This window comes from Andrographis paniculata, unplaced genomic scaffold (genome assembly GCF_009805555.1).
Source record: "Andrographis paniculata isolate CXL003 unplaced genomic scaffold, ASM980555v1 Contig64END, whole genome shotgun sequence".
Taxonomy (NCBI): domain Eukaryota; kingdom Viridiplantae; phylum Streptophyta; class Magnoliopsida; order Lamiales; family Acanthaceae; genus Andrographis; species Andrographis paniculata.
This window is the reverse complement of record NW_026137600.1, coordinates 15260-152542: the sequence shown is the minus strand read 5'-3', so window position 1 is coordinate 152542 and position 137283 is coordinate 15260. Positions and strand designations below refer to the sequence as shown.

At 38.2% G+C, this 137283-nt stretch overlaps 13 protein-coding genes and 2 pseudogenes across 28 annotated transcripts; 10 read left to right on the top strand and 5 right to left on the bottom strand.

Moving 5' to 3' along the window:
• The first annotated feature begins 2293 nt into the window (after positions 1-2293).
• LOC127261834 (serine/threonine-protein phosphatase PP2A-2 catalytic subunit) lies at positions 2294-6779 on the top strand. Of its 2 annotated transcripts, XM_051290247.1 has the most exons (7): positions 2294-2491; positions 2571-2947; positions 4239-4353; positions 4966-5074; positions 5163-5240; positions 6079-6270; positions 6354-6779. In XM_051290247.1, exons 2-7 carry the CDS (start codon positions 2695-2697, stop codon positions 6525-6527), a joined length of 921 nt encoding a protein of 306 aa, XP_051146204.1. In that variant the 5' UTR covers positions 2294-2491; positions 2571-2694; the 3' UTR covers positions 6528-6779. The 2 variants fall into 2 exon arrangements, with proteins under 2 accessions (XP_051146204.1, XP_051146203.1); XM_051290246.1 differs by having other exon boundaries at positions 2294-2947.
• Positions 6780-7208: 429 nt separating this feature from the next.
• On the bottom strand, positions 7209-10342 carry LOC127261736 (proline-rich receptor-like protein kinase PERK9). The gene is made up of 4 exons (XM_051290086.1): positions 10203-10342; positions 8844-9196; positions 8472-8642; positions 7209-8163 (listed from the first exon to the last, which is right to left on the bottom strand). Exons 3-4 carry the CDS (start codon positions 8535-8537, stop codon positions 7636-7638), a joined length of 594 nt encoding a protein of 197 aa, XP_051146043.1. The 5' UTR covers positions 8538-8642; positions 8844-9196; positions 10203-10342; the 3' UTR covers positions 7209-7635.
• LOC127261735 (DExH-box ATP-dependent RNA helicase DExH15 chloroplastic) lies at positions 10143-17512 on the bottom strand. The gene is made up of 16 exons (XM_051290085.1): positions 16939-17512; positions 16492-16667; positions 16298-16411; positions 15803-15911; positions 15643-15729; positions 15060-15178; positions 14522-14669; positions 13838-14437; positions 13491-13769; positions 13167-13373; positions 12318-12674; positions 11946-12182; positions 11180-11400; positions 10943-11042; positions 10708-10854; positions 10143-10524 (listed from the first exon to the last, which is right to left on the bottom strand). Exons 1-16 carry the CDS (start codon positions 17455-17457, stop codon positions 10426-10428), a joined length of 3519 nt encoding a protein of 1172 aa, XP_051146042.1. The 5' UTR covers positions 17458-17512; the 3' UTR covers positions 10143-10425.
• Positions 17513-21791: 4279 nt separating this feature from the next.
• Positions 21792-23086, top strand: LOC127261927 (probable galacturonosyltransferase-like 9). The gene has a single exon (XM_051290368.1). The coding sequence runs from the start codon at positions 21891-21893 to the stop codon at positions 22860-22862; it is 972 nt and encodes a 323-aa protein (XP_051146325.1). The 5' UTR covers positions 21792-21890; the 3' UTR covers positions 22863-23086.
• Positions 23087-27238: 4152 nt separating this feature from the next.
• On the top strand, positions 27239-31353 carry LOC127261610 (protein WVD2-like 7). 10 transcript variants are annotated; one of them, XR_007840935.1, is made up of 8 exons: positions 27239-27643; positions 28149-28972; positions 29054-29455; positions 29554-29618; positions 29975-30049; positions 30351-30447; positions 30519-30589; positions 30911-31353. XR_007840935.1 is itself a non-coding variant. In XM_051289881.1 (8 exons), exons 2-7 carry the CDS (start codon positions 28235-28237, stop codon positions 30522-30524), a joined length of 1383 nt encoding a protein of 460 aa, XP_051145838.1. In that variant the 5' UTR covers positions 27239-27820; positions 28149-28234; the 3' UTR covers positions 30525-30571; positions 30911-31353. The 10 variants fall into 10 exon arrangements, 1 of the variants encoding a protein (XP_051145838.1); XR_007840934.1 differs by having other exon boundaries at positions 27239-27706; XR_007840938.1 differs by having other exon boundaries at positions 27239-27820; positions 29054-29446.
• A 185-nt stretch (positions 31354-31538) lies between these two features.
• Positions 31539-38845, bottom strand: LOC127261658 (formin-like protein 8; annotated as a pseudogene).
• A 1110-nt stretch (positions 38846-39955) lies between these two features.
• LOC127261612 (metalloendoproteinase 5-MMP-like) lies at positions 39956-41785 on the top strand. The gene has a single exon (XM_051289883.1). It carries the CDS (start codon positions 40477-40479, stop codon positions 41659-41661), a length of 1185 nt encoding a protein of 394 aa, XP_051145840.1. The 5' UTR covers positions 39956-40476; the 3' UTR covers positions 41662-41785.
• Positions 41786-43641: 1856 nt separating this feature from the next.
• LOC127261869 (protein JINGUBANG) lies at positions 43642-45519 on the top strand. Its single transcript, XM_051290293.1, has one exon. It carries the CDS (start codon positions 44139-44141, stop codon positions 45402-45404), a length of 1266 nt encoding a protein of 421 aa, XP_051146250.1. The 5' UTR covers positions 43642-44138; the 3' UTR covers positions 45405-45519.
• A 453-nt stretch (positions 45520-45972) lies between these two features.
• On the top strand, positions 45973-50367 carry LOC127261755 (uncharacterized). 2 transcript variants are annotated; one of them, XR_007840980.1, is made up of 8 exons: positions 45973-46312; positions 46565-46695; positions 46957-46994; positions 47085-47860; positions 48512-48592; positions 48996-49058; positions 49567-49940; positions 50025-50367. XR_007840980.1 is itself a non-coding variant. In XM_051290115.1 (7 exons), the coding sequence occupies exons 1-7, from the start codon at positions 46259-46261 to the stop codon at positions 49621-49623; spliced, it is 1200 nt and encodes a 399-aa protein (XP_051146072.1). In that variant the 5' UTR covers positions 45973-46258; the 3' UTR covers positions 49624-50023. The 2 variants fall into 2 exon arrangements, 1 of the variants encoding a protein (XP_051146072.1); XM_051290115.1 differs by lacking the exon at positions 50025-50367 and having other exon boundaries at positions 49567-50023.
• A 145-nt stretch (positions 50368-50512) lies between these two features.
• LOC127261756 (peroxidase 6) lies at positions 50513-52144 on the bottom strand. Its single transcript, XM_051290117.1, has one exon. The coding sequence runs from the start codon at positions 51911-51913 to the stop codon at positions 50906-50908; it is 1008 nt and encodes a 335-aa protein (XP_051146074.1). The 5' UTR covers positions 51914-52144; the 3' UTR covers positions 50513-50905.
• A 13632-nt stretch (positions 52145-65776) lies between these two features.
• LOC127261757 (uncharacterized) lies at positions 65777-72149 on the top strand. Of its 5 annotated transcripts, none has more exons than XR_007840981.1 (19): positions 65777-66006; positions 66099-66411; positions 67523-67732; positions 67885-67943; positions 68033-68170; positions 68989-69063; positions 69192-69275; positions 69379-69440; positions 69619-69688; positions 70109-70184; positions 70267-70397; positions 70501-70560; positions 70666-70740; positions 70834-70938; positions 71030-71125; positions 71212-71292; positions 71428-71603; positions 71709-71804; positions 71921-72149. XR_007840981.1 is itself a non-coding variant. In XM_051290119.1 (19 exons), the coding sequence occupies exons 1-18, from the start codon at positions 65965-65967 to the stop codon at positions 71775-71777; spliced, it is 1848 nt and encodes a 615-aa protein (XP_051146076.1). In that variant the 5' UTR covers positions 65779-65964; the 3' UTR covers positions 71778-71804; positions 71921-72149. The 5 variants fall into 5 exon arrangements, 4 of the variants coding, with proteins under 4 accessions (XP_051146075.1, XP_051146079.1, XP_051146076.1 ...); XM_051290119.1 differs by having other exon boundaries at positions 65779-66006; positions 71428-71529; XM_051290121.1 differs by having other exon boundaries at positions 65779-66006; positions 71428-71529; positions 71905-72149.
• Positions 72150-74667: 2518 nt separating this feature from the next.
• LOC127261599 (uncharacterized) lies at positions 74668-76976 on the top strand. Its single transcript, XM_051289872.1, has 3 exons — positions 74668-75017; positions 76169-76336; positions 76438-76976. Exons 1-3 carry the CDS (start codon positions 74756-74758, stop codon positions 76662-76664), a joined length of 657 nt encoding a protein of 218 aa, XP_051145829.1. The 5' UTR covers positions 74668-74755; the 3' UTR covers positions 76665-76976.
• A 711-nt stretch (positions 76977-77687) lies between these two features.
• On the top strand, positions 77688-78394 carry LOC127261907 (glyceraldehyde-3-phosphate dehydrogenase A, chloroplastic-like; annotated as a pseudogene).
• A 1173-nt stretch (positions 78395-79567) lies between these two features.
• On the bottom strand, positions 79568-103094 carry LOC127261718 (mediator of RNA polymerase II transcription subunit 23). Its single transcript, XM_051290061.1, has 21 exons — positions 102791-103094; positions 102641-102684; positions 101423-101522; positions 100343-101323; positions 98905-99139; positions 97457-97674; positions 96695-96902; positions 95366-95646; positions 95084-95167; positions 91608-91702; positions 90683-90845; positions 90348-90593; positions 87829-87999; positions 87591-87704; positions 87355-87480; positions 82756-82904; positions 81918-82158; positions 81079-81832; positions 80677-80858; positions 80107-80210; positions 79568-80027 (listed from the first exon to the last, which is right to left on the bottom strand). Exons 1-21 carry the CDS (start codon positions 102953-102955, stop codon positions 79841-79843), a joined length of 4848 nt encoding a protein of 1615 aa, XP_051146018.1. The 5' UTR covers positions 102956-103094; the 3' UTR covers positions 79568-79840.
• A 5030-nt stretch (positions 103095-108124) lies between these two features.
• LOC127261779 (protein ABC transporter 1, mitochondrial) lies at positions 108125-122761 on the top strand. The gene is made up of 8 exons (XM_051290177.1): positions 108125-108777; positions 110132-110357; positions 112043-112195; positions 115799-115957; positions 118474-118633; positions 119601-119710; positions 121738-121854; positions 122317-122761. The coding sequence occupies exons 1-8, from the start codon at positions 108299-108301 to the stop codon at positions 122716-122718; spliced, it is 1806 nt and encodes a 601-aa protein (XP_051146134.1). The 5' UTR covers positions 108125-108298; the 3' UTR covers positions 122719-122761.
• Positions 122762-137283: the final 14522 nt, after the last annotated feature.

The window sequence follows — 137283 nt, the reverse complement described above, 5'->3', positions numbered from 1 at the left end:
GGAAAATCTTTGAGACAGTGAAAAGCACGTCAACATGGATATGAATTAATATCATGCACAATACAAAACATACATTATATAACAGATGCAATCATGTCTAATACACATTTTATGTTCTTATTGTATAGAACTTCACATCCAGCAATTAACTCTTTCACTGAAAAAATAAAAAATAAAAATCTAAAATATACAAAACACAAAAACGTTAACACATCCTTTGAGTTTTGATAACTTTTACTTTTTGGTATTTTTTCCCGTGTTGTTTTGGGTTTTGGTATTTCTAAATAGAACTGTTATTAATATGATATTTGAAGAAAAAAAAGATTGATATAAAATGGTATATGAAACATTTTTTAAAAAAAAAAAATTAAATAATTAAATAAAACAAACCTTGCACTAGATGAAATGAAAGAGATCTTCTATCTGGTCGACCAATGCAATGTTGCAGCATCTAATTTATCTGCACAGATATCCTTCTCGACTAATCAATCCAAACAAACAACACACACACTTACTTTGTTCGCAGTGTAAGTATTAAATTACAAAACAAATAATTTAGTTGTAGTAGTAAGCTAGCTGTAAATGCAGTATTAAATTACCTTCTTTTTTTTTTTTGATTGATAGTCAATACTCGTACAGAAAAAACACAACAACAGAAGCAGGGACAGAAACCGTCTCAATCTCGCTTCAATCCACCTCCTGCTACTGCTGCACTCACAATTACAAAAGATGTACCAAAACAAGCACACATACAAAATCAACCACAACCAATTCCCCAAATTAAATGCAAACCAACATCTCGGCTGCTCTTTCTAATGTCACCACCGCACCATACTGCATCGCACCATTTTCCTTTCCGATTACTACGGGAGATTCTGGAGACAAAAGAGAGAACATTCTAGAGAACGGAGAGGGTTGCATATTAGTTAGTTAAGCTTCGGCGACCTTACTTTAAATATTGACGTTGGAACATTTGGACCGTCCATCTTCATCGTTACAAACATCAGAGCCGTCGGATTAGATGCTGCTTCCAAGTATGAAATGAAGTGGCTCATCGCACATAACTTGGGCCGCTTTTTGAATTGGGTCGGTCCAATTTCAGAGTTCTTATTGGACTGTAATTTTAATGGGCTCATTATGTAAATTACTATTATATAGCAACTATTTAATTTATTCGGTTCTGATTTTCTTTTTTAAAATTTAAATAAAGTTTAAACATAAATAGTGGAGTATATAATATTTAAAAATAAATGATAAATGGAATGTTTCAATACGAGTATAAAAAAACGTAAGTATACAACACCTCAGCTACTTCAAAGAGAAAACGGTTTGTTTGTGGTGTGTGTTTTATTTTAAGTATTTATTTATAGTTTTTATCATTTTTGTGTATTATATAAACAAAATTATGGTAATACTTTTATGCCCCTTAACAAATGATGTATTTTCTATTTTATATATTTATAGTAAACTTTATTAATTTAAAATATATTTAATAAATATAAATTAATTTTATAATATATAATATCATTCTTATTATTCAAAACTCTTTTATTTCTATGTTTTTTATTTATATTTAAAAATTTTCATCTTTTATAAAAAAATAGTTTATATTAATTATAAACAAATATACAAATATATTTTTATTTATTTATATTATATAAAATTTTATTCTCTATCAAATATATCATATTGCATATATTTTATTAAAATATAAATTTTAAAATATTTAAATATATATTCTATTTTTAAAAATTATAAGCATGTATTATAATTTATTTTAAAATTATTAATAATACAATTTAAATAGAAGAATAATACTATTATAATTTATTATTATTAACCAATTAATACATATATCATATTTCAAATCAAAATTATTATTTTAAGGTAAAAACTAAAAATGTGCGAGTAAATTATTTAAAATTTTAGTAAAATCACAAACTCTAACAGAAAAAAAAGTAAGCTGTGTATATTTTGTTAATTTTATTTATTTTATTATTATATAGTATAATTTTTACATTTTTAAAATTATTTAAATATATAATTTACCAAACATCTGTAATCAAATTCTAGTAATTAAAGTATAATTTGTATATATTAAACATTAATTTATCAAATATAGCTTACTTTTATCATTATTACAAAAATTATTATGTGAAGAAGCTGGTCAGCAATTTGCATTTGCATTTGCATTTGCATTTGAAAGTCATTTGAGTTTCATTTGGCGTTTCAGCAATAAACCGAATATGTAGTAGTGTATATATACGATACGCATACACATGTTCTTCTGGCAGTCACAGATCTACCAACTCTTCCTTATTTTTACATCTTCTGGAAAAAAAGAAAAAAGAAAAAAGAAAAAAAGGAATAACGAGAATTAAATTATCTTTTTTCATATTTGCTTAAAAAGTATTTTGCTGTCATTTCTGGATTTACAAGAGGGGAGTCTCAAAAAATGGGAAAACAATCTCAGAAATAGAAAATAGTAAAAGTATTTACAATTTTTTTTTTTTTTTTTTGTTTTTCAAAATCCTCCTCCTCTCTCTTTGTTGTGAAATTTCTAAATCCAGATCTCAGGTGGTCCACCGGCCGATCGGTATCGGTGCCCTTTTCGTTGTTTTCGGAATTTGAGTATCTGGATTGAGGTGCCGGCGAGGATTCGGAGAGCTAGGGAGTTGTTTGTTGGAAGAAAAAATGCCGGGTGATGGGGATTTGGATCGGCAAATAGAGCAATTGATGGAGTGCAAGCCGCTGTCGGAGGCGGAGGTCAAGGTTTTGTGCGATCAAGCGCGGGCGATTTTGGTGGAGGAGTGGAACGTGCAGCCGGTGAAATGTCCGGTTACTGTATGCGGTGATATCCATGGCCAGTTCTACGATCTGATCGAGCTGTTTCGGATTGGTGGCAACGCTCCGGATACTAATTACCTCTTCATGGGTGACTACGTCGGTGAGTTTTTTACCTTTTCTCGGGGTGGTTTGTTTGGTGATTTCGCGAGAAAACATGTTTCCTGATATGTGTTTGCCTGATAGGGTATGATATAGGGTTTCTATATTGAATGGAGGATGTGCTGTTGAACGAGGTCAATATAGAGCTGGTTATTAAGCTAAATCAACGTTTTGAGTGTTAGGTATACATAGCATTTTAAGGTGTCTTGATTGATACGCCATTTGTGCCTAACTTTCAGTTTGAAAATTTTTGTTTAATTTACAAGGAGACTTAGAGAAAACATTGCCAGTGGAAGTTGCATCCTCCAGCAAATTGTTGTTTTGATTCATCCAAAAATGCAAAGCAAGCTATTTTCTTAGCTTTTATTGCATTTATCTTCAAACTAGCAATAGGAGATTAGTTATTGTGTTCCATGCAATGCTGGAAGTTCACAGGCAGCTTGGAAATTGACAATGGTTGGTGGTGATTTGGGTTCAAGCCAATTATGTTGTATTCTTTTCTGGATGATGTTGAGCGTCAAAATTCTTTGTTGTTCGTACGAGACAAATGATAGGTGATTAGAATGCAATTGAGATGCTTATATCTTGTTAAGTTTGAGATTGCATTTTCTCTATGTACTCCAATTTTACGTTACTATGAGACTTCATATATAATATAGTCATTATTCAAACCAATTTGACCACTGTCAGCTGCTCTTTCCTTTGATTTTATTGACAACTGCAGAATAGGTTTGTTGTCACCATGTTGTTGTTAGACAAAACAATGGTTATTAGTTTATAGTTCCACACGTCATCATACTGCTGGTGCTTTTTGACATATACAATTAAAAATAACGGGTACCACAGATCATTTACGCAATTTAAAAATTCTGTTACAGCCGTGCCTCTCTATTTATTACATTTCCTTATTTAGCTAGTGTCTTTATTCGACAGGTTTTTCCGTTGGCATGAGGTTATATATCATTAATGGACACTTCTTAGACTTAATTTGGTAACAAGCCTAAGGAGCCAACGCTTGTAACTCACCGTTTTTTTACGCAACATTCCAATATTCTTCTTACAAAAGACAAAAAAAAGAAACATTAATTATCTTATATCAGGAACAATTGCGTCAGCATCACGCCACTTAGATATCATCTTTCTTAATTTTCCTTCTATTTGTTGGTAGAGTTTTGTATTTCTTTTTGTTTGTTAGTCCCTTCCCTTCTATTAACATTGAGTTTACCGCATTAACACTTGTCGCTCTATGGAAATGTACAATATCCATCTTATAAAGTATGCATTTAATGCAGATCGTGGGTACTACTCGGTGGAGACTGTCACACTTTTAGTGGCTCTAAAAGTTCGTTATCGGGATAGAATCACAATACTTAGGGGCAATCACGAAAGTCGACAAATTACTCAAGTGTGAGTACTCTGCTAATATTTGTACGACATGCTTATTAAAGTTTGAATGCACAATGGTGCCAGTGAGCTTTGGCATGACATAATGGTCCTCAAATTAAGTTGCATGATCAAGTCTTTTCAGATACATTCACATGTCGATATATTTAGTTATGTGGCTAGTAGCTAATATATTTAGAGAATAAGAAATACTGACGGATAAATGATAAATTAATAGTAGTAATTTCTCAAAAATACCTTGATAATTTTGAGAAAAAACAAAACCGAAAAGTAAGTAATTGAACAATTGAATTATCACGAGAATAAGCATACCTAGAGTTTCTCATCTTTGATGTTTCTGAGTGCCTCCCTTCAATTAGACTCACCCCGGTAATACTATAGTAAAATTTAGTTTTGCTTTTAGTTAAACTAGACACCAATAGCTTTCTAATTGATATAAAATGTCTTTCATATCATGAAGTAAGTGGCCTTTCACTCAGATCATCTAGTGAATATGATCACTAATGAGATTAGAGTGTATTGTTTATAATTCATTATCTGGACTTCCATTTGAAAATACTATACTGTTTTGAGTTTGTTTACTTTCTGGATTATTTACATATTTTTTCATGCCAGGTATGGATTCTATGATGAATGCTTGAGGAAGTATGGGAATGCCAATGTGTGGAAGTATTTTACTGATCTCTTTGATTATTTACCTTTGACAGCCCTTATTGAGAGTCAGGTAAGTAATGATTGTTCGTGCCTCTTACCTTTAAAGTTTTAATATAGCACCTCTAGGTATTTAGGTGTTTGACATTGCATTCTTGTAGGTCTTTTGTTTGCATGGAGGCCTTTCACCATCGCTTGATACCTTAGACAATATTCGAGCTTTAGATCGTGTACAAGAGGTATATACTGTTTGCGAGGATAGTATGCTTTTATAAGCCTCATTTTTTTGTTTACTATATGCTGTGTACTGTGTTCTTTTCTTCTTGACTATCATGACCTTGATACTTGACAATATAGCAACAGTAAATGCCTAGTCGATTATATTAACTCATCAACATTGTGGCTGAGAGCCTCACCCTGTATAGCATCTGTACCCAGGTGCAGGCTCTTTTTGCGGTAATAGACAACTGTATTTGCTATTTAATCAGAATTTTTCTTATTTAAAATTGGTGGGTTCTTTGCAATCTTAAATATGCCAATTAATGTGTTGCTTTGATAGACTTCAAAATTATGGATGCTGAAATTTTGTAATTGGTATATATTATGGAATCAAATTTGTATTTCTCTCATCTATAGTATTAAATAATACTGGATGAGATAATAGGTACCTGATTATTATTAGTTTCCCAGGTTTATATATATATATATATGCATAGATGTTGAAAGACTAGTATGATGTGCGAGTACATGTATTTGAATTGAGATTTGAGTAGAGGTTACAATAAGCAAAAATTGATTTAAAAATATTTTAGCGCATGGTAGTATAGCTTCCCTGGATGTGTAAACATATTAGTCATTGGTAGTAAACATGATAGTGTCTCTAACTAGTGAACATATTAATCATTTTATAAGAACTCTGCAGCTAAGCATAACAGTGTTTCTAACTAGTAAAGAACTTAATAAAACTCTAACCAATCACTGCCTAGGCTTCTAATTGTATAGCATGCTTTTGACACATTGATTTTCTTAGAAAGAAAATTGTTGATTTAGAATACCATGTTGTTTATGAACTGGTAGGTCCCACATGAAGGACCCATGTGCGATCTCTTGTGGTCCGATCCCGATGATCGTTGTGGTTGGGGAATATCACCGCGCGGAGCTGGCTACACCTTTGGACAAGACATAGCTGCTCAGTTCAACCACACCAATGGCCTCACCCTAATTTCACGCGCACATCAGCTTGTCATGGAGGGATACAACTGGTGTCAGGTTTGTCTTGGGTCTGAAATCACCCACCCACACAACACACTTGGATTGTATCACTGCTTAACTTGTTTATTTCAAATTTGCAGGACAAAAATGTGGTGACAGTCTTCAGTGCTCCCAACTACTGCTATCGCTGCGGGAACATGGCTGCAATACTTGAAATTGGGGAAAACATGGACCAGAATTTTCTTCAGTTCGACCCAGCTCCTCGACAGATTGAGCCGGACACAACGCGTAAGACACCTGATTATTTTTTGTGAATGCTGTTGTCGATAGTGCATGGTGGTTGCAGTTATGTTTCTATAGATGTGAATCTTGACCGCAGAGCACTGCTCTTCTCTGGATTATATTGTCTGCCCCATTGATTTTTCTTCTTTTTCTGAGTTGCTCTGCCCCTGACCTTAGTTATGTGCTCCAAACATTGGACCGGGGATTCCTACAGGAATGGAGTATTTTTGGCTTTGTATATGTCTTCTTATTTACTTTGTTTATTATTATTATTATTATTTTTAGTCTAGTGAAGAAATTAATGGGCATGGTATATTTTTATGCTGTGTAATTTAACAAATAGGAAGGAAATTTTACAGCGGCATTTGATTTCTTCCCCTTGTGCTGAAATCTTTTCATAGCATTGAATCTTCACATACTATCTTTTTATTTTTAGGATATTAGGGGATTGAAAGTCTTTCTTACCGCAAAGATACCTCTGTATAGATTTCATATGAGTGGTGGGTGTATAAGTAGCAAAAATTTCATGAAAAAAGTCCTCTCGATTCCAATGGAACTTAAAGAATTGCTTGTGGGATTTTTATTTTTATTTTTAAATAGTAGTATATAATGTATTCTTTGGTCGAGCGCATAAACTGATTATGTAATAATCTATGTTAATCGTTTTTCACAGTCAGAAAGCTAACATAATGCTTAGAAGATGTAATAAGCTATACAAATCTGTGGAGTAGTAATTGCTTTCAATTTGGACAAATAATTAGGGTGGTAACTTAATATAAGTTGCATTTGTCATGTCGGCTATTTTCTTAGTATGAATGCAGCATACCACTGCTGTAATGTAAATAAAAGACATTCAGATGGACCGGACCGGACCTGCTGAGTGAAAACGACAACCTTTACAATCATCATAGATATACCCACCAAATTTATACAATAGGTAATCATTACAAAATAATAATAATAATCACCCAAACAATATAATATACACATACTAAATCTCATCCTCACAAGTTTAATCCAACTTGCTGGAGCAATAGAATATACGATTTTATCGTAGTTCTTGAAGAAGATAAAGAAAGAGATTCCCCTTGCCTTCCCCGGGCACTTTACAACACAGACATCACTATCAACAAGTTCCCATCATGCCACGCTGATGATGCTATTGCTATTGCTATTGCCATTGGCGTCCCCACCCCCCCCATTAAAGCTATTGGATTGGAAGGCCAATGCCTGCCGTGTGGAAGGTGACTGTTCCTGGTTCGATGGAGGTGAGGATGATGTAGACAGGTTGAGAGACAAGGATGGAGGCTCGATGGTTGTGGCTCTGTTGAGCTTCAAATTGGTCATTTTGGAAGAAGAAGAGGGTAGAATTGGGATTGGAGTTATGGGCTCGGGTGAATTGGTGAGCTGATTGACTTGTCCAATTGAGGGGTGGTTTTCCATTTCCATGGGGGGGCTGTGGTTGTCTGTAGGGATTGGGACAGCCACAGCCACAGCCACAGCCACAGCCAGTGGAGTTATGGCCACAGGAAAAGACGACGACAGGGGAAGCTTGTCAGGATTGTTCGGGAGGAGGCTCTGCGGTGGTGGCTGAGGCTGAGGTGTGTTCTCCTGAGGCATTTGATCCTCCTTCTCCTCCTCAATTGAAGTTGAGGAAGAGCCCACAAGCTGTGTTTGAAGTTGAAGTTGAGGGTTATTCAAAAATGGCTACAGTGAAGGCATTTAAATCCAGTGCAGTATAAGAAAAGACAACTTCAATTCCTTACTTACTTGATCAATGCCCTAATGTAATAAATTAGATACAATATGTATATACTACAATCTAGGCAAAACATGTAAGGCTATCTATATTATTGAAAGCAAAACAGGTAGTTAGTTATATTAGAGTGAAATGAATGAACTGACATGGAGCAAAGAAACATGAACACTAGAATAAAAAATAAAGAGCTGTAAATCTGTAATGTGAAAGTGAATACCGACCACCGCATCAGTTGTGATGTCAAAGAGACTGGATCTCCGGCGGAGGAAGTATTTCTGAGCATGGCTTGCCACTTGACTAGGTGTCCTCGTTCTCACATAATTCCTTGAGATCCCCCTCCCCAGCTCTCTGTAGCCCTAACAAGAACAGCCTGTGCTCCTCTTCACTCCTGGTTGTAATCAAAACTCAAAGTTTACAGAGCTAGACCTAGATGCAGAGAAATATAAAATAAACCAAATCATCTCCTCCACAGACACAATGATTCCTCAGTCCAATTTTCCATTGCCGTACACGATTAATCATCCGACGAGTTCAATCGATAGATGATTTCAGGGAAAACGTAGGTAAGCCCTAGCTAGCTAGCCAGTACCTCTTTTCCGCTCACGGCTCCTCCCTGAGGGATGAACGACGTCGTCGGAGGCATATCCCGCAGCAACGTCATTGTTGGAGTCCTGAGGCTGAGGCTGGTCGAACTGAACTAGATTGTTCATACCAGCACTCTTCCTGAACGATCCTTCAATCATGACTCTCACACCAAACAGCATGAATCCTCCTATTCTTATACCGCCGTCGTCTCCGTTGGCGCCGGTTGTCTCGGAACCGGTCCCTTCCCCGGCGGCAGAGCTCCTCGAACATTTTCCATCCATGGACGCGAGCGCCGGAGCCAAATCCATACTCCACTCCATTCCACTTCGTCCGTACCGGACGATCTGCTGCAGTATGCTATGGAGCAATATCGAAAATGGAGATGACAGTAAACACACCACACCTTCTATATATAAATTTGTATTTTGTACGTCGCAACGACAGGCTTCTCTTTATATCATATTCGGTGCAGCTACAAAGTAACTTTTTTTTTTTTTTTTTATCTTATTTAATAAATATAAATTAATTTAATTAAATTTTTAATATTTGACTCACTTAATATTATTTTATTTTTTATTTTTTAAAAAATAAATATTTTTATTTATATTTAAAATTATATTTTCTCTGTCCACAAACCAATCTTAATTTTTTATTTGGAACGTCCAACAATTACTGTGTTATTTTTTTTTAAACACAAATTTTATATTTTTACATTTTATTTCATTTGTTACCTCTACCAGATAAATTTTTCTGTTCATAACAAAAAAAAACAATCATCTAAACCGTACAAATATACTTGACAATAGAAATTGAACTGAGGAAAAAATATTTTATAAAATTATTTTTAAATTAATTATAAAAAAAATTTATTTATATTTTATTTTATTATATACAAAATTTGATATACTATATTTTATTAAAATATAATACTAAAATAAAAAATACTATAATAATTTGTAAAATATATATTTTATATTTAAATACATTTTTATATATATAATATTTTTTCATAATGATTATAACATCTGTATTTACTTATTTATATATTCATTTTTGTCCGTAACCAACAATAGTAACAGGGGCATTTTCATCTTTTTCGCTATAACCTATTATAATACTGATATTAAAAAATCTAAGTGGAAAAATAAACGACAACCTTGCACCGGGACTGAGGGAGTATATATTTATATTAACAACAGTGTTATTTTTTATTATTGTATTTATTTTTATAAATTTTATAAAATATTATCAATAATATATTTATAAAAAAATTTAAAAATAAATAAAAAAACATGAACAGATATAAAAATAAATAAAATTAATTTCATCCCAAATAAAGAAATAAAATTGATTCAAAGGCTACCTCAAATTCTGGTGGCTTGAATATTTGCTTGCAGAAACAAAAGAAAGTCTTGTCGTTGGGTGACTCAGATATGTCTAAGATGGTCCCATACTGAGGATAGAAGCTAATGTAATGCAATGCAACGCAGAAGCTGCTCTCACCAAGTCTATAAGGACTCGGATCAGATTGGAGCTTATATAAGCCTGCAATGTCTCTCTCTCTCTCTCTAGATTGGCAGGCTGGCTCATCCAATCAGTTCACTAATGGGTGTACGGTCCATGACACTGGATGCTTTCACCGCATTGCTTTGCAGAATTGGGTCAATATCAGGCAGCTTCGGCACCTATTTATTATTATCGTTATTATACAAATAACACCAACATCTACGGATGAATATGATGATGATGATGTTGTTGAAGATGCACACATATATATATATATATATGTTTGCTAATAATAAATCCCGAGTATAATAATAATAAATAAACTTCTAGATACCCCTCCTCCTCCTACTGCTGCTCCTTACCTGTGCTAATAGATCAATGGTTCGACGAAAGAGGCGGGCTAGATCTCCTTCATCCATGGCACAGTCCATCATAAGCTCCCTCCAAGTTAGTCCGGAGGCCCACGCTTCCACCATGCCACTGAATTGGCTGTCCAACCAGCACTGTACCTATCCATCCATCCCTCGGCAGTTAGTTTTATTCCAACTACCAACCCATACGTGTATTTTCCAATAACAATGCTGCCTAGCTGCTTACCTTCACCCCGTGCTTTTCCTGCACTTGTATAAGTGAGTTCCTCTGTTCCTCCAACAATGCCATCACATCCATAACAGTGCTCGAGGCTTCATACATGTAGCTGAAACAGAACAAGCCGCACTTTAGTACCCTTCACACACACACACACACACATACATACATGCGTAACATGAATATTACGTGTATGTTCTAATGAACCATTAATGCATTTTTTGTATGTATCAAAGAGATGCACACCCATTGTTTTTCCATGATCTGACTTTAATTCCTTCGGAAACAAGACTTCCACAAACGGCAGCAAGCTGCGCAGGTTTCAGATCCAGTAGGATTTTATTTCTAAGTACCATGGCTAGCCAGAGTTCATTCTCTCCTCGAATTGCAGCAGCAGTTTCACCAAGGGGGAATATAACATACGAGTTGATATCCAAGGCCCTGACCTCATGTATGACGTTGCTGATCTGAACAAAAAACAGTGAAGTTGCCAGTAACAAGATTAGAAACATGCTAAAACTTATAACTGCATATCATCACAACTAGCACTGCTGCCAGAACGGCCTTCTTGAACAGTCTGTCTTTCCAAGCACACAGTAGCGGCAGTTAAACTTTCGATGAGTGTAACAACTAACAAGTAAAGATAATTATAGAGAATACTAGGCACAGAAAGCTACGTCATTCTATATTTTCATCGAGACTAGACACTGTAATATTGTATGTAACAACATTAATTCCCAGAAACCCAATGTATGGGTTTATTGCATGATCACTTAATTTAATATTCAATGCATATTGCCATGCCAGAAATACTTTATACTTGGGGCTTGAAGCCCTTTATCCAAAACAATATAGTAAAGAATAATATATATATATATATAAAGATACTAAAACTTTAATGCAGTATATCCACACTAGCTAAATTAACAGCCGAGTAAGAATCTTTTATGGTCTCTATTTCTACTAAACAGTGTTGCTGAGGGGTGTGATTATGTTTATGCATCCATCGTACCTGCAGAAATTCCTTCCAGCCAGATGGTTCAATCTGCTCCAAACGAGTGATCAAACGTTGTGATCTAGTCTTCAATCTCCGTATCTTCTCTGCAGTAAACTTAGCAACATCTAAGATCTTCTTATATTCTCTGAAGCCTTCAGTGCGTGCTATCTTTTTCTTCAGCCGTGAAACTTTGTTTCGCTGCTCCCGGTAGCATTCTACAGCATCTAAGTATGCTTCAGAGAACTCCAAAATCTAATAACATAGCAGAAAAATTATTATCAATTTAGCAATTGGATATACAGCACAAGTGTCAAATGTGTCACAATGTAGACCAGAAAGAAATTGCACTTTACCCCAAGCAGGAAATTAATTGGCTAATTGGATTACCTCATCATCTTCAGAAAGACTACTCAAGACTGGTACATTTAAACTCCAAGACCACGTCTCAAGGGATCCTTCCATCGACCAAAGAGCACCAAGTTCTGAATCAGCAACCTTTAGCCACTGCATCTCTTCCTTATCAAGAAAACTTGTCATGATTTCACGTGGCAGAGCATCACCTAGAGCCAACGGAACATTGGGAAATCCAGTTTTATAGACTGCTTTGATCCACTTTTCTGTGAACAAGTACCAAGAGTTGTCCGAACCAAGAGCCACATGGTAAGATGGTTCTATGTCATCTTCAGATTTGGCATCACTTGAAAATTTTTCCTTATTTATTGCAAAAGAATCAGACTCCTGTACCTGCCAGGTCCAGGAAAATTAGAAGAAAAACATAGCAAGAAATTTCATTTAAACATGCAGCTACAATGTTCTACAGCAACTTGGAAATTGTGATTCCTAATCACTGAAGTACCTCAAAAACATACAAAAACACCAAACTTCAATGCATACTTAAAAGAGGAAACTTACATATCATCATAAAAACGTTAAACTATATGTTTTGAGCCAAGATGCCATTCTGTAACTTCATCTTCTGCGCAAATAGTTTCTAGGAAATAATACCAACCAGTAGAAAGGAACACTTAAGTAAATTAAATTCCAGAAGAACCAAGCATATTCGTAATGAGCTAGACTAATTTTTCATGTAATTGCCTGCAGTCAAAGAACCTAGGATGCTTGCAACTTCAGCATAGGTCACACTGCCATTCTTTTGGTGATTTTATTGAGTAAAAGAGATCATTAGTTTTAAGTTAACCAAAAGGGGAGTGGAAATCTTGATTAATTCGTGCTTACCATATCTTTTACTTTTGAAGTGTTCAAAGAATCAACCTTCCTCAAATAAACAGCAGGAATTTGATGCCTTACTCCATCTGAATCAGTATGCTGAAGACACATAAAAGGTAAATGTTCATTCCCAAGACCATCCAGTACTGGTTTCAAGGAAAATATCCTCTCAAATTCCATTCTTCTGCGAAGTTCCGTCCTAATGCGTTTTTCTGCCTAAAAGGATAAGATAATATAGAATCCATTAGATCACATAAAATAAGAAGTCTATGATCTAAGTGTAAAGATCACACAGAAATATTTAACCCCGGAAAAAATTGGTCAGTGAGATACCCTTAGTTCTTCCTGAAGATCAGAAATCTCCTTGTAAGCTTTTTGTGACAACTGTTTCCGGGTTTTCCGATCAATAGCATCATCCGTAATTTCTGAAGTTAGCATCTGTATCTCATTTTCTATTCTAGCAAGCTCCTCCTTTGAAGCAACCATGACGTTGCTCCCTACATAATTTCCAAAGCTTTGTTCAATGAGCTTCCTTGCCTCTTCCAATGTTCGTCCAGTGTGTGCAATGTTCGAGTCATTTGACTCATGTGAACTACGTGTAATTTTTGCCCCCTGTAAAGATGGTATAAGATATTTGTAAAATAAAATATACAGTTAAGAACAGAAGGATGAGGCCATACAGCAAGTAGATTAAGAACCATCCCATAAGAAGCTGTGAATTGTGACACAAGTGGATCAAGCCCAGCAAAAAGGACTTTGCAGCACTCTTCAGCTCCTTCATATGGAGTCTGAACAAGAACAACATGGCCCTTCTTATCGATTCCTCTACGACCAGCACGTCCTGCCATTTGGAACAGTTCATTTGAACTAAGCAAAGTGCGGCCACTTTCTATCCTTTTGCTCAGGGATGAAATAACAGCTGTTCTTGCAGGCATGTTGATTCCAGCAGCAAGAGTTTCAGTAGCAAAAACAACCTTCAAGAGTCCCTTTTGAAAAAGATCTTCAATAAATGATTTCCACAGAGGAAGACAACCAGCATGATGGGCAGCCACCCCTCGAAGAAGACCTTTTTCAGACGATTCTCTCACTGCATCAGGATACCGAGCACGAAACCTCTTTAGTGCCAACTCTACTTCAGTTATCTCACATTCATCCAAAAGCTTGCACTGCTCAAGGTATTGAACAGCTGCATCACAACCTTTTCTGCTAAAGATGAACCAAACTGCCGGAAGCATATCCCGTGCTTTAAATTGCCATAATGTATCAATAATTTGAGGGACCTAGAACAATAAAATCATAAATAACAATAATTTTGATTGAGATACAGATATCAACTGAAAGGTTACAAAACCACTTCTCCATACCTGTGAACGGCGAATAGAATTCATATCATTCTTTGAAAGTGCAGGCACATCAAACTGAGGTTTTCTTGATTTCCTTCTTCTAGACCAATTATCATTGTATGGGTTAGCTCCTGATGAATCAAGTTGTAACTGGCTGAAAGACAGTCTCCTGTTCCATTGAAACATAAACAATCCGAATTTAGTGAGTTCCATAAATGTTTCCGCTACATCCTCAAACAAAACCATATGAGATTAACTTCTCAAGATCAGCATGGATATCCTGCAGCAAAAGAAGCTCAATATTGAACATGAGGGAATCCGTGTATGCTGGGACATCTGTCCACAGGAAACAAGAGGCATGCACATTGCTCTAACATCCTATTCTTATCAATAGAAATGGTCTCATGGAGAAATATAACAATGAAAAACCGCTAAGCCTACAATAAAAAAAAAAAAAAATAAAAAAAAAAAGAGATATTCCCGTAAGGTATGGCCTGGTGGTGTGGGGGTTGGACTTGTGACCGAAAGAGGTAAGAGTAACACAGTAGCTAAAAAACACCTGTTCATGCCAGTGCCTTTCTCATTGAGAAGAGGTAACAGTGCTGTCTTTGTTGAAAAGTGCCAAGTCAATGGAACTGGACGCTTAGATGAGGTAACTAGCTCAGTTGTCCCATGAATCTTGAAAACCAGCACAAAAGAAACAGAGGATCAGATACAAAAGGAAAATGAGCAAGGGATAAGAAGACAATAAAGAGAGTAGAAATATTGCTAGTTGTAAATTGTATAGTTAAGAAACCTGTTGGAGATAAACAAGGAAAATACAAGGCAAAAATGTCAGGTTTGAAAATTCATGCAGGATCAATTCTATGATTTAGTTATTACAATACAATCCTGCCATCATGTCCATGTACATGGACCAAGAAAGACAATAGTTATGTTGGGAAATTACTTAATAAGTAAATTTACAATCTTTGATAAGGGACCAACCACTAAAAGTTACCATAAGATAAAGAGTGATACTAGTATTTGATGTTCTAAACAAAATCAAGATTCAAACATACATCATTCCAAGATGTTGCAGCATTTAAATATCAAACCAAGAATTCTTAAAGGAACTTTTGAAGCACCATTAATAGAATTACCTGACCGATCCAACCGGCCAATTCATCTGGGTTGGCAACAGTAGCTGATAAACAAATAAGTTGCACCTCTTTGGGGCAATAAATCACCTACATAAGTAAAGATTAGCAATGGATACAGATATTAAATTGTCAATTTCTGCACGTACAAAAAACTACTCACAATCTCTTCCCACACTGTACCGCGAGATATATCACTCAAATAATGCACTTCATCCAAGACAATCACATCCAAATGGGAAAGTGCGCTTTCAGAAGAAGCCATTCCAACGCTGAATCACAAACTAATCCATTAAGAAAAAACAGATGTAGGATCAATTAATTGTATTAAAATAACGTGCAGTGTGCGTAACTGTTGAACTGGACAGCATATCTTAGAAATATTAATGGCAATGTATCAACTCAGATGTACCTAATAATATGATTGAAGAATAAAAAAAAAATAATAAGTAAAAGAAAAAAGAGAAAGAAGAAGAAGAAGAAGAAGAAAACTATGGGTACATTGAAGAGAACACAATGACTCTTCAATGTCAAAGAATAAGATGTGGGCTTAAGCTTATTACCAACAATTAAGAATCTATTCTTCATTAGGGTCTCAATTGATCATCAACAAAAAATCAGAGAAGAAACTTGAGAAGAATCAAAATAGTGTGATAACCTTTGATACATCATGTTGCGCAATATCTCTGTTGTCATTATCAAAATTTGAGCATCTCTGTTAATTGCAGTATCTCCAGTAAGGAGGCCGACATTATTATCACCAAATGTATCACTGTGAAACCAAACATTACCAAGTAATATTTCAATAACTTGGAAGCTTCCATGAGGAGTAACATAATAAAAATAACATACCGGAAGTCTCGAAACTTCTGGTTTGACAAAGCTTTGAGAGGAGTAGTGTAAAATATTTTTTTTCCTCGGGCTACAGTGGCAACTGCTGCAGCTTCAGCAATTAAGGTTTTTCCGCTGCTAGTTGGTGCAGAAACTACTACTGAAGAACCCCTTAAGAATGCTTGAATTGCCATTCTCTACAAAAAAGCCAAACATAAAATTTTACAGTCTTCGCTAGCATACATATTTTTGTAAAGGCAACTTCAAAGACAATGCAACCAAAACACTTGAAATTACCGTCATTTTTTTCTTTTGAAAACTAAAATATTTACCACTGTTCTAGCTACAATCTGTGATGAAGCTGTCTTTTTAGGTGAATGTTGTTATGCCCAACCACAACTTACAAAGCAAAAACACTAAAGCTCAAAGGCCAACTCGTTTCCCTATTTGATCAATCGAGGGAAGAACCTGAAATTTATCAATTCTGAAGTTGTAAATGGAAGCCAGCTCTTCGACGTCAAGAATCTCCTCACCAAACTCCCGCACTTCATTCCTAATCCTCTCCACCCTCTGCCACTTTGCCTCTTGATATCCCGACTCACTGCCGACAACACCGCCACTCTCTTCCGAAACGGTGTCCTCTTCTTCATCCTCCTCTTCCAACTCACTGCCTTCCCCAATTTCATCGGACGCGGCGCCGTACTCTTCGGCCGCGACGTCATAATCGTCATCCTCGTCATCGGATTCAACCTCGTTTTCATCTTCAGAGAGCTGAGAAGAGGATTCAGTGGGGAAATGCGAACCCGGAAACTTGTAGGATGCGGTGCAGCGAGAATACTTGGTGGAGCTAAACAAGCATAAGCGCAGATGTAGGAAGCGGGTGAAAGGGCCGACTAGGGCGAAAGACGAGAGAGCGTTGGCACCATCAGCAGCAGCCGGGGAAAATGAAGAATGGGAAATAGAGAAGAGCGGGGAGCAAGCATACATGGCGGGAGGGGATGGGGAGGGAGAGAATCTCCGAAGGAATTGTCTCGTATTTGTATTTGTATTCTGTTGGAGATATTTATATGTATGTATGTATGTATCAAGATAAAATGCAGCAGGCATTCAGGCAGGCAGCCATTCGTATCAATTTTACATGGGTCGGATCGGGTTGGATGATGGATCATCTATCCAGTAGTAAATATTTATATTTCTAATTCTAGCCTAGATAAGGTAGCTACCCTTGTCTCTTTGCAGAGCTCCTAAAAAAATTAGCAGAAAATTAGCGGATCGCGACCTTGTTGGTTCGGCTTGTTGGAGCTTGCTAAAAGCTCTATTCTTAAATTAAACAAGCTGAACGCGACTGTATATTTTGGCTAGAATTTATTCGTAAATATTCAATAATATTTATTAGAAAAATTAAATTAATAATTTTATAATTAATTATATCTTTATAAATATTATATTTCATTATTTTTTTATTTAAATTTATTGATAAAAATTATAATTATTATTAACAGAATTTAATTATTTTTTAATTTAAATAAATAAAATAAAATTTCTCTTAACAGACCGAGGCGAGCCGAACACGAACAAAAAAAAATTATTAAACGAGTCGAGCTCAAACAAAAATTTCGGCTAGTATCTCTTAACCGTGTGTCATACACGTGTCTCATACTAACGTCTTCGAATAATACCACTTGGATGATCCGGATAGAAGTATTTTGGACACACAAGAGTTGTGGGAGTCCGTTGAACCACCGGACAACATGGAGGTCGATGCAAAGAAGAGTAAATCAACAAGAGCTTTCATTTTTCAAGAGTTACCGAAGGACGTTCTACTACAAATGGCCAAGAAAAAAACGGCATGAGAAGTGTGAGATTCATTGAAGTTACATTACCTTGGGGCTAAACGAGTGCAGAGGGTGCGATTACACACGCTGAAAAGTGAGTTTGAGGCTCTTCAGATGAAGGATGGGGAAACTATCGATGAATTCACCGGAAAATTGAGTGGGATGATGTCAAAATTCAACAGCCTTGGGGCGACACTTGAGGATGGTGTTCTTATGAGAAAATTGCTCAATTCAATCCCCGACAAGTACCTACGGTTGGTGGCTTCGATTGAGCAATATTCAGATATTGACTCCATGATGTTCGGTATAACTATCGGTAGATTGGAGGCTTATAAAGATAGACTGCGACTCCGAAGTTGTAATGGAAGGAGAAAGGGGACGAAGCAAATTTGGTTGAAACGCAAAAACAAGAACAAATTTTGTTACTTAGAATCTACGAAGAGAAAAAAAATCTGCTATTCTATTGAATGAGAAGAATGTATGTCCTAGCATAATTGAAAAGATTGGTGAGACTAAGGAAAATGTTTGTTAAGTTGATAATGGCATGCAAACAATCATATGATTGAAACACGAAGATTCTTTGCAGAGTCGGGACAAAAAAGTCACTGTCAAGGTTCGTCTTGGGGACGATTCTAAGGTTCAAATCGCAAACAAATGGTCAATTTTGTTGAAGTGCAAGAATGGAGAATAACAACTCATCTCGGAGGTATATTTTATCTCGGCTTTACGTAGTAATGTTTTGAGTCATGGACAAATGAATAAATTGGGATACAAAGTTGAGATGATGAACAAATTTTTAAAGATTCATGATGATGTTGATCGTCTAATTATGAGGGTAGAACAATCAAGAAATCGATTGTATAAGATTGCACTCCAAACTACTCAACCTGTTTGTCTAACGGTGAATCTCGATAATAAAGCATAGATGTGGCATGCTCGATTGGGTCGCGTGAATATTCGTATAATCGAGTGGATGGTTCGATATGAACTGGTTTGTGGCGATCCCATTATACAACCTACGTAAGTTTGCGATGGACATATGATTGCAAAACAATCGAGACATTCGTTTTCAAAACAAGCTCAATGCCAGGCAAGTCGACCTCTTGAATTAGGTTCATGCGGATCTTTCCTCTTTCAACAAGAAGAACCGTTCGAATTACTCTTGCAACAAAATCGAACCGAATGCTTCAAGAAAAGATGCACTGAACAAAAATAATTGAAAATTTGGGGATAACTTACAGCGGCGTGGGTAATCAAATTAGAGATCCTGGTCTCCCCTATTTCAACAAGAAGAACCATTAATGAACCTGAACAAGAATGGGGTTCAATTAGTTCATGCAACATATCGCCAATCATCAAATTCGCTTGCGGAAATGGATGGAGAAGACGACGTCGGATTGGGAGGCGATCGATAGATTTCATTTCGGAGAATCAGCGGTCCCATGGAGCGTAGGGTCGGGTGAAGACAGGCGGCCTTGAGGAGGTGTGATCCAACCCAGTTTAGACTCCCCTAAGTGACCCAATTGAGAGCCGCGGCGAAGGAAGGAAGGGAAACTGACTCAACCCTGAATCGTCCGTCAGTCCGCCAAGAGAAGAAATTGGGAGAGGGAGAGAAATTTGCTTTATCTCCGAGAGACACTAACCAGCTAATTATAATTAGCTCTTGTTTTGAATCTTTAGAATAATTTTGTAAGTTGTTTCCAACGGTAATACAGTTAAATTAGGACTCTAACGTACTCTTTAAAATGGTAAAGATATTTTAGTCCTTTACATTCTACTTTATACCCGCCTTAATTCTTGTGCCAAGACAATTCTTTTTGGGACGAGGGGAGTATTAAAATTATATAAAATTTTATTTTATATGTTTGCTCATGAAAATTTGATTAGATCCGCTGATTGTTATATTACATAAGATCCTTTAATAGAAGTGAACTTTTAAAAACTTTTCAGAACAATAAAAAATAATTTCTTCTTCTCAATTTTACACTTATTATATACACAATAATTTATGAAATATATGATTAATAAATAATTTAAAATATATTAATAAATTTAATTATAATATAATACAAATAATTTTTATATTATACATGTATAATTTTTATATATTTAATTTATTTGATATATGTGAATATAAAAAATATATACTCCCTCCGTCATTCAAATGTATGCTCATTTGATCTGACAAGAGTTTTAATAAAAGACTTTTAATTTTTCTTTTTATAGGAAAAAAAAGTATAAAAATAGAATAATTTTTTACTTAAAAAAAATAAGAATATTTTTCGATGACAACTCAAAAAAAAAATAAACATATATTTGAACGACGAACGAGGGAGTAGTATAATTTAGTGGTGCAGTTTAATGTGCAATAATTTATTTGTAGAAGGAAAAAAAAATAGAGGCATAGGCGCAGCCTCGTTCATGCTTTTCTTTTATCTCCTCTTAAAACTTTACTATTTTTATTTTTTTTTTCCCAATTGGTGCAAATAACTAATAATTTTCTTTTCCAATGTGAAGGCGAAAAGTCATTAAAAAGACTATATTTGGATGAAAAATTGTTTGGATCACAAAAGATTACTTGTACGGTTCATTTAATAGACGCGTTTTTTTTTTTCTTTGTTTTCAAATTGTTGTGTTTCCTTTTAGCTATGGCGCCCGCACACACAACAATCCTACACTTAATTATCGGCTGAGGCTCCCCCTCCCCCTTAATGGTTGGATCATTATTTCCACCAATTCTATACCTATACCATTGCCATTCTCTAAATACAACTAACTAATCTTCTTTCATTAAATTAACATGATTGCTATTTATAGATAAAAGGGGCAACATACACAAATACTGTAACAGTTAGTTCACTCTTGTGTTCCGGAGAATATGAATCCAGTGCTGAATGAAATGTAAATTATATATAATATCTTCATTTTCATAATTCATTTTTATAATTAAAAGTAAATAATACGTAGTATATAAGAGATTCAGCAACATGGAATGGACTGAATTTAAATTTAGTACCTGATCCGATCCCTGCGGTTCTCTCGATCCTCTCCTGCCCCTACTCCAGCTCCTGCTCCGTGTACTTAGGTAAGAGAAGGTTAGGTAGCGCCTAAGACTCCCTCTCTAATAAACCCCCAGATCCTATCCCATCTCATCTCATCTCATCTCACCTCTTCTCTCATGTGCGCACAACAGAACCCCCAAAACACTCAACAAATTAATGAAACACACCAAAACCCACTAAAAACTAGCTCGATTCTTCTGTCTCATCTCACGGGACTCTCTCAGACAGACAGACAGGATTAATGCAATCTTGAAGCGTAGTGTAGTGTAGTGTAGTGTATGGTGCTCTGTGTGTGTGTTTTTTCAAGATGCCGTCACCGTCCCCCATCTTCATCTCCATATTCTCCGCCGCCGATGTATTATTATTCCTCCTCCTCATCCTTTCCTCGCCCTCGTTCACTTGTCTGGGAATCCCTCCTACTCCCCACGACCCCAGCGATCGATTCGGATTCGCCGAGGCGCCGGAGTATCGGAACGGCGTCGAATGCCCGCCGGCCGCCGGCGCCTCGATCATCCACGTGGCGATGACGCTCGACTCGGAGTACCTCCGCGGCTCAGTGGCGGCGGTGCACTCCGTCCTCCGCCACGCCTCCTGCCCGGAGAACATATTCTTCCACTTCATAGCCGCCGAGTTCGACCCGGCCCCGCCGCGGGTGCTGAGCCGGCTCGTCCGGTCCATCTACTCGTCGCTGAGTTTCAGGGTGTACATTTTCCGGGAAGACGCCGCCATCGTCAGCCTGATATCAGCCTCCGTCAGATCCGCCCTGGAGAACCCGCTCAACTACGCCCGGGGCTACCTGGGGGACATACTCGACCCGGCGGTCAAGCGGGTCATATACCTGGACTCCGACCTCATAGTGGTCGACGACATCAAGAAGCTGTGGGAGGCCCGGATCGGCGCCGGAAGGGCCATTGCGGCGCCGGAGTACTGCCGGGCGAATCTCAGCAAGTACTTCACGGACGCCTTCTGGTCGGAGCCGCGGTGGGCGCGGGTGCTGGCGGCCGCGGGGGGGCGGCGGCCGTGCTACTTCAACACGGGGGTGATGGTGATGGAGCTGGGGCGGTGGAGGGAGGGGCGGTTCCGGGAGGAGATCGAGAGGTGGATGGGGGTGCAGAGGAGGAGGAGGAGGATATACGAGCTGGGGTCGCTGCCCCCGTTCCTGCTGGTGTTCGCGGGGAGGGTGGAGGGGATCGATCACCGGTGGAACCAGCACGGGCTCGGGGGGGACAACGTGGCGGGGGCGTGCAGGGCTCTGCACCCGGGCCCGGTGAGCCTGCTCCACTGGAGCGGGAAGGGCAAGCCCTGGGTGAGGCTGGACCAGGGCCGCCCCTGCCCCTTGGACCATCTCTGGCTGCCCTACGACTTGTACAGGAGGTGGAAGAGGAGCGGAGAGGGACAGGGAGCAGGAAGAAGAAGGAAGAAAGACGAAGAACTGCCAGCAACACCAACACCCACACCCACACGAGCGATAGAGAAATGGATCGTGGATAGATAAAGATACAGGATTATACTACAATATCTTAGGCACGCGGGCATTGACATAACAGGCATAGATAGGCACAGGCATATAGGCTTAGACTGTACAATTAGTTCATTACCAGTAAACCGTTTTTCTGTTGAAAACGAATCTAAAACACCTCGCTCGCTCGCTCGCTCGCCCGCTGACACTGTAACAAACAATTAGTTAATGTGTCGATCTCGTCGGCAATTCATTGATCTGTTCGATTGATTGATTGATTACGAGGGTACGTTTCTTTTGCCATTTTTACTATCTAGTATTTGTTTCTCGAATCTTATAAGATAACGAGAAAGAAAGTAAATAAAGAATATAGTTATTTTACGTAGTTTGGTAACGATGTGTCAACTTACATCGACGGACAGAAATCAGAGAGATTTTATTATACTGATTCAGATAGTTATAATTATGTCATACGACTAGTAACTATAATTATCTATTTATAAGCACCCAAAAACACCTTAAATCATAAGTCTATTTGTTATTAATTAGAATAAGCCCAAAAGAAACCCTACCAATTGAACCAATTGAAACAGTCATTTCGCTTTGCTTTTGGGTCGGATACACCGCTAAATCCAAGTCGTTTTAACAATCTCCACATTGACTTGGAGTTTCTCCAACCGCCAAAGATTCGTCAGTATCCCTCAGTCGTCTCCTTCTTGCCAGATGCCCCGAGAGGGCTTTACCTCCTATGAATATTCACCAAGTTCAAGTAGTGCTCGAACTTCTCCGTCGGTAGCGCCTTTGTCAACATATCAGTTGGATTATATTCTGTAGCTATTTTCTAAATAGAAAATATGTCTTCCTCCAGAACATCACGGATAAAATTCAACCTTACATTAATATGTTTGGTTATCTCATGATACACCGGATTTTTAGCCAAACTCAAAGCACTCTTACTATCACAGAATAACACCGATTTCTCCATCTTCGGACTCAAACTCTGCACCAGACCATGTAATCAGATATCCTTCTTAATATCTTCAATCATTGACATGTATTCCGCCTTAGTTGTCGACAATGCAACTGTAGGTTATAAAGTAGACTTCCAACTGACTGCACATTCAAACAGAGTGAAGATAAAGCAAGTCAGTGATCTTCATTTCACCTAGTCACCCTCGTAATCAGAGCCTGCATAGCCAACCAGACCATCACCATGGCCTTTATCATCATATATTAGACAAATATCGCAAGATCCACTTTACAGCTCCCCTGTGAACTTTATCCGGATTAGCCATAAACCTACTCACCGCACTAACCGCATAAGCGAGATCCGGTCTCGTACATACCATCGCATACATAAGACTTCCAACTGCACTTGAATATGGAACCGTCTTCATGTAGCTAACCTCTTCATTTGTAGCCGGTATAGTGCTTCGATCAAGTTTAAAGTGTGCCGCCAAAGGGGTATTTACCCGTTTGGACTGATCAACAAAGAATAACTGCAAAACTTTCTCAATATACTTTTCTTGAGAAACCCATAGTCGTCCTGCTTCTCTATCACAATCTCCACACCTAGTATTTTCTTTGCCGCACCCAAATCCTTCATCTCAAATTCACCCTTTAGTAGAGCCTCAAGTCATTAATTACAGCCATGTTTTTAGCTGTAATTAACATATCATCCACATACAACAACAGATACACAAAGGAATCAATAGAATGCATGGCATCTAAATATTCTTATATTAGAGTAATCAGAGGGTTTACCGGACCATACCTATTGATGAGTCTTTAAGTCAATTGCAGTTGATGGAAATCTATTAACCATATAGCTAGCACTGTTAACTGCTTCAACCCCGAATTGCTTAGATAAGCCAACAAATATGCGCATACACCTAGCACGCGTCATGAGGGTTTGGTTCATTCGCTTGCAACTCCATTTTTTTATGGTGTGTGCCGTATAGTGCAGTGTCTCACTATACCTTATTTCTTGCAGAAATCATCAAATGGAGCGTTGCAGAACTCCAATCCATTATCAGTTCTTAGAGTCTTGACCTGTTTACCCGTCTGTTTTTCAACCATGGTCTTCTACTCTTTAAACTTCCTAAATACCTCATCTTTAGTCTTCAGAAAGTACAACCAGACTTTTCTCGAATAATCATCTATGAAAGTAACAAAGTAAGAACACCCACCCTGCGATTTCACCGGAGAGGGACCTCATAAATTTGAATGAACATACTCCAGAATTTCTTTTGAAATGTGATGACCGGTGCGTTGCTTTCCTTTTACACAAGCCTCACATAATTGAATTTTACATATCACATCTCCACTAAATAAACCCTGCTTGCTCAACACAGACACAAGCCTCACAAAATTGAATTTTACCTATCACATTCCCACCAAATAAACCCTGTTTGCTCAACACCGACAACCCTTGCTCACTCATGTGACCTAATCGACGGTGTCAAAAATTTGTACAGTCATCATGTTAATCCAAAGATTGGGATACCGCTGCCATTCCCATCACTGAATTGCCCTGTAGAAAATAAATTTCATACTGCAGTTTTTCCTTCATCATCACCAGAGCACCTTTCGGGACTTTCACCCACTTACTTTCACCATGGTATTTTAAACCATTTTTTGCCAAGAGAAATCAAATTCTTTCTGAGTTTAGGAATATACCAACAGTCAAATTTTCTGATAGTACCGTCATGCAATTTTATATGCACTATCCCGCTCCTCTTTATGGCTATAACACCATCATCATCTAATTTCATAGTTCCATTCCACTAATTAAAAGAAGTAAGTAGATCACGAGAGAACGTCATATGGTGAGAAGCACCGGTATCCATAATCCAGGAATCAGCAGTACTAGCGCTACACACTGTCAGAACTTCACCAAAGTCTCCATTATCAGAACTTTCTTGTACCACAGCAGCACTGCTGCCACTGTTACTAGAATTAACTTTTGTATTTCTCTTCTTCTGTGGACAATTCTTTTTAACGTGTCCCTCTCCTTGCAAAGATAACACTTAACTTTGCTAAAGGATTTTGATTTTGAACGCGACCTCCCATTCTCGTTACCCCTTTCCTGCAGTCTTCCTCTACTTGCAAGCAGACCTGTATCAGAACCCTCTTCCAGAGAAACCTTTCTTTTCAATTCTTTGGACGTAAGGACATCTTTCACATCATTAATAGAAATTGTATTTCTACCATATAACATAGTATTTACAAAATTCTCATATGAACAAGGTAGTGAACACAGTAAAATTAAGGCTTGATCTTCATCATCTGCTTTAACCTCAACCCCTTGAAGATCAAGAATGATACGGTTAAAGGTATCAAGATGATCATTTATCTGAATACTTTCGGACATCCGGAGGGTGTAAAACGTTGCTTCTGATATATAGCCTGTTCGTGAGATAGTTGCTTTGATACTTCTCACACAGTTTATTCCATATCCCAAAAGCCGTTGTTTGATCTACAACCTTCCGTAACACCTCATCGGTAACTGACAGCAAGATCGCGGAATGAGCCATTGCCAAAATTTCTTTATTTATCTCCTCCTTCGTGTCTTTAGGAAACTTGTCTTCTCACTCCAACGCAACCGCACATCCTTGTTGAACCATAAGTGCCTTTATCTTGACCTTCCAGAGCGTGAAGTCATTCGACCCATTAAACTTCTCCAGATCAAACTTATATGATGACATCTTCAATCAATAAGATATGGCTCTGATACCAATAGTTATGAGAAAATGAGAAAGAAAGTAAATAAAACAGATGTTTTACGTGGTTCGGTGACGGTGTGTCAACCTACATCCACGGACAGGAACCGAAGAGATTTTATTATACTATTCAGAGAGTTACAATCATGTTATACGACTAAGAACCATAACTATCTGTTTATAAACACCCAAAATACCCTAAACTCTAAGTCTATTTCTTATTAATTAGGATAAGTCCAAAATGAACTCTGCCCATTGAAATAGACCTTTTGCTTTGGTTTAGGTCGGGTATCAAGTCAGGTTTTAACATTAAAAAATATTATTTTTAAAAAATATATATTTTTCATTATATATTATTTTACTATCAAATTTGTTGGAAATTCATCTTAAAAAAAAACTTACCCTTAGTATTACTGTAGGAGTGAGGGGCACCAGCAAGAGAGTGACAAAGCACTAGTTGTAATTCTTGTTTAATCCTTTAGAATGAATTATCTTAAATACATATACGTACCAGGCTCCTCTTTTGAGACAAACATGCGAGCAGCCAGCCATTTATTTATTTATTTTTATTAATTTAATTGTTTTCTTTAATTAATTAATTAATTACCCGTGCCCTGGCCGTTTCTACCTCCGCCAATTCATTACTATTAATCAATTATTGTCATCGTAGTATTCTTATCGATCCAAACGGTCTAGCACGTGCGGCCGCCATTCATGATTCATCATCTCATCTCATCTCATCTCATCTCATCTCCCTTCGTAAGTAAGCTTCTTCTTCGAGTTCCCCCGTTGCACTGCTGCTCTGCTGACTGCACTACAGCAACTGCACAAGTGGGTAGTGGGCATCTGGGGAAGCAGCTCTCTCTATCTACCAAACCAACCCTCTTCAATTCTTAGCCTTCGACGTGCACTTGTTTCTTTCACCTCTTCAACACCTCATCTCCATCTGCTATTTATCTCCCTCCAAAATACGAATTCTCATCTATTTCATTGGCTTGAGTATGTGCGTACCTACGCTGGTTTGGCGAAACGTGCAGTTCACACATTTTGTAAATTAATTCAAGTTTGGGTCGGATCTCCGAGTTTAGCCGCAAGGTTCGTACTCGTTTGTTACTTTCCCCACTTTAAGGGCGAATCGGCTTCGGAAAGGAGATCAAGGCACTCAACTTGCTCATCTCACTATTATTTGCGTCTCTTGTTGGTTTTCTTTGACTGTTCATGTGCGTTTGCCTTTATGTGATGATTGAGGACCAGATGCAGACAATTATCAGTGTATGTAACTGTGAAAACGCTGTAATGCTCTTGATGATTGCTGTGGTAGGAACACGCAGCACATGTCCCTTGTCTAATTTTGTCTTCATTAGGTCATATTTCTTTCAATTTGATTGGTTCTAAATACTGATGATTAGGCTATGGGGCTCAATTTTGTGATAGATATCATATAGTATATGAATGATCCTTGTGGATATAGAAAAATCAATGGATGATGTTTAATTTAAGCAATTCCCTTGAAAAAATAAGGCACTGAAATTTTGTTCTACGAATAGCTGGAGTTTCTTACAGTTTTTTTTTTTTAATCCTAATTGTTTGTTCCTTTCAGGTTCCTAATTGTCTGCCGTTTTAACATTAACTTATTGGGATTGTGAGCTGGAAGTAAGTTCGTTCAGATTTCAGCTTTTGAAGCAGATGGATGGGCCTGTAAATTCTAGTGCTAGGCTAGAAGTGTCTGTTTCTTTTGGTAAGTTTGAGAATAATGGAGTTTCTTTGGAGAAGTGGTCATCATTCTCACCAAATAAGTATTTGGAGGAAGCTGGAAATTTATCAACACCAGGGTCAGTGGCACAGAAGAAGGCATATTTTGAAGCTCATTACAAAAAGAAAGCTGAGGAATTGGAGCAGGAAAAGTTGATGGGCTGCCCTGTTCTTCTGAGCTCAGATATGTCAAGAAATGAATCTTATGCCATTAGTTTACCTGAAGTTGATCAGGAATTTAGTGTACTGAATGAGGAAAGATTGGTAGAAGAAATTGCGCAGGAGGCCCACATGACCCCTTTGACAAATGGCTCAACCATTGTTTATGAAGCTGAGGATGATTGTGCTAGATTGCCTGTGGGTGTCGAGGGAGGATCCTTTGTAAATGTTTCTGCTGATGCAATCAGTTTAGAGGAGGAAAAAGAAGATGCAGCTGTGGTTGTGAAGTGTGGAAGCCCTGCAGTAGATGAAACTAAAGATGACATGAATGGTAATGTGGAAGGGGCTAAATTAGACATTAGAAGATATGTTCAACCAATCAGGCCGGAGACTTTTCAAAAGGGCTCTCAAGAAACTGTGAAAAACACTTCAGGAAGGAAAAATGGAAATGAACAATCAGGTAGCTCAAGAAAACAAAATTCCAAGTTAAATGCATGGAATGCCGCTGATAAGGTAAAACTGATCTTACATGGCTCCATTCAACTATATCCCTTGAATTCTTCATTTACTTTCTTAGTGTTTTCTGAAATTTAGGCAACACCAAGTAAAAAAGAGAAAACGTTGGTTGGGAAAACGAAGAAAATTGGACCGATTCCAGTCAAACAATCAGAGACTTCCTTTCCTAGATATTCAAAGCCATTATCAGAACCAGCACCTACATCTGCCTCTAAAACCTTCAGAAAGCCGGTGCATGGATCGCAACTTGCGAGTAGCAAGAATTCTCAGGTTGGAGAAAGCAGAAGAGCAGCTCCAACATCCCTGCACATGTCTATGAATTTGGGCTCTGCCAAGTCTTTGTCTGCTATATCTGCCACAAGGAAGTCTTTGATAATGGAGAAAATGAGGGATAAGGACATTGTTAAGCCAGCTTTCAGGACTTTCCAGAATCAGAGAAACGATTCTATCTCTGATGGAAAACATGCTAAGGTAAAACAAGTGAGTATCATACTGCTGAAAGTTATCTTATTCTTCATCTATACATGCTATGAGTTGCATATAGCTTGTTCTGACATTTGGGTAGAATATTTTCACAGATGATGTCCACCTCAGTTGACCTGAAGAACTCTGCTTCTAGCACGCCAACACAAGGAAATGCAGGGTAAATCCTAAACCTCAGTTGTCAGAGCGGTAGTGGTTTAGATTCAAATCTAGAAGGATAGGATCCTTGAACTTGTATATGCAATTATTATTATAAGAATAAGTCTAAAAACAATGATAATGACCTGTTCCAACAGTAGTCAAGAAAGAAGATGTATGTGTAAATATGTGTGTATATGTATGTATGGGCGTATACGTAGCAGCCGCCTTTTCTCAGATGGTGAATATATATCTTTTTTTAAAGCAGTACAATGCCATCATTTTCAAATGCTGTTCTTGATGTCTTAATGTTTATTATGTGTATCTTACTGTGGTCCTTTGGCTCTATATTTCACCGATTATCCATCTAAAATGTAGATTGAGGAGGGGTTCTGAAAAGCAGGCTACTCAAAGGAGTCAATTGGGAACTCACTCAAAACCTTTGTGCAAAGGGTGAGATTTTGAAGTCCCTTCTCTAACCAACGGCCATGCAGACATTTAAGTTTACAGTGCATTTGGTGGATATAGTTCTTTTATAGTTTCTCTTAATTGCAAAACTTGTTACATCATTTTGCCCTAAATAATTCCTCAATTGAGGTAGACGCCTCCGTTTAAAGTTGGCAATGAGCATATGAAATTGCACAAAATTCCCCAAATATTGGAGCTGTCAATTGTCAATTATCAAAGATTCTACCATTCTTTTCTCCAGCATGGGAATCTGTAGTTTTTATCCAAGAAATTAACTTCATGTTAGATCATACAGAAACCCTGCACTGGATATGAAAAGTAAGGCTGCCTTCTCACCTGCTGCTCGCATGAGAAGTGATGGAAAAGCTGAAAAACCGAAAGAGGTAATTCTGAGACTCATACCCTACCTGATATTCCTTCAACTCAATCATGTAACTAAGCAAATTTGAAACAGTTGTAAAGAAGTTGGAGGCAGGATCAATTGCCAGAGAAGCAGGAAATACTAAGGTTATTGCTAAATTTAAGGTATTTTCTGTGTCAAAGATCATGATAATTGAATGACATGATTTTACTCGTTGAAGCATAACTCAAATTGGCAAGAATATGGGAGAAGGGGTGAGGTGAAAATAAGTTTATGAACCCTCATGTTCTTGCGTCCTAACATAGTTAAAATCACTTAGAAAGCATCTTTGTGTAATTTAATGTTCACAATCTTGCATTCGCTTACAATGACAATCTTGTTTTGAATTCAGAGGAAATAGTTATCGGAGTTCTTTATACTTGGATATCGTTCACTCTATATGAGATATTGATTATGATGCTGAACATATAATCTTGTTCCATCAGGATAGGAAATATCAATCCGGAAAGGCAATGGGCGATGAAGCAGGCATTGTTCTCTGCAACTAGCCCGGGTTTAGACTGTCAACTATTCCCTTCCTTATAAAAACAAAAAAATACAGGGGCATAATTAGTAAAATCACAAAACTTGTAAAGTTGCAGTGTGCATTGAGATGGAAGTTACTTACAGTTACCACCCCTGGTTGAGGTTGAATCAATAGAGCATCGTGCCCCCCAAAATTTCCAGATTCAGGGAAAACGAGAACTGGATATTAATGTGAACAGCAGCAGAACCAGAGTAGGTCTCGGCTGCTATGTATGTATATCTCTTGAGCTTAGGAGGTAGTGCGGAGAAACTGTTGTCTGTTTCATCTCAGCTGCTTGGGAGCTTGAGAGCTTGTTTGTGTACGTTCAGTTAAAATTTTGTATTAGTTTGTACATGAACGGCAGCTGCTACCTACACACATATATATATATATATATTGTTGAGTCTGTTTTCAGACTTGTGTTCATCTGAATTCCCGAGTGATATGTACAAATTACTTGTACTGTATGTCAGTCAGTGTGCAGTAAATAGCAGCAGAGTGCATTAAAAACAGTAGTAGACTGTTGCAGCCGATTCCAAAAGACCACAATGCTGCTTTTCAGAAACTCAAAGTTACAACAGCTGATGCAGAGCAAATTGTACAGTATTTCTATCTCTATGCTTGTCAATAATAATAATAAATAAATCAATAAACAAATACTAGTATCAAATACCACTGTGAGTCTCTCTCTGTTTCATTTTAGCATTTCATTACCTCACGATCGATCCTCCTCTTCCTGTGAGACTCGCCTGAATCCTCCTCCTCCTCCGACATGAAATTCTCCGGTAGCTTTGGGAACCTCAACACCCTGGGACTGGGGAGCAAGGGGTGTCCTGATTCTCCTCCTCCCCCTACAGATGCAGATGATGGTGGCGGTGCTGTAGGTCTTTTCCTCCTCCTCCTCCTCCTGTCCAGATCTCTGGCAATGTCCTCACAGACGCCATCAAGCATCTGCATAAAGTTCTTCATTGTAACAAACAGCTGCAGTGGATTCTCCTTCCGCTTCCGCTTCTGCTTCTGCAGCAGGGAGTCCGAATCCGAATCCGACGATGGATAGTAATAATCCCTGGTTTCCTTTGCTAGCTGGACCACCCTCTCCTGGTCCTGCACCACTACTTCCATCTCCAGCTCCGCATTGCGAAGAAAGGCTCTCATTGCCCCTGCAAACGGCCCCTTGTTCTCGGCCAAGTGTTGCTGTATCTCCGCCAACCGTGCTCCTAACATCAGCCCTGTTTTGGCAACCACATCACCATCCAGCAAGGCCGCCTTCTTCACGTTAGGGAATTCCGCGCTCAACTCACCAATTACGGGCAGGCCCAGCATCATGTACGTGTACTCCTCCTCCTCCTTATCCACTTCCGTTTCTATTTCTATTTCTAATTGTTGAAACGTGGCTTGGATTTAGCGGTCTACTCGATTCTAAACTAAAGCGAAAGGCTGTTTTAATTGGTAGGGTTCTTTTTGGGCTTATCCTAATTAATAACAAATGGTTTTAGGGTTTAGGGTGTTTTGGGATGCTTATAAATAGATAACTATGGTTCTTAGTCGGATGACATATTGTAAATCTCTGAATCAGTATAATAAAATCTCTCCGGTTCCTGCCCGTGGACGTAGGTTGACACACCATCACCGAACCACGTAAAACCTCTGTGTTCTTTATTTGTTTTCTTTATCGTTTTCTCATAACAAGTGGTATTAGAACCATATCTCATTGATTGAAGATGTCTTCGTATAAGTTTGATCTGGAGAAGTTTAATGGGTCGAATGACTTCACGCTCTGAAAGGTCAAGATGAGGGCACTTCTGGTTCAACAAGGATGTGCGGCTGCGTTGGAGAGAGAAGACAAGTTTCCTAAAGACACGAAGGAGGAGGTAAATAAAGAGATTTTGGCAAGGGCTCATTCCATGATCTTACTGTCAGTTACTGATGAGGTGTTACGGGAGGTTGTAGATCAGACAACGGCTTTTGGGTTATGGAATAAACTGTGTGAGAAGTACCAAAACAACTCTCTCACGAACAGGTTATATCAGAACCAACGTCTTTACACCCTCCGGATGTCCGAAAGTACTCAGGTAAAAGATCATTTTGATACCTTTAACGGTGTCATTCTTGATCTTCAAGGAGTTGAGGTTAAAGTAGATGATGAAGATCAAGCCCTAATTTTATTGTGTTCACTACCTGGTTCATATGAGAATTTTGTAGATACTATGCTATATGGTAGAACTACAATTTCTGTTAATGATGTGAAAGATGTCCTTATGTCCAAAGAATTGAAAAGAAAGGTTTCTGGAAGAGGGTAGTTCTGGTTCAGGTCTGTTTGCAGGTAGGGGAAGACCACAGGAGAGGGGTAACGGGAATGGGAGGCCGCGATCAAAATCAAAATCCTCTAGCAAAGTTAAGTGTTATCCTTGCAAGGAGAAATGACACGTTAAAAGGGATTGTCCACAAAAGAAGGGAAATACAAAAGTTGATTCTAGTAACAGTGGCAGCAGTGCTGCTGTGGTACAAGACAGTTCTGATGATGGGGACTTTGGTGAAGTTCTGACAGCGTGTAGTGCAAGTACTGCTAATTCCTGGATTATGGATACCAGTGCTTCTCACTATATGACGTTCTCTCGTGATCTACTCACTTCTTTTAAAGAGTGGAATGGAACGGTGAAGTTAGGTGATGATGGGGTTCTAGCCATAAAGAGGAGCGGGGTAGTGCAGATAAAATTGCATGACGGTACTGTCAGGAAATTTGACTGTTGGTATGTTCCTGAACTCAGAAAGAATTTGATTTCTCTTGGCACCTTAGCCAAGAATAGTTTAAAATATCATAGTGAAGGTGAGTGGGTGAAAGTCCTGAAAGGTGCGCTGGTAATGATGAAAGGAAAACTGCAGCATGGAATTTATTTTCTACAGGGCAGTTCAGTGATGGGAACGGCGGCGGTATCCCAGTCCTTGGATAAACATGATGACAGGACAAATTTGTGGCACCGGCGATTAGGTCACATGAGTGAGCTAGGGTTGTCTGTGTTGAGCAAGCAGGGTTTATTTGGTGGAGATGTGATAGGTAAAATTCAATTCTGTGAGGCTTGTGTAAAAGGGAAGCAACGCAGGGTGAGGTTTAGTACCGGTCATCACACTTCAAAAGAAATTCTGGAGTATGTTCATTCAGATCTACGGGGTCCCTCTCCGGTGAAATCGCAGGGCGGGTGTTCTTACTTTGTCACTTTTATAGATGATTATTCGAGAAAAGTCTGGTTGTACTTTCTAAAGACTAAAGATGAGGTGTTTTGGAAGTTCAAGGAGTGGAAGACCATGGTTGAAAAACCGACGGGTAAACAGGTCAAGACTCTAAGAACTGATAATGGGTTGGAGTTCTGCAACGCTCCATTTGATGATTTCTGCAAGAAAGAAGGTATAGTGAGGCACTGCACTGTACGACACACACCACAGCAAAATGGAGTTGCAGACCCTCATGGCGCGTGCTAGGTGTATGCGCATATTTGCTAGCTTGTCTAAGCAATTCTGGGCTGAAGCAGTAAACACTGCTAGCTATCTGGTTAATAGATCTCCATCAACTGCAATTGACTTCGTAATCTAAGAATATTTGGATGCCCTGCATACGCTCATGTGAATGATGGTAAGCTGGAGCCGAGGGCGGTAAAATGCATATTTCTAGGGTATGCAACAGGAGTAAAAGGTTATCGACTGTGGTGTACAGAAGGTAAAAATCCTGGTAAATTTCTTATTAGCAGAGATGTAACCTTTGATGAATCTGCTATGCTTGATCAGAGTAGAGGTTGTGAAGTACAAAAAAATTGTGGTGCTAACCAGAGGGTGGAGTTTGAGACTCCTGACAGAGTTGTGTTAGAGGAAAAGCAGCAGGATAATACTATTGATCAATCCGATCAACCAGATCAGTCAAAATCTTAAGGGAAACCGGTTGAGGGGGAAGCTGAGCAAGAAAGGGAAAGAGAAATATTCAGAAACCAGCTAGGTTTGCAGGATGTGTCAATACTTGTGACATGGATTATGTTGCTTATGCACTAGCGGTTGGTGATGATCTTGGCTCTGATGAGCCAAAGACATATAAAGAAGCTGTGACGAGTAAAGATGCAGAAACTTGGATTATGGAAATGAATGAAGAGATGCAGTCTCTTGAAAAGAACAAGACTTTGGGATCTTGTTGCACTACCAAAAGGGGTGAAGCCAGTGGGATGCAAGTGGGTCTTTAAAAGAAATGAGGGAATTCCTGGTGTTGAACCTGCTAGGTTCAAGGTGAGACTGGTGGCAAAAGGGTTTTCACAGAAGGAAGGAATCGATTACCATGAAGTCTTTTCTCCTGTGGTGAAACACAAAACCATTCGGGTTCTTTTGGCAATGGTGGGTGCTTTTGATCTGGAGCTGGAGTAGCTTGATGTAAAAACAGCATTCCTTCATGGTAATCTAGAAGAACAGATTTACATGTCTCAACCGGAGGGGTTCTACAGTTCTAAAGGGGACACAGGTATGCTTGTTAAAGAAATCTCTGTATGGCTTGAAACAGTCTCCGAGGCAATGGTACAAGAGATTTGACTCATTCATGGTGTCCAATGGTTATACTCGTAATCAGTTTGATAACTGTGTTTACTCGAAGAAAGTTTCTACTGATTCCTTTGTGTATCTGCTGTTGTATGTGGATGATATGTTAATTGCAGCTAAGAACATGGCTGTAATTAATGACTTGAAGGCTCTACTATAGTGTGAGTTTGAGATGAAGGATTTGGGTGCGGCAAAGAAAATACTTGGTATGGAGATCTAGCGTGATAGAGAAGCAAGACGGTTATGGGTTTCTCAAGAAAAGTATATTGAGAAAGTTTTGCAGGCATTCTCTGTTGATCAGTCCAAACCGGTAAGTACCCCTTTGGCGGCACACTTTAAACTTGATCGAAGCACTATACCGGCTACAAATGAAGAGGTTAGTTACATAAAGACGGTTCCATATTCAAGTGCAGTTGGAAGTCTTATGTATGCGATGGTATGTACGAGACCGGATCTCGCTTATGCGGTTAGTATGGTGAGCAGGTTTATGGCTAATCCAGGTAAAGCTCACTGGGGAGCTGTAAAGTGGATCTTGCGATATTTGAAAGGAGCGTCTGATATTTTTCTGGTATATGATGATAAAGGCCATAGTGATGATCTTGTCGGCTATGCAGACTCTGATTACGGGGGTGACTTGGTGAAACGAAGATCACTAACTTGTTTTATCTTCACTCTGTTTGGATGTGCAGTCAGTTGGAAGTCTACTTTACAACCTACGGTTGCATTGTCGACGACTGAGGCGGAATACATATCAATGACTGAAGGTATTAAGGAGGGTATCTGGTTACATGGTCTGGTACAGAGTTTGGGTCTGAAGGTGGAAAAACCGGTGTTATTCTGTGATAGTCAAAGTGCTTTGAGTTTGGCTAAAAATCCAGTGTATCATGAGAGAACCAAACATATTGATGTAAGGTTGAATTTTATCCGTGATGTTCTGGAGGAAGACAAGTTTTATATTCAGAAAATAGCTACAGAACACAATCCAGCTGATATGTTGATAAAGGCGCTACCAACGGAGAAGTTTGAGCACTGCTTGAACTTGGTGAATATTCGTAGGAGGTAAAGCCTTCTCGGGGCATCTGGCAGGAAGGAGACGACTGAGAGATACTGACGAACCTTTGGCGATTGGAGAAACTCCAAGTCAATGTGGAGATTGTTGAAACGTGACTTGGATTTAGCGGTCTACCCGACCCTAAACCAAAGCGAAATGGCTGTTTCAATTGGCAGGGTTCCTTTTGGGCTTATCCTAATTAATAACAAATGGGCTTAGGATTTATGGTGTTTTGGTATGCTTATAAATAGACAACTATGGTTCTTAATCGGATGACATATTGTAAATCTCTGAATCAGTATAATAAAATCTCTCTGGTTCCTGCCCGTGGACATAGGTTGATACACCGTCACCGAACCACGTAAAACCTCTGTGTTCTTTATTTGTTTTCTTTCTTGTTTTCTCGTACACTAATTCCCGATCATCATCATCCCTAATTCTATTATTACTATTATTATTATTATTATTATTATGTTTATTGCGAATGCAGCAGCAGCGCTTCCCTTCTGCCCGAACCACTTCTTGCACCACGAATTGGAAAGGTTCGTCAAAGCGCTGAGGTCAAATGGCATAATTTCTCCCTCTCCCTAGCCGGTTCCCAGCCTTTGGTACCCTGAGCTCCTTGCAGGCTGATTCAAGGGACTCCAAGTCTTCCTTGACTCGCGAAACCTCCAGGTTGTACTTTGATCTGGCGAGCGTAGCGGCGAACCGCGCAAAGGCAGATGGAACGGCTGTACGGAGACGGTGTAGGAATGATTCAGCATCAGCAACCCTTGCGGGATCTCCCGCTGAATGAGAGGATTTGAGAGGCCTCCTCTTTGCTTGGAGCAATGCTGGCAAGCTTTTGTAGTGCATCAGCGTTGAGGCCATGACCCTCGTCAAGTGCAATCATGATCTCCTTGCCTGCTGCAGCTGAGGGATTTAATCACACTTGCCGCCTTTTGGGATCTAGGGGCATCAAGGACGAAGATGTGCGAATCTCTTCCCGGAGATCTCGTCTTCCTGGCAACATATCCATCCAAACAGAGCCTCCATAACACACCATCATCAAACCTACAAGACCCACACGCGGTCCCTTTTGGGAGTAGTACTAGAGATGGCTGTCTTGGCAACGTTGATGGCATCATCGTCATCATCCCGGTGGATGGAAGTGACAGCGAGGGAGGTCTCTGCATGATGATGTGATGTTGCTGTTGCTGTCCCCAAACACGGCTCTGGGAGGTTGAGGAGTTTCCCCTAAGCAAGGGGACTTGTTGTACAGACGGCTTTCTGCTGGGCTTAATCTGATCTCTATCTCTATATCTCCATCTATGTCACTAAGAGTTGTTGTTGTTGATGGATAGTCCTTGTCCTGCTGCTCCAGGTTGAGGAGGTTGAGGTTGTTGGTGAAGGTTCCTCCAGTACAGCACATCCAACACATTCTCATCAACGATGAACCCCTTGGGGTGGGTACGGAGAGGATTTCCGATGGTTCAAACCTAATACAAACACCATTTCTCTGGTATCATGTTAAGAAGGGATCTGGGCATCCAACCTAAAACCAATTGGTAATAGGTGGAGTGGCCTTCACCCTTATATATTAGGGGAATTTCCACACATTTAGCAATGTGGGACAATATTCAACACCTATGGCCTTCCCCACGGCAGCTTGTCGAGTGGATGATGATGATGATGATGATGATGATGATGATGATAAGTTTGGCGGAGGAAGAGGAGGATGAGGATAGAAAGTTGGGATGGTTGGCGGGGAGTTTGTTGATTGGGAAAAGGATTGAGCAGGGAGGGAGAGGGAGAGGATCATGTGAAGGTGGATGAGCAGTGGGCAAATGATAAGAATTGAGGTACTACTAGTAAAGGGAAAGTGGTGGGAAGCCATGGGGAAATGGATGGTGAATGGACGTTGGAAAGAACTCAAGGAAGATTTTCATGGGCAGAGGACGGGAGAAGGGTGGATTCTTATGATCATTGCTTGCTTGCTTAATCAATTAATTGATGTGGTCATGATCAGTGAGTGGTGAGTGGAGTGGGGTGTATCATCGTCTGTATCAGTGTGTTTGTATTTGTGTGTATCTTCTCACCTCATCTCATCTCATCTCATCTCTCTGGTTTGGATTTCTGAAGTGAGTGTTGTTTATCTATGTTATCTGTCTCTGTCAATAATAAAATGTAATAAATTAGATGGGGAACTGGCTGGGAAGTTTAGGGTTGGCAGTTAATTAGTTTGATCAAATTAAGAATGGAGAATGAAGAAGAAGAAGGGATAATGGTGGATCAGGTGGTTGATGGATGGTTGGTGGGGGTGTGTTAGTTGGTTAAGAGGGGAGGGGACCGGAGGGTGGTGAATCAATGAGGACCCAAACTCAGGACTCGGCAGCTCAGCTACTGAGTAAGTAACGAAGCAAGAAAGCAAGCAACCAGTTATATATACATATATGATGTGCGTGTTGTTATAAGAAAGTAAGATTGAGTTTGCCTATCCAGAAGGAATATATGTGATCATGGCTGGCTGGCACTCGGGACTTCACTTAGCCTAGCCAGCCCAGCCTCACCTTCACCCTCTTGCTCTCTTCTCATATCAACATCTCATTAGTATTTTCCAAGAGATTATGTATATACATATGGTGACTATGGAAATGGGAATGGGAATGGGATATTGGGATGTCTTTCTATATAATGTGTTGACATTTATGTTCATGAAGGAAAGAAGTTAGGGTTAGGACCCACTGCCGTCACTGCAACTATTCATTCGATTCCAGCATCACCCGGAGAAACATCTATATGTGTATAAACAAATTAAATAGGACATACCTTTGATTCTGAGCAATCTTTCTATTACTTTTCCATCAACATGACTGACATCGACGGCCAGAACATGAACCTCCTTATTAAAGATTCCATGCCCTTGCGTTTTGTTTAGAGGGACAATCAATTTCAATCTTCAACTATGTATTATTATTATTATTATGACAACAGAAGAAAATATATTTATGAAGACGATTTGACATTGGCAGTTAATCCAAGGATGGGTTGGATTATTTGTTTGAAGATGGAAGGATGGATCGATCGGGGCCTGGTAGTGCTAGTGTAAATAGAACAAGTAATACATGATACAGACATACAGCCACGGAGCCACCCCATATAAAGCATTAGCCCACTTTCAGTCTGTTTGTTTGGTTCCAACTCAATAATCCTGCTGCAACTTCTTGTTTACACACCACAATTATTTATTTATTTATTTATCTATTTGTTTAAATGCGTGTGCGTGTGTCACAAAAAGTATTACAGAAACAGGTTAACCAACATAATACGAAAGTTGACATTTCTAATATCCTAGGCGAATTAATTAATAAGAGTAAGGTCTTCGTGGCACGTAATTGAAAAGTCTTGCGCAACAACTTAGACGAAGCTAACTAACTAGCAGTAGCAAGTAACAACCTCCCTCAGACCAGATATCTAATTGGCTGACTCTCGATCGTAGTAGCTTAATAATTTATCGTACTAGTATATCAAAATTAATTAAAAGCTGACTAAGTCCGAGTCGACGAACTGACCTGACAGATTAATATTGTTGAATCAGTTGTCCGGCTGGCTGGACTGCCTCTCTTTCTTCCCCACACCCACACCCACAGCCACACGTTAATTAAACCGACTTATTAGAACTTAACTACAACAACGTACGTCACCACCACCATCATCATCATCATCATCGTCGTGTTGTTTTGTACTAGAACCCGAACGATCGAGTTCAAGTATCAAACAGGGGGGTTTTTATTAATTAAGCAAGCTCTGCCACAGTTCAGCTCCTGCCTGCCGACACAGACAGACGGATCACATACTATTTCATTCCTAGTACATAATAATACACCATGACACGACCTCACACCAGCATCAATAATCCTTCTCTTTCTCCTCCTCCAAATCCAAATCGGTTATTGTTGTTGCTGCTGCTGCTCACAGTGCTCTCAGATATCTCCACTGATCAGCCAATCATCAAGCCTGCCTCGGCCCACTTCTTCCCCAACATCTCCTCCATCCCTCCCTCCCTGATCCCCAAGCCCAACTCTTCCATCTGGGACGCCTTCAATGGCCTCGCCGGCTGCCGCAAAGGCCTTCAAACCCCGGGCCTATCCACCCTCAAGAAATACTTCCAGCGCTTCGGTTACCTCAACAGCTCCGGCGATCACGATTTCTCCGACGAATTTGACGACTTCCTCGAATCCGCGGTCAAGAGCTACCAGCTCAATTTCAACCTCGACGCCACCGGCGAACTCGACCCCCCCACGCTGCGGCACATCGTGCTCCCCCGCTGCGGCAATCCGGACGTCGTCAACGGCACCTCCACGATGATGCGCAGGCACAACGCCGGCACCGCTGCTGGCCTCGGCACAGTGGCGCACTACTCCTTCTTCCCGAATCGCCCGCGGTGGCCCAGGAGAAGAAGCCGCCTCACCTACTCCTTCGACAACGAGCTCTCCGACAGGGTCCGGGGCGTGTTCCAGCGCGCCTTCGAGCGGTGGTCGGAGGTGACGCCGCTGACGTTCGTGGAGGCGGGCGGCGGCCGCACCGACATAAGGATTGGGTTCTTCAGCGGGGAGCACGGCGACGGGGAGCCGTTCGACGGCGTGCTGGGGACGCTGGCGCACGCCTTCTCCCCGCCGGCGGGGGTATTCCACTTGGACGGCGACGAGAATTGGGTGGTGGACGGCGGCGATCTCCGGAATAGCCCGGCGGGAGTGGACCTGGAGTCGGTGGCGGTGCACGAGATCGGGCATCTGCTGGGGCTGGGGCACAGCTCGGCGGAGGAGGCGATCATGTACCCGTCCATCACGTCGGGCACCCGCAAGGTGGAGCTGGCGGGCGACGACATCGCGGGCATCCAGCAGCTGTACGGCTCCAACCCTAATTACGTCGCCCCGGGGGCTCCGGGCGTGACCCCGACCGGCCAGTCGGACTCGGATACGGGTGGCGGGGCCCACCAGCTGCAGCGGGGCCCTGGACTGGCGCTGCTGCTGCTTCTCGGATTCCTGTCGTCGTCGTTGCTGTTGTTATGATATTTATTATATATAGGATCATGATTACAGGCAGGGGCAGGCATACGCACATTACATACATTCTCGTATCGTGTATACTTATTTGTTACTCCTTATTTTTTATTGAATTCATTGCGTTCTTATATATATATATATGATTGGATTCATCTTATTTACAGATGAGATCGACGAGTGATGATGGATGTTTTTTGCTCTTCCACATTATTACATTGATGGTTGGGTTCAATTAACAATTAGTACAGTCATTAATTAGGCAGCATGAAGATCCATTAGGGGTGTGTTTGTTTTCTTGGATTCTCCTTCAAATATACTATTCATCATATAACTATAACTGTTCAAATTCAAAATTTTTATTATTTATATTTCTAACTCAAAAATCAAAGCCAGACAAACACACCTTAGATGTGCCTCGTGCCATAAAACAGTAGCTCTCTCGTCTTTGCTCCAAGGCCAACCATTAGATCAGTCCTGCAAATAAACTAAAGTAAAACATAGACGTTGTTTTTCTTAGTAAATATACGGTTCGGCCCAAGTCCTTTAGGTTGGCCCATTCGAGGCCACACAGATGCAGGCCTTTACTAGAACTAGAACTAGATTGGATGAATCCAACTAATCTAGTATTAAGAAATTTGTACTACCTCCGTCCCATATATGGTATCTGCTACTATACTGTACACACGGTATTTTAGAAAGAGTGTAATTAGTAGATAATTAAAAATGTATTAGTGAAAATAATTATCCTATGAATAATTATAAATTAAGATTAAAATAACTAATTAGTTTAATTAAAATTTAAAAAAAAGTAAAATTAAAAAGTTTAAAATGAAATTAAAGTGTATAATCATTTTCCAGAAAATAAAAGTGACATGGTACGTGGGACGAGCAGAAACGGCAATGTGGAAATGGTATGCGGGACGGAGGGAGTATTAAAGTTCCGTACACACAGGGTAAACCCCGATTGAACCTAATACTTTACAAATTAAGTCTGAAAAATAAGTCATACTAAGCCAATATATGACCTGAAATAAAGACGCGCAAGGATTGGATAGGACAAAGGAAAATTTGGGCAAAGTCGCCTCTGGCTTGGCCATAAATGACCAACAGCGACTGCTGCCTTTTCCCCCCTCCAACTTGAATTCCATTTAAATTCAAAAATAGATTATAATGGTTCGTTCGCATATATTTTGATTTGAAGGTATTTTAATATTTTTAATTTTTTCTTTGAAGAGTAAAATTAAATTGTAGCATGAAAAATATTTTATAGATATATAATCCTTTTAAATAAAAATAGTTATTAAATATAATATTTATTTTAAAAAATACATAATTCGAAAATAAGTAGTGCTTTTGGGGGGAGAATTAAACTATGGGTATGGGTTGTCAAATAGGATTACAACAATTTTTATATATTTATTAATTAATTATTTTAATTGTATGTATGTCGCTAGACTAGAAGAGGAGATTGGAGGGGGCTGGCGATTGGCTACTTGGCCAGTTGGAGTGTGGTTTTCTATCTCCGCCGCAATATATTGACCACCGACTGACTGAATCTCAATATAATCGGGCCTCTTTGTTTTTGGCCCAGCTCTATTCAACTCCTCATCAAATGGATGGAAGAATACATGCTATAAATTGAAATAATGATTGTACTTTATTAAAGTAAATAAACTAAAATAATCTTATAAGAAAATTAAGTCAATATTATTCTTTTTCACTAATTCAACAATTTGTGACTGTCTGATTGTGCGACTAAATACTTGACGCAAACACAATAAGAAACCCTATAAACGTCCGTCTAACACACGTGTCCAGTCCAGTCCAGAGCCAAAGTACTCGGGGGATAAAAATAAAACAAATACTATTTATACAAGAGCTTCTTATCGCCATCTAAGAGCATAACTTTAAGAGGATGTATGATCAATTACATGTATGTCTGATGTTGAGGCATGGGAGTGGGAGAGAGGGCAGGGACGAAGAAGTTTCCTCCAATATGTTGTTGTGGTTGTTTTAGTGAGATAGATCGCGGTCACCCAGGCCAGGGGCGCTTTCTTTTTGTCCATTCCTTCCCTCCTTCCTCAGGGACCTCAACTCTCTCTCTCTCTCTCTCTCTAGATATGCATAAATGTCTTGTTCCAACTTGCATCCCCCACCCCGCCGTTTACAGGCAGGCAAGGCAGAGGCCGCCAGCTAGCCTACAAATGAATCTGCAATCATCTTCTTCATTTTCACACCTGCACGACTTCTTTATTGACTCTCATCAAATCAGATCATATTCCCTCCTACTGCTAGTAGGATCATATTTCATAGCAACTATTTCATTCATTCCACATAACAAACACTCACTCCCTCTTCCATCTCTGCTCTGCTCTATTCTATATAAGTGACTCATTCTCACTCAGTTTTCTCCAATCCACACCAACTTCTTCTTCTTCTTCTTCTTCTTCTTATTTTCTTCTACGCTGGAATAACCACAAAGTATGGTCAGACTTTTCCATTCAAATCAACTCCGAGATTCCCACAACTTCCCTTTCCCTCTCGATCCTACTCCTAATCCTCCGTCTTCCCTCTCCTCACAGTCCAGTCTCCAATCCCTTCCTTCCTTGTCACCCCTCCCTTCTTCCCAGTCCCACCAACCCCCACCCACCCACCACCACTGCTTGGCCACACTCAGAGCCCGCTCCTACATTTTCTCTCTCGCAATCGCAGCTAAACGCCTCTACGCTGGCGACTCCGACGGCCAGCTCCGAACATGGGATCGAGATCCCACCTCCTGCAATGAACACCCCATTGCAGCCAACCTCAGCGCCGTGAAATCCATTGCGGTTGTAGGCGCCAGAATCTTCACAGCGCACCACGACCACAGAATTCGCGTATGGAGAATTGATTCCTCACAGCAGCAGAAGCACAGATTGGTGGCGATCCTCCCGACGCTGGGCGACCGGTGTTCGCGTCTCTTCTCCGCAAAGAACTACGTCAAAGTCCGGGGGCACAAGAGATGCACGTGGGTGCATCACGTGGACGCCGTCTCGGCTCTCGCCGTGACGGCGGACGGGTCGCTGCTGTACTCCGTGTCGTGGGACAGGACGCTCAAAGTGTGGCAGACGTCGAGCTTCAGGTGCCTGGAGTCCGTCCAAAACGCACACGATGACGCCATAAACGCCGTGGTGCTGTCCAGGGACGGCACAGTGTACACGGGATCGGCGGACAAGAAAATCAAGGTGTGGGTGAGAGTGGCGGGGGAGGGCAAGGGCAAGCACTCCTTGATTGCGACTCTGGAGAGGCACAAATCGGCGGTGAACACATTGGCCTTGAGCAGCGACGGCTCGACGCTCTTCTCGGGCGCCTGCGACCGGTCGATCATCGTCTGGGAGAGGGAGACGAACGGCGTCGGCCATATGGCGGTGGCGGGGGCGCTGAGGGGGCACACCCAGGCGATCCTGTGCCTGGCGATTCATGCAACTGCGGGGGGCGGGGATTCCGATTTGGTGTGCAGTGGGTCGGCGGATCGGACGGTGAGGATTTGGCGGAGGGGGGTGATGGGTGACTACGCGTGTTTGGGAGTGCTGGAAGGGCATGCGAGTCCGGTCAAGTGTTTGGCTTTGGCGGCGGACTCCGACCCCGACTCGGCCCACGCCCAAGCCCAAGCCCAATCCTACCTGCTCTACAGCGGCAGCTTGGATAAGGAAATTAAGGTCTGGCAAGTTAGGGTCCCTGACTTGCTTGGTGGATTGAATTTGAAGTGACTATGTCTATACTATCTGTTGAAGAGGGCCATTAATTAAATTACTCGCACGGCAAATTAGTCAATAGACTATGTAATATATTTTCACATGTACACGAATTATCATATGACTTCAATATTTGTCGATGCCAATTATGGGGAACTTGGGAGAAGATTTTATTTGGCTTCGCTCCAAGTTGGACTTTGCAAAGTTATAACAAATCTAAAATTTCTACACTTACAACTATTATATATATATATATATATAAATAAATACTGCCTAGAAATTTATTGGTATAAAACATAAAATTAATATATACTAGAAATATTTTTAGATATACCCATAGAATATAAAAGTATTGGGCTGATTGTTGACTGCTGGCCAGACTACAACATAGAACTGGACGCAATCCCAACTAGCCCACTACAGTAGGTTACCTTCATAGCCCAGGCGAGTTACGCTTCAAAATATGAACCCAGCAGCGAAGTTATATATACAGCCCAGGCGATTGTTAATTAATTATAAGCCCCGCAAACTTGCAGTTGTCGGAATCCCAAAAAGTTGGGTCGACTACCGGAGTCTTGGATGGGCTTGCGCTGCCCGCCATTTTGATGCCGAGTGCTCCAACGAGTTCATAGCACGCGCCATGCTTGTACTACTGTCGGGTTAGCTTTCGCGTTTCGGCTCCAGCAAAGCAATTTTCGGCCTCTGTTTCTCTCTCTAAACATGGCGAAACCCTAATCCGCCCTTCCATTTGGCGGACGACAAATCTCGGTTACCGAGTCCTGATTATATGTTTCTGTGTCGATTTTTCATTTCCATTCAAGTGTGATTCGCAAGTTCTGCTGAATCCCTAACACCGTTTGCAAGATCAAATGTCGGAATCTTCAAGATCTCGAGTTACCATTACCCTCGGACGCACCGGGCAGGTAATTCTTTTAACAGCTTTCTAAAAGTCGCAGTAATTTATTCAAGCGATTTTGGAATGCATTTCTGAGGGTATTTTGAGTATGTTCGTTCGTATGGGAGGTCATATGAGAGTCCGTGTGTGCGCGCTTGAATATCATTGATATGTGACAATTTGGTTGAGCTTAAAACAGTGGGTTTGATTGCTTTTAAAAGAACAACCAGGATTACGATGCATACTCTTCGTGAGCATTTAGATTCTTTCTTGTTTATAGGTAGTTAAAAGAGATGGGGGTGAGATGGATAGGTCTTTTACTGATTTGCATCCGGTGGCGGGAAGCAAAAGGTCGGTTCATGAAAGGCTTGGAAATACGGTAGATTCATCTGCCCAAATCACCAACAAAAGGTTTGTTTTGATTGATTATTTGATATTCAATTATCTACTTTGAAAATTCTAGAATTTGTTAACATACTTGACAGTATTACCTTTCATGTTGATTTATGTACTGGTATGTCTAAATATTATTTGTTTTTGGCATTTTGCTGAAAAATGGTTTAATAAGGTGGTACTTCACTTAGCTAATCCTAAAGGAACTAGACAGTATATGTGTGGTGTTTGACCAATAAAGGATATAGAAGACATAATTTCTGTAATAATGATTTGCAGATTGCGGGGTGATGGTAGAAATGCCAATGCTTCTTCTGGTAATTGGCTTGTATTTAATATTCTTTATTGTTGTTTGAGTTTTGGTTGGTAAATAATCTGCAAATTTTGGTGATTTCAATTGAATAAAGACATCCATCTTAGCAAGGATGATCTCCGGTACAAAATCATGAAAAGAAATATGCTGAAGCAGAGTCAAAATAACCAGCAGAATGGTCTGGATCTCCGCAATATTCTGTCAAGGCCCTCACAATCTTCTACAAATAGCATATCTTCACGGGGGAGGATACCTGCGTCAAAGGATAGCCGACTGCAGAATTTAGAGCCAATGGAAGGCAGACAGTACTCTATAGAGACCAATGATGGTAGACATTCACTGCCCGTCACCCAAAGTATGAGCCAGCACATACCTGAATTTCGGGTTCAGCATGCACCAAATCATAGGAAACAGAACACCCTGGAAGCCACTGGAGGTGGGGGAAACATTAATATGGAAAAAGATGTTGGGAATCGTGTTCCTGAGTCTAGTTATCCTGGTATGATGCGAGATTTACCCGGAATGAGAGCTCCCAAGTCAATGGACAGAATGGAGTCAGGTATTAGTTCTTATTCTCCATGGACATTGGATCGGTTGAGGCAAAGATCACCTGATGAATCTTTTGCAACAAGTAGAGGTGTGACTGCACCAAAAAGGGATGATGAACTGCAAATGAGATATGCTGTTAGGCCATATGATGATGCTAGGAAAAATTCATACGTTTCAAAAGATGTTTTGGATATTTCGAGACCCATGAGTTCATCTCACTTGAGTAAAATGGCTCCACCAGTTGGACAGATGAAGCCTATGGCACCAATCAACCCTATACTTCCTGCATCTGGGAATTTTCTGCAGAAAAGCTCATATGGGGTGCCGTTCTCTTATTATTTATTACTTTTTTCTTCCCTAGACTCTTTATTTCTTTCTTTATTTTTTTTTAATTATCTTGGCATATATTAGAGTTGATGTGATCATCCATTGTGGTCAATAAAATTGCAATGCCTAATTTACTTGGATTATTTGAAAGGATAAAATTGATAATTTTAGAGAGATGAAAGAAACTGAAAGTTCTTTTTTTAAATTTGAACTTCATAAACCAATTGCATATTTCTCAGAAATTGAAATAATGGATTATATGTGCATGGAAGGTTCACTTTTCTGAACATGAGAACATCCTAGCTTTCCCTCTGCACTTAATATTATTGAGCTCCTACTTTGATTGTTTTATTAGGCCCAAAGAGTTTGCACCTTTTAAATGACCTACTTGAAAAAATTTATTATATAAGTTCCACAATTTATCTGTGTCCAGTTGCTAGGATGACCCTTTCTTCAATAGTTACTGGTAGAATTCCACAGATTTGTTATCCTTCTTACAAATATGTCAAGTATATTAATATTGCAGTGTTAAATACACATAAGAATTCCGAAAGACGAAGGAAGAATTGAAATATCTTAGAATATATGTGATTGTATCATCAAGGTCAATTTGAATGCGTTGCCAACTGGGTTCTATGCTTGCAGGTGGATGATCAGGTTACTGTTGAGAGCTTTTTGCGTTCATTGGGTCTTGAAAAATATACTATTCTCTTTAAGGCCGAGGAAGTACGTAATCTTATGTGATATTTTAACTGCTTTGTACCTTTACTGTTCTGCATGGAGTTTCTCTTCGCTTCCCTTCTACCCTTCTTTAATGCCCCAGTCATTACACTTTAAGAAAGTGAAGAAGCAGTCAATTTACCGTCCTCATGAATGCATAAATAAAAGGGCTTAAGTGAATTTGCCTGGCTCGGATGAAAACTATTTGCTGTTAGTCTCAAATGATTCACTTTTAATGTGGAGTCAATATTTTCATGTCCATTTTCTGCTGCAGAGGCCATTGCCAATTCTAAATGCCTGCTCTTTCTTCCTTGTGTTTATCAGCTATGCTAGTGAATAAACAAAATATTATGTAACTTGAGAAATTTGATGATCCTTATTAACAATTTGAAGTTGATCCCTTGTGCAGGTGGATATGTATTCTTTGAAACGGATGACTGAGAGAGACCTAAAAGAAATGGGATTACCCATGGTAATACTCTAACTTTATTTAATGTTATGCATGGAATGTAATCTGTCTTGAGCTTGTCAGAGCTTTTGAATTCGCAAAGCTACCTATAAGCTTAAAACTAAAAAGCGAAGTACAAGGATGTTTAGATTTTTTGTGTTTCATTAACATTGGCCCTAGATAATCCTTCATTATTTCAAATGTTGGGTGTTCTTGCCGATTTTAGCTATATGTTTGACCGTTAACTAGATAGGAAGAATTTTTTATGGTGTGTTTGTTTGTGGGTTAGGGTTTTTGGGTTTGGATTTTTTAGTAGTAAAAAGTTGAATTTGAATAGTTGTTTGATATGATATAAATAGATGTTGATGTGATATTTTGAATGTAAAATAAATTTGTAGTATAACCCAGCGGGAGGCTCGCACGACGGGCTATTAGCTCAGTGGTATATAAAAAAAAAAGTTAAAGCTTTGCTGTATTTGCTTCTTTGGATAAGATATTACACGCATTCTTATTGAAGGCTAACTAATCCCAGGGACCAAGGAAGAAAATCCTGCTTACGTTACAGCCGCGTCAAAAACAGGAAGCTTGATGGCTGTACATGTTGCAGATTTGTGGTGCAGTTTCATTGTTTTGCTATTTTCTCCGAGAGTTTGGCCATTAAATGATCAATATGATGATTCCGCAGCTTCCTAGCTTAATCACTATGGTCAGTATTGTCCATGCATGGGATGGAAGTACATTCTATATCCTTTATATGTATGTAAGAGTTTCTTCTCATGATTTTGTTTCAATGGTATCTTTATGTGCCATATGAGGAGCCACATTCCTTTGATAACACTACACAAACATGCGGAAATCTGCATGTGGTGGTGATTACTTTGATGGCTTCTTGCTAACAAGTTAAAGGTATCACTACTGTAAGCGTATTGTAAGTGCCTTGATTGTGCTAAATAGCCATTATATCATTTTTGCTTATGCTTTTGCTTGTAGATAGTGGACAAAACACGATGATTTCTCTTTGTTGGAAGTCATTTCTCTTATGCGCATGGATAATCTATGCATGTTTTACTAAATATGATCGCCCAGCCCACCCCGTGTCCGTGCTGTGTGCTGTCTATTGGATGGATGATGTTAAGTGGCTTGGCTTCCTTGACCAGATTACTTTCATTGCCTTGATCAAAGGCTGCATCTGCATGCGTGTTTGTTTATTCATTCGTTCCACTTGCATGGTATTAGGTTGTGTGCGTGACTGCTATGATGTGAAGTAATCCGTCACCGAACATGGACATTGTTAGTTTTATATATACAATGAATTCTCGATTTTTATTTTTTATTTTTAAAATATGTAAGGCATTGATTAGTATTCTCCCATCTTTTAGCTAGCCAAAAGAAAAGAATTACAAGAGTTGGGATATTATCTTCTTCTGGTCATCTGAATTTGATTGCGTTTGGCAATAAAATATTATATGCAGTTCCATTATCAAATAAAAATATACCACTATTTTTATTTTTATTTTCATGAGGTATGGTATAATGGAGTATCAAATTATTTATTACGTAATTCCATACCAAGACACACAAACTAACACATAGTACCATGCCAATATATACATATATCCACCCATCAACCAACCCACCAACCAATCAATCTGCGTATGCCTGCTTTCATACTGCTGCCCCCTGCCCATCAGACCCAGTACAAAAAATTAGATCAATTCAACCCTATTTGGATGCATCGTCGATCAGTCACCACAGCCACAGTCACGGCTGCAGCTAGCTACTGCTACTCATTACTCAATGCGTGTCAGTCAGCAGTATTGGCCAATAATGAATAATGATATTATCGGTATCGTTCCAATCGCCGGAGCCTGTCAGGCGGCCGTGAGCGTGTTCGTGGCGTCGCACCTCCGCCTGACCTCCCCCCTCCCCCCGCCGGGCAGCAGCACGTTCATCTCGCCCACCTTCTCCATGGCCCTGGCGAACGCCTGGAAGAACGCCGTCTGGTTGGCGGCGTAGAGGTCCACGTAGCCCCTGGTCCGCGGGTCGGCGGCCATGGCCTGGTCCGACGCCAGCAGGCCTATCCCCCGCTGCAGGTTCAGGTAGTACATGTTGTCGAACTTCCCGGGCGTCATGGGGTCGTTGAACGCCGCCACGGACGGGTCCCGGGTGTAGTTGGCGCAGAGCTTCCGGAGGCCCTCCGCGTAGGCCGGGTTCATGCTCGGGTCGGGCGGCTCTGAGAAGATCCGGCCCGCGAACTGGGCGCAGTGGGAGAAGCCGATGGTGTGCGCCCCCGCCAGCGCCACCATCTCCGGCACGCCCAGGCCGCTGCCCGCGAAGATGTCGATGATGCGGGAGAGCGACATGTTGGGGCGTGCGATGTGCCCCTCCACCGCCCCCGCCCGCGACTCCGTGGCGTCCAGCCGCCCCAGCCGGACCCCGTAGAACGGCCCGCCCACCATCGACACCAGGTCCCGCGTCGCCTCCGCCAGGATGTCGGCGCACGACACCACCCCGGGGCACTCCAGCTCCAGCCGCGTCTTGGCCCGCGTCACCACGTCGAAGGCGTCCCCGGGGAGGTCCCGGTTGTCGGGGCTGTCCCGCTCCGCCTCGTTGAAGGCGTTGGAGGCGATGAGCAGGGAGGCGTCGCACCCGCCCACTACGCAGTCGTGGAAGAGGAGGCGGAGGGCCCCGGCGGCGGTGGTCGGGAAGCCCAGCTGCTTGTCCACCACCACTTCCTGGACGATTTTGGAGAATCGAGGGCACGACTTGCGGTAGTAGTCGGGTGTGAGGGGGAGGAGGTGAGACTGCACCGCCGGCGGGAGAAGGGAGGAGGATACGAGCAGCAGCAGCAGCCCTACAGCCATTTTCGACGTCGTCATCGTGGTCGTCGCCGTCGCCAAATCAATCAATTAATTTAATTTAATTGATAAATGAAACCGATTAAAATTTGAGGTGGTACTTTCCTTTCATTTCTGCTCAGTGAAAATTAGAGGTGCGTTATTATAATGCGCCCCGCCTTTCTCTCCCATTCACTTCATTTCATTTCGTGTCTGAAGTCGCCCTGATATAACAAAACAAGCAAGTTTCATTTTTAGTCCCATTTCATATAACTTCACTTCATTTCACTATTTCAGCTCCATGAATATATATATATATATTCTGTCAGTCTCAACATAGTTGATATTTTTTATTAGGGATAGCTATTTAAGACAATAATATTTAACTAATAATATTGACAATTTTAAAATAAATATAATTGTTACGCAAAAAAAAAAAAATAATAATAATAATAATAATTATAATAATAATAATAATAATAAGGTATCCAGAGTCAGTCGGTGGGTTCTCAGTCTGTTGGTTCTCAATCAGATAAGCAAGTCAGATGGTCCGCGGTCGGGCAAGCAGGTCGGATTATCCGCAGTCGGATAAATGGGTCGGTTGATACAAAGGTTGGCTGCTATGGGGGTCGGTCGAAAAAGGAAGTCGGGCGAAGAAAGGTCTGTTGATAGGTCAGACGATTGAAGAGACCAAATAGTGGTCGTTTGATGGGGCGACCAGTGAGTCTTTTGATCTGGCGACCAATTATGTATCTAGATTGGTCGGTTGGTCGGTCGTTGGGTTATGCGGTTGGCGAGGCGGTTAAAGACATGTGTCAATGAAAGAGGCAGTTCTGAGTTCTGTAACGGGTGGGAACGGTTGGTGAAACAGTGCGACGGTTCTGAACGTTTTCTTCAAAGAATATTTAAGGATTTGGATCATCATTTGGCAAGGCATCTTCAATCAACTTCAACAAAGCAAAGTCAGATTTGGGGATCACCACTTTAAATTTCAGTCTTTTATTTTCCAGTTTATTTTCTGTACCGTACAGTGTTTAGAGATTCCTAATCTCAGGCACTAATTAATCAAGTTTAAGGATATTTTCTATGTCTTTGAATTTTACTTTATTTTTGTTGAAAAATTACATCAACAAATTGGCGACCACAGTGGGAGAACATTGCTAATCCATATGGCAAATTTTCAATTCCACAGTACAGCCGTTGGCTTTATCACGGCAGAAGAAGCTTCCCAACTACGGGCCGAATTGACAGCAGGTTTTCGGCAAATGTACGACCAGCAGATAGCAAATCTGCAGGCAATACATGACGCAATGCAAAACTTGATGGAGCAATCAAAATTCATGTTGAATTCGGTTCCTGCACCGCCAGAAATGTCATGCCCCCAAACGGACAACGCCATTCCTGAGCATATACCCAGTCAGACAGACTGGAGACAGGACCAAACAGGAGGACAGGCCCGACCAGGGACGACCGAATGGACGGAGACAGGTCGGCAGGATCACGACGCCTGGACGGACCATGGTCGGGAAGACCACACCGACTGGACGGACCATGGTCGGGAGGACCACACCGAATGGACGGACCGTAGTCGGGACAACCACACCGAATGGACGGACGAGGACCACGCCGACTGGACGAATACAGATCGGGAAGACCACGTCGACTGGACGGACAAAAATCGGGAGGACTACGTAACCTGGACGGATACAGGTCAGGAGGACCACGCCGACTGGACGAATACAGATCGGGAAGACCACGTCGACTGGACGGACAAAAATCGGGAGGACTACGTAACCTGGACGGATACAGGTCAGGAGGACCCCGCCGAATGGACGGATACAGGTCATGAGGACCCCGCCGAATGGACGGACACGGGTCAGGTCGCCGACCATAACTTTTCAGGCGAGCAAAAGAATGACAGAACAACAGTGGCCGAACGGAGGAATAAGTCGGACGGGAGTCTGAATACAATGGTAGTGCAAGATCGACCAACGTCCAGGCCAACACCAGTCCGCGATAAATGGAGGTCGGGTCCAACGTAGCCTCAAAGGATGGAGGTCGGATCTGAGGCTGACGTAGCCTCGGATGCTAACCTACTAACTCCTAAAACATCATAAGAAATGATGCTTAGGAGTCTTGAGGAGGAGACATGTTGTTAAGCACAAAAAATAATAATAATAATAATAATAATAATTATAATAATAATAATAATAATAATAAGGTATCCAGAGTCAGTCGGTGGGTTCTCAGTCTGTTGGTTCTCAATCAGATAAGCAAGTCAGATGGTCCGCGGTCGGGCAAGCAGGTCGGATTATCCGCAGTCGGATAAATGGGTCGGTTGATACAAAGGTTGGATGCTATGGGGGTCGGTCGAAAAAGGAAGTCGGGCGAAGAAAGGTCTGTTGATAGGTCAGACGATTGAAGAGACCAAATAGTGGTCGTTTGATGGGGCGACCAGTGAGTCTTTTGATCTGGCGACCAATTATGTATCTAGATTGGTCGGTTGGTCGGTCGTTGGGTTATGCGGTTGGCGAGGCGGTTAAAGACATGTGTCAATGAAAGAGGCAGTTCTGAGTTCTGTAACGGGTGGGAACGGTTGGTGAAACAGTGCGACGGTTCTGAACGTTTTCTTCAAAGAATATTTAAGGATTTGGATCATCATTTGGCAAGGCATCTTCAATCAACTTCAACAAAGCAAAGTCAGATTTGGGGATCACCACTTTAAATTTCAGTCTTTTATTTTCCAGTTTATTTTCTGTACCGTACAGTGTTTAGAGATTCCTAATCTCAGGCACTAATTAATCAAGTTTAAGGATATTTTCTATGTCTTTGAATTTTACTTTATTTTTGTTGAAAAATTACATCAACAATAATATATATAATTTAAAAAATTAAAATATGTATTTAGATATTTTAAAATTTATATCGCAAAAAATAAAAATAAAGGGATTTAGTGGATTCTAAATGATTTATGATGTTATATACTATATCTGTCCACTAAAAACAGTTCATTTGTGTTCGACACAAAATTTTTTAAAAAAATAATATTTTATTGAAATAATGATAGATGATAATTTGTGGCATTTTTGGAAATTTATTTAAAAATAAAAATAAATAAAAGGAGGGAATATAATAAAGTTAATATTTATTGTAAATAAATATGGAATGAAGCAAGTAAATATTGATTTGTTTACTTCTCATTTTTTAACATTTTAATTTATAAAATAATAAATAAATATATATTTATATTTTATATATTTTATCAAAATATAATTTTAAAATATTTAAAATATCAATAATACTATTTATATGAAAATAATAAAATCATAGTAGTATTATAACTAATTGCCTTAGCCAAAGAGGAAATCTAACCTAAGGTGAGGAATAGTAATTTCTATTTTTTTTAACGTTGAAAACCGAGCCAACTAAATAAGGAAACTATGAAACTATATGGATGGCAAATTAACCTAAAAGCATCGTACTTAAACCCATAACCCGGAGGTTAGAGTAATTTCTATTGTAGTATGTTAGACCATCCCCTGGAGATATCCACTCCACTACTTTTTTTGTTATCCACGTCACTTTATTTTTCTATCGGAGATACTCTCTTCTATTTTATATTTGCAATAAAGATAGTCATCTTAATTTTTTAATAAATTTTTATTTTCATATTATATATATATTATTTTTTAATTATAGTTTTAATTTTTAGCATTAATTATTTATTTAATTATTATATTATATTATTATTTTTCAATATTTTAATTTATTAAAAAATTATGGAAACAAAGTTATACTCCCTCTTTGAAATGTTACTATTTTTCATTTTCGTCCGTTCCAAAATAAGGTTATCATTTCCTAATTTAGTAATTATACTACCTACGTAAGATAATAAATACCATTTCAACTTACAAAATATTACACAAATGTCAATATTTTTATATTACACCGTACTAATAGGAGTATTTTTGTCTTTTTACTACAATCTAATATAATACTAATATTAAAAAATTTACGTGCAAAAATCAAACGTCACCCTTCCAACGGAACGGAGGGAGTATTATTTATGATTTAATTAAATTTAGTTTTAATTTATTTTTAACTTTTAATTTTAATATCAAATTTGTATTTTTCTTGTTATAATTATTATTGGTTAATTAAAAAATAAAATATAAAAATAGTAATTAAATTTTTTGAAGAAAAAATTACATTATAGTTCCTCCGTCCCAATATAATAGTCTTGTTTACCATCTTTGTCTGTCCGTTCAAAAACAATAATCTTATTTTCATAAATAATCATATTATTATATAAATGCCCTTACTCTTTCATTATTATTACACAATACAATTGCCACTGTCTTTTACACTAATTCACTCACAAGGATAAAAAAAAATGTCTTTTATCTATACTTTTTACCCATTGTCAATATAATATTAACATTCCGTAAATCTCGTATCCAACGCAACCATGACTATAGTTTCGGGACGTAAGGAATATTACATTACATTGCAATTACAATAAAAATATTTAAAATTAAAATAAAAACAATTAACTTAGTTATTCATCGAACCAAATAACTTAAATCTGTTAATATTGATTTGTTCAATGGAATTATATAATATTTGTATTTATGTATTTTAAATTTCAAATTGATAAAATATATTCAATATTTATATCATTTTGTAGAATTCAAATAATTATAAATTATAAAAATACTATAAAATTTAAATATAACAATAAATTCAATATAAATTACAAAAATAAAATATATATAATATCTAATATATATATATATTTACCGTTAGATTTTGGTTACAAAATATTATATATTATAAAAATACTATAAAATTTAAATATAACAATAAATTCAATATAAATTACAAAAATAAAATATATATAATATCTAATATATATATATTTACCGTTAGATTTTGGTTCGCCATGCGGTGAATCAATGTTTTTCTTAACTTTTTTTTCTTTTTTTTTTCTAATTTTTCTCTTGTGGGGCCTACTAATTAAAATTAATAATTATAAAATTGAAAAAAAAATATAGGTGGACGATTGGCGTCTGTTGAAGAATAAAGATAATATTAATTTTTAATAAATAATTTAAAAATAATTATTATATAATAAAAATAATTATAAATGAAAAAAATAATTAAATAATTTAATTAAAATTTAAAAATTATAAATTTTTAATTTTTCTCTTGTGGGGCCTACTAATTAAAATTAATAATTATAAAATTAAAAAAACTAGAGGTGGACTATTCGCGAAGAATAAAAATAATATTATTTTTTAATAAATAATTTAAAAATAACTATTATATAATAAAAATAATTATAAATTAAAATAATTAAATAATTTAATTACAGTTTAAAAATTATAAATTATAAAATATAAAATATGAATAAATCTATAATTATATTTAAAAAAAATAACAAATTATATAAAAGAATAAAAAATAAATAAACATTTAATATGAAATAGAAAAAGTATCATTTAGATAATTTTTACATAATAAATATATTCCCTCCGTCCTGTAACCAAATATTTATTTTTTCATTTTAGTCTGTCCATAACAAAGTACCTATTTTTTTTAGTAATTGTATTATTTACCTAACATTACAAATACTCTTACGACTTACAATATATTACACAAATATCATTGCATTTCTATCACGCAATACTAATAAAATTATTATAGTCATTTCTATTTTATTCCTACTACATTTTAATATAATACTAATATTTATAAAACTATGTGCAAAAAACAAACAAATATATAGTTGTGGGACAAAGAGAATATATGAATAAATCAAAATAAAAAATAATTATTTTTAGTAAAATTAAAATTTAAAACAAGACAGTAAATTCCAAAAAATAAAAATAAAATAATATATATAAACTAACAGTTCATTTCATATGCTGTAATATAATTAAAAATTAGAATGATGTTTAAATAAAAAAGTAATTAAGTGCAATATACTCTCATAATCATATTAATTTATCAAGTTAAATATATTTAATAAATATAAATAAATTTATTTAAATTTTTACCAATCTTATACATAGGATTCAGTCATTTTTTTTTCGTTTCTATGTCTCAATAAAAAAATATTTTTATCTATGTTTAAATATTTTTTTTATCTATGTTTAAATATTTTTTTTAGTAATCATAAATAAAATATAAATGAATATATAGAGTTTGGATAAATGAAAATAGAACAAAAAGAAGTTATGTTTTGAGCAAATTGAGTGAGTATATTATTTTAGATAGAGTAATAATATATATATTTTTTAGTATTTCAAATTTAAGTCAATATTATTAATTGGCTCAATTTCAATAAATATATATCCATTCGTCCCTTTTTAATATATTTTTGAAATTTTGTAATAGATTAAAAAAATAATAATATTATATTTATTAATAAAAATATGTTAGAAATTTTGACTTTTGTAGAATTACTAAAATAAGAAATTAGTACTTTTAAATGACAAAAACGAAATAATAAAATAATATTTTAAATTGAAATATAGAGAGTACTATTTTTTTTACAAAATATTATTTGAATAAAAACTAAAATTAATATCTTATTTTAAATCAATTTCAAACTACGTCCAAACAAATCGAGTAATAAATTATTAAAAATGCAATTAAAATTACCATATAATTTTAGCACATTTGTAATTCATCAAATTAGTTGACTTTTTTTTTTCATAATATTTATCTCTGAAAATTTTTATAATTACATAAACAAATAAAAAAAAATAGTTATCATTTTAATGATATTTTTATTTTAGCTTAAAAATACTATTATTAAAATATAAAAAATACATATTGTTGGATTTTTTGTCCTTATGGTCCACCCCGAATAAATACACAAATACACACTCGTCTCGCAGCCCGAGCGCATTCGGGCCTGGCCCATGTCCCGACCTCACCATCCGTCCGACTTCGTCCGACTCTGTCCGCATGACTTCGTCTGATTTCGACCGACCGTCCCGACTTCGTCCTGGCTTGGACCGTCCCGACTTCGTCCTGGCTTGGACCGTCCCGACTTCGTCCTGGCTTGGACCGTCCCGACTTCGTCCTGGCTTGGACCGTCCCGACTTCGTCCTGGCTTGGACCGTCCCGACTTCGACCTGGCTTGGACCGTCCCGACTTCGACCGTCCGCCCGACTTCATCCCAACTTGGACCATCCGCATACATACTGACAGTCTGACCTTATGCCTCCCGACCTTGACCCACGTCCTGATCCGACCCGACTAGGATCCGCGTCTTTTTCCTTAGCCACGTCCCTGGCCGTCCGATCTGGGGCTTTGATCCTGTCCGTCCATTCGACCTGTATATATATATATATTTGGAGTGTGAGAAAAGAATGAATTCGATACATCACCCACTCTCTCTCAAAAAGCTTACCCTCTCTAGCCTCTCTCTCTCTCGATTGGTTCTCTCACTCTCTCGTCCGACGGCGGTTCACGGCGGTTGTTTGTGTAGTGCCTTTCCTCCTGTGTCTGTGGAGTTCCTTTGGCACCTGTTTCCCCTGTGTGTGTGTTGTTCGCAGCCGAAAGGGGCTCGTTCAACTGTAGGCTTGTGGTTTCTGTTTCCTGTATGCCTGTTACTGTTACTGTGGGGGTGTTTTGTGGTTGTGAGTCGTGGTGTTGTGGCCGATGTGCTTGTGTTAGTCGCGATTCGAGTGTGTATGTGTATATTTTGTGTTTCGAGTGGTTAGGGGCTGAGCCTAGCCAAAACTAGTTAAAGTTTTTGTTCGATTTTCTTAATAAAGAATTTGATCCTTTTCCGCAATTTTTTTAATAACAAGTGGTATCAGAGCTCTGTGTGTCTTCTTTGTTATTTTGAGAAAATCGTTTTGTTCTTCTAAGTTTCAGTTAGTTCTGTTACTAAACCGGTGTATTTTTCAGAAACGGTTTTGTTTTTTCAAACTCTCTTTGTTAAATAAAGTATAAGTCAGGATAATCTGCCTCTGTGTGGTTTTAGATCTGTTAAATTTGTTTGGATCTCTTTACTGTGGAGTCAAGTTCAAAAGTGTTTCGAAAATATTAAAAGTTTTTTGAAAAAGGTTCTTTAATTTTCAAACTGTTCTCGTTTGAAAATTGTGATAAGATCTGTAAGCCTGTCATCCAGTCTGTTTTTTGCATTGTTGTGTCGGATATATTGAGAACACTTTTTGGTGTTAATTTTCGGTGATTCTAACTTTTGGTTAGAAAAGAAACAAATTCTTGTAATTTTTTGTTTCTTGGAAATTAACCATTGCTAACCCCTGTTCTCCAAAAAGGAGAATAGGCTGTTTTTGTTCTCTGTTCCTATTTTTTGTAGGAATAATATTTTTGTTGTTGCTGTGCTTCAAGGGTAATCTCTAAAACTCATCTTATACAATTACTGTTTTGTGTATGTTGATATAGTTAGGTTATATCTTGTGATTAATTCTTTGCCTGCTGTGATTATCTGTTGTGTGTGATAATCTGTATTTTCTTGCACGACAGTGTGATATTTTGCCAAATTTTTGTTTCTGTTTTGTGTGAAAATTAGAAAAATAATTTTCTGAAAACTAAGTAATATTTGACTGAAAATCTGTTTTTTTTTTAATATAAATAAAATGGCTAGTCATTCTGGTTTTAGTATTCTACCTTTTGATGGAAAAATGGATTTTGCAATTTGGAAACAAAAAATGAGAAGTATTTTAGTAACTCAAAGGTTGATTAAAGCAGTGGAGCCTGATCATTCAATTCAAGTTCCTCTTGAGAGGAGAGTTGAATTGGATGAAATTGCTTCATCTACTATAATCTTACATTTGGCTGATCATGTAATTAGAAAAGTAGGCAAACAAGAATCTGCTTTGGCATTATGGAACAAATTAGATGAACTATACACTCAAACATCATTACCAAGTAGAATGTATCTGTTAGAAAAATTTTTCAGTTTTAAACTTGATTTATCAAAATCAATTGAAGAAAATCTGGATGTTTTTTCTAAACTAATACAAGATATTAAACTTACTGGTGATAAAAACATTGATGATTATAGTGCTATAGTTTTATTGAATGCCATACCTAACTCATACTCTGATGTAAAATCAGCCATTAAATATGGGCGTGATTTTATTTCATTAGATGTAGTTATTAATGGTTTAAAATCTAAAGAATTAGATTTACAAACTCACAAGTCAAGTAAGGGTGAAATTATGTATGTTAGGGGTAGGTCACTTTTTAGATCAAATAAGAAAAATAATTTTGGTAGTAACAAAAACCAAAATAATAATAATAAAAATAGATCTAAAAGTAGAAATAAAAACAGATCTAAAACTCCTAATAAAGGGGGTAGAAGATGTTTTAATTGTGGTGACCCAAATCATTTTATACGCGAATGCCCTAAAAGAAATAAAAATTACAGTAATGATAGCAGTAACAATAGTCAAAGGCAGCAAACTTGTGAAGTAGCAAATATGACATTGCTTGATAAAATGAGTGATGATGTTTTTGCTGTTAAGACCGACTGTTCAAATGTGGATATTTGTGCAAATGAATGGCTTATAGATTCTGGTTGTACTTATCATATGACTCCTTTAAAATCAATTTTTAGTGAATACAAAACCTTAGAAAACTGCACTGTTTCAATGGCTGACAACAGTGTATCCAATGTTCTTGGAATAGGAAGTGTAAATTTAAAATTTAACACTGGTTTTGTATTGAAACTAAGTAATGTGAGGCATGTTCCTGGTTTATCAAATAACTTGTTATCTTGTGCTGCTTTGTCCGATTTAGAATTAGAGGGTAAATGGGGGAGTAATTGCATGAAAATTACTAAGGGGTCCTTAGTCATGTTTAAAGCTGAGAAACGTAATAATCTGTATGTTACTTGCGCTGAACCAATAAATGTGCCTGTAAATTCTGCAAATTCTGTTTTAGAGAATAGTGATTTGTGGCATAAACGACTAGGACACTTAAGTAATAGAGGTCTAGAAATTTTACATAAAACAGGCTGTTTTGGAAAAATAAAATTTGAACCTGTAGTCTTTTGTGATAACTGTGTTTATGGTAAACACCATAAAGTGCACTTTCCCCAAACTCCCAATAATAACAACAGAATTTTTTCAAAACAAAAACTAGACTATTTACATGCTGATGTGTGGGGCCCAGCTAGTGAGCCCACACAAGGAGGGTCTAGGTATTTTTTGTCCATTATAGACGATTTTTCAAGAAAAGTATGGGTTTTTCTGTTAAAAAAAAAATCTGATGTATTTGAAACTTTCAAAAATTGGAAAGTTAAAATTGAAAATCAAACTGAAAAGAAAATAAAATGTCTTAGGACTGATAATGGCTTAGAATTCTGTAATTCTTGGTTTGATATGTTTTGTCAAGAAAATGGTATTAAAAGGCATAAAACTGTCCCCTACACACCCCAACAAAATGGGGTGGCTGAGAGGATGAACCGGACTCTCTTAGAGAGAGTTAGAAGCCTTTTGGCTTCTTCCGGTTTATCCAAGAAATTTTGGGGTGAAGCTGTTGTTACAGCAGCTTACATAATAAATAGATCACCTTCGATTCCATTAAATGGTTTGTGTCCTGAATTTAAGTGGACCGGTAAAAATGTTGATTTTTCAAACCTTAGGGTTTTTGGGTGTTCTGCCTTTATACGTACTAATAATGACAAGTTAGACCCTAGGGCTGAGAAGTGTGTCCTTCTAGGGTACCCGGAGGGAGTTAAAGGGTATAGACTTTGGTTAAGGTCTAGGCCCGGTTTTAAGGCCATTATTAGTAGAGATGTTGTGTTTAATGAAAATGAAATGCCATGCTTAAATGTTGAAAAATCTGTGTGGGATAAATCTGAATCAAATGTTGAAAATGTAGATTCAATTGGTACACCAAATGAGGTGGAGTATAATTCTGAGCATAACTCTGTTGATATTAGAAATGATGGAAATTATGATAGTCTGTCTGATGCTCATAATGAAATTACTCTTGAAAATAATTCTGAAACGAATTCCAATGTGCCTGAAATTGATAATTCTGTTGAGAATAATAATAATTCTGATTTTGATAGAAATGATCAAGATGAACTAGAAAATTATCAATTGACTAGAGATAGGGATAGGAGAGTCCCTAGATTACCTAGTAGGTTTGGTGATTTTGATTTAACTTCGTTAGCTTTTAGTGTGTTTGAGAATTTAGATGGTAGTGAACCTAAGACCTTTAGGGAGGCCATAAATTCTGAAAATAAAATAGATTGGTTAAAAGCTATGAAAGAAGAAATGGATTCTTTATATAATAATAAAACTTGGAGTCTAGTCCCTAAACCACCTAATTGTTCTCTTGTTGATTGTAAATGGATTTATAAGGTTAAACAAGAAGATAGTGGAATTAGGTTTAAAGCAAGATTAGTAGCCAAAGGTTTTACTCAAAAGGAGGGAATAGATTATAATGAAATTTTTGCCCCTGTTGTCAAATTTACCACTGTGAGAATCATGTTAGCTTTAGTTGCCTTTTATGACTGGGAATTAAAGCAATTAGATGTTAAAACTGCCTTTTTACATGGTGAATTAGATGAGAAGATTTATATGAAACAACCTGAAGGTTTTATTGATAAAAATAAAACTAATCATGTTTGTTTGTTAAACAAGTCTTTGTATGGTTTAAAACAGTCACCTAGACAATGGAATATCAAATTTGATAATTGTATGAAGAATCTTGAGTTTACTAAAAGCAAATTTGATTATTGTTTATACTTTAAAACTGTTGAAAGCCAACCTATTTTTCTTCTCATTTATGTGGACGATATGTTGATTATAAGTCCCTGTATAAAGCTGATTGATAATGTGATTAAGTGTTTGTGTGATAATTTTGACATGAAATTGTTGGGGGATGCCAAGGTGATATTAGGCATGACAATTATTAGAGATAGAAAAAATTTCAAACTGTTTTTAAACCAATCCTCCTATATTTCGAAAATTATTAAAAAATTTTCCATGTGTGATGCAAAATCTGTATCTGTTCCAATGGCTTCTAATTTTGTGTTAAGTAGGGACCAATGTCCAAAATCTGAATCTGATTGTGAATATATGAAGCATGTGCCATACTCTAATGCCATAGGTTCCATAATGTACTTAATGGTTAGCACTAGGCCTGACTTAGCCTATGCAATTAGTTGTTTAAGTAGGTATATGTCAAATCCAGGCTTAGAACATTGGCATGCCTTAAAGTGGGTGTTTAGATACTTATCTGGTACAATCAATGTGGGTTTAGTCTTTGGTAAATATACTAAAAATATACAGTTAGAGGGTTTTGTAGATTCAAATTACGCTAATGATAGAGACACTAGGAAAAGTACTACCTCATATATTTTTACCTTGTGTGGAACTAGTGTTAGCTGGAAATCACAATTGCAACATATTGTTGCTTTGTCCACAACTGAATCTGAGTATGTAGCAATAACTGAAGCTTTAAAGGAAGCAGTGTGGTTAAAGGGTTTAATTACTGAAATTGGTTACTTGCAACATACTGTCACTGTTTTTTCGGATAGCCAGTCCGGAATTCAATTGTGTAAAAATCCTGTGTTTCATGATAGAACTAAACACATTGATGTACGTTTTCATTTTATTCGGGACATAGTATCTAAAGACATAGTAAAATTAGAGAAGATCTCGTCTGAATATAACCCAGCTGATATGGGTACTAAGGTTCTGCCTGCAAGTAAATTCGTATCTTGTATGAGATATATACATTGTGATACTTTTGATTAGTCTTATACTACTTAGTGTGGTTGGTAGGCTAATTTAGTGTTTTTTTTTTAACATTGTGTATCTGTGTTGCAGGTATAGGGTAATATATAATGAAATAAAATAGGCGATGATGTTCCCCGACCATTCGGACCAAAAGTCAGGTGGAGGATTTGTTGGATTTTTTGTCCTTATGGTCCACCCCGAATAAATACACAAATACACACTCGTCTCGCAGCCCGAGCGCATTCGGGCCTGGCCCATGTCCCGACCTCACCATCCGTCCGACTTCGTCCGACTCTGTCCGCATGACTTCGTCTGATTTCGACCGACCGTCCCGACTTCGTCCTGGCTTGGACCGTCCCGACTTCGTCCTGGCTTGGACCGTCCCGACTTCGTCCTGGCTTGGACCGTCCCGACTTCGTCCTGGCTTGGACCGTCCCGACTTCGTCCTGGCTTGGACCGTCCCGACTTCGACCTGGCTTGGACCGTCCCGACTTCGACCGTCCGCCCGACTTCATCCCAACTTGGACCATCCGCATACATACTGACAGTCTGACCTTATGCCTCCCGACCTTGACCCACGTCCTGATCCGACCCGACTAGGATCCGCGTCTTTTTCCTTAGCCACGTCCCTGGCCGTCCGATCTGGGGCTTTGATCCTGTCCGTCCATTCGACCTGTATATATATATATATTTGGAGTGTGAGAAAATCGTATTGATAATATAAAAATAATATTTTATATTTTGAATTATTAATTTTTTTTAAAGGTGAATAAAATATATATTATTTTTATAATATACTTAGTAAAAATTACGACATTCAAAAATAATATGGATGAAATAAATCTTTAATACCTATATATATATTTTAATATAAATATATGTAACTATATAATATTGTGTAAAACAATAATATTAAAAATAATTTATTATTACACATTTAAAATAATAATGTAGAAATAAAATAATACAAAAAAAATAATTTATTATCCATTCATGCATAGCACGACTAGCTAATATATTATATATATATATATGCACACATCTTCCAGCATCTTTTTTCATGAGCATAGCATAGTGTAACTACGTGGGCTATAATTCTGAAATAGCCCGATACTCCCATTCCCTTATAGCCCAATACTCCCATTTAATTAGAGTCCGCAGTCACCCCATACAATCCCATCCCCATCATCGCCTTCGCCGACTCGCCCGCGTAACTGCGTTGCCTTGCTTCTCTATTCTATCCCCTTCCTCTATTCTTCAACACTCGATAGCCCCTTTCTCCAGTCCGACCAGACACGTTCTCTCTCCCTCTCACACTCTCATACTATATATACATATCAGCGCATATAAATGGTGTTTGCTCCAACTCTTTCCCTGTGCTGTCACACCAAGGTATGTATGTCTATGACTTGGCTTTTTCATTTCTTGTTCGCTTTCTTCTTGTTACAGTTGAGATATATATATATATATTTTTTCCGTGTCAGATTACCTTCGATGTTGGAAGCAGGCATAGAAATATACTTCGTGAAGGAAATTCATCGAAAGCCTGTTTGTTTCTCCACTATCCGCGGGCTTTAGTCTCCCCGTTCGGTTTAGTTAGCATCACTTCCAGGCCGTGGCCTTTGAATAAGCTTAACGTTAAATCATCGGCATCTAATTCTGGTAGCAGCAGCTTGAGGCATGGCGCTAGTTCTCGCAGAGTTTACAAGCAGTCTCAAGCTCGAGCTCCGGTTCCTCCAGCCTCAGATATTGCTTCCGCCCTTCTCCCTGCCGGTGCATTTTTTATTGTGACTTTTGGTATGCATTTCTCTAGATTGGAAGTTGTCAATATTGTCCATTCGTTCAGTTGTTTTATATTTCCAATCCTTTGTGCTGCCTTGTTGGATGTATGGTGGTTTACTTTATGGTATTACCTTCTGGTGTGACTCTCCAATGATTTGATTGCTGGGAACTAGGGTTATCTTTCCTGTAATTGTGTATTTATCAAGTCCCCGTTTCATTTTGCTTTCCATTTAAAGTGATGGTATGGATCTAAATGCGACTCTTTTGCATGTTATTATATTTACCTTATGCAGTATCTTGAATAACTTGGTGTATGATTGTATTTTTAAATCCTACCTACTACTTCTGTTTGATAACACTTTTGAAGTATGTTTTAGTAATTTGTATTTCAGTGCCAAAAGAAAGGGGAAAATTAGAAATTTTATTTGATCTGTTCTTTCTTCTAGTTAAAACAAACTAAATGTTAGATCTTCTGTTGGTAGGCCTGTTTTTTCCTTTTTCCATATATGAGAAAAAATGATTTGAGTTTCAGAAGACAATTGATGTGATTGAACACCATCCACCCCCCCCGCCCCCTTCCCCTAACATTTATTTATAGTTTGAAAATCTTAAATTCTTATTTTATTTATTTTTTCAATAAAATTGTTTATTCATATGAATCTTTTATATATATAATCATATTAAGAAAGTATTAAAATGACAATTTTTTTTCATAGAGAAATCAATATAATATATAAAAGTATAAAATAAACACATTCTCCATTCAGTTATTTGCGAATGAGCATAAACTTAAGTATTCAGTTTAGCACCCAACATTCATTCAACTTACCAAATAGTAACAAGGTATCTCTTAATAATAAGTTTTCTTGTGTTATAGACTTCTGTGTTACTATTTTGCAATAATTGAAAAGTTTCAACTATGTTTCTTTTGGTTGTTCCTTTTCTCAAATTTCCCATTTCACTTGGGCTGGGGATGCCCAAATCAGAGAGGATGGATTTCATGTGCTGCTATGTTACTTAATATGAAAGCTTATTGATGGCCATTGACTGCCTAGATATTGTGAATAATTTCTATAAAAATGGATATATCGCAATTGGTAACTAATGATGTCTTTCCAGCTGACAGTTTTATGGAAATTGGTGGAGAAAATTCTTGTGCCAGAATCTTCTAAGCCTCTTGAAGACAACAATAAACCTGCTCCGGGAGTGAAGTGGGCTTTTGCGCCTGGGACGAATCTGTTATCATCCTTTGGTGCAAAGGTTGAGAGGGAGTCAAAATTGAGGCTGAATGATTTTGCCAAAGAGCTTAGGACATTCAATAATATTGACATGTCAGGTAATTGATCTTTCTACTTTAGTTTGTAAGTATTATGTATATATATATATATATTTTCCATCTTGAAATGCCTAGTTCACGTAAAAATCTAAAGACCTCTTTTCTTTATCCTTGCTGTTACTGAGAGATCTAATAATGAAAGGCGTTGATAGGTCGCAACTTTGGAGATGAAGGCCTATTTTTCCTTGCTGAGAGCTTGGCATATAATCAGGTGAGAAGTTGCTTGAACATCGCTATTTAGAACCCTACATTTAAACTAATGATATCTGTTTTTTCTACTACACGCTTTACCATTTTCAGACTGCTGAAGAAGTGAGCTTTGCTGCTAATGGGATTACAGCTGAGGGAATAAAGGCTTTTGATGGCATTTTGCAGTCAAATGCTGCGCTGAGATCTCTTAACTTATCGGGAAATTCAATTGGGGATGAGGGAGTCAAGGTATAACTGTACTAATATATTGTTAGATACATTTTATAGGGATGCTACTGAATGTGTTTGTTTGAAGGATTTTGGGCGAAATCCACTATTCACACAAAATTTTCCCCCAAAAAACATCAAATCAAACGCCTATTTTTCATTTTTTATATTATACTAAAAATCAATTTTACATTCAAAATATCACATTAATACTTATTTATATCACATCATACAACTATTCTAATTCAAGTTTTTTTACTATTCAAATCCTAATCCAAAATCCAAACCCCCAAACAAACATACCCCTAATGTCAACATACATATTCCCAGTGACTGTTGATATTCATCAATCAGATTCTGTGATTCAGTATTATATTTGCATGATAGGCGGTATTAGAGTTCGTGAACATTTCAATCTTGACAATGACAATATGAAATTCTGTCTGATTCCTGAATTTAGTGATTTATAAACTGTAGTTTTATTTCATTATGTGTTTCTTCACAATCTTGCACAACAGTAACCTTCTTCCCCCCCCCCCCCACTTCCTTTTCTCCGAAAAAAAAGAACATTATATCATACACAGTTCTCATTTAATCATTACTTCCAAATTTTGTGGTTTATTCAAATCATCACACCACATGTATATCTATATCACAGCAAACACTTGAGTTCAAAATTTGACTATTAAACACCAAAAATACAACCAAACAAATCAGCTATAATTAGAGGCTGCTCTTCTCAATCAATAGTTTTAACTGTTGTTTAGATTCACTCTCTCTCACGATTATTTATGTTCATTCTTAATGGTTTTCATAAAAATTTTAAAAATTTCCTGCAGTGTTTATGTGACATTCTGGTGAACAATACTGGTATTCAGAAGCTTCAGCTTAGTAGTAGTGCATTTGGAGATGAGGTTAGATTACTTTAAGCATTAAGAAAATGTTATTGTTGAGTTACAGCAATTGCTCTATATGCAGGTCATGGTAATATTAAGACCTTGGTAAGGGGCTTCATTTGTTATTGTTGTTTCTTGCTATTCAGGGAGCAAAAGCTATTGCTGAGTTGTTGAAGAAGAATTCAAACATACGTATCATTGAGCTTAATAACAATATGATTGACTACACTGTATGAATCATATTTTGTTTAGTACTTTGTTAGCATAGGTTGTGTAAATGCATTAAATGTGATAACTAACTCTGTTTTGTTGTTAATTTGGAAATGGAGGTAGGGATTTTCTGGCCTTGCTGGAGCATTGCTTGAGAATAGAAGTGTACTGTCAGTATACCTCAAGTAAGTACTAGCTGCCAACATAACTGCTTTTATGCAAACATCGAAGGAAACTGATAACTTGATTGTTTATAATCTTTTGCTTGGCGGTTTTTATCTTTTGATTTTTATGAATATATAATTGTAGTTTTGGAACATTACTGGTCTTCATATTAGTGGCATTTGTATGCTGATGTTTCAGTGGCAATTATGGTGGCCCCCTTGGTGCAGCTGCACTTGCAAAAGGCCTGGAGGGAAATAAATCCTTGAGGGTATCCTTCCAGCTGTTTTTTCTCCCCTTTTGATTTTAATATTTCATTTAAACATCATTATCAGTTAGCATTTACCTTTAATTGTTTGTACAATATAATTACATCTATCCTACTACAATCGAGAAGTCACCAAGGTTGATGTAGTGGGATATGGCAATGTAATTTGTGCAAATCTGTTGTAAGAAAGAATTTCATTGAAATCACATGTTGAGATTTGTCACGGTCTCCTAGTTTCTGATTTTCGTGTAACAAAAGAAGGGAGAATTTTCTATCTTACAGCTTATTTCATATGGACTTTGGCGAGCCCATAATGTACTTTTTTCAATGTTCAACATCATTTCAACAAATTTTTTTATTTTTTTCATGTCCATTTCTAGATATTTGACTGAATGCAATTTGTGCTGATGTATTATTGCCTAGGAACTTTATTTGCAAGGGAACTCTATAGGTGACGAAGGGGTTATTGCTCTGATGTCAGGCTTGTCTTCTCAGAAAGGTCTATTCTGCTTTGAACACTTTCTCAGTTGCTATACCTTTCCCTCCGCTGTGCTGGGCATCCAACACCCTATTTGATGCAGGGAAGCTTACTGCGTTGGATCTTGGAAACAATTCGATTAGTGCAAAAGGAGCCTTTCATGTTGCTGAGTATATCAAGAAAAGCAAGAGCTTGGTGTGGATTAGTCTTTACATGAATGATATCAGAGATGAGGTAGACGTTACAATTATGGTACCAGAAGGCATTGTGATTTTGCACCCCTTCTAATTCCAAAGCATTAACATGTAGTGACCTCTTACTATTATATTTGTCTCAGGGAGCTGAAAAAGTAGCTGAGGCTCTGAAGCAGAATCGATCAGTTACAAATATCGACTTAGTAAGCAGAGAAAATTTGTCATTCACACATGTGGTTTGGTAACTGATATCCATTTTGAAGGTGATTTTATGATACTTTTGAAGTAACTGTCGGTTATGATTGCAGGGGGGAAATGACATTCATGCCAAGGGCATCAGCGAGATTGCACGGGTTCTGAAAGATAATTCTGTCATCACAGCTGTGAGAGTTCACCCATTGCTTCTCTTGATCATGTAGTTTTGTTCTGATGATTGCATCCCAGGCCATACTTATGTCTATCTCCCTTCTTTCCAGTTGGAACTGGGTTACAATCCCATCGGGCCTGATGGTGCAAAGGCTTTAGCAGATGTTCTTAAATTTCACGGAAATATAAAAGATCTCATGCTTGGTTGGTGTCAGGTAAGAAACAAACAAAGTACAATTTGGGGGGGCAGGATAGGGCGTTGCAATTCTAACTGTGAGCTTCAATGCGCGTGTGATATTTTCACAGATAGGGGCGAACGGAGCCGAACATATTGCAGATATGCTGAAATATAATAGTACGATCTCAAGCCTAGATCTGCGAGCCAATGGACTAAGAGACGAAGTTGGTGTTATTTCGCATGATAATTTCAGTCAGCAGTGCATTGAACTCATTTAATCTGATATGGCTTAATACTTTGTTATTTGTAGGGTGCCATCTGCCTTGCTCGCAGCTTGAAGGTGGTTAATGAAGCCTTGACGTCACTTAACCTTGGGTTCAACGAAATAAGAGTAATATACTCATTTAATCTGAGATGGCTTAATACTTTGTTATGTATGTATGTATGTATGTATGTGCTCACGGTGCCATCTAAAACTCCGTAAGTAATAAATACTACCATTGTCCATTGTATGTTGCACGAACAGGATGAAGGGGCTTTTGCAATCGCTCAAGCACTGAAGGCTAACGAGGACGTCCGGCTGGCATCATTAAATCTTATGAATAACTTTCTCACCAAACTGGGACAGGTCAGGTTATTCAGCAGCAGCAGCCCACTTGTATATTTGATTTTGCAAAGCACTCGCTGCCTACTACCCCTATGGTTGCTTGCTTGCTTGCTCGAGCTTTTCCTTCCTTGGTGTATTTATGTATAGACTATAGTATAGCTGCTAAGCTAAGGTTAAACATGTAAAAAATGTGCGTGCAGAGCGCAGTCTCGGATGCCAGCGACCATGTGTACGAGATGAATGAGAAGGAGCTGACCGTGGTGTTCTAGACGCAGACTGGATTAACAAATATGGGGGTATGAGCTTTTTTTATCCTTCCCTGCCCTGTTACATACATTTAACGTGTACAGCAGCATTTTCCTTCCCATTATTTCGGCTGATTTTGCCGTGATCCAGTAAATTACTATTTTAGATTGAGGAAGCCCCGCAAATTTTGGCGCCAAGTGATCATCTTAACGTGCGGTGGTGATGGTGCTGCCGCCGCGGCCGCCGATCATACATTATTTTCCGAGTTATTTCGCTTTGTTTCTGGTGATTGGTTGGGTACCTGCTGCCTGCTTTTGTCTTTTATTATTAGTACTAGTATTATTTAGGATGTCTTTTTGTTTTGCTTTTGAACTATAATATATTGATTCTTGCTACCTGTTTGCCCAGTCATGATCATTTTCTTCTTTAAAATCATTAAATTAAAACTTATTTTTATTGAAAATGTTATGTCAATTTATATCATTTTTTTTTAAAATTTTTATTTTTATGTTTTTTTATTTTATTTTCCAGACTTCGGATCTAATACCCAACCGTATGGAAGGTTCTCTCTTGCTTATTTATTACTGTTTTGCCACGCAACCGTCGGTCTGATGCTTTCCCAGCCGAACTATGCCCACTAAACATTTTTATATTTTAAATAAATAGGTATTATTTAAATTTCAGTTTTGTTATATTGAAAATTATTTTTTACCCTAGATGTATTAACAATAAATAGGTATTATTTAGATTTTGGCATTTTTATATTGAGAATTATTTTTCACCCTTGATGTATTAACAATGATTTATTTAGATATACTACTTCTATCTCTAAAGTTTCATTTATTTTCGAATATTAATTATTATATTAAAAATGTAACATAAATTAAGAAAAATAACAAAAATATTTCCATTGGTGTTTTGTAATATTAATAGTATAATATTTGTACAAGATGGAGAGTATATATTTTTTATTTTTTTGCTTTTCAATCTTTTGTTGAAATTATAATTTTTTTTTTGTGGTGTATATATTTTTTATTTTTTTGCTTTTCAATCTTTTGTTGAAATTATAATTTTTTTTTTGTGGTGTATATATTTTTTATTTTTTTGCTTTTCAATCTTTGGTTGAAATTATAATTTTATTTATTTATTTATTTTTTTTTTGTGGTGAAACTTTTTGTTCATTGTGTATTTTTTGATGTAAATATATATATATTATGTTAGACATGAATAATCATATTGTTATTATAAAATAGTATTTTATATTTAGATGATTGATTTTTGTAAGTTGATGAATAAGTGTATATATTAATTTAATTATTAATATTAATACGCAAACTTTATTTCAAAAAAATTACTTAATTGGATAAGTTTTTATTTTTAATCAATTGCCATATTATAATTGGTATAATTTATTTGTAATCCGTAACTATTAGTTAAATAAGTAACTTTGTTTACCTCACACCCCAATCATTTTACTATAAATATAAACATATAGAAATACAAATAAAAATGCTTTTATACTCTATAAGATAATTTATAATTTTAAATATATCAAATAATTCATATTGTACTCCAAGGTGTGATTCGATGTCAAATGAATGAAATGGGCAGCATGAAAGTTTGTACAAATCCAATCGAGACACAAAAGGAATAGATTCGAGCACACCGCCAACTCAAACATACAAAACTAAAATATTGATTTTTTTAAAAATATAAATTTTATCTTACTTCTTTGAAATCCGTTTTTGAAAGATCTTTTCGACATTGCGAGCAGAATTTGAGATTTCAGCGGCGAGTGATACTTCCAGTGACGCCAATGGTTTTTGCAGAGAGGTTAACGGTGATGATTTTTACGGAGTGCTTCGTCAACATCGGACTAAGTGGAAGGAAAAAGAACTTGGAAGAAATTAACACATTCATAATGTAACATTGTGAGCTTTATCTAGGTTTTGTTTATTTATTTATATTTTTGTAACTGATCTCAATATATAAATAAAAATTCCAAAATAAAAATTCCAAATATATTATTCAAATTTTTTATTTGTACGTGTTGTACTTCTTGATCATCCTGAAGCCGTCGGAGTGATATGCACAGATTTGCGGTTAAAATTGGTTAAGAGTATAAAACAAAATAATATATAAAGCACTGAAAGAAAATTACTTAATTAATCAGGTAGGCTTATATCGCAACTACTCATTCGTCAATTTCAAGTCGTCCTACGAGATGACCTACGAATGTGTCGATTGTGGTGTTTTTTAGCATACAGTAACCCAAAGAACTCTAGAGTAATCCTCGCACATACAGTATAAAATGACAGAACAATAATCTATAGTCAACCGAGAAAAGAGAAAAGAATTTGGCATTGTAGTAAGTTTGTGGTTCGCTCACGGAAGTGAATATAGAACTCGTTTGGTCCCCTCTCTCCCAAAAACTCCAAATCCATATTTATAAAAGAGAGCTAGATGGATAGATTCCAAGAAAACAACCTCACCTTATCGACTACTAGGTGGACTCGAACGGTATAGAAAAGGTAAGTATGAGTACCAAGAGTGACGGAATATATTTGGAGTTATTCAAATCTAGAATGAGGAATAGAGTAGATCGCTTCTAATTTAAGAAGAAAAGCAAAAAATCAGACAAGCTGAGTCGGTACAGGTTCGGTCGAACATGGCTCAAGTCGGATAGAATCTAGGTCGAGATCGAAACACACATATATAAATTTTGTCGTTCATATAAAATTAACCAAAAAAAAATGAGACATTTGTTACACTATTTTGTAATTTAAAAGATTTAATAAACTCTAAAAGCTAGAAAGTCACCCGTAAATAAAAGTAAAAGATTAGAAAATGCAATATTTCATTTTAATAGACACCGTGGCGGTTTGTTTCTAGATAGATAACTAGTTATTGATGCGGACTTTGACAAGCCGTGTGTGCGCTAATCGAAATATGAAACGCGAGGATCAGAATTTGGTTGAACACTTGTGCATCGGAGGTGAAAATGAAAATGACAGAGCTGAGGCGACGGATGGGATCGGCGCTGACGGCCTTGCTTTGGATGAACCCGAATTCGATCTCCCCGTCGATTCATCGTCGCTACTTCTATTCAATTCCATCTCCTGTGCGGGACCAGTTTGCTGCGGCTGATCAGGTGGTGCTTGACTATTCCGCCGCCGCAGCTGCTACCGAGGTTGGGTTGGTTCCAAATCTTCTTCAACGGCGCGTCGTCGTGTACGACGGCGTTTGCCATCTCTGCCACACTGGTAATTTGTACTCTTTTAATCCATCCGAGTTGCAATTGGCATCGTGTTGGTATTATTCTATATGCGGAGCGCTTTTCATATTGGATTGATAAAGAAAAAAAAAATTCTTCAGAAGCCATTGCAAACTACCTGTAGGCATTTGGATTTTTAGCCAATTCGCAAATACATTCAATGCAATATTTGGGAACAAAATCAAATTGCATTTCTTGATAATTCAGGGCGATTCTAGCAGGCAAGGAACTTGCGTTATGGTATTTGCGTGTGGTGTAACTACTGATGTAATTGCGTATTTGGGAACTTCAAGGGGCATCTATGAAACTAGCGCAGATTTCCGTAATAACAGATCTTCGATCTTTAGTTGATTCCATCATTGTTTAGATCTTTACTAGAATTGAACAAAAATGGATGGTATGTACTATGCCTGGAGTCCACGCATTTCAAGATTGCTGAAAATAGCTATGAATAGCTTGATGTGCATCCATTGACGCCCTTTTGGGAAGAATGGAATAACATTAAACAAAGGGCTGTACAGCTTAAAGGTAGTCAATAAAATACCCGAGTAACTAGTTTAACTCGCATGGAACAAACTGAGTTTTTATTTTTTTGTAGTGTAATCCACTGATTTTGTTAATGCATCTAACATGACAAGATAACTGTTTCTCCTCGAATATGAGAAGGGATGGTGACATGACTTATGAGAGGTTCCTGGCCGCTTGCAACTCTCTTTTTCTAATTGATACTACTGAGGAATCCTAGTATTGTAATGATTTGTGGTGTAGAAATGTTTGGATTACTTTCTTTTCCCTTGCTACTCGAATTTGAAACGGGTGACTCTGAGTTTGTTCCTGGTTTAATGTTGTTGGAACAATACGTTGTCTGATATAGTCATGCTTTTCAAAATTGGTACTCCTCCCTAGAGATTTCCAGTATAGTAGATAATTGTGGCCTCGGAAGTTTGACTATATAATCGCAGAAAGGTCCCATAACTCCTTTTGCCATGCACGATTAGTTCTAGAGTTCTTTTGAGTGAACTTTTGAAAATAAAGGTGGACCAACATGAGTAATATAATAAGTCTACTTAACCTCTATCCAAACCCAGAGATATATAATGTGTTACCACTTTCCTTCTAATGTGTCTTTCAAACATGTAGGAGTGAAGTGGATAATTAAGGCTGATACTGATAGAAAAATCAAGTTCTGTTGTGTTCAGTCAAAAGCAGCTGAGCCATATCTGAAGATTTGTGGATTGGAGCGGGAAGATGTTCTCCGCCGCTTCCTGTTTGTTGAGGGTCCTGGCTCACACCACCAAGGATCTGCAGGTAAGTTCTTCCTTGGTCCTTACTTGGTGTCCGTAAATGATTCCAACAGCAAGCGACTGCATCAAAAGGATTGTAATGGTTCCTGGTATGCTTGTCTGCAGCTGCGTTAAGGGTGTTGTCATATTTGCCCAGGCCTTATTCTGCATTAGGCGCTTTATTGGCGATCCCTGCTCCTCTAAGGGATTCCGTTTATGACTACATAGCTAAGCAGCGTTATGACTGGTTTGGAAAAGATGATGACTGCTTAGTCCTCAAGGAAACAGAGTTGCTGGAGCGTTTTGTTGATTGGGAAGAGCTACTCGAGCGCAGCCGCACACCACAATCGTGACGATATAGATGTTTTTGATGGCTGTGGTGCTCTTGCATATCCTTTCGCATTCTTTCAGGCATGAAGAAGGGCTGTGAATACAACACGCTGCCTGCACAACCATGCTGGGTTAGCGCGGCCACTTGTAGTTTCGAACTATGTCATGGTGGGTGGTGGTGTTCAATAGATTCATGACCACTGGACTTGCTTGTATATATATATATATATACAATTTTATGGACATAAATTCTCAACCCTAGTTGCTTTCTTTTGGACAACATATGGTAAATTGTTATGGGAATAAGAACAGCTCCGCTAGTATTTGCTTGCTCACATTTACATCCACATTCACCCAATTACACACCCACCAAATCTAGAATAATAATACCACGATAACATTCAAAATTGAACACCTATCGATCCTATATTAATTTCCGACAACTAAAGAACATATATTGATAAAGGAGACCCTTGGAAAAACACAACACAATAGAATACACCGTGACTAGTGTAATATATAGCTTTACAAAGAACCAAATAAACCGTGTCTAACAGTCAAGAAACGGAACAGAATGAAACCAAATAAGTTATTTAAGACATAAAAATAACAAATAAGAATAAACTGAGACCTGATCAACTTCTAACCTTCGGATGGGAATATTAATCAATCAGAAAAGGGCAAAGAGCAGATGAAGTAGACTTGCTCACCTCGAGGAAGAAGAAGAAGAAGAAAGAAAGAAGAAGAGATGAGTGAATGGCGGTGGCTAAAGTAGGAGGGTAGAAATTTTTAAGGGATAAAATAGAGATGGATCCCATCAAAACAACAAATCATCGATTTTAATACAATATCAAATTTCTTTCTAATATAAACTAATGGAAAATATTGACAGTGTCATACGAACACGGCCATGTCACGCAGTCACCAATAGACTACGCAAACATACACGACCGTGTACATAAAGAAAGCCATAACAAAGTGCACAACGTTGATATGATTGATTTACAATATTTACTAACGAGTGTACATTGAGCGCATGCATTATGAAAGGGACAATGACCACGACTCAGTCGTACACCGGTGACCAGAGGCTTCATGACCTGAGACGCGCACGCACGTGCAGCAGTGCCCAACATAGACATAGTGCCAACATCCACCAGTGCAGCCAAGGCAGTGACGCTCGTCCTCCCGCAGCTCAAAAGGCAAGGATTGCCCTCCGTGTCCCTACACCCAATGTCTTCGTCGTGGACCTCATCATGCAGGTCGAGAAGAAGACATTCGCGGACGAAGTCAACGCCGCATTCGGAGAGGCTGCAGACAAAGAGTGTATATGATGGATGAGCCCCTCGTCTTTGTGGATTTCCGGTGCAACGATGTGTCATCGACTGTCAACTCCTCCCTGACCATGGTCTTGGGCGACGACATGGTGAAGGTCATCGCCTGGTACGGCAATGATTGGGGCTACTCGAAATGCGTCTTTGAACTCGTTGATATCGTCCCAAACAAGCGGTGAGAAGTAAGCAAAGAAGATCATACAAAGCATCCCCTATTCTTTTCTTTCATTCTTATTCCTATTCTTTTCTTTCATTCTTATTCAAGTTCGTCATATATTTAGAGTTCACATTGTTAGTTAAACAGGGGTATTGCGAGAAGTAAATTTACGGAAGTTAGATACACGCCTTTGGTGGACGACATTCTAACTTAAAGATAAAATCATTTTCGTCTCCGATAAAAGTGGCACCTCAGATCATCGGAGCTTGGTGACGGAACTTCGTGAACAAAACGAGAGAGGAATTTAGTTAAGCAGTTGCCGAAAAGTTAGAAGAGAAAGAGTGAATGTGTGTTTAGAATGAAGATGAAACACTTTATATAGGCAATGGCAGGAATCAATCCGGACTTTAATTTATTCTAATTTTAAACATTCCCTTTGAAGCTGTCATAATTGATTATAATAACAAATTTTTCTTTTTTGTGAAAGTTTATTCTAATTTTAAACTTTTTAGTTTGAAATTATTGTAATTTATTTTAATTCTAAACTTTTTGTTTGAAAATTCATGCAACAGATAATATTTTATTCTGATAACAGTGTGAATTAGATAGTATATCCGGGTTTAAGTTAGGACTACACAATTCAATTTGTCTAGCCAAAATATTAACCAAATTTTATATACAAAAATAATTAATATTTATTTATTTCGCTCACCAATTAATAGATTATGTAAATAACCGATTATCCAACACACATTAATCAAAGATGCAAGGAATTTTCGATCATATGAAATAATGATTACATAACCATAAGTTCATTTTGTCCCTCGCCATGGACAACATAAGCCAGTTCGAGGCTCCATCTCTTCTGCAACAAAGGAGGCTCGCCTCCCTACATTTATACCAACTCTTTCTCTATCGAACAAGTTCGTCAAGGAAATCGTCCAACATTTTTGACGTAACATGAGGCATCACAAAGACATGAGCCAAGTTTCCCGTGTAGGAGTAGGAGAGTTGCTAGCGTCGAGCTTTTGTTGGATGGGATGGGATGGGCCGGCCTATATCAACATTATTTCAAACTCAATGTGGAACTGTAAAAACCAAGAGTTTACTCATGGTAAAGCCAGTCTGAAAATGCGCAACTAGGCAAGATGACCTAAAACGTCATGGACGGTCATATTTACTTATGTGTGTAGTTTGACTAATATATTATTTTTTGTTTTATATATTATAAGGGTTTACTAATCAATATTGCTTATTCATTTATTTAATTTTGTCAATTTAATTTTTAAAAATTTAAATAACATAATCACTTGTACGGAAGATAACGTGTGTAAATTATATATTATAGAGATCAAACACTTGCACTATAAAACATATTTTACACAACAAATAGAAGCTCGAATAATATAATTACTTAACGAATAAATACAACGTGAACACAAATACTTAAAATTATATTAATTTCGACTCACTAATAACTATAGATGTGTACAATGAGGCACTGTGCGTATTGACGCTCATCAAAACTATAATAAGATCTCTACAGTTTCCTAAAATCATAAAAATTAACTGTCTTGACAATAAATTATTATATTAAAACATCTCAACCTATGAAAAATTAACTTTGTTGATAAAAAATTACTATATTAAAACATCTCAACCTATGAATTATCATTACTCATCACATCAACACTTCATTTGATAGGGTTTAGGATTTAGAATTAACGGTTGTATATACTGAACAGTTAACATCATTTTTTAAGTGAGTAAGAAGATGCTGTACATCTGGGCGTAAATTTTCAGCTGCTCTGCCAATAAGAGCTAGGATTTCTGCTCTTGGTTTGCTGCTTGGTTGTACAGGTCCTCCTTGCCCTTCATAATGAACAATATGATGCCTAAAGAAGATAAAATGACCAAAAAATAAGCTAACGCTGGACCGAATGCATCTCTACTCATATTGAAACAATAACTTACAGAAAGTCTATAATATCAGATATCTCAGATGCTTCTACAGGAGCCTGTGACTGCACGTTCTTTCCAAATACATCTGCCATGACACTTAATAGCCCCGACAATATCTGATAGACAATGTTGAAAATGATTATGTCAAAAGAAATCATAGATTAAAAAAAAGAACACAACATTGACGCCGGACTTCAGATTTACCCAAGGGGACATTTCTGGAATATATCATCAAAACAAATAAACACTCATCCACCATAGTCATTTCACACAACCTGGCATTTCTGGTCGTGCATTTTCATTATATAGATAACTTTTCATTTTGTTAATTGGTTTTACAAGAGAACACTTCTAAGTAAACACAAATTTCTAGACCTAAAAAAGTGGTCCCAAGGTGGAGGCAAGGTTCTTATAGGACCCTGGCTCATACCCCACCCTAGACCCAAGTGGTTTTCAAAACCAAAACCTGTTCTTGTTATCAAAATCATCCAATTTCAGACAGACTTGAGTTGGGACAGGGTCAACTTTAACGACTGTCTGTCCTAGTTCTAACAAAACTAATTAAAGCGAACACTAACATACCTTACTGAACAGGGTGTGCGCATTGGCCAGTCGTGGAAGCAAAGGACCCATAATACGGAAAGCTATTCTCAATCCTGCAATTGATGTCACAGGTTTGAGATGCTTAATGATAAGAAGCGATCCCTCCAGCCACTCAAGAGGAAGGTTGCTGAAGAAAGAATGCAGCAAGGCCACCACATTACCTGGATAAAACAACATAAGCAAACTTTTTAGCCTTAGTAAGGAAACATCACATACTATATAGGAAGAGACCACTTCAATGCGCTGAAGTATATATGTTGCAAAGAAACTCAGAAGAACCAGCAGCAGATACTACTACTACATAAATTTACAACGAAAGTAGTTGGAGATAATGCAGTAACAAATTATGCAGTTCATGACTGAAATATGAAAGATTCATACCAATGGCTGTAGAGGTGTTGTCCTGGGCAGCCCATGTTGGATCTAACAACGCATAGCAAACAGATGACTCAAGTTCACCTACTGACCTTTTACCATCAGACAGCCACCAACTCTCTTTTATTACCCGCGATGCTTCTATATAGAACTGAACATGAAACTCAGGGGGTAGCTGAGCTAAAAGTAGACCACATGCCTGGATTAACAAGCAGGATAATTGCTGGCAAGTGTAACCACTTCGCCAAACAAAGCTAGACGTACTTAATCCTGAAATAGGAGTTCTGGTTGCACCTAAAGAATCAGTGCTTCCTCCAGATGGAGAAGTTGGCAAGACAGAACTTTGACCAACACCAGTGGGATGTAATCCATTGACAGATTGAACCAGAGTTGGTTGTATGTGCACAACAATTTGAACAAGAGATGATATAATCTGTGATGCAGTTACAGGAAGAGAGAGGATTTCAATCACGGCTGTTTCAAGAATCAGCTGTGTATATGTTCCAGGATCCTGGATTTGATAGAATGGCTTCTGTCCTTCAGGAGCTACTGGAGTAGCCTGTGACGTTGTGTGAACCTTGTTATGTGGTACTCGTACAGAACTGTTGGAATTTTCTCCCACTTGTCCGTTTTTAGAAGAGTTGAGCGGAGGAATTACATGATTCACCAGGCCCAATAGGAGAGTTGCGAAGTAATCCAGCGGACAACTTGTAGCATTAGATATATTGATATGCTGAGGGAAAGACTCAGAAAATGGAATCTATGTACAACAAAAGACACCAGAAAAAATAATTAATTAAGAGAAATATTATAGGGAAATTTCAAGATTGAAAACCAATCACCACCTTTTTCACATCCAACACGCTCAAGATCCGATGAATAAGTTTCCCTGGAAGATGGCCATAGAAATAGGCAAGTATATCTCGCACAAAAGTAAAATTCAAAGGATAGTAATGAAGGAAGGTGGAATAAACTTGGATAATTCTGTCAGCAGCATCAAAAGCATCATTCTCGATAAGCCTATATAGGATCAGGGGAATAACTGGAAGCAATCTTGCAGCAATATCATCAAAAAATGTTGGGCACCTAGCAGCATTATGTGTGTCAATAATAAAGTTCTTGTTAAAAATATGCAATGCCATTTTCTAACAATAAATAACATTACATTCTCAAAACTACTATGGTATCAACTGTCCAATGTCGGATTTGTTAACAAGGGTAAATGGTTAACATGTGTAGGAAATGAAGAAAAAAAAGTAATCGAAGATAAATTATAAAATACTATACATGCATAAACAAATGATAACATATGTAAAGTTGGTCATAAGGTAAACGACTTGATATATCCAGGAAATGTATAATGCAATAACAAAAAGATAAAGATCTAAAACAATACTTAAGCATACATAAAGCTTTCCTGAATGAATGGTGAGCATATGCTATAAGGATAGCAGAGAACAGTCACACTCAGAACCAACAAACACCATGTAAAGCATGCAATGAAATTCAAATTTAACAAAAAAGATGTTGAGGATAGATCTATTGTGTCCAGCTAATGCATGCAAGTATTGAACAATATCTGGTGCAAAAACATTTAATTAAATCTCATTTTTAGTTTCTACAACTAAAAACATGGGAACTTGACCTATCCACCAACTAATTGTGTTTTTGAAAATATATCACCTTTCCTTCCACGATAAATGATTTCCAAGTGCCTTTTGCAATTCTTGCCGCTTGAAAGTTCCAGTAAAAAGCCAATGTTCAGGTTGACCACGGTTTATGAGATACGATTTCACTTTTTGCTGAAGCTCCTTGCTGTCTAGTATATTTATCTATTATATAGAACATGAAAAATAAAAATAAAAAATCAAACGACAGAGACATTCACTTCTCACAGAACACATCCAAACCTATGGATTGTATCTCTCATGTAACCAAGAATAGAAAGTTGTAGAAATTTTGGGGAAAGTATATTATTTTTATTAAAAAAAAAAAGAGTTGAGAATACACATACACACACATATATATATATATAGGTATAGAAGAGAATCAATCTAACAAACAAAACCTAATAATCCTAACTATATCAAGATATGAATCTATTTAGATTATACTAATTTAACACTCCCTTCAAGTTGGAGCTTACAAATCATACGATCCAAGCTTGTTATATATAAACTCGGATCTAGAACCTCTAAGGTCTTTTGTTAAATCTTTGCAAATTGGTCATTTGAAGACACATATCTGGTGTCCATACCGGATGAAGTGACAATCTACTTCAATATAATTAGTTCGTTCATAAAATACCGGATTTGATGCAATGTACAGTATTGTTTGGTTATCACATTACAATTTCATCTACATCACCTCATAGAACTTGAGTTCACAATGTAATTATTTAACTCAGAAAAGCTCATATGTCGTGGTTAAGGTCATAGCACGATACTCATCTTGGGTACTAAACAACCAAATCTTATGTCTTACTTTCCAAGATATCAAATTATCTTCAACAAACACATAATAGCCCAAGGTAGAATGCCTATCGAGTGAAGATCCTGACCACTCAATCCAAACAAACAATTTTGGAGGGATCGTGATTTGGAAATCTCAACTCTTAAGATACACCGTAGTGGTCCCAAATCCTTAATCTGAAATAGTTGTGCAAGTGCTTCTTGACCTGGTGATGCCATCCATATTTTCCTCGGCAATGACTATAATAAAAATAGAAAATCAAGTAAATGTAACTTCTCTCTGAATTATGCTTATAGAATATGGTATGATTAGATGAGCATTGTGTCATTCCGAATTTTTGAATGACTAAGTCATAACCCTGCCCGCAGGGATTGTTTAAAGCCATAGAGTGAGCAACGGAGACAACAAATGAGATCAGACTTCTTTGCTCTATATACACCTTCTCTTGAAGTTTATTGCGTAAGAAAACATTTTTAAGCAGAGGCCAACTACGCATAACTATCATGGAGAGAAAAAGACAAATAGAAGACAACTTGGTGACAAGAGAGTTTTCTTATAGTCATCCTTATACACCTGAGTAATGCCGTTCACGACAAGCTATTCTTTGAGACGGTCAATACGACCATAAGAGCCAACCTTGACTAAATAAACCCATCAACAAGCAACAAATATCTTTATTGGCAGCAACAAAACCAGCTTCCAAATATGTATCTATATATATTCTGATCGGAGACCAGCTTCCAAATATTGTTAGCATGCAAAGTAAATACTTCCTCTACTATAGTTTGACAACGCCCTGAATAGTCCAAAGCCTCATGCCAAGAGTGGGAATACACATAGAATCTAATGCAGATGCAACCCTTCACTTGGAATGAGATAGCTAAGAAAAATGGTAAATAAGATTGGGATTACGAGTGGACCGAAAACCTTCAACGCAGGGCAACTAGTGATGGTTGAGCCGCAACTGAAAAAGGTGACGGAACAAAAGCTGAGTCATTAATAAGTGTAGGTTACGGTGAGGTAAGTATATTTTTTCCGATGCCATGTATCTCGACTATAAACCTGAAGGAGAAGTTTGGAAGGAAAGGTCTAGGAGCCATATATATTGAGGATGGAGGTGAGAAGAAAGATACACCGTAAAATATGGTGACAACTCAGAAAATGTAACATCCATGCTAAAATAATATCAATGAGTGAAAGGAAAATAACACTAATAACCCTTTTGAACCTCAATAGTATCCAACCTCAATAGTATCCAAGGAAAACACATTTGATTGATTAATGACATAATTTATCCAAACTATAAGAATAGTCATAAACAAAACATATACAACCAAACACACAAAGTGGTAAGGAATATACAGACACATAAGGCACACAACGGGTAAGGTATATAAAGACACATTAGGCTAAAGACAAGTGATAGGAATTTGACGAACTAAGACAGTGAACGGAAGGCGATTAATAAGAAAATATGTTGTAAGGATATCATCAACCCAAAACTGAAAAAGAACATTATAATGTATGAATATCTTACAAGTTATTTCTAGTAAATGACAATTCATGTGCTGAGCACTTCATTTTATTGGGGGTTGAAAGGCCAGGCGACGATAAATAATACCCAATACGACACAAAATCACTAAATGAATGAGAAATTTATATCATTCTTCAAAATCTTATTAGAGATGAACTTGTGTACGAATTTCAGCAAAAAACTTTTGAATATAATAAGTAATTCAAATTGATTTTTCACTAAATAAACCCAAGTACACCGAATAAAATCATCAATAGAAGTAACAAAATATTGAAAGTCAAGAGTCGAAATAGCACGATGGAGACCTCAAATATTAGAGTGAACTAATGTGAAGGGCTTAGATGCCTGATTATTTCTACGTTTGGGGAAATTGTACAAGATTACTTCCAAGCTCGCATAACTTACATGATAACAAAGACGGATAATAGGGATGACTTAGTCGTTGGCAGAACAATTCAAGAGACTCAATAGAAGCAGTAGCAAGGGTAGAGGATAGGCTGAAGGAGTCATTTAGGCAATATAGCCTATGAAACTATGTTCGGAACCAATCTTATGCCCCATGCTGCAATCTTAAATAACAAGATAATTGTTTGTTACTAAGATGGAACAATCTAAATCTTTAATAATTCGAGTAGCATATGAGTTTAAATGAACTTTGGGGTACATAAAAGGTAAAGTAAAGAAGTAAGCTAGATGATGCTCTACCAATAACTTGAGGATATGCTTTATTATCATTACCAAAAGTAACATGGGTCAATGAGTTTGGCCAATGGAATGTGGAAAATAAAGAGGAATTACGACACATGATCAGTTGCACTAGAGTCTCATAAACCCAATCTAAATTGAGAAAAAACGACAAAAAGAATCTGGGCATCTAAAGAGGTGGTAAAACTTGTGGCGGATGACTGATTGGATACCTAGAACTGAAGGAATACATCATAATTGGCACAAATTATAGAAATGGAATTAGATAGATGACGAACACTTAATCAATAAAACAGTAACTACATTTGTCGTATGAGGGCGTCCATGAAAGCTATAACAACATTCTTAAGTATGACCCATCTTGCGACAATAGGTACAACGCATACAGAGGTGTCTAATACCACTTGACTTAGAAAAGTCAACCATAGGTAGAGATAGAGGTAATGCCACATAGAAAAATTCTATTAGAAGCGACAACAGTACGACGGCAGACAATGACAACATCTGACATGTGAGGTGGGTAGCACGTGCCGGTGTAGCGTGTGTCAGCGGAAGACATCAGAAAAGGGCTGAAAATTGGTCATAACCAAAGAAATTTCTGGTTCAAATGGGTGTGACCTACCGCCATGATTCGTATGTAAAGTTTCTCGTTATGTTGTGATGGTTTGAGTGGGCCAAGTGGGAGAATGTTAGTTTAATTAATTATTTAATCATATTTGAATTTTGATTATTTTTTAATTATCTTATATAATTAAACTAACCTTAAATTGTGGCCCACTTTTCTCCCATTAAGTCCATCGTGATGGACGGTTTTTCTTTTTAATTATAAATACTCTCACATACGGGTTACTAAACCTACTCTCAGAAAATTAGAATACACCATCGCTATTTGAGAGCCAGAGTTTGACAACATCCTAGGGTTCCAGGATCCGGCAACATCTTCACGGGTTCCAAAGTTTGGCAACATTCTCCCAAGGGTTCCTGGCAACACCATCTTCCCACGGTTCTAATTCTACCGTTTGCTTGAAGAAGAGAGTATTGAGAACAAATTTAATTTTTAGCAATGGCTGGAGATTTGTTTAAATTCCGCTTCTGCTAACATATTTGATTATATGTTTATTTTCTAACCTTTGGAAGCTTTTTTACTATGGATGGGAACGCCGGTTCACAAGAAATCTTGATTATGGTGGTGGTTGGATGAAAAGGTTGTTCGAACGGGCGCTGGAGAAAAGTTAAAGTTTTTGCCAAACTAAGATTTAATCCAAATTAGGATCTTGGGCAGCAGCAGAACAATAAACCCTAATAGGCTCTCATGCCACATAGAAATTTAGAGAAAAGTATATTATTATTTATAGAAAAAAAAAAGAAAAAAAAAAAAGTAGAGAATACATATCTATATATAAGTATAGAAGAGAATCAATCTAACAAACAAAAAATAATAATACTAACTATATTAAGATATGAATCTATCTAGATTATACTAATCTAACAAAAGTAAATATTTACCCAAACAATAAAATAAAATAATAGGTAAAAAGTGTATAGCATAACCATAGGGTAGCAAACATACCACAATTCGCAGAGCTTGAGGATCATCGTCACGGTCGATAAGTGCTAAGAGTAAAATATCTAAGGGCAGAAGCTCATGAGTCCAAACAAAGAAGGTGATATTAGCACATGCTTTCAGCATAAGATCCTGATCACAGAGAATTTGAATTCTTCAACTATTTCAGAAACATACCAGGTTGCAGCCAATTATGACAATAAACAGAATATAAAAAATGAAATGTGTGAAAGAGAATGCACCTGCAAGGAACGGCCACGTTGCAGTTCCAAGTTGAAGTGATGTAGTAGGACATCCACCATTGTGTATATATTATCAGTAACTTCTTCAGGGGAAAATTCTCTCAAAACACGGCCCTGCGATTAATCATTCAGTCACATGAAAGAGCACATAGTGCAATGACACAGATTGCAGACTAAATAAGTGAAAAAGCTTGAGGAAATAATTTGTATGCATAGTTTGTGTTATTGTGATACTTACAAGATGCAAACTGTTTATGCTCTCAGGATGGCCATACATCAATATCCAAACACCGGCACAAAGATATTGGCGATGTTGAGGGAAACTGTGATTAATGTAAGTCATGACGTATGTTGGATCAGCAGATGTAGAAAGAAGCTGGGTGCATTGATTAATCACAGTTGTTTCTGCCTGCCAACCACCATCCGTATTTATTTTAAAAATTATGTAGATTTTTTCAGAAAACAATATCAATATTCTGTGCAGTTTTCTCCTAAGTATAGAAAGTCTCTTCAGAGTCATGGAAATAACACTTCTAAATATCTACCTTCAATAAATTAAATGCACCAAAATATATGTCATCCTTTTAAGAATTTGAAGTAAAGCCCCTGCTGATGACTCAACCCTACTCATAACAATGTTTCCGGCCTTTCAGCAGTTACTGTGCTTCTTCTTTTCAGCACGCTTCTTATAATAATTTATTAAAATTTGAGATTTTCATAATGGAAAAGGGAATTATTCCTAAAATCTTCCACAACCAAGAGAAGACTCAAAACATTATGTGCAAAATACACTTTGCCTAATTGACATTGAAAAATGAATGTTTTGGATTTGTATAATGCCTTAGCTTAACTGTTTATGTTTACCTTCGATACGTAATCTAAGAAACAATGTCATCGTACTTAGCTAGTTTAATCTTCAACCTATCATTGTATTCTAACTGTGAGACATCGTGTTGAGTGATATAAGAAACCACACAAGTTCAATATTCTATAAAAGCTCACAATTTCACATTCTAATGGAGAAGCCTATGAATGACCTATCATTTGATACTGAAAATGATCAAAATCTTTGACTGAGGTAGATCAAATCTGTAACGATGAAGTAACTTCTCACATTCATGCTCTTGAGTAGTACTGGTGTCAAGCATTAGAACATGAAACTTTTGTCAAGAAGATTCAATTTCACAAGAGGAGACAATACAATCCAGTATAGATAATGTAATTGCGGTATACATATATAAGCAATTTAGATCCAAGTAGGGTAAGAAGATTGAAGTGTTTGGTAAGTAGGAAATAATTATAGGTCAGGCTCAGAAGACTTCAAAACAGAACACACAGTTGAAAATCAATTTTGGCCCAACTTCATCTCTATGCAGTATGGATATCAAACAAGTGATCTAATAGGCCCTGCTCTGTGAATCACAAATGGAGATCTGCAGACAATACATGGTTCAAAGCTTTGATTTTTTTGGGTTTTTATGATATGCATTGACAAATTACCAATCGCAGAGGATGAGACTCGTCTTTTAGAGTTATCCTTGTTAAAGTCAGCCATAGGAACACACAAAAATTAGATAGTACATAACCTACAAATCGTAAAGCCGATGAGGTATACAATAAGGCTGAACTCCAGGGAAAATGTTAGGTTGAAGATTTCGAGTCATGCACTCCCATGTAACAGCACATGAGGATTAGCATGTTCTGATTGTGGAACATGGCATAGTTTGCAGTGACCAAATTATGAGGGTCATCTAATTGGAACATAAAAAAACAATGGTCAGGAGTGGTTGCAAAAACACATGGATGAGTCAATCTAGGGTCTGCAGAGAAAACCTGGTTATACCATGAAATCGACAGAGCTGTAAAATCATATAACTGTACTAAATTAACTGGAAAAGAATATTAAAACTTATTTCCATAACCTGCTTAAAACAAAAGCTAAAGATATCTAACAAAAGAATAAGAAAGCACAAAGAAGACAACACATACAAGTTATTAATCATGTAGCCTTAGTCCACCAGATAATTATCTTTTTATCACAGCCCATTGGAAGCTAAAATCCTAATGACCATCCAAGATGAAGACCCAACTTCAATTTTGATATTCATGACTTTATCATGCGAACAAACATGAAAATCATAAGTTCACAATTTTGACTAAAAAAAAAGTCATATTTTGAAGTGGCCTGTTATGTCTCATGTACTGCCTCAACTAGATCTCAAAATGGAAATCATATATCAACAGATAAAGGATTTATACATTTGGCTCAAGTCATCACCACAAATTCATAGATCATGCACCATGGGTGAAGTCTAATGCCCTGTTTTAGGGTTGTATCAAATTTTCATCCAGGAAAGAAAGTCCATTTCTGTGACTCACAATCCCAACTCCCAAGTTTATCATACACAGGATACATGTTTATGTTCGATGCTGCGATATACTAGAAACTATTTGTAGTTCTGCATCTTCACATCAACCCCAATCCACCCAACCCCTCTTGGACAAAGATAAAATAAAAATCAGAAAAAGGCATTATGTCCTTTATATTGCTTGTTTAGTTACTAGAACTTTTGTAAGAACATATTGGCAAACGGAGAGGAATCGATGTAAGATTTTTTTACTCTTCAGGAGGTGGTTAGGTACCTCTTTCAAATTACAGTGGTGTTTGTAGGCAAGTATAACGTGAAATGAAATCATTGGGGCCTGGCATATTTTTCATGTGCATGTGTGGGACAGGGGGATGAGGAAGAGATGTACCTGCTGCCATGCTTGAATAGCTAAGCCCCTTTTATCTATCCGACCAGCCATAGCGTCCCGTAACATAGAAGGGAAATGACGGAGAGTCCTTTCAGACCATGCATGTTGACTGGCAGCCAAAATCTGTTCTAACATCGTTTGAAGGTACAGCATGTGTTCAACCTCCGCAATGCCACGAGTTTTGATGATGATGGAAAGAGTAGTAACTGTTATCCGATTTAAAGTCTCAGTAAACTCAGTTGGACCCTGAGTTGTTTATCAGCCAGACAAAACTAATTACTATATATCAATATGACAAAGCAATCTAAAAAGAAAAGTGATTAAGTGTTGCCCACCTTCCCATCCCTCTTCACATAAAAAAACTCCCTCATTGACAGGATAAGATTCAAGCACAAGTTTTCAGCTAATCGGAAGGAACGATGATCTCCTCGTTTCCCTTTCAGTGTAGCAAGAATTTTTGTGACATCATGAATTAAACCTTTACTCTTCCCTTGGTACCTTGAAAAGGAATTGACATCAAAACTAACTGATCACCACTTTTGACTGCACAATTAACTCTAGGATTGACAAGGAAGGTTAAATGGAGGGTGATTCAAGCTCAACTCTGATAACAAAAGCTTTTTCTCTGCTAAATGATTTAAGATTGCATAGAGAATTTAAGGGGAAAAAAAATTTATAACCACATTAATTGCATGTTCAGATTCAGAAATAAGTTTTAAATATACAAATTTCTGTTTAATATCAAACCAAGCATGGAAATAAAATAGTCTGTTTAGCTTCAAAAAACATAGACACCACCTAATTGTAGTTAACAAAATGAAGGTATAACATGTTACATGCCTCTTCTCATTTACATGTTTTCTTGTTAGTCTCTGGACAAATTTTATTGTATATCTGCAAACATTTTAGGTGGTAATAAAATTTGCCAAGGCTGTAGTGTTACAAAACCAATAAGCTAATAGAGAAAAGGACAATACTAACATACTATGTTTAATAGCTCAAAATTACAGCACAAGGTATATCCATCATTGCGCAGCAAATTACACTGCCCTATACATACAGCTAAATTGGCTGATCATAACAAGAAAAATCAAGCACATTGAAACACATTTCCACATGTCCTCACCACCCAATGACTTATTGGGGCCAGAGGCTGTTCCTTTATTGTGGCACTACTTCACAGCCAAACAATACAACTAAATATTTCAGCTATTTAAGATATTCAACATCCAAGGTAACCAAGAGAAAGGTATTCCTCACCTGTAGAGTGAAAGCAAACGGTAATTTAGAATTTCAAAGACCAAGATTAAAGAAGCTGGTTTGCTTATGGGAGATTGATTCCTCTGGGTTACTTGCTGCAAATGAGTTTTGAGAAAAGCTAGTAAGCGCTTGTACCAATAGAACATAAAAGAAGAGAGGTCAATCACAAGAGCACACACATTGTACACCTAATGGAGATATTAGCTAAAGTAAAAAATACATAGACCGACTTTATAGTTTACACATTTTTAAATAAAATAAAAATGTGGAAACAAAAAATCTCTGAGGACCCATGTAAAGGATTTAATCAAAATTGATTGTGCTAAAGCTAACAAATATATCTCAAGAGAAAACAAACAAGAACGGTGTCAATCTACCATAGCACAGAATGGCAACTATATGAACAACTTTAAAATACCAAAACATCGAAGTACAAAGACTTGCAAAATACTATAAGCCTTCAAACAAATTAAATGACATCACTCTCATGAAACACCTCTGATGAATTCACTAAGAAAAGATACACACTTATGCTTCGCAAATTCACAAACCACACAATGAAAAGCTCTCAATAGCAAGACCTTTGAATACATGTGGAAACAAAAGTTGAATGACATGAAATAAAGGATGACCTAGACAATTGTAATGAAACCAGATTGTTTCTTTATTGGATAAGGATGCTTTGGAAAAAAAAGAGAGAATGAGATGAGTTGTTCTTGCTAACAATTTTTTAGTTTGGTGTTTTAAGGTGATAGAGGTCGTCCCATTCACTAGCATGTCCAATTTTCCTTTAGAACCCACGTCATGAAATACACAAGAAACCTCGCGAAAAGTTACATTATAGTTTGAATCATGATTCATGAGTGAGTTTTCAAATAAAAATCAGGTTTGTGGATAGAGTAGGATCATGAAGGCCATTCTTCAAGACAAGTGAGTGGCTTAGTTTAACATCTCTGATTACTGCTACGGTTATAAGGGAACCATTTTTGCTAGCTATTATTCTGTTGCTTGCTTGGACAAGGGGAGTAGGTAAGGAAGAAGGTGGGTGATGAGTCATGTGTCAGTTGCAACAGAATCCACAGCCCATGAATAAGTAAATGTCTTATCCAAGGCATTTGGTCCAATGAATGATTGAGATGTACCTGAATATACTAGAGAAAATGTACCCGAGGGATTCTCCAGACTACCAAAGATTTCAACCAAACAATGTCTACCTTGGTGAAGCCATGAAATTCATGAGATTGCATTGCATTCTCTAAAGCTGCATCATTGACCTGCCCCTATACCTGTGACTACCCCATCGGTCCTTACTCTCGACTGGGTGGCTTGTCATGAAGTTTCTAACACAGTCTTGGATGTCTAGATTTTTAAGACTATAGGCACCATAAATTGTTACGGTTTTGTGTTCCAGTTTGACCTGACTGTCCAATATCTAAAGATACTTTCTTGTTCTATTGGTTAGCATATTTGTTGTTTCTTACCACCATGGCTGGGCCCAATTAGTACTAGCGGAATCAAGCATTATCCCTTTTCTACTTTCTTCATTCGAATTAGCAAAATAACTTCATTAAGGCATGGCATTTTCCATCTCCCATGATTTTGGATCCTAACTTATCAATTTCTGGATTAAGTCCCACTGAAAAATCATAAATCGTGTCATGCTCAATAAACTCTTTAAGTACGGTTGAATCCTCCGCCCATTTACCCTTATAACATTGTAGTGATCAAGTTCTAGCCACAAAGACTTCAATTGGTTACCGTACTCAGTTACCATCTTTCTTCCTTGCTTTGCGCTTGTTGTCTTCACTTCGACATAAAAAAAATTGAGCAGTTCACTATGACATAAAAAAAAAAAAAAATTGAGCAGTGTATGTGCCTTTGAACAGGTTTGTTGGATAGTCCCCCAAATCTCCTTTCGGTGGATAGGAACATGCATGCGTCACTAATTTCTGGGTTCATCCACAGCCAGGCATAATCATGGAATCTTTCTCATCCCACGATTCAAATGCAGGGACTTCTCTACTTGGTCCATACCCTGTTGGATCTAGATCTTTCGTTTGCCCTTCAATATGGTACATACCAATCTAGATAACTCCTTTCATTAAGTCCATATGCACCCCAAACAGCTTGAAGTTCACTTGATACTTGAGGACAGATGATCTCCTCAGATTGTGCTGTGGTGTTTGAGTTGGTGGCATATTCAGTAGGTAAGGACATCTTTGGTAGCAGGAACATTAAAGACTTGAATCAGGAGAACAAACACAGTTTAGAGAGAAATGCAAAGCAGCATAGACGGCTCGATTGTCAATTTCACAGCATTGAAGGGTGGAGCGGAAAAAACACCGAAAAGAAAACTGTAAGGCTGTAAAACAGGAATCCTAGCTGTGTAACTCCGATACCATGACAAAATGAGAAATAATCCTTCTTTATTGTATTAGGATAAACTAAACAAAGCTTATATTCATTCACACTACTCTTGCTAACATAGATAATCAAATCCTATAATTTAAGGGAATCAAATCAGTAAAAAAGAAGGAATCAATCAGTACCTACCTATTCTATTTTTAGCAAACTAATCACAAAATAACCCATTCCCTAAAATATACGTACTACATGCCTTTTTTTCACAGTATACATATCTCATTCCTTTATTTCCACACAAATGCTAGTGTTTAAAAAAGGAATTGGATCATACATTGAATGAATGCATGTCTTTTTCTACACTAATGACTTTTTTCATAAAATGAGCATGATGCTCGATAAAATTGCATGGTGATTAAACTAAATATTCTTGTTGTCTTTGTTGGAACAATATTTTATTGATTGACCATGCTACTTCATTGAGCAAAATAATCATTTTCTTTCAGCACATCTGAACACAACTCATTCAGCACAAGATCTGAACCATCTATGAAAAAGTGAGTACATGTTTTATTAATCTAACATAAATCTGAGATCAATACTTAGGCTCTACATTAGAGGCTTATCAATTTGATTTCCCTCATACGAGATACAAGAATATTATGTTCTTAGTGTTAGTTTATTCCAAGGGGTCATTGCTCCTTTGCCATTGCTCCTGAATCCTGATGATCCACAACATTAGAAACCTAGGTCATCTAACAACTTAAATTAACTGGAATGTATCATAGTATATTTATTTATGTGAAAATTCATCACCATAAGCTATCAAATGCATAGTCATTCTTTATCATGGAATACTTTATCACAAAGGGATGGCCATAGAAATTTGAACTTCACACTTTGATTAAATGTAAGATTTCACATTTATTTATCGATTGAAATACACATGTATATTTACATAAATCAAAATTCGAACAGCACTTATCTAGATATATATTCAAAAATATATCTTATAAAAAATGAGCATTCAAATATATCGTGAAAGGCACCACCATATAAGGCTTGACCAGAAATAACACAAAATACGACAAAGAGAAAGAAAAAATAAAAAATACCGTTAAAAGCGAGCGGAACATTGCATGAGGAGCAATTAGCAGCAGTCGAGCATATGTTTCAACCATTGCAATGCTAGGAACAATCTGTTTTAGAATGTAGCATAGTCAAAGTAATAAAGTATGGTCATAGATTCACAATGCAAATATCTGCTATGAGGAGGAGCCAATAACCATTAACGAAATACGATCCACAAAAATCACAAAGAATTCCATCCAAAAAGAAATTTATAAGTATATTGATTACAAAAACATGTTGGGAAGAAAATATAAGGTGATCCTTACCTGTCCAGAAAACAAAGAATCTTCCATATGATACCCCAATTTCAAGCATAAATTTATTGAGAACCCAGATAACAAAGATATTGGCAATGGGCTAACTTCCTGCATCACCATCAATCTCTCACTTGATTGTAGATTTGATCCAGGTAGTATCTCTGTTACTCCACCAGAGGCTAACCAGCTCATAACTGTTTCACACGCTGGCTGCGCCATGGTGTACGAGACAACCCAAAACATCCCAACTGACCTCTCATCCATATTCATATAGTCCATGATATGTTCACCTAAAATTTGAAGCTAGAATAAGAATAACATAAACAGTATCTTCAAAAAGGGGCGGGAATAAAATAAGTATGCATAGAGTTGACAAAATCCAAAAAGAAAAGAAAAAAAAAAGGATTCATATTATAGTTATAGTTCTAATGGGTTTGATAGAGAGCAGAGTGAGGAGAGCACAAGGTTGAAATGAAAAAGGAAGAGGAGTCTTGGCCGGTACTTGTATATGGACGACGGGGATAGGCTTAGGCGTGTTGTTCACGGGTTTAGGCTTCCATTAGTCTTCTTAACTAGTTTTTGTTATATCTTAGATAGGCTTATCTTTTTTTGAGTTATGTATTGAGTGAACTCATTTTATTTTTAATTAGTAGGGTTTAGTATGGATAATAAACGTGAGATCATTAGGATAAGGAAGATCATAGTTTCATAATGGAAGAAAGGAGTCTGCAAGCTATTAGATCCCATTTGATTGTTCTTATCCTATTCATTATGTTCCCATCAGGGTTGGACAGAGAGACTGCACAGAGAAAGAAATTAGAGTGTGTTTGTTTGGATTATTTGTTTTTATTTCTACTATTCATAAATTTTTTTACCCCAAAAACATCAAATCAAATACATATTTTTTACTTTTATATTACATTAAAAATTATTTTTACATTCAAACATCACATCAATTCCTATTTATATCACATCAAACAACTATTCAAATTCAAAATTTTATTATTCAGACACTTATATATTGAATACATGTCAGTAAAGTGAAATTTATATAATTACCCAAGCAGGTGGAAACAGAGTAATTTAGTCCAAATAGGAATCTAACAAACAAAATTATTTGATAGAACTATTTTACAGCATTTAATTGGTAACACCTAACATCAGTTAGTAACTACAGGCTTACAGCTATAATCTAAAAGGGCTATTTATATAATTTTAATTTCCTTAGTAATATGTCTTGATTCAGTGACAGAAATCATTTAATTGTGTTAATCGCATAAATTTGGGGTACACAACCCTTAAGCTCATTAACTCAGAATTGCATGAACAGGCAACTACCTTTGCTGGCTTGCCTCCACCATTCATCTATCTGCTTTCCCTTTTGAAGCTGCTCATTATTCAAATATTCTCTGGTTGAAGTATTTAGTGACCAAATTCGCAAGTTCTGACAACTACTAATGAAGTCTAGTAAGATATTTTGGGGGTTATTAGGATCAGAGCTTCTGTCTTCCTTATGGAATGAGAGGATCTTTCTGGTTGTCTCCACCTAAAAACAGATTGTTTTCATAATCAAATCATCAGTCGGTGGCAGATGTATTAAGGGCCTTGCCCCAGCCCACCCCTATTTTTTTGGGTTATTTTTATTTATTTAAAATATATATATTTATATAATATATATAAAATATTTGAAATAAATAAAATAATAATAATAAAAACATCAAATGTTGATTTTTTTTTTTTTTGTTTTTAATGAGAAATTGTACTATTTTTTTATTTCAAAAGATACATATATGAATAGTTACAATATATAGTCATAATTGATGCTACATAATTTATTATTTTTTAATAATAAAAAAAAAAGTATTTTATTTTATAAAAAAAATTATTTTTAAATTTTAAAAAATCCCCCCCCCCCCCCCCCCCATAGTATTCTGGTCCAACCAGTGTCATCAGTTATTACTTCAGAACAAAACATAAAAATAAATTTAACACAAATAAAATAAAGAGTTCTAAAGCCATAGAATTCAATAATTCTGAATTGATAAAACAGCATAAAGGATATGTAAAATGATGAGAAACACCACAAATATCAAATTCTACCTTTCTTGGGTCCGTGTTTAGTGCATTCATTACAAGCTCTACACGGATAACTTGAGCAAGTAACCATGTAACATGATTTGTTCTAAGGATATGTTGATCGGTGTCTTGGAGTCGAGAAACTAGCTTGTCAACAAAATCAACAAAATCAATGCATCCATGTTTCATGAGGAAAAAGAACACATCAGAAAATATAAGCCACTCCTGCCAGCAGTTCATCTCTGCACATTAACAAATACAATAAACACATTGGAGATTGGAGAATGAACAAAAAAATAACATAAAGGCAGTTTGATATTATATTCTCAATAGATCACATACAGGAATTCTCTTCTTAAGATATATATATATATACACATAACACATATATATAACAATAAAGCTGTTATATTTCATATGGAAGATATATAGACATTTTTGCCTAGAAATAAATAACAATAGCTACCATGTAATTGTAGGCATTGAGATATTGTCAAGTACCAAATGTGCAAGGACATATAATTCAAATTTCCCATACATGTAACATTGCCCCTGCTGTGAACTGGTTTGATACCAAACTTCTTCTTCATCTAATTATGGCTTCATACTCCCTACATATTTTCAACTACAACATAGAAGAAACAACTAATATTTCAATAGTGTTCTTGTACTATCCAAGCAGTTCAAAGAAAGCTTTAATTTGGGTAGCTCAAGGTAGCGAAAATTTTCCATTCCAAACTTTTAGATGAGATAAATAATTTATTGCACGCCTCACTGAAAAAAAAAAAAAAAAAAAAAGGAAGTCTAGACATTTGCATAGCCCAGGCAATCAAGCCTCATAATCCTCTTCTATAGTACTAGAAGAGCAAGATATAAATCATGATTTTACTAAAAAAAACCATTGTGATTACTATCGAGAGTCATCGATTGAATTTTTTAAGCTTAGTGAGAATGTTTATTGATCAATGATAGTAGTCATTCATCAGCCACAAACTCTTAGAACATATAGATGATCATTTCAAATAAAAATTTTAAGCTTTTAGTTAGGCCTCTAAATATCCATTTATATTTATATATTCTTCAACAACAAGACCTGTCACATGTAGACACAGTTCAGGTTACATTTTACACAAGATACTAATCCATAATTGCATAACAATGAAGATTTGAACAAGGCATCATACCATTCTTTATTGAACTCATATATTAAATTCAAATACTAAGTGAGGAACCCATAATTTAGTCAACTAACTTGAACACAGGGTTATCAAATGCAACTAGTTACTTCCTCACCTGGTCAGCTACACACTCAACACAAGATTATTCAAAGAAATATAGATTTGAAGTACATTTCGAAGTAAGGAAATCACAAACTTTTTACGAGGTTTGGAGTTTTGAGTATTCATTTTGATGTATGCAAAAGGTTGTGGTAAAAAAAAATAGTAATAGAGAAATTTAAAATAATAACTTACCTGAATTTGTCAGCTTCAATAATTCCACGATTCTATCAATAGTTGCCTCACTAATCATTTCAGATGTGAAAACTGCACCAGGAGTAGGTCCCTGTGCATGAAGCCTATGGCAAGGTGCCAAAAGAAGCACACGCCTCCACCAATCAGGAGATGGTGTGTTACGGAAACCATGCCTCAAGCATCGCAGAGCTCTCTCCCAGTCGAGACTTCCTCTTTGAATGCATATTGCAAGTTCCTGAACACAAATAGAGAAGTTGACCAATCCATACACCTACACAACCTCAAGAAGTCCGGATGTTTACTTCAAGTTTCAGGTTTTGTAAAAACTAGGGGTTTGTTTGGTTGTTTTCGCTACACTTGGTTACATTAGCCTATTTTTTCTACTCTAAAAAACATCACATTCTAAATTTATTTTTCATTCAAAATATCAAATTATATACTTACTTTTATATCATATCAAACAATTTTCAATTAAAAATTTTACTACTCTAAAAACACAACTAAACAAGCCCTGGGACATTAACAAACCTATACAACTATATTAGTGAAAAAAATTATTGATAATAAACTTTAATTTAATCCTCAGGGGAGATCAATAGGCTAGTACACCTTTCTGTACAACACTGTCATAAGATACAATTATCCAAGTGTTTGTGTATATAACATAAGTAGCGCCTTGCCTACACATTTTTTTAAGGGTGTGTTTGTTTGAAGGATTTTGGAGGATTTCCACTATTCATCCAATTTTTTCCCCCCAAAAACATCAAATCAAACACCTATTTTTCATTTTTTATATTATACTAAAAATCAATTTTACATTCAAAACATCACATCAAACCCTATTTATATCACATCATACAACTATTCAAATTCAAAATTTTTACTATTCAAATTCCAATCCAAAATCCAAACCCCCAAACAAACACACCCTAAGTAAATTTTTTTGGCCTGTGTTGCACTGCTTCCAGTTAGCAATAAGATTAGTCTAGAATCCTCCAAGCTGCAATGCCAAAGTTTAAGTTCAGCAATATTTATGTCTAACATTAAAACTTATAGGCCAGTATGAAGTACTGAAGAAATATTAGGCGATCTTCTGGCATTCACTAGTGAACTGAAGCAATCAAAGGTGTTTTAATGGAATACAAATGAAAGGAGAGCCCTATCAACAGTAGCCATTTCAGTCATGGAAGATGAAGAAACATAAAATCTAACAGTATATAACAACTATCTACACTCTTCTGCCTTCTAGAAGATTCTATGGGATTGTGGAACTCTAATGCAAGTTTCTAGGCTCTTCCTACAACAAAATAAATTTCACTTCGTTTCTTAAGTGATACTCCAATTTGCATGCACTCATATTTGATTTTCTAGTTAATAAATTATGTTTATAAATTGGGAAGATAACAGCTCCTAGAAACTCAACAGAGAATGGCATTACCTCCCCGTGCAAAGGTTCTCCAAGAACACTTGGATATGTAATTGGCGAATATCTCATGTTAGTAACAGTTTCACCAGATATGTTGGTAGTAGCCTGAGGCAAGAGTCTAGGGGTTCCAAAAGTAGGGCTGTGAAGGTGTTGATCTAACATTTGCATGTGTGTTGCCATCATATCTCGTCTCCTATGAATCTCCAAGATAAGGGTAAACAATGCCTCATCATCTGGTATATTTTCAATAAATGGCAAACCACTGCGTATTAGCTCATAAAATGGTACACGGCATTTACCATCCTCAACTAACGACCAAATCACATTTAGACAATTGTGCAACCATTCAATCAAGGCTTTATCAGGCTTCCAAAATTTTGCACTATCAAATTCATCAAGCCCGTGCTGCTTTTGATCCCAATTAACAAGCCAATTCAGCATGTGGTTAAAGATATCTGCATGTGTAACTGGCTTCAGATTAGAATCTAGGCCAATCAAAATGATCTTGCAAGATAGTTGACGGAGACTGCTTATAGCATTTTCTCTGGCTGATATGCTGATCCTTTCCAGCTGCTGACCAGTGCAAGTTACATCATTGGACTTCATGGGAGACAATACAGCACAAGATGATGGATCAGCTGTTGACATTGCCGGAGATCCAATACCATGAACTGAAGCCAAAGGGGATGCAGGGTTTGATGATTGGTAATGAGTCGAATTAGTGACTGCACTTGAATGCACAAGAACTCCTGATTGTGAAGATGTTGCAGAAGCTACAGCAGCAACTGCTTGACTACCCTGACCAATTGGTGTCTCAGCAGAAGAAACTGAGGACAGAAGAGCTGGTAGAAAAGTGTCCCAATTTATGTTTCCTATATTGTACAAACGACCCAGTGCAAATAGTAAAAACTCAGCCCTTGGAGCATGACCACAGCATTGTATAACCATAGAAATTAAGACAGACTCTGTTACAGCCCGTAGTTGTTCCTGGTCCTGGAAAAAAACACATTATAAAATCACAAAGCAAAGGTATAACAAACAAAGAATGGATCTTAAAACAAAAATAATAGAAAATTGATATCAACAACATACGAGAAACTGGCGTTGTATCTGCTCGAAATCAAAGAGGAACTGCTCATTAGGGGGAGGAAGTTCTCTATTAATAGCGGTAACCCGTTTCTGAGCTTTATTCCTGCCATTTGGTTGATCGTTATCCATTAGAACAGTTTACTCGTATGCTATATCATGAAATTGATTACATGAAGAATGTAAAATAGATTCCCACCAGAGTCCTGTTATCCAATACATACAGAAACAGAAGAAAATTACTTTTATAATTATTGAAAGAACTTTATTGCTTTAGCTCTGTGTGTGCAGTTGATCGAGTCAATAAGTGGTTGAATTCTGAGTTATTTTAGTTACTTAATTATCTTTTACTAAGTCTTAGGCACTAGGTGTTGTGATCCTAATTCACAGGAAATGAAACAGTTAGCTGTTAGGATGTATGAGTCTACTGTAAAAATGGCTTTCTTATTAGAATTGTTCTTCTCTTTTGTATCAACAGATTTCCTTTCAGATCTTGCTAGTCAAATTTTGGTTTCTACATATGCATGTTGGTGCCATCAAGAATATTTTTCCATTTACTACATGTAAATGGGCAAGGCACCAACATAGAACTTAGAACTAGCACAAGTGAACTCTGGAAGCAGAAAAAGCAAGTTTAAGTCCCGCTAAACACAGATAAGGGGCATGCTTGGATCGTTTGACTTGACAGCTCCAAATGAAGACAAATCAACAAATGTGCCCAGGCTTGCGCATAGGAATTTTATTTGCATTAAAACCAATAATAGTTTTCATTGAGGATTCAACTAACAGAGATACACATCTAAAAACTTCAGAATATTTTTGGTCTCTTTCAGCAGGTACTAGTAATTTGCATTATTTAGTCCAGGAGCGTAATTCTTTTGCTTAATCCTTGTAAACAGGATAGGTGGTCAAGACAGGAGAAGGGGTGGGAATTTAAATAAGTAGAGACACTCATCCTTACAGCAATCTTCAAGCATCCAGGCACTAATTTTACCCATCACCCCGCATACCAGTTAAATTGCAATCCAATGCCAAGCAGTAAACATATCCAAGATAACAAATAAAACGTACGAATTTTCTCGATCAGTATATAATGCTCGGTAAAAAAAAAAAAAAAAAAACATTTGCAAACAGTACAAAACTTTGGAAATTGACGGTTAAAGAAGATATAGTACAGTTTGATGTATGTAGAATAATCTATTACAAAATACGATTGTAACTCACGGGGGTTCTTTAGCTGATTCATCTGATTTCTGCCGCTCGGTCCGCTGCGGCATCACCAAAATAAAAATTCAAAACAAACGTTCAAAACAGAGGGCGTTGTAAAAGTACCTTTATTGATTCTTTTCTTTTTTCTAGGTATGGTAAACGTACCCCCAAGTATTGATTGAAAAGGTCAACAATGGCTGGTCGAGCCGGGTGGAAATGATAAGCACGAGAAGATGAGGAAGAAGAAGCCCGCTGCTGGTGCTGCTGCGTGTTCTGTTGCTCCATCTCCGAGATGGCAGTGGGTAGGCCCGGAGTTGGTGCTCGATGCATTTTCTGGTAATAACACTGCCAAGCTCTGACTCGAAGAGCAACCCGTAGTCCTGTAGGAGAGTCGAACACCCAAAGGATGAATATAAGCGGGGCACCGGATCTCCGGTCTTCCTGCCCTCTCTCCTGTCATGTTGGTCGGTCATTTTTTTCCTTTTATTTTTATATGTAAAAACAAATTAAATAAATAAAATTTAAAAATTGCAATTAGATATTAGAGTATTTCCAATTATTATATAATAGTATAAGAATATTGGTGAGTGTATAACAATATATATAATGGTGATAGTAGTGTGTGTAAATGAGGCGTGTATATATATATATGGATGTAAATAAATCGAGAGAGAGAAAGCAGAGAATGAAATTTGGTCGTGTATTTCATTATATTGTATTGGGTATTTATAGCATAACAATAAATGATATTTGTGGTTAATAATATACCACAAGTCATCATGCTTACTACGTATATAGTATGTCAAAGCATCCAAATAGCATCTACTTAATTACTACGTGTACGTTTCGTAGCACTCTCTCTTACATGCTTTCATACGAAGAATATATTTCGTTAAAATCTTACTATGAAAATATCATGTGGGAAAAAAAATCATAGTGAAGGAAAAAAAATATATCATTCTTGTATTAATGTGCTCCCCTGTTTTGAACTTTATTTGATGTCTTTATCCGATGCATTTCAATTTCTTGCACCAGTTTGTTGAATGTTGCAGTCGGTAACGCCTTCGTAAATAAATCTGCAAAATTTCGGACGATCAAATTTATTGCACATTAATTTCACAACTTTTCTGAAGATCGTGGGTGAAAAAGAACTTCGAAGATATGTGCTTTGTCTGATCGCCTTTAATATATCATTCTTTTAACTGAGCTATACAAGTTGCATTGTCTTTGAATAATATTGTAGGAGGTAATACATCATTAAAAATCAAGCCACAATTTTTATGAATATGGTGAGTCATGGACCTCAACCAAACGCATTCATGACTAACTTCGTGAATTGCTAAAACCTCAGCATGGCTTGAAGAAGTAGCTGTTATCGTCTGTTTAGCAGATCTTCAAGAGATTGCGGTTTCACCACAAGTAAATAAATAGCCAGTTTGAGATTTTGCTTTGTGTGAATTAGACAGATAATCAGCATCAGCATAACCAATTAATTTATTTCGAAATTCACTCGAATAAAATAGACCGAGGTCATGAGTCCCCTGAAGGTAACGAAAAATATGTTTGATACCGTTCCAATATCGTAGAGGATGCGCTAAACCTGACCAGTAGATTTACTGGAAAAGATATATTTGGTCTGGTACAATTTGCAAGGTACATTAATGCTGAGATATGGTATCTCGGGGCCAAGTATTTATTCATTTTCTTCTCTTGGCCTAAATGGATCTTTACTGGGATCAAGAGATATGACCACCATTAGTGTACTTAGAGAGTGAGATTTATCCATATAAAATTGATTTTATACCTTTTGAGTATATGTGGATTGATAGATAAATATTCCATTATTAACATGATCAACTTGTAATCCCAAACAATATTTTGTCTTTCCAGAGTCTTTGATCTCAAATTCTTTATTTAGATATTCAATTGCAATTTGGATCTCTTTTGGAGTTCCAATTAAATTGAGATCATCAACATATATTGCAATAATGACAAAATTTGATCCATTTTTCTTTATAAAGACGAATGGGCATATTGGATAATTAGTATAACCTTATTTTATTAAACATTCACTAAGACGGTTATACCACATTCGCCATGATTGTTTAAGTCCATATAATGACTTTTCAATTTGATGGAATATGATTCCCTTGGGTTTAATTTGCATGCTTCAAGCATATTGAATCCCTCAGGAACTTTCATATAAATATCAGTATCCAATGAGCTATAAAGATATGTAGTAACTACGTCTAAAAGACGCATCTCGAGCTTTTCCCGCACTGTTAGGCTCACAAGGTAAGTTATTCCATCAACAACTGGAGAGTATGTTTCATCAAAATCTACTCCAGGTCTTTGTGAGAATCTCTGAGCCACAAGATGGGCTTTATATCTCATAATTTTATTATGTTCATTTCTTTTTCGTACAAATACTCATTTGTATCCAACTAGTTTTATACCATATGGTGTTTGAACAATTGGTCCAATGACCTCCCTTTTGTTCAATGAGTCAAGCTCTTATTGAATCGCATTTTTTCATTTTGACCAGTCATTTCTTTGCCGACATTCATGAACCGATTTTGGCTCAGGATCCTCATTTTATTCTATTATATCAAGTGCTAAACTGTATGCGAAGGCATTATCAATAATTGTCTCTTTACGGTTCCAACATTTTCTTGAAGTAACAAAGTTAATTGAGTTTTCAATAATTTCATCATATTCTTCAAGATCGTGCTCTTCTGGAGCAATTATTTCAAGGTTGACTTCCTCGTTAGATTGAAGTTTATCAATGTCATTCATGATATTTTCCTGATTATCATTATTTATTCCTCTTTTCTGTCGAGGATGTTTGTATTTGGAGCCAAGTGGTTTACCACGCTTTAAGCGTGTTGCTGATTCATTAGCACTTCCAATTTGTCCATTAGGAATAATTATTTTAGCCGAAGTATTAGCAGTTTGAATATATGATCGAGTGACTTTGCTCGAGTCATTGAATGCACCTGGTAACTGATTTGCAATATTTTACAAATGTATAATGCGTTGAACTTCTAGTTCACATTGCTTTGTACGAGGATCACAAAAATTCAATGAGATTTTTCAATTAATATCCCTTTTTGGTTCATTTATGTCTCTCCCTAATGTCGAAAAATATGATTCGTCAAAATGACAACCTGCAAATCTTGCAGTGAATAAATCATTCATCATAGGTTCAAGATATTTTATAATTGACGGCGATTCATATCCGACATAAATGCCCAATCTATGTTGAGGACCCTTTTTGTACGTTTAGGGGGTGGAATAGGAACATAAACAACACAACCAAAAATACATAGATGAGATATATTTGGTTCGTGACCAAATACTAATTGCATAGGGGAATAACTATGATAGCTTGTCGACCTCATTCTTATGAGTGTTCCTGCATGTAAGATTGCATGCTCCCAAGCTGAAACGGGCAACATAGACATCATCAATAATGGTCTATAAATCAATTGCAATATTTTAATAAGTGATTCTGCCAGACCATTTTGTGTATGAACATGAGCAACTGGGTGCTCTACATTAATTCCAATCGACATGCAATAATCATCAAATGTATTCGATGTATATTCACCAGCATTATCCAGACGTATAGTCTTAATTGGATTATCAGGGAATTGTGCCCGTAATTTAATAATTTGGGCAAGCAATCTCGCAAATGTCATATTGCGAGTAGATAATAAACAGACATGAAACTATCTCGTACATGCATCAATAAACACCATAAAATATTTAAATAGCCCACACGGTGGGTCTATTGGTCTACATATATCCCCGTGTATTCTTTCTAAAAATATAGGTGATTCAATACCTACTTTAGCTAGCGATGGTCTGGTTATCAATTTTCCTTAGGTGCATGCAACACAGGTTAACTTATTTGAGTTTAACACTTTTTGATCTTTTAATGAATGGTCATGCGAATTCTCAATTATTCGCCTCATCATTATACTGCCAGGATACCCAAGGCGATCATGCTATATTTTGAAAATTGATAATCTTTTAATCTACCGTGAGGTGTGTTTCAACAACACCTAAGTAGAGAGTGAGAGAGTGAGGGTAATTTCTCAATGATGTATTTCCTTTTATCAATGATATTGGTGATCAATAAAAATTCATCATCGGTATCACTCATAGTTTCAATGTGAAAACCATTTCTCCGAATGTCCTGAAAGCTCAGTAAATTTCTTCGAGCTTTTGTGACCAACAGTGCATACTGTATCACAATTTTCGTCCCCGCGAGGAGAAATATAATGGTTTCTCCAGAGCCTTCAATTAATTTTGTACTGCCACTTATTGTATTGACATTCATTCTTTCCCTTTTCAAATGGGAAAAATATTTTTCGTGTTTTAATATAGTATGTGTCGCTGCACTGTCAATGAAACACATATTTGCATCATTTTGATTGACATCCATTTAACCAAAAATAAAATAGACAAAAGTCTTTGCGCTGATGACGTGTTATATAGTAAATAGTATAATAATATTGGTAAGTGTATAATAATATGTATATATATAATGGTGATAGTAGTGTGTGTAAATGATTTCTGTATGTATGAGTATATATATATATATATATATATAGATGTAAATAAATTGAGAGAGAGAAAACAGAGAATAAATTTTGGATGGAATCACTTATTCTTCTTGTGTATTTCATTATATTGCATTGGATATTTATAGCATAATAATAAATGACATTAGTGGTTAATGACATTTAATATTATGGGCTTGGATCATATGCTCATATGCTGAAACAAATCATAATCTTTAATTTTGTATTAATGATATTAAAAAATCAAAAATTATTACTAAGATTTAGGGTTAGGATTGAAATTCATCATGCTGAATTAATATTTTCAGCATGTGATCTATCTTGTAATATTATTATCTTTTTATAAAAATATTTTTTTATAATTATATATTAAAAATAACTTTTTATCTAATAATAATATTTATTAAATAATTTTAATTATAATTTTATTATAAAAATAGAAATTTTTAATTTTGGTATATATTAAATACTTGTTTATATTTTATTTATTTGTTTTTATTTCTAATTAAATTTGCATATAAATAAATAAATAAAAATATTATGTACTTTTTTAAATAGGTTTGTAAGTCAGACCAGTCTTTTAAAAAGGTCTGGCTTGACCTATTTTCATCTCTACTTTCATTGTATCGAAACAACATGTTAATATTATACCTAACCGTGTGTCTGATCAATAATATATTAGCAAGCCATGTCAATATTTTCAAATAATTTTTAAACGATGGACCAAAATGATTAAAATTATTTGGAATAAATTTGACTTATTAATATTTTATATTGTAATCAAAATTGATTATTTTTAATTAGATTAAACATAATTTGATTTTTTTCATATTAAATATAATATATACAATAATAATAAAAATTTTCTCTCCCTTGAGCCCCCTCCATGTGGAGGAGTAGTAAGAACTTACGTAGTCTTGGAGCATTTACAATAGGGTTCTTATTGCCTTCCTTTTTGGCGTCGCCAAATCGAGACGGGTAGGTCTTGAAAGCGATAGCTCCTGATCAAATGCCTAAGCTGATTGATTGAAATCCCTTGGAATTTGGTGGATTTCGTTGATCTGAACGCGACGAAATAAGTACAATGGTATCTATGAAGGACACAGCGAGACTGGTGAATGGGTTATCTCTGGTGGCTAAAGAAGCTATCAACCGCTCGCAGGTTTATAATTTTGAAACCCTAAAAAAGGCCGTCGTACAATCCGCCGCAGACGTCACCGGACTCACGAAGGGAAAGCTCCGTAGTCTTGACGAAAAGACACCAAAGTTCGACAGTGTCCGTGATGTTCATAAAGATACTGTAAACGTCGTCTACTTTACGGACGAGTCGCGCGATGGCATTTCCGCGTCGACGTTTGAGGCCCCGAAGACGGGCGATGTGGATGAGATGGTACGAACTCAAATCGACAATCCTTCCAATGCAATTGTTTCCATGGCGGTAAGTCCTCAAAGCGGCGCCTCCTTGACCTCAAGTGATTTGGTGGTTGATGAGGCAACTCCCGCGAAGATAAGGAAGCCCAGGGATAGGAGAGTTCCTTCTACTCCTTTCTCACGGGCTATAGGGTAAACACAATTTCCTATTCCTACTACTACAATTTGCTTTAAATTCTCGGAATTATCTATGCAGTTACTTATGCTCAGGTTAGATGGATAGATGTTCTTGGATTTGCTGAAAATGTTTGGAATAGTAAAAATTTATGGGCATGTTTGTTTGTGGGTTTTAGTTTTTTGGTTTGGATTTTTGAATAGTAAAAATTTGAATTTGAATATATGTTTGATGTGATACAAATAGATGGTAATCTGATATTTTGGATGTATGTAAAATAAATTTATAGTATAATATAAAAAAAGAAAAATAACTATTTGACTTGATAGTTTTGGAAGTAAATAAAACCATGCTGTAAAATCCACAAAAGAACACCATCTATATTTGATTTGATGTGATGAAGTTATTATATCTAAACAGAGACCTAGAGTTCGGGGACAAAAGAGACAAGTTAAAAAGATCATGTCAATATTTGCCATGGCCACTATGGACCTACAATCATTTAGCTACCCGTGATGAAGAAGGGCAATAAAAGATAATAGAAGTAGTTGTTCACTTTTGGTCGCCCAATTAGATTGTTGATCTGTGCTAATATATTTCAGAATTTGTTACCTCTCATATTTGCAATGATTGTGTTGGAGAGCGTGTGAAAGATGGTTATAAATTTCACGAGGTCCTGTTTGATTGAAGGGATTTGGATTGAAGTTATTTCATTAATTTGTTTGGCAATACGATGGATTTCAAATCTCCAAAGTTGGTTGTAGATTTCAAATCCATCTCCTCTAATATTTCAAATACACTTTGGATTATGTCATTTTAAATACTTTCTACAACCAAATGATTGATTTTAATTATAGAGTATTTCAAATCCAAGGTAATTCAAATAAATTCATTTAGGATCTAGCCAAATCCAAATTCATACTACCAAACGGGGCTAAGGGTTTTCTTATTTTCTATTATTTCTCCTGAAAGTGCATTTAGACATATGAATCTATAAAAATGCTTTTTCTTTTTGCCAATGGGGTTACAAATGCTTCAACAAGCAAGCTGCAAAGAAATCTAATCTCCACGAGGAATGGCTGTTATAGAGTCTTTGGCATGTATTTGACATATTCGAGCAGTATCTTCATTCATTTGTCATTAAGAAAAAAATGTAAATGATATTTTATGACCGTTAATTTCTTATCTGGCCAATTTCAATTATACAGACTTGTGTGTCATTCCACTCTCTTTGTGACTTTTCTTTTGATCTAGTTTGTTTATTTCCTCCCAAGTTCTGTAAGGGTGTCCTTAGCTTCATTGAGCTACACAGCTGATCTCTTTTGGAAAAAAGGAGAGGATGGTTTGAATAATAATATGAAATCATTGTAGATTTGCTGGGCTTGGAGTGGGTCTTGCATGGGGTACACTTCAGGAGTCTGCAAAGAGGATCATGTTTGGTACTCCTAACTTAGAAAATGACAATGCTGACCTTTCCCCATTTCTGTCCGAGAGAAATGCAGAACGTTTAGCTCTTGCATTGTGCAGAATGCGTGGAGCAGCTCTCAAATTAGGCCAAATGTTGAGCATCCAGGATGAATCTTTTGTGCCTGCTCCTGTACGTCAATGTATTTCTGTTTGGATAATGTCAAATTTTACTGTGAAGTATCCATGTTAGATGTTTATGGCATCTTATTTAGATTTGCAAGCTCTTTCTTTAGAGATTTAAGAGGACTTTTACCGTACATGCATGATGCAAACTCAGTCTTTGTGTCCAGCTGCCTTTATGATCTTTAGGTTTGGGTGAGATACCTCATGAAGGTTGTCGACTAGAAATGGCTTCGAAATAGTTAGTCTTGGATTTTGCTTAATACCATTTGAAGTGCGTTCTTTCCCTAGCTTTAATACGATGTCTTTTCTAATAATTTCCTCCCTCTTCTATTGGATAAGAATTGGGGCTTCGATTTCTATATGTGATTGGGCATTTAAGGGTCTCTTATAGACCAAATTAAACCATGGTAGGTGTCTTTCTCTTATTTATGCTATCTAATGATACTGTCTCACTGCTCTCCTAAGGAACCCATTGCTTATTTTATCTAGGGTGTGTTTCTTTTGCCCCCAAACTCAAATTTTACTATTTGGACTCTACGTTTATCAGAAAAATACATTTTTTTTCACGAGACATCACTTCATATATTATTTTAATACCAAATCCAAATAAATTTTTTTCAAACCAAATCAAAAGAAATACACCCCTAGTTAAGTGCATCAAGATATATTCATTTTTCCAATTGCGTATATGTAATCATGTTATTGTGAACTTCTAGCCTTTTAAGATAGTTAAAGTATACTTGCTGTGATGCTTCCAAAGGTGCCCCACTAATGCCAAAAATTATGGAGTAAATTAGGCAAGAGACACATGCCTTTTTTTTCCCACAACTTTTTATCATTAATTGCATCTGCTACGGTGGCATACATATTTGGACTGTCAAATTTTCCGTATTTCATGAATTGTATTATCTTGGATTCGTTTTGTTGTAGGGGCTTTTCTTTCTCTTATTTGTGCTATCTAATGGTGCTATCTCGCTGCTCTCCTAAAGAACCCATTGCTTATTTTATCTAGTCAAGTGCATCAAGATATCCATATTCATTTTGCCAATTGCGTGTATATAATAATTGTTATTGTGAATTTCTAGCCTTTTAAACTAGTTAAAGTATACTTGCTGTGATGCTTCCAAAGATGCCCCAATAATGTAAAAAAATATGGAGTAAATTAGGCAAGGGGTGCATGCCTTATTTTCCCACAACTTTCATCATTAATTGCATCTGTTATGGTGGCATAAATACCCGGACTGTCAAATTTTCTAGTTTTTGTGAATTGTATAATCTTGGATTTGTTTTGTTGTATGTGCTTCATTGGATAAATTTCTTCAATACAACTATTCTAAAGTGCATACCTTTCTTTCAGAAGAGAAGTATAAATACTATATTAGAATGCTTAACCTGAAAATTCATGATATCTGTATAGTTAATATATCAGATGTCTAGGCTGTTATTAGTGATCTTTGATTAATTTGCATGGCATAAGAATTAAGAACAAGTTAGAGGATACTGATAAGGGCAAATTTCTTTCCCCCCTTTCTTGGAGTTCAAGCTTCCACATCCCTCGTGAATCCTGTATGCTTATTTGAAATAAGATGGAGCACTATTCCTGAAAATTATTGTAATGGACTGTTATTAACTTTTATGAAACTTGGTTGTTTGAAATTATGATTAATTGCTTTAGCTCATATATCCCTGCAGATTTTGGCTGCATTGGAAATTGTCCGCCAGGGTGCTGATAGGATGCCTAGGAAACAGCTGAATCAGGTTTTGAATGCTGAGTTGGGTTCCAACTGGTCTTCTAAGTTGACGAGTTTTGACTACGAGCCAATGGCTGCAGCTAGTATAGGACAGGTGATGTTATTTACTGCACTTTTATGCTTGTATTTGATCCTCTGTGCCCATACGCATGCACTACACAGATATACATGTGCATTGCATGTGAATAGGCCAAGGTTGTGATCTTTATGAATGTTTAGGGAAAGGGAAAACATTCCTAAACATTACATATGCCCCTGACAGTATATTATAACCTCTAACTATGATAGGAGAGGGGAGTGGTTTTTTTTTCCCTTTTTTTTGGTTCACATATTTTTTTAGGACGGAGGTATGGTATATTCAACATAATTCCACAAGATCCAGTAGAGGGGATGAGAATTTTTGTTAATTTTAATTTTAATTGCCTATTATACACTTAATACTTTATTTGAAAATCCATCTATACCCTCTAAACCCTAAACTTAATTATTTTGCTTTCTATTTTATAGTATTTGTTACTTTGGGTTGTGAATGAATAAAATTTTTATGTTCGATTGAAAATTTTGTTATTTATATTAAAACTTTTATGAATAAAATTCAAGTACATGTATTCTATTCAAATAAATTATTAATCAACTATGAATATGAAAATTAGAATTTTTAGATTTATATTTATAAATATTTGATTCGATAATAAATAATGTTTATATTGTACATAAATTATATTGTACATATTTTAATATTTTTAATTGAATTATTCTAACCAAATTTAATTATAATATGTTTAAAAAATTATATAAACAAATATATGATAGAATTATTATTAAATTATAAAATATAAGTAATTATATAAATAAAATCAAATTAGTTTTCCAATCGCCCTCTTCGTTGGATTATTCTAGCAGAGACCAATCCTGTCTACTTTTCTTCACCTTCTTTCCCTTTCATTTGACCAAACATACTATTGTAGTTTTAGTTTTTCGCTCCTTTCCCTCCCTTTAGTTGAATCAAACACCCCTTTGTATGGTTAGTAACTTCATTTGAATAATTGTGGAGTTTGTTTTTCAAAATGACTTAGGGTCTACCGTTTCAACCTCGGTTGGAACTATATTCCCAATTTATTTTTTAAAATATTATGTCATATGTGATCCACTTAAAATTCATTCAAAACTTTCTATTTCTATATCTCTTTTCAATTAATCAATATATATATGTATTCAAAACTCCCAATTTATCTATAAAATTAATTTATGTTAATATAAATGAGTATTATATTTTTTATTTATTTACATTATATAAAATTTATTATTTGCAAAATAATGCCCATATTGTAAATATTTTATTAAAAATATTAAAATAATTAAACACATTTAATTTTTTTAATTTTGTATATATTACATCATAAAAAAGATATTAATTAAATAAATCACTTCTAATCCAACTTCAAATTCAAAAATTCAACTGGAAACCAAATGCACTCTTATTTTTTAATTTTAATTTTTCCCTTCAATCTGGTTGGATGAAATGTGATCTCATGAGTGAGGCAAGGCAAAAATTACATGTCCACAAACTTGATTCTTGTTTGTTCTGATACGATTTTCAATCTTTTCTTCCCCTGTACATAAGAGCTAAGGGTTTGTTTACTTGGTGTTTGAGTTTGTGTTTTGGTTTTAGATTTTGGATTTTGGTTTGAACAGTGACATGGACGTAATGTTTAGTGAAACCAAACTTCAAGTAAACAAAGCCTTATAGCTTGTTCTGTTACCATTGTTACCATTACACCGTTCGCAATTAAAAAATTCTTCTCACTTTTTCAATAAAAATATATTATTTTTTTTCACAATATTCAAAAATAATAAAAATTAGTTTTACCAAATGAAATCACAATTTTTCGAAATACTTTCACAATTCCCAATAATTAACAACTAAAATCCCAACAAATTATAAACACTAAAAGAACAAAACCTTCGCTATCCTTGATTGTATTAAAAGACTTTGTTCCTTTTATAAATATATATAAAAGTTTGCTTTAATCTTTAATTATGCTTTCGATTATGCATGAAAAATAAATAATATTAATGGTTTGTCTTTTTATATTTCAAAAGTCTCCCAAAATCCACATTCATACCATAACCTATTCATAACATCATATCAACCATAATGTCTAAAAAAACAAAAAAAATAACTCACTCTAAATGCAATCACACATAACCCTATTTTACAATTTTGTTAAGGGAATAACTTCAACCCAAAACATTCTCATGCACCATAAAGTTTATCATTTGTGATTAGATTTGAATGTAATTAACAGAGATGGATAACGTTATTTTGACCATTATACAATACAGGAAGCCATTTTTGTAGCACCTCAAAGCAGGGGCTTAATGCTGCAGCACTCTCAAATGAAATGCTCATATCCTTAAGCCTTGTAATAGAGCACAACTTATAACAGATACACTCGATTGTCTTGTCTTTGAAGAACTGGGAAGTATATCTAAAAAGTACAAATCTGATCCAACATGGGGATATGGGCTAAATTATTAAAATTATCATTTCAGATGCATTATGTTTTATTTGTTCACTTTTCCAATTGTTTCAGCTCTTTAAAAAATTTTAATGTTTCAATTTCTTCCAAGGAGTCCCTCACTGCCATATCTGAGACAATATGGACTCTGGTTGCATCTCCAAGTTTTGAGAAAGATTTGACATCAGATTAGTTGTACCCATACTATTGACTCCAAATGATTAGAAGACCTTGTTTCTCTCCTGGATCCAGATCTAATGAACACAACTTGGGTTGTTTGGCCAAATAAGAGCAGTTAACATAACATAGACCAATCTTAGTAAACTAAAATATTATTATTTTCATATATGTATAGATTGTTTTTAATGTGGATGATAATCATGCATATATCATGAAAATTTGAGCTTATATAAACATACCTGTGCATGTATATTAGAATATATATATATATATATATATAGGTATTGCATCCTAAAAAGTAATGATTATCTCAATGCTTTATTATACAAGTCACTCATTTATGATGTTATTTATATGTGAAATTCATACTCATTTTATAATGTAATCTGAATATGGATTTATATAGTGTACTTTCTTTCCCTCTTAACCTTCTCCATCATGATTCTTTTTGGGTGTGTTTGTTTGGGGGATTGGATTTTAAATAAACTATTCATTCCATTTTTTCCCCCCCAAAAACATCAAATCAAACACCTATTTTTCATTTTTTATATTATACTGAAAATCAATTTTACATTCAAAACATCACATCAACACCAATTTATATCACATCATACAACTATTCAAATTCAAAATTTTTACTATTCAAATCCCAACTCAAAATTCAAACCCTCAAACAAACACACTCTTTATTTATTTATTTTTTTCCATTTTCTGCCTATCCCTGAATTGGAAGAAAATACTTTTTTGGCGAACCTGGATAGACTATGGCTGCTACTGGGTTGAGGTTGATGGAGGGAGTGTGAAGAATACTGGTTATTAGATTGCAGTGGAATAGTCTTAAGCCATAAACTCTTTTGAGCCTCAGAGATGTCAATTCTCTTTTGAGTGAAAAGTTTTCAGATATTTCTGAGTGCCTACATCTCTAAGTGTGTAACAATTGCTGCATATCTACAGCTGTCATTTTTTAACTCTTGATATTTTTAAATCTCTTTTAGGTTCACCGGGCTGTCACAAAGGAAGGCTTGGATGTTGCCATTAAAATTCAATATCCTGGAGTTGCAGATAGCATTGAAAGCGACATTGAGAATGTTAAGTTGCTATTGACTTATACAAGTCTTATACCAGAAAAGCTATATCTTGACAATGCAATGAAGGTATGCCTTCTTTGCATTTTGTTGTTCCTAATAAATTTGTTTCATGATCATATGAATATGATTGGTTGGCCCTATAATAGTGCAAAGGAGCCTTTGCATTTTTGAGTCTCATATTTCACCATCAAATTTTGGTGTTATTAAAGATGCTGAAAATTTGCTACGACCACTTTGTACATTGGAAGTCTATCTTGTCTACCCTTGCTTGTGATGACTCTGTAGTTTGGTAGCCTTTTCCAAACTTTGTTGGGTCTAAAACTGAGATCATTGACCACACTTCCTGCCTTATGATATTTGATGGTTACTTTGGGTTAAATTCAGGTTCTAAAAAATAAGCCATGCCCAAGGATGGAAATATCATTTGATTATAAACAAAGTTACATGGAACATCATTTGTTTCTTGCATACTTTATGTTAGGAAGCACAGCAAACAATCATTCTCATCGTACTAAACTGTATTCATATAATTTGCTATAAATTGTATATTTAGGAGAAAAATAGTTTTACTGATGCGGAGCCAAATATTTAGCTACATAGACAAAAGGCTAGGGAAAAATATAAATGAAAACAATAGCTAGACTGATAGCCGCTGTTTGTGAAGTAGTATGCCACCTCATTTGCACTTAAGAGTATATGTTTGAAGGTGACAAGGGGATCTTTTTGACAAAGATATGAAACTTGTTGATGCCCGAGTTCAATTTTCACGGTGGGGTAGAGCCAAAAATTCAAGTAAAAGCATTTTTCAAATTGCAATCCACCACAATTTTTTGGGAGGGGACCTTGCTGAACCAACACTCTTAAGGTATGTTTGTTTGGGAGATTTGTCAGTATTTCCACTATTTATCAAACTTTTTTTTTCCAAAAACATCAAATCAAATACCTAAATTTCATTTTTTTATTATACTAAAAATCAATTTTACATTCAAAACATCATATCTATACCTATTTATATCACATCATACAACTATTCCAATTCAAATTTTTTACTATTCAAATCCCAACTCAAAATCCAAACTCTCAAACAAACACATCCTTGGTAAATACATATAGATGAAAATCTACTAAGGGTGTGTTTGTTTGGGGGATTGGATTTTCAATCCACTATTCATCCCATTTTTTCCTCTAAAAAACATCAAATCAAACACTTATTTTTATTTTTTATATTATACTAAAAATCAATTTTACATTCAAAACATCACATCAACACCTATTTATATCACATCATACAACTATTCAAATTCAAAATTTTTACTATTCAAATCCCAACTCGAAATCCAAACTCCCAAACAAACATACCCTAAATATAACTTAGAATGTATTTAGACATTGCGTAAATTGTTAGAAGACTTTGTATTTTACATTGTGTAAGTGTTTCCTCAAGCCTATGCATAATAGAAACTTCAAGTTCTAAAATTCTAGCATGTTTTGGTTTTTATATAATTCATTATTATAATGATGATATATTAATCAGTAAGGATGTGTTTGTTTGGGGGTTTGGATGTTTAGTTGGAATTTGAATAGTAAAATTTCTGAATTGTGATAGTTGTATGATGTGATATAAATGGGTGTGATGTAATATTTTGAATATAAAATTAATTTCTAATATAATATAAACAATGAAAAATAGGTGTTTGATTGCATGTTTTAGGGAAGGGGAAATTTGATGAATAGTAGAATTTTGTATAAAACCCATAAACGAACACACCCTAAGTGGTTTATTTATTTATTTTTACCTTTTATTGATGGTAGGGTCATCCTACTTGTGGAAGTCGATCAAATTCTTTGGAATTTTCTAAAGATAATTTGGCCTGAATCTAAGGAACAGTATGCGAACCACTACATTATATTTTTGGGTAGCTAATAATGTTCTTGTTGCCAATGTGCTCGATGAGACCTGTCATTGTCATACGTAAGATTTTATCAATTTGTTTTCTTGTAAGTGTATACAAGCACTACATTTATCTGCCCAACCTGAAACTTAAGAGTTAAAAAAAATGTTAGGTACCATTTATAGAGGGTACTACCCTAAAGTCCTGTGGCTATCTATCATCTACCTGAACTATGCGTTAGACAAGCTGGAAAATTAGAATACATGACATTGTTGTATGTCATGAATGACTGATTATATGCTTCAAACTACTCTCATTTTTAATTTATTTCTTCCAACATATTCTTAAATATTTAGCTTTTCAATGAAAGCAGGCTTGAGGCTTGTAACAAAGAACTTAAATATATACATCATGGTGTATGTCAAAATACTTGGTTAGATTTATGTAGATGTAATTAATGTGGATTTACAGATAATTAAATAGAAATATATTGTATTTGAATCCCTTACACCAAGAGGTTAGTATAGATTGATTTATTGCCTAGGATTTTAGGATTAGATTTAATTTTTTATTTATATGTATTCCTATATATGTATCTTGTGGAACCGGCCAAAAATATGAATCAATTTTCCCATTCATTTCTTCACAATATATGATAATGTGTGAGTTTCTCCATTAATTTCTTCACAGGTTGCCAAAAAAGAACTTTCTCGTGAATGTGACTATGAGTTGGAGGCCCTTAGTCAGAAAAAATTCCGTAGTCTGCTGGGTAATGAAAAAGGATTTTATGTGCCATTCGTTGTGGATGAGTTATCAAGCAGAAGAGTACTGACAACAGAACTAGTTCCTGGTGTGTATTTATCCCATCATCATTTTTCTCAATTAATGAAAAACCTTTAATCAGTAATAGAAAACTGATTGTGTTATATCCTGTGAATCTTAAATTCTTAATACAGTACATTATAAGTACCATGCCAGGAATTGAAAATTAAAGAAGAAGTCTTTTTCTCTATATGACAATGAAATTCTTATTTGGTTGTTTTCATTTCCGGTCCAGACAAGTCTCATCTAAAAGAATCCCTTTTCAACACTTTGACAATTTGACATTTTATTTGGAAACTAATATTAGTATTACACTTCTTTTCAAGCTATATATTTGTGAATTTTAAATCTTAGTGCAAGTTGGAGTACAATATAACTATACATATGGTGGTCAATTTTCTATTGGCACCCTCCATAATCCATGTAAAATTTCTATATGATTGTTAGATTTATAAGCTAACATGATATGGAAATCTTTGTAATTTTTCACATTCTCTTTGATTTTTGGATGTTCAAATACTGTATTAATGTGTATTGTGTTTATCTCTTTTCCCATGACCATGCATCATATAGGATGACATGTGATCTTGGACTTGGTTGCTCATTTTCAAGGCATTTTATTTTCCTTGTCTTGGACTTGGTTGCTCATTTTCATGCTTGTTTTTCTTTTTTTCCCTCCACTTTGTGAAAGTATTTTATACATTTTGCTAGTAACCCTTGCTTCCTGTGCGAGTTTATCAAAAAGAGATTTTATACCTAATCCATTTGTTCATTTTGCTTTTGCTGTATATGATCAGAGATGTGTGAACTAAAGTAGAAGAGGCTATAAGATATATGTCTGAGTATAGTTGTTTTTTTCCAGAGCAGCAAGACCTACACCAATCATCCAACCAAATTACAGCTTATTAGAGTTGGCAGGAACAATTGATTTCTTCCCAATGCTGTTTGTAGTTAAGGATTAATGATGATACTAACTTCTTTTTGGTTATTTTCAGGCAGTCCAGTTGATAAGGTGGCATTAATGGACCAAGAGACACGCAACTATGTTGGGAGGAAGTTACTTGAGCTTACTTTGATGGAATTGTTTGTCTTCCGATTTATGCAGGCATGATCTCTATATATACTTTACTGTTGATTTATTCTTTTTTCTGTGTTTCTTTATTTTTCTTTCTTTTTTTTCCCCTTTATTATTATTATTATTGGGTTTGTTTGTTTAGTGTTTTGATTTGAGGTATTTTTTTGATGTGAGGCATAGGAAATCGTATCGATAATATAAAACTAATATTTTATATTAAATGTTGAAATCGTATCGATAATATATATATTATATAACTTGAAAATTCTATCGGAGGAAAAAATAGTTGGGCAAACAAACCCATTATTACTTTTAATTTCAAAATATCATTCTAAAAATATGTCATATGTGTGTTCCTATTCGGAAATTCATTTAGTTGAGTTCACTTGGTGACACAAAGGCTTTGAAAATGATCATAGAACTACATACTAGGACACACTTAAATTACGTATCTTTTGATGAATTCATTATATGCTTAAGCTTTTTCTCTAAATTTGTTTGTTGAAAATTTAATCATGTTGAAGAGAGAATAAAGAACACAGACTATAATATGGTATTTCCATTGGAGTTGCCCCATGAATGACTATCCAGCAGTGCACAGTAGTAGCCTTTATATATAGCTGCAGATATGGGATATATTCATAATTATTATTTTTATGTTTTCATGAGTTCAATGATAAATGTATGATTAGATTTCATGTAATTTTTTCTTTTTTGGAAATTAAGGAAATTTTAGTAGACTATTATTTTGGTAGCAACTAGTACAAAACCATAACCCAGATCTCAAATGAAAAAATTCTTAATGAGCAAGCTCAAAATTTAGATCTGGGAAACTCTAACAAATAACTCCAAAACCAAGCAATAAAGTCCTCCATTTGTGGCTCCATTTTATTCAAGAAAACTAATTGGATTATTTCCACTTCTATCTTCTAGTTATGCGATGGAAAATAATATCAGGGCATCTAGAAATGAGTGTTTGCAGCTTATTTATATAATTCTAATTAATTGGAATGTTTTGACTGGATTTTCTTTTTCATTTCTTTTTGCATGAATTTATGCACAAATGATATCGAATACACTTAGGTTGTGTTCGTTTCAACAATTTTCATTATTCATTAAATTTTTCTCTAAAAAAATATTAAATCAAAGACCTATTTTTTATTTTTATATTATACTAAATTCATGTCATGAATTTTAGTTTATAGTGGCTTCTGTTGGGGTTGAGGCAGAATGGTAGAATCCTCTTTGTACTTCCAAGTTCCAAACATAATCAGGATTTATATTATGTGAGTGGACAATAATTTATAAGTTACTGCTAACATTGGAGGTTGAATCACATGGAGGTATGTAAGAATTCAATCTTTCTTGTGAAAATTAGTTGTTTGTCTTCAAAATTTCCACTCTCTCTCCATACTGTTGTATTTTTTTTTTTTAAAAATTCTTTATGTATGTTATTACAAAATATAGTGAATATTTGTATAAATCTTTGAGATATTTGTCGGTGTGGCTTTTGCCAAAATCTTGACCTTCATGGATATGAATAATAAACAATGTTTTGAATTGCTGCTTGTATTGGTCATATAATTACTTTATCCATGTTTTTTTAAGCATATTGGACGAACGTCAGCTAGGGTTTTTCTTTCCCCCTTCCAAATAATCCATTAGGTTAGTTTTGATGAGTTGTTTTATTAAGGCTATATTGTTTTGGATTCTGTCAACCCATGTGATGTTTCTTCATGTAGTGCAGTCTCCAAAAAGAAAAAAGATCGTAGATAAATAAAAATATATCACTGCTTTCTCATAAAAAGGATCCATAGTAAGCGCACTAGCTTTCTCAGAGTTCAGAATTAGGTAATTTGTGGTTGCTGAATTATCTCGAGAACTTTACCTATGATTATGCCATATGTTCTTCCTATAGTGTATGTGTGTGTGTGTATGTATAACTAAATTTCTTTATAAACTTCTAGTTCCACACAGGATTCTAAATCCATGTGCATGTAAAGCACTAATTTTCATTCACTTTGTCCACAATTTAATTCTTCCCGTTTGTCAAGCAGACTGATCCAAACTGGAGTAACTTCCTATATGATGAGGCAGAAAAAACCATCAATCTTATAGACTTTGGAGCAGCTAGGGACTACCCAAAACATTTTGTGGATGATTATTTAAGGATGGTAATTTTCTTCTCTTCATTTATTTAGCTTTAAATGAAGTATTCTAAAATATGCTGGTTTTCATTCTTAATCTGGAATTGCTTTTGACATGATTATTGTGGATGTCTTAAATTTTGCTTGCAGTTTATTTTTATTCTGTGTTAAAAACTTTAAAATCATTGTTAGTGTTTATTATTTTCAGTTGCATTTTGCTTAGCATATGCCTAGTAGTCCTGTAAATGAATCAGTGACTTTATTATGGTTGTGGGTTTTGGATTTGGGTTTTAATAGTATAACTTTGAATTGAAATAATTGTTTGATGTGATATAAATATATGTTGATGTAATATTTTAAGTATCAAATTGAATTTTAATAAAATATAATAAATAAAAAATAGTATTTGATCTGATGTTTTTTTTTAAAAAAGATTTTGAAATAGTTAAATACCAACAAAAAAGCTCACAAGTGAATATGACGGATCAGGTTCTTGCTTGTGCAAATAAAGACCAAGAAGCACTGATCGAGATGTCAAGGAAGCTTGGATTCCTAACTGGAATGGAATCTGAAATTATGCTAGAGGCTCATGTACAAGCAGGTTTTGTTGTAGGGTTGCCATTTTCTAGGCATGGGGGCTATGATTTTGGATCAACCAATATTACTCAGAGCATTTCAAACCTTGGTGCCACCATGCTAAGGCACAGGCTGACACCTCCTCCGGAAGAGGTATACAGCTTACACAGGAAGCTGTCTGGTGCTTTCCTTGCTTGCATCAAGATTGAGGCTGTTGTTCCATGTCGGGAGCTTCTGCTTCAAGTTTATGAAAATTATGACTTTAGTGAAGATGGGGATCAAAACTTGTCGGGGAAAATCAATTTGTTGAGGTGATTAAATATTATTCATTTTATGTATTTATGAAACAGTTTTTAGATGTGAACTTATAGTACTGGTTTTCTTTATTAGACAAGATAATTATGCAAATAATTCATCACATTTACAAAAAAATTTCAAATTGCCACGAGATTTTGCTATGGAATATAACTCATTGTAAAATTGTAACGGAATTTGCTAAGAAAATAGGAAATGCTTGTAGTTGTGATTTTTTGAGAGAGTATTGCAACATAATAGATTTGTCACGTAAATTCTAGGAATTATACAAAGAATAATACAATCCGTTACAAAATTGCAACTGAAATAGCAACATGGCTTTAGGGTAGTTTTTATCATCGGCAACGGTGGTTTAGAAGCTGAATTTGGCAACTGTTAAGGTTTGGTGGATTTTTACCAGTTTGCTTTTGCTTGGGTAAGTGTAGTAGAATTCTAGGGTTTAGGGATTAACCCGTACATAGTTCTCTAAGTACAATCAACATGATCAATTCAAGTATTCAATCACTTAAAGCCTAAGTCTAAAGTAAGTCAACTTGGCGGTGGAGCAAGGTTTCTTGCCGATATGGATTGAGACGGATTTGGCGACTAATATTACTTTGATCTCCTCGTCAATGGGACATTGGTCATTACAGGATTGCCTCCTCTGACTTTGATTGCGATTACACAATATTATTTGGCGTATTTTCCACATCTATTGCGAGGGAAACCGAGTCGCGGACGCTTTATCGACGACAACTTGTTCCATTCTCGATAGCTGGCCCTTAATGCAGCAAAAATCCCGGCAGCGGCTCGTGGTTTCATTTGGGCGAATGCAGCTGGCTGGTACTTTGTAGTGTCACTTGTATTAGGTTTTAGGGTTAAGGGTTTAAAGTTTTTTTGTTTAGGGTTTATGGTATAGGGTTTTTCATTTGGTTGCGCTCAAAGTGAGCTGCCTACGCTATACGTAGTTCTAAATCCATATAGAACCAAGAACTAGGAAAGAAAAGCATAGATGAAAGAGATAAAGAACTAAGAAAAGCTAGCAAAAACGAAAACATGAGAGCCCTCCGCGTTAGCGCGAATGAAACTGCGAGCTGCCGGAGGGATGTCTGCCGGGGCTAGCGTTTGCGCGTCGGGAAGGGAGTATGCCCCAGTCGCCAAGGCCACACGGTTGCCCTCATGGTAAATGTGTGAGATCCTTCACTCCACGGTAAGCAGCTTTAGGCGAAGGTGATGGAGACATGGTTGCAAGGTCCAATGTCCTGTCGATGAGGAGATTAGGGAAATACTGCTAGCAGAGTCTGTCTCGATCCAGATGGGTGGTAGTCGCGCACCACTTCCAGATTCACATTAGACCGAATTGCCTGGAGCTCGGCCAAAGTATTTGTTGCATGTAGGAGCGGAACCTGGAAGACCGCAAGAGTAGCCTCGGTGGCGTCCGTCGGTGTTCAGCTTGAACCATCTTGGTGTCAGAGCTTCCCATCACACAAGGATTGGTGGCCGAGGAACTGAAGGCGGGAATCGAAGGCCAAGACGAGAAACGAGATGTAAGTCGCCGGGCCAATGCCGCCGCTGAAGAACACCAGCTCGCTACAGGACTTGTAAATGAAAGTGAACACACTAAATAGTCCGGTGAGAGGAAACACGGATACCTCGATGTTTGGCATCATTCCGTGCCGTCCAAAGGAACCATAAGGTCAACAACGGGATGTAGACACGAATGCTCCGCGTGTAGGGGGAAGATAAGCGCCACGCGGAAACCATCAAGTGGGCCGTGTGCGTCACTGGAAGTGGTAGGTGAAATAAGTCAGCAAAGTGGTGCCACATGTGCTGGGCGGTCGCGGAGGAGAGAAATAGGTGCTCAATCATCTCCGATGCCGGACAACACTGACAACGAGAGATAAGAGGGATGCTGAATCGTTGAAGGGCCTCATCGACCAGGATACGAAGGCGAAGTAACCGCCATAGGAACACCGACATCGTAGGCGTAAGCAATCACAACCACAAGCTGCAAGAAAGTCAACTCCGCACACCAACAGTCTGAGTAAGCTCCCATGCCGAGGTAGTATGAAAAGTACATGTTGCCGAGTCCTTTTAGATAGGCGTATGCGTTGCCTGGGGGTCAAACGAAACCGAAGAGATTTGCTGAACCAAGGATGCCGGGAGATAGGCCCGGAGCCGCGGCAAGTATCACGAACCAGCATGCCATATCTCGTGGACCTGGTCGACAGCGGCCGGTCACTCCTGTAGGCCGCGAGGGGTCTATCCCCATACCAGATATCGTACAAAAAGCACTCTCCACGTACCAAATTTCAAGTTATCTGGCTCTGCGCCTTCTCGTGAACCTGGCACAGACGCTTCCAAACCGGGTTGTCGTAGCTCTGACAGAGAGCAAGGCCAAGGAAGGATCTCCAAAAGTACTTATGTGCATCGAACTCGCTTAGAGAGAGGTGCCATCACGCAATCGCCACCATAATTCGAAAGAGAATGCACAAACCATGTCTTACAGCCGACGAACTCCAGTGCCGCCCCCCTTCTGCAGCCATGCAGCATCGTCCCAGGAGATTCAGTGCTGGCGGCGATGGCCATGGTAGGTCCCCAAAAAAACCGTACAAAGAGTTGTTTCACTGTGTGTAGCCATCTGCGGGGGACTAAGGACCTGTAACAAATAGAGAGGGAGTGAAAGGAGCGTGCTCTGAATCAGCTGCAAACAGCTACCATGAGAAAGAATTGAGCGATCCCATCGCTGCAAGTATCAACAGAGCTTCCCGAGAAGGCCCTTGTAAAAGATGTTGCGCCGATTTCCCACGTAAAGCGACATACCCAAGTAGGTGAGAGGAAGACATGCTGTGCTGAATCCAGTCACAAATCGGAGCTATTGTTGAACGCTATTCGGGCACTGGCGGGTGAAAACCAGTTGGCTCTTCTGACAGGTTCAAGGTTTTTGGTTTAGAGATGCGACTTGGTGGATATTTCATATATATATAGGGAAGGGAACCGTGTCGCAGATTCCTTAGCGACTCTGGCGGTTTTTCTTTCGATTGAACGGACACTTCTCCCGACAGATAACCCTTTCGTTGATCAAAAGTTTCATTCGAGCCGATGCAGATAGTCTCCCGACTTTTCGTTTCAGGTAGCAGACTTCACCTTTTTATTTGTTTTTTGGGACAATTAGTGTTGATATTACTTAGACTTGATTGACTAGTATTGCTTGGTTGGTGTTGATGCTTTAAGCATTTTGCCTTTGACCTTTGATACTTAGACTACCTAGGCTTGTCTGGTCTGTTTTGTTTGACTTGGACTGTCTAGCCTGTATCAGCAGAACTACGTATGACTTGATCCCGTTTGGATACGTAGGCAGTCCACTTTGGGTACAACCATTGCTATATAGTTTCAACCTTATTACTTCGTATAACACGTCACATAATTTCACATAACAAACATAGGGTCATAACCCTCAAAAGAAACTCCACAATGTGTATATAAGGGTTCAAAATCCAAAGTATACGTAAATCAATTTATTATTGGGGTTTAGGGTTTAGGGTCTAGGGTCTAGGATTTAGGGTTTGGGTTTGGGTTTGGGTTAGGGTTGGGGTTTAGGGTTTAGGGTCTAGGGTTTAGGGTCTAAGGTTTAGGGTTTACGGTCTAGGGTTTACGGTCTGGGGTCTGGGGTCTAGGGTTGGGGGTTGGGGGTTGGGTTTGGGGTTTAGGGGTTTAGGGGTTTGGGGTTTGAGGTTTTGGGTTTCGGGGTTCGGGGTTAGGGGGTTACGGGGTTAGGGGTTAGGGGTTAGGGGGTTAGGGTTTGGGGGTTGGGGGTTTGGGGGTTTGGGGGTTAGGGTTTTTTTTTTTTTTTTTTTTAAAAAACAAAAAAAAACTATATAGCGGTGGCTGAACCCAAGGTGGGCTGCCTACGTACCCGAACGGGATCAAGCCATACGTAGTTCTTAGTAGAGCTACATAGTCCAAGTAAACAAACATGCATGGCAGGCCTATGTAATCAAAGTATCTATCCTAAGGGAAAATGCCTAAGTCATCAACACCAATCAACACTAAGCCAATCAAGCCAAAGTATCAATGAGTAAGTAAAGTCATACCAAGACGAGGCCTATAATCAGAAACGGAAGCCCGGAAGTCCGTCGGCATCCGCTCGTAGGAGGCCTCTGGTCGCCCGAGGGAGATCCATCGGAAGAAGTATCCGCTCCGTCGGAAGGGAGACTGCTGTCGTTGCTAAAATATCCGCAACACGGTTCCCCTCCCGATAAATGTGCGAGATCCTCCAAGTCGTATCCCGTAAGCGCATGCGAAGAGTAAGAAGACACCTCTGAAGCGACCAATGACTCATCGAGGAGGAGATCAGAGAAATACATGCCGTCGAGTCTGTCTCGATCCACAATGGCACCAATCCCCGATCAATCGCAATCCCAACTCCCCTCTGAATCGCAGTCAGCTCTGCCAGAGTGTTCGTCGCGTGTGAAATCGGAACCTGATATGCGACGAGCACTGCTCCAGTCGAATCCCGGATAAGACCGGCCGCTCCCGCTGCCCCGGGATTGCCAAGCGAAGCACCATCGGTGTTAAGCTTGAACCATCCCGGGGACGGTGCCTCCCAACGCACCATAATCGGAGGTCGAGGGACCGGAGGGGGATATCGAAATCCAAGCCCAGCAGCAATATGGAAATCGCCCTCCCAATGTCGACGCAGAAGGACCCTAGCCCGCCATAGGGTCTGCAAATGCGCATGAATCCGCCAGATGATCCTCTCGGAAGACACTCGAAGCCCCCTGTGCTTCGCGTCATTCCGAGCTGTCCAAATGAACCAGAATACCAACAATGGAACATACGCCCTAATACTTTGAGAACGCGTCGAAGAGAGTCTCCATGATGACACCAACAAATGCGGAGTGTGTGTCTCCGGCAACGATATCCCAAATAATGCTGCGAAGTGCCCCCAAACTCTCATGGCAACTCCCGAATCTATAAAGACATGTGAGATAGTCTCTATCTCCGCATGACAACAATGGCAGCGCGATACAATGGGAATCCCGTAGTGCTGAAGGATCTCATCCATCGGTATACGCCGCCGAAACAGTCTCCACAAAAAAACCGACATCGTCGGGGTCAGGATCCGCGACCATAGTAAACCCGAAAGCCAACTCTGTACCCCTGTGTCCCGACAAAGCTCCCAAGTTGAGGAGGTAGTAAATGTACCGGATGCCGAAGCCATCCAACTCATCCGATCCTCTGTCAACCTGTCGAAGGGGATCTCAATAACACGCTGTACTAAAGCCTCCGGAAGATAAGCACGTAGTCGCCCAATATCCCACGACCCCTCTGTCCACATATCCCGGACCAGTATCGACAGAGGCGGCCGGCTGTCTCCCCGGAAGGTCGAAAGGGGCTGCTCCCCGAACCATCTGTCCTCCCAAAAAAAACACTCCCCTCGACCTAGCGTCCAGAATATCTGCAACTGGACCTCCTCCCTAACACGGCACAAGCGCTTCCACACCGGGCTGTCGTATATCCGACAAGGGGCTCTCCCCGGGAAGGAATTGCGAAAGTACTTGTGCCGCATCGCCTGCGCCCACAATGAAGAACCCTCTCGAAGCTTCCACCAAAGCTTCATGGAGAAGGCATGAACCAAATCCGATAATCGCCTAACTCCCAATCCACCCTCATCCTGCGGCCGTGCCGCATCTGTCCACGAAATCCAATGACGCTGGCGATGACCATGATACGAGCCCCAAAAGAAACGCGCGCAGATCTGCTCAACCTCATGAAGGATCGACTGCGGAGGATGCAGGACCTGAAGTAAGTATAGTGGTAGGGACAAGAGTGTGCTCCGGATAAGCTGTAATCGACCTTCATGTGATAATACAGCCCGGTCCCAGCAGCTCAAATACCTCCGAAGCTTCCCCAGAAGCTCCTCATACAATATGCTCCTCTGATTCCCCACATAGAGGGGCGCACCAAGGTAAGTAAGGGGTAGGTCAGCCACTCTGAAGCCCGTGACTGACTGAAGCTGCTCCCGGACCTCCCCCGGGCATCGTCGACTAAAAACAATCGAGCTCTTCTGACAGTTGACCTTTTGGCCGGTGATCCTCGCATAATCGGCCAAAAAAGTCGTCAAAGAGCTCATCTGCTCCCCACAGGCACTCGCAAATATCAGCACATCATCGGCATATGCTAAGTGAGACAACCGAAACCCTCCTCTACACCGAAAGTAAAGCTCCGGATGTCCCTGGTAAAGACGCTCCAAACCCCTCGATAGCAGGTCCGCCGCAAGCACAAATAAAGTAGGCGACAACGGGTCTCCCTGCCGGACCCCCCTGGAGGATTTAAAAAATCCCCCAAGGTCTCCGTTAATCAAAACGGAGTAGTAAGCATGCTCTACACAATGCATCACCAATGTAATAAACGCCTCCGCAAAACCGAACCTCAACAAGGCATGTCTCAAAAAACGCCAAGACACCCGATCATATGCCTTATTAAGGTCCAGTTTCAGAAGCACGTTGTGCGACGTGCCTCTAAGGTTCAAGTCATGAACCATCTCAGATGCCATCAGAATGTTATCCGCAATCGCACGCCCCTTCACAAATCCGCTCTGATGCGTTGAAAGGAGGCGCGGTAGTAAAGTCCCAAGGCGCACCGTGAGCAACTTCGTGATGATCTTGTTGCTCACGTTGCACAGACTAATCGGCCGATAATCAGCCCAAGACTCTGGGGCATCCCTCTTCGGGATGAGGACAATGGTGGTGGCCGTATAAAACTTCGGGAGCGGGGTCCCCGAAAAGAAATCCAATACAGCTGCTAACACATCCGGACCAACAATCTCCCAACAAGCTCTGTAAAAAGCTGCCGAGTATCCATCCGGACCTGCCACACTATCCGGATCTATCGAGAATACTGTCTCCCGAACCTCTGCCAACGTCGGTGGCGCTAAAAGCCGCCGGTTCTCCTCCGGGGGAACCTGCGGCGGCATATCCGCCAAATCATCCATACCCGAGGTATCTGCGTCATCCACTCCCCGAACATCGAGGCAAAGTAAGATACGGCCGATGCCTTGATGTCCGAGTGCTCCGTAAGCTCCCTGTCACCATCTCGCATGTAAAATATAGAAGCCCGTCGACGGCGCTCCCGGACCATCGAGTGAAACATCCGGGAGTTCCTCTCCCCATCGACGGCCCATCTACACGCGGCCTTCTGCCGCCAAAAAGCCTCCTCCAGCGCAATGGCATGTGTCAAAGCTGCCGCACTACGCTGTCGGCGCATCAAAGTAGCCTCCGAGGGATCTCTGTCATACTCAGCCTCACACTCTGCAGCCTCCCTCTCGGCCTCCGCCAACAAATGAAACACATCGCCAAACACATGACGATTCCACCACCTCAATAACCGCTTGAGCCTCCCTAGCTTCAAGCGTAGGTTGAGAAGCCCCGACACCCCAGTAGGAACCTCCCAACTCTCCCGAACTCTGTCCAGAAATGAGTGATGGCGAATCCACATGCTCTGGAATCGAAATGCTGACGAAACTCGATGTCGCTCATGTGAGACCTGAACCAGAAGGGGCGCGTGATCCGAACACATCCGTGGAAGGTGCCGAACCCGTGTGGTCTCCGCAAACTCCTCCCACGAACGGCTATAAAGTATCCGATCCAGGCGCTTCCACACCCGCCGGTTCGTCCAGGTAAACTGAGGACCCTCAAAACCGGCATCTATCAATCCAGCATCAAGGAGAGCGCCCGAAAAATCCTGAATCGATCGCAGCCGTGGCCGTCCTGGGCCCTCCCTCTCCGATATATCTGCGATGGCATTAAAGTCGCCACCGACTATCCAAGGAACCCCAACAGCTGAGACTGCAGTCTCCTCCAAGAATCCCCATATCTCCCGACGCCTGACAACACTACCTCTCCCATAAACCCCTGTCAGCAGAAGGGGTCGACGAATCTGTGGTGACGATAACTGCACATGAATCCACTGATCGTCACTCGCAACCATCTGACACTGGAATGAACTATCGACAAACAACCAAATCGTGTTCGCCTCATTCCCTATCATATGAGCAAATCCGAGGCGACGACAGAAGTACTCTGGCGCCGCCTCGACCATAGGCTCCAGTAGGAGCAGTATGCGCACCCGATGCGCGCGACACAAGTAGTGAATCTCCCGCTGGGCTCGGGGGTTCCCAGCACCCCGAACATTCCAAACTAAAAACGAGAAATCAGTCATAGGAACGTGGCGACGGACGAACGCGCCTGAAGGCGGGCAATACTACGAGTGATGCGGCGGCTCACCTCAGGGAGTGGCGGTCTGCTCTGTACACTGACTCCCGAAGGAACCTCAGACTCCTCCCTCTCTGGGGAACCAATCATCCCCTCAGGCTCCACCATCAAAGGAGTCAAGACAGGGGGCGGCTCCGATGTAACCCGACAAGACTGTCGAAGATCATCTATCTCCGATGAAGGCCCAGAACTCTCCCGAGACAGGGCTCCTGAAACAAAGCTCCCATCCCCACGAGGAGAAAGAGCTAACACATCGAACAAGGAAGGTGGGGAACTGTCCTCAATAAGCGGCGAGCCATCCAAATCCAAAGATGGAGAGTGCGGAGAATGCACCTCTCTGCTATCCAGTCGGCCGGGAGGCTCTAGAACATCCTCAGGGCGAGGGGACAACTCCCCCTGTAACAAATCAGTACCTCCATCGGGAGCACACAGGGTATCCCTCTCCAATAAGGATCCAGAACTCTCCCTCAATACAGTACTCCAATCTCTGCAGGGGGAACCACACAAGGATGGTGGGGTACCATCCTTGAGAAGTGGTGAATCCTCCGACACAATGTCAAACGACGAGGAACTCTCATCCCGACTAGGGCCAAATCTGCACGATGTCTCTGGGATGTCCTCAGCTATCACTACCTTCCCTCTGTCCCGACGGGAAGGCAGTATCTCCTGAACCACAGTGCTCTCTATCATCATGGAGCCCGAATCCCGATCCACCTCTACTGACACAGGCGGAGTCACATCAATCAACTGATCCTGGAAAATGATAGGGGTAGCAGGGGGATCAACAATGCAAGCACCCAGAGCAGTAGTCCGACCGCCAGGCAGTAAGGTCCTCCTAACGGTATCCGAATCCAATCTGTCCTCCGGAACAGTAACCCTCTCAATAGAGCCCTCTGAATCTAATCTAACACTCGGAGCAGTAACTCGAATGCCCGACGAAAGGACCCTCTCAACAACTGATGCGCTAGCCTCCGGAACTGTGACCCGAATGCCAAACGTAAGAACTCTCTCAACCCCTGTCTGGCCCTGTCGACGTCTCCGCTGCCTACGCCTCCGTCTCCTACGGCCTGTCGGCGCAGCCGCGGCCGCAGAAACATCCCTCCCCTCGATAGGAGGCACAATCTGCTCCTCAATAGGAGGCACAACCCGCTCCTCAATAGGAGGCACAACCCGCTCCTCAATAGGAGGCACCATCTCCGCCGGTTGGGGACCTCTCCTAGCCTCCATCGCTACCCGAAAAGGTCCCAACCGACGGCAATCAACGACTGTATGCCCCAAAGTATGACAAGAAACGCAGTAACGAGGGAGCCTCTCGTACATCACCCTCTGCTCTATCCGGGCACCCCCCAAATCTATCAAAAATCTGTCAACCAACGGCTGTGACACATCAATCTCAATGCAGACTCGTGCATGAGAACATCTGTCTCTCCTAGCTGTCGGAGCATCAACTGTCAAAGGCGTCCCTAGCCTCGAGGCAATCGCAAACAACATATCCCGATGATACATATGTAATGGCAACTGTGGGAACGACACCCATACCGGGACAATCGAGGGATCCTCTGTGGCCCTGAAATCAGGCGTCCACTTTAGGACGCGCATCGGTGCCCCCCGCACCCTCCAAAGGCCACGGATCAACAACATAGTGTAATCTCGACTATCAGACAGTCTAATGATAATATGTCTATGGCATAAACGATATAGCTCATACTGCCCCATCAATCTAAAGCTAGTAAATGCAGCAAGTAAATCATGCCAAGACGAGTAACCTATCGGGAACCTCCCGACTAAAATATGCTTCCAAGAGGGGTTAGCCATCACGTACCTCGATGTCTCCGCCGTAGTAAACCGGAGGCATGCAACCCCATCATCGGAGCTAGACCACTCCCCAACAGTCGCTGGTCGAGGCCCTTCCATGAAGGAATAAGGACCATTGGCATTCGATCGTAATCCCGACAGAACGCCCGAGACAACATCGGCAAATGACCTCCCACCCCAAACGCCGGCATGAGGGGGTGGGGCCCCGGTCTGAAGTCCCATCGGGGCCACAGCAGCAGCTGCTGCCGGAGGGGGAACGGCGGACGGCGCCGGAGGAACGGCCGGCGGTGGAGAGGGTTCCATTGGATCGGACCTATCATCGGAGGCATTCGAGCAGCCATATGGCGAGTCGGACAGCTCTAGCCTAGGGTTTTCAGGCCCTGCGAATTCACCAGCACCTTCAGATTGCCGGGATACTGACCGGAGCACCGAGAACGGAGGCGACGTCGGCGCTGAGTCACCACGGTGGTCGGCCGAAAGGCGGGGAACAGCTCGGGACCTAGGGACCACACCTGGGGGGTTTCTGGGGTCCACAAGAACACCTGAAGCAACAGAAAAACCGTTAAGGTCCTCCAACTGTGCGTTTCCGGCAGACCGGCGTGATGACGAGCCACCATTTCCGGCGACCGGAGAACTGCAGGTATCTGGCGGTGGTGGGCGCATGTTAGGGGTTTCTTCGTGTTGTGAGTTCATTGGAGAAGAAATCACAGCCATCGGACGTGTCAATCGACCGGAATCATCGCGTCGGCCATCACCACTTTCCGGCGACCCTACTTCTCCGGCCAGAAGCCGGTCTCCAGCGATGAGGAGGCTCGCATGGAGGTTCTTAGGGTTAACAAATACCATGGTGGAAGCAGGAACTTGATCAGACGTCAGGATTCGCCGGAGTCGATCACCGGCGACGGTTATTATGTAGTTACCGACGGTTACCAGAGCTCCGATGAGTTCTGACGCATGTTCGGCGAGGATTAGGTTCACCTGGGGGTTTTCGGGGGTGGGGAATCCGATTCCGTTGAGAGCAAGTGAATCGGACGTCGGAATCCGGCAGCAGCCGCCGGGGAGACGAGAGCGATTTATGTTAAACTCCGGCGAGATGGTTGTGGGTTATGGTGATGGTGGTGGGATGGTTTCGGGGGTTTTAGAGGGTGGGGAACGCAATTCCGATGAGAGGACGACGATCGGACGTCGGGAAATTGCACAACACCGATGTTGACTTTTCCCCCGAGGATGACGTCACTTTCAGGTGAACGACTCCGGTGACAGAAAGCTGGGTATGAGGGTTCTCCGATGTGCGGAAGGCGACGGTGATGAAGGCTCCGGTGGAGACTGATCGGAGCAATGAGTTTTCTGATCGGCGGTTATGGCGGTTTTTGATCGGGGGCTGACGCCGGCGACAGGGACGGGGGATGGGTGGTATGAGTATCAAGGTTGGGGGTTCGGGGCCAAGGAACACGCTGGCGGTGGAGTTTTGGCCGGAAAAGGGTCGGAGATACGTCTGTGGCAGACGATAGCTGTGCGTCAAAGGCCGAGGATGACGTCACTTTTCGGTGAACGATTCCGACCACGGCAAGCAGCAGTCTAGGTCGTTGGAGGATGACGAAGACAACCACGGCGAGGATGTGGCTGGAGATCGACCGGAACAGTGGGTTCCAGGCCGACGGCGAAACAGCGTCGCTGTATCGGGCTTGAACGCCGGCGCCGGTGGTGGGAGGACGGTGGTGCGAGTAATGATACCGGGGGGTTTCAGGGGTGAGGAAGGCGATGGTGGTGGAGAGGCGGCCGGAAAGTGACGGAGGCGATCGGAAAATGTTGACGGTTGACGGTCGATTCTTGGGGTGGTGGTTCGACGGCGAACTGGCGGCAGGCTGGGCGGAGGTGGAGGTTTTTGGGGTCTGGGAATCTCGTCGTCGGCTCAGAGTCGCCGTCCGACGGCCGGAGTGGCCGGAGATGACGAACCGACGAGGAAGGAATCATAACCACCGTGGAGCATTTCGTTGGTTTGGGGTTTGGGGTTTGGGGTTTGGGGTTTGGGGTTTCGGGTTTAGGGTTTAGGGTCTAGGGTTTAGGGTCTAGGGTTTAGGGTCTAGGGTCTAGGGTCTAGGGTCTAGGGTTTAGGGTTTTTTTTTTTTTTTTTTTGGCTGGGCTCAAAGAGCTGCCTACGTACCCCAACGGGATCAAGCCATACGTAGTTCTGCAAAGTTCGGTACAAATGCTGCGAATGTAAATAAAGATTGTAAGCAAATAAAAGCTAACGGAAGCGAAAGCACGGGAGGCCCGCCGCGTCAGCATGGATGAGGCCACGGGTCCTCGCAGGGATGTCCGCCGGCTCAAGGATCCGCATGTGAGGAAGGGCAACAGAGGTGTTCGCCAAGTTGTCCGCCACTTTATTGCCCTCGCGGAAAATATGAGAGATCCTCCACTCGATGCTGCGAAGCTGTAGGCGCAGGTGGTGGAGACAAGGCTGGAGAGTCCAGTGTCCCGTCGAGGAGGAGATGAGAGAGATACTGCTGGCCGAGTCCGTCTCGATCCAGAGAGGGAGGAGGCCGCGTGCAACCGCCAGGTCCACTCCAGATCGAATCGCCTGTAGTTCGGCCAAAGTGTTCGTCGTATTCAAAAGGGGAACTTGGAATGCCACAATTGGGGCGCCGGTGGCATCCCGAATGACGCCCGCGGCTCCAGCGGCGCCTGGATTCCCGAGCGATGCCCCATCAGTATTGAGTTTGAACCAGCCTGGAGACGGGGCTTCCCAGCGTACCATGACCGGCGGCCGAAGAACCGGAGGTGGGAGGCGAAGGCCGAGATTAGAGGCTAGGTGCACCTCCCCAGGCCAGTGCTGACGCTGAAGGAGGCCAGCACGGCCTAAGACCTGCAAATGAGAGTGAATACGCCAAATAATCCTGTCAGATGAAATCTGGAGACCTCGGTGTTTGGCGTCATTCCGTGCCGTCCAAAGAAACCAGAAGGCCAGGAGCGGTATATAAGTACGGATACTCCGCGCATGTGGGGAGGACAGATGCCAAGCGGAAACCATCAGGTGGGGCGCATGTGTCCGCGGGATTTGGATATGAAATAGATCAGCAAGATGGCGCCACACGCGCTGGGCAACCGCCGACGAGAAGAATAAGTGCTCGATCGTCTCAGACTCCCGACAGCACTGGCAGCAAGAGACAATAGGGAGGCCCATCTTCCGTAAGGCCTCATCGACGGGTATCCGACGGCGAAATAAACGCCATAGGAATACCGACATTGTAGGAGTAAGAAGCGGCGACCACAAGCTGCAAGAGAGCCAGCTCCGTGCTCCAGCTGTTCGGCTCATCTCCCATGCTGAGGTTGTAGAGAAAGTACCTGTGATCGAGGCCTTCCAGATCGGCTGATCCGCAATCTGGAGATCAGAAGGAATCGCCGAGACCTGCTGAACAAGGGTTTCAGGGAGGTAAGCTCGGAGGCGCGGCAAGTCCCACGTCCCGTTAACCCACATCTCTTTCACCCGTATCGGCGGAGGGCGGTCCTGGCGGTCAGCGCATAGCGGACGATCTCCACACCAAGTATCATACCAGAAGAAGCAGTCCCCACGCCCCAAATTCCAAGTGATCTGAGTCTGTGCCTCGTCTCGAACCTGGCAGAGGCGCTTCCAAACCGGGCTGTCGTAGCTCCTGCAGGGTGCAAGTCCTGGAAAAGAATTCCGAAAATATTTCTGTTGAAGCGCGCGAGCCCAAAGGGAGGAGCCATCTCTGAGTCGCCACCACAGTTTAAACGAGAAGGCCCGAACCGTATCGGCCAGGCGACGAATGCCAAGCCCACCCTCCTCCTGTGGCCGTGCAATATCCGCCCAGGAGATCCAATGGCGGCGGCGGTGCCCGTGATAAGAACCCCAGAAAAAACGAGCAAAAAGTTGCTCCACAGAGTGAAGTACCGCCTGGGGGGGGCAAAGTACCTGCATCAGATATAGGGGGAGCGAGAACAAAGTGCTCCTGATTAACTGTAATCGACCCCCGTGAGATAGAACCGATCGATTCCAACGCTGCAGATAACGACGGAGTTTTCCAAGGAGTTCCTCATAAAGAATATTGCGCCGATTGCCCACATAGAGGGGCGCGCCAAGATATGTAAGAGGGAGTTCAGCTGCGCCAAAACCAGTCACCGATTGGAGCTGTCGTTGAACACTCTCCGGGCACTGGCGGCTGAAAACAAGCTGGCTTTTCTGACAATTCACCTTCTGGCCAGTAATCCGTGCGTAAGTCGTCAGAAAGTCGGTCAGAAGGCTGATGCGATTGCCACAGGTATTAGCGAATATGAGGACATCATCCGCATAAGCAAGGTGCGTCAGCCGGAACCGACCACGACACCGATAGTACAGATCCGGAAAACGGCTGTAGAGGCGCTCCAAGCCTCGTGATAAGAGATCTGCAGCCAAGACAAAAAGGGTCGGGGACAAGGGGTCTCCCTGCCTAAGGCCTCGCGAGGAGGGGAAGAAGCCACCCAAGTCCCCATTCAC

Coding starts and splice junctions, on each gene's coding strand:
- LOC127261834 (XM_051290247.1), top strand. CDS start 2,695: ATGCCGGGTGATGGGGATTTGGATCGGCAAATAGAGCAATTGATGGAG. Junction 2,948..4,238: donor CTTCATGGGTGACTACGTCG/GTGAGTTTTTTA, acceptor CATTTAATGCAG/ATCGTGGGTACTACTCGGTG. Junction 6,271..6,353: donor AGGGATACAACTGGTGTCAG/GTTTGTCTTGGG, acceptor TCAAATTTGCAG/GACAAAAATGTGGTGACAGT.
- LOC127261736 (XM_051290086.1), bottom strand. CDS start 8,537: ATGCTCAGAAATACTTCCTCCGCCGGAGATCCAGTCTCTTTGACATCA. Junction 8,164..8,471: donor CACAACTGATGCGGTGGTCG/GTATTCACTTTC, acceptor CTTCAAACACAG/CTTGTGGGCTCTTCCTCAAC.
- LOC127261735 (XM_051290085.1), bottom strand. CDS start 17,457: ATGTATGCTTGCTCCCCGCTCTTCTCTATTTCCCATTCTTCATTTTCC. Junction 16,412..16,491: donor CAGAAGTTTCGAGACTTCCG/GTATGTTATTTT, acceptor TTGGTTTCACAG/TGATACATTTGGTGATAATA. Junction 10,525..10,707: donor CCATTGATCTATTAGCACAG/GTAAGGAGCAGC, acceptor AATAATAAATAG/GTGCCGAAGCTGCCTGATAT.
- LOC127261927 (XM_051290368.1), top strand. CDS start 21,891: ATGACGCTCGACTCGGAGTACCTCCGCGGCTCAGTGGCGGCGGTGCAC.
- LOC127261610 (XM_051289881.1), top strand. CDS start 28,235: ATGGATGGGCCTGTAAATTCTAGTGCTAGGCTAGAAGTGTCTGTTTCT. Junction 29,456..29,553: donor AACATGCTAAGGTAAAACAA/GTGAGTATCATA, acceptor ATATTTTCACAG/ATGATGTCCACCTCAGTTGA. Junction 30,050..30,350: donor TCAAAACCTTTGTGCAAAGG/GTGAGATTTTGA, acceptor ACTTCATGTTAG/ATCATACAGAAACCCTGCAC.
- LOC127261612 (XM_051289883.1), top strand. CDS start 40,477: ATGACACGACCTCACACCAGCATCAATAATCCTTCTCTTTCTCCTCCT.
- LOC127261869 (XM_051290293.1), top strand. CDS start 44,139: ATGGTCAGACTTTTCCATTCAAATCAACTCCGAGATTCCCACAACTTC.
- LOC127261755 (XM_051290115.1), top strand. CDS start 46,259: ATGTCGGAATCTTCAAGATCTCGAGTTACCATTACCCTCGGACGCACC. Junction 47,861..48,511: donor TGCAGAAAAGCTCATATGGG/GTGCCGTTCTCT, acceptor CTATGCTTGCAG/GTGGATGATCAGGTTACTGT. Junction 48,593..48,995: donor TTCTCTTTAAGGCCGAGGAA/GTACGTAATCTT, acceptor TCCCTTGTGCAG/GTGGATATGTATTCTTTGAA.
- LOC127261756 (XM_051290117.1), bottom strand. CDS start 51,913: ATGACGACGTCGAAAATGGCTGTAGGGCTGCTGCTGCTGCTCGTATCC.
- LOC127261757 (XM_051290118.1), top strand. CDS start 65,965: ATGGTGTTTGCTCCAACTCTTTCCCTGTGCTGTCACACCAAG. Junction 70,185..70,266: donor AGGCTTGTCTTCTCAGAAAG/GTCTATTCTGCT, acceptor TATTTGATGCAG/GGAAGCTTACTGCGTTGGAT. Junction 71,293..71,427: donor TTGGGTTCAACGAAATAAGA/GTAATATACTCA, acceptor TTGCACGAACAG/GATGAAGGGGCTTTTGCAAT.
- LOC127261599 (XM_051289872.1), top strand. CDS start 74,756: ATGAAAATGACAGAGCTGAGGCGACGGATGGGATCGGCGCTGACGGCC. Junction 75,018..76,168: donor TTGCCATCTCTGCCACACTG/GTAATTTGTACT, acceptor TCAAACATGTAG/GAGTGAAGTGGATAATTAAG. Junction 76,337..76,437: donor ACACCACCAAGGATCTGCAG/GTAAGTTCTTCC, acceptor GCTTGTCTGCAG/CTGCGTTAAGGGTGTTGTCA.
- LOC127261718 (XM_051290061.1), bottom strand. CDS start 102,955: ATGCATCGAGCACCAACTCCGGGCCTACCCACTGCCATCTCGGAGATG. Junction 101,324..101,422: donor AGATACAACGCCAGTTTCTC/GTATGTTGTTGA, acceptor GTTTTTTTCCAG/GACCAGGAACAACTACGGGC. Junction 90,594..90,682: donor ATGTGAAGAGGGATGGGAAG/GTGGGCAACACT, acceptor TAAACAACTCAG/GGTCCAACTGAGTTTACTGA.
- LOC127261779 (XM_051290177.1), top strand. CDS start 108,299: ATGGTATCTATGAAGGACACAGCGAGACTGGTGAATGGGTTATCTCTG. Junction 108,778..110,131: donor CCTTTCTCACGGGCTATAGG/GTAAACACAATT, acceptor AAATCATTGTAG/ATTTGCTGGGCTTGGAGTGG. Junction 118,634..119,600: donor GACAACAGAACTAGTTCCTG/GTGTGTATTTAT, acceptor GGTTATTTTCAG/GCAGTCCAGTTGATAAGGTG.